This window comes from Physcomitrium patens, chromosome 16, assembly GCF_059467195.1.
Source record: "Physcomitrium patens ecotype Gransden chromosome 16, ASM5946719v1, whole genome shotgun sequence".
Lineage (NCBI taxonomy): Eukaryota > Viridiplantae > Streptophyta > Bryopsida > Funariales > Funariaceae > Physcomitrium > Physcomitrium patens.
Window position 1 is genome coordinate 10,871,065 of NC_143425.1, and position 143,059 is coordinate 11,014,123.

The window sequence follows — 143,059 nt, forward strand, 5'->3', positions numbered from 1 at the left end:
AAGTAATAACAAAGTCGAACCTGGATAGCGACATACTCCACCGAGCTTGACGCTGATTCAAAACCCGAGCCAACATAAAATACTCCAAATTCTTGTGATCCGTATATACGGTCACTGGATGTGCAGTTCCTTCGAGAAAGTGGCGCCACTCTTGGAAAGAATCTACTATAGCAAGGAGTTCCTTATCGTGGATCTCATAGTTGATCTCAGCAGCAGAGAATTTTCGAGAATAGAATGCAACTGGATGGAGCTTCTCATCTACGCCCATCTGTGAAAGTACAGCTCCCAAAGCAAAATCCGAAGCATCTGTCTCCAAATAAAAGGCCTTTGTAAAGTCCGGATGTACCAAGATTGGAGCTTTATTAAATACCATCTTCAAATCTTGAAATGCTTTTTCTGCGATAGGTCCCCATTCGAGCTTGTCCTTACACGTTAACCGAGTGAGGGGGGCAGCAACTTGAGAATAATTCTTGATAAAGATCCGATAGTAGTTAGCAAATCCAAGAAAACATTGTACGTCCCTAATCGTCTTCGGAACTTCCCAAGACATGATTGCTTCCACCTTCTTTGGATCCATCTTCAAGCCTTCCGTAGTCGCGATGAATCCCAAAAACTCCATCTCAGTTTGGTGAAATAAGCATTTCTCTAATTTGGCATAGAGTCCTCGCTCCCGTAGTTTTTTGAGTACCAGACGAACGTGCTTCTCATGTTCTTCCTCGTTCTTAGAAAATATCAAAATATCATCTAGATAGATGACAACAAAATCGTCTAGATGTTCTCGAAAGATGTCATTCATCATGTGTTGAAAGACCGCTGGAGCATTAGTAAGACCAAATGGCATGACATTGTATTCAAAATGGCCATACCTTGTTCGAAACGCTGTCTTCCATTCATCTCCTTCCTTAATTCGCACAAGGTTGTAAGCTCCCCTTAGGTCAATCTTTGTAAAGATCCTTGCACGCCCAAGTTGTTCTAGAAGACCAGAGATCAAAGGCAGTGGGTAGCGATTCTTTTTTGTCACCTTGTTGAGACCTCGATAGTCCACGCACATCTGTAGTGAGCCATCCTTCTTCTTCACAAATAAGATTGGTGCCCCAACTGGCGACTTCGAATGACGGATGAAGTTCTTGGCTAGATTCTTGTCAATGTACTTCTGCAACTCAGTCAACTCCGTCTGCGACAAATTTTAGATTGGTCCAAAAGGTGGTTGTGCTCCTTCTTGCAATTCAATGGCACAGTCATAGGATCGATGCTCTGGCAGCATATCAGCATTCTTCTTTTCAAAGACATCTTTGAATTCTTCATACTGCTTTGGAATAACCAAAGTCGGAGTTGCATCTTCTCGAGTCGGAGTTGCGAAGATGACAAGAGGTGTATTTTGCTTGACTTCCTTCATGAAAGCCCTTGCACCTATAAACAAGGATTTGTTTCTAGATATTGTCTTGGCAGATTCCACCTTCAAGGAGTTTGTTAAAAATGTCACTTTCCGTAACTTCCAATCTATCAATGGATTATATCTATCAAGCCAAGATAGTCCCAAAATGATAGGACATGAAAGGGTCTTGATAACATTAAACACAATATTGCTCTCATGGTTTTCAAGACGTACCTTCAATGATTTAGTTTCATGGATAACATTGCCTGAAGACAATGGTCGTCCGTCTATGACTTCTACATGGACAGGCTTAAGTTTCTTTACAAGAGAAATATTGTAAAGCTTGGCAAACTCTTCATCTATAAAGTAAGCGGATGCACCCGAGTCTAATAAAGCATCGACTTGTAGTTCTTGAATACCCAGATATAAAGGTACCATAAAACAATCTGAAGGTTGAGCTGAGAGAAAGGGACCTTGATTAATTTTGGATGTTGAGATGTCCACCCGCACGGTCCCTATTGTGGCTGGGCGTCCTTGTTTTCCTGCATGCTTGTACTCCTGAGTCTTGTTATTTGAGGCTTCTGTTTCTTCCGACAATCTACAGCTTTATGGCCCACTTCTCCATAGTATAAACACAAGTTTTGTTCAAACCGTCGCTTCCTTTCCTCAGCTGTGAGGGGTTTGAAACGTACCGCATCAATTTGCATGGGTTCAGGATCTGTGGAGTGATTCTCTGGACCTTTTGAAATTGTAGCAAATGCTCCATCATTTCTCCAGCCTGATCGTCTTTCTTGTCGTAATTCAAAGAGGCGATTGTCACAAATAATTGCCGGAGATATAAGTTCTTCTAAAGTATCCGCCTTAGGCATGGTGATCAATAAGTTCTTGACATCATCTCTCAATCCATATCGAAATCGTGTCATGACACCTTATCATTCCAATCAAGATCACATGTAAGCTGTTGAAATTCTGCAGCATAGATTGCAGCAGAACGTGATCCTTGTCGCAGATTTTGTATCTTTCTTTCAGCCACTCTTTCTCGATCGCTTTCCCCAAACACAGCAGTAAGTCTCTCTATGAAAGCCTCTAGGTCGTACAATATTGGAGAATCCTTCTCCAATAGTAGAGCAAACCAAGAGCGAGCATTTCTTGATAGAAGAGTACCTATGAAAGCAACCTGGGTAAATCCATTCGGATAACGAGAAGGGTATAGGCGTAGGTAAAGCCGTACTTGTTGCACAAAACCTCGGAAGTTGGCTCTTGTTCCGTCAAACTTGTCTGGCATACTCGCTTTTGGTTCTTTCGTACTAATCCTTGAAGTATCCATAGGGGTCGTATGTGACACATGTCTTGCTTCTCTCAGTCGAATAATCTATTGTTGTAGGCTATGAATTTCACGTCTAGCTTCTTCGGTCACTAGATCAATTTGAGGTTCTTTACTTGGATTGCGAAGAAATGCAATCTCCTTTCGTACACTATTCATAAGAGCTTGAAGATCTGCAAGAGTTGCCACTCTATTATCTACTTGTGGAGATGCACTGTCTATGACCTGGTCTACTTCCATATTTAGAGAATAGATGGATTAAAATTTTGAGAGAAGAAGAAATTGCTAAGTCTCTTGGAGAAAATTGTAGCACTACTTGTCACTAAAACCTACTCGGAGAAAAGAAAAAAAAAACACTAAACGATTTCAGTTTTAGAAGAGGGTAATCCGCAACCTCTAAAAATGCCTCAATGCTTTCGAGAAGAGGGGTAATCCGCACTCTATCAAGAAGGCAAAGCTCTGAAATCGATGTTAACAGTCTTTTTTACTAGCTATGCTAAACAAAAAGAAGAAATTAATATCAGTCCAAGAGAGGGTAATCCGCAACCCTTAGAACGCTCAAGTATTTCCAAAAAAAGGGGTAGTCCACTCTCTGCCTCAAAGAACTAAGCTCTGATATTGTGATTGAAAAAATGTCAGTTTGGAGGAAGGTAATCCGCAACCCCTAAAGCGCTAGAATACCTTCAAGAAGAGGGGTAATCCGCTCTCAAACAAGAAGGATTCAGCTCTGATATTATGATAAAGGCAGTCTCGACAAACTGTCACGGACCAAAAATACAAACAAGAAATCTAAACAAGAAGTTCAAGAAGAAATGACAAGAACTAGATTATCAGATGAGTACAAGAGCAACGCCAAGAGAATTGAGCTAGAGCTTCAAGAGATGTGTTGTCGAGACTGAAGAACTCTTCAGCCTCGACTCCTATATATACTACTAGCCTATGGTTCTAAGGAAGCGCATCAAGAAGCTTCCCAAAAACTATGAAGCTTCTTGAGCAACTACCCAAGAGCTAGGAAGCTTCTCAAGTAACTTCCTAGAATCTAGTAGAATATTCTAAGAATCTTCTAGAGCCTTCTAAAGAAATCTTTACGAAATCTTCAAAGAATCTTTAGGAAATCTTTAAAGAATATCCTAAGAGAATATTCAAGGAATCTTCTGGAAGTTTCTAGAAACTTCTTTCTAGAAGGTTCTAGAAACTTGTCTCTAGAAAGGTCTAAGGACTATGTCCCTAACAATATGTTAGTACTCGTCAATTGGAATATGCAAGAAGAACTATAATGAGTTGTGAAGATGAATCGATATATGCTATGGAATCCCTAGCGAGGTTCTTTAGGCTCTGGAAAGATGTTGTACAAGTTAATGACCTTAAGAAAGAAAAAAGGAGCCAGATGAGTGCTGAGGGAATACGAAAGTATGCAGCAATATTAGAGGACTATGAGGAGCATGAAGAAGCCATGGATTGGTTTTTGACTTCTGCTAACATGGGCAGTGGTGATGCTATGGACTACGTAGCATGACATCTAATGTATAAGAATATAGATGAAGCGAAGTTATAGGCAGCTAGAGGGGTAAGCTTAGGAAGTGTTTCATGCAAAATATTGCTTGCAATAATATAAGAAAAGGAAGGAGACACAGAAGTAGCACTTAATCGTCTTCGAGAATTATCAAGTGTAGCAAATGCAGAAGCTTTACTGTTCTTGGGCATGTTATCTGAGGGCGATGATCGCAATAGGTATTTGGAACGCTCTGTATACTTAGGGTCTACGGATGCATACTTACAATTGTCATTATATTATGAATCTGTAGGTGACATGAGCAAGTTTAAGTATTGGTATAGTATGTACTTTATGTACAAGACAAGAGAGCTTGAACAGATGTTTGAGCCACACATTCCTGAAAAGGATATTATAAGGGTTATGTATTCCATCGTGCAAAGTAGCACTGGAGATGATAGATGTATACACGATATGATGCGTTGTATACTAGAAGAAGAAAGAGTGATACGAGACCTTTACACATGGCTTGAAAGTGCAAAGAGCAAGGAAATACTAATATCAAAAGCTTGTAATAACTTAGTGGCGAAGTACCCTTGGATCTTGAGTGGATTAGGTCTTGACCTTGATACTTTTTCGGCTTGTTAGAGATACAAGGCTAGAAAATGGATCTTGCTACTCTTGCAGAGATTGCCTCTACAGCTGTCGCCTTGGTGATGGCTCCAGGTCAGCTTATTGACCTTTGCAACAACATACCGAGCAGGGTGAAGACAATAGCAAGCGGGTACGACAATGAGGTAAGCACTATATTAGTGTTGAAGAGTACAATTACAACTATGTCTAGTGACTTTTGTCACAGAGATAGGCCCACTCACTATGAGAATGAAGCACTCAGTGGCTTATATGTAGTTATACGTAAGAAACTACAGACATTACAACTAAAGCTTAACAAAGATACGCGCATGAAGCGCTTAGTTGTCATTGATAAGAGGAGGAGAAGTATTGGTGAATTAAAAGAATACTATCAGATATTGGTGAATCTCCGCTCAGTGCATTATATGAAGGATGATATGTCTAACAGAGAGTCTACTTTGTACAACGGCCTTAGAAACGTGTCCAATGCACAGAATAATGTCCGCTACAAAACTAAGAGCGACTTGGCAAACGATGGTGTGTACGAGGACAATAAAAATTTTACAGTTCCAAATGATAGTGCGATTATAATACATAACAATATACAATGCATGGTTGAGTACATAGAACCTGGATCTAGCTCAAAAGAAAAGAAAGATAGGTTCTTGAGGCACGTAGCTGTCGTAATAGCACTAAGAGACATGAGTTGTAACTATATTGTCAAGCCCTGGAAGATTATAGAACCTAAGAAAGGCTTCTATCTCCTTAGCAAGACTGCTCTTAGTCATAGACTAAGAGATATAATTGGCTCTGATGTGGTAAAGAAGAGCATACCCATTACAATCGACATAACTCGTGTTATAAATGAGATCCATATCTGTGGTATAGCTCACAAAAATATAAATAGTTCCTCCATTCTCGCTGATGCTAATGGCAATGTTGGACTATCACGTTTCATTGGCTCTAGAATAATGAGTGTTGAGCGTAGTGATAACTCATATGAGCAAGGTAGTGCAATTACTAAAAGGATGACACTGTTGTATCAACCACCTGAAAGAAGAGGGCAGCACCCGTCAAGTTATAGTTTGTCTTGTGATATATACTCTCTAGGTGTATTACTACTTGAGATAGATCATGGTAAGTGTCTGCTTGATGATAATACTACTAATAGTGGAGACGAAGTATTTGAAGCAATACAGTTATCCGGTGATGGCTTACTAGGAGTCGCACGAAAGTGTATGCAGAGAGGTGCTACTGAAAGACCAAGCACCTTCGATATCATAGGAATACTGGAGGATATGCAGTACCAACACTAAAGAAAAGACGTGTAAGAACTTGTTACATGTACTACTTACATACAAGCTCTTAACTAAGCACTGTCGCAGCAACAGTATGTTTTTCTGGTCCAGGGACTAGAAAGCAACATCTTTTTCCATCGAACATACAAGTAGTACCATAACCTGCATAAGTTAAAAAAACTTTTTTTTTGTTATCTATATCAAAGATAATCCTTGAATCTGATCTACAGTATCTATGGTGTACGAGTTCTTAACTAGATATTGTCGTAGAGACGATATATCTTTTACTTTCATTGTTGGAAACATATCCTTTGACCAGTACTTGTAAGTATCGTACAGCTCTTTTATAGCAACTATACTCTTGTTGCTCTTCTCAACATTAGCGCTCAAGAACTATCCAAAGATATCATTAGACACACGGATTGTCTCAGTGCAGTCCTTACCTTCATTAGGTTCTTCAAGACCATAAGTTAGATATTGCTTGTACTCTTCTATCACTAATCTCATGAATACATGAGCAAGCAAAGGAATCTTATTAGAGAAGTTAATATCTTTTAAGTGCGTTGTAAGAGGATCATGAGATGGTTCTATCTTGTCAACAAACGTTGATATGAATGGCATTACTCTAACTCTACTCCACACAGCTTTGTCGAACGTACTCATCTGTGGGATCCTGTTGGCAATGAGTACAAACTTTGCTGTCTGAGGTATAACAGCTCCTTCTTCATACAATTCTCTAATATAGAGACTATCATTTCCTGTAAGCTCTTTCATAACACCAAGGTTGAGTTTGTCACCTTCATCAGGCTCTTGAACGAGAGCTATAAGTCTTCTTTTAAGCATTGCTAGCTTAGGAGTGGCTGCTGACGATTGTACTCTCTTTCCCATAAGCAATGATGTTAGCATCTTTATTGCATAGTCTCCAAACGCTCGTTCAACTAGAGAGACCATAACAGTCTTTCCGTTGTCTCCAAACACTGACCATATGGAGAATATCTTATTTGTGTTTCATCCTTCTAAACATGATGAGATGAACCTCATAAAGTATCTCCTTATGTCCTCGTTAGGGAACACCTTTGATAGGAGATCAAGAACCTCATTAGTTGCTTCTGAGTTATAATCGAGTGGTACAAATGGGATTCTAGTTGACAATGTAATATAGTCATCTGGTTCCATCCTTCTGAACCTGTCTTCTGTAAAGTCGTACACACCACCTTTCATACCTATCATGTCTCTTCGAGAGTTCAACAACTCTTCAAAGTCCTCTTTGTATAACATTCCTGCACAAGTATACATTATCTTCCTTCTATTGTCAGATGATTGTATAAAATCTATTATCTTGGTAGCAGGTTTGATAGTCTCTATGTAGGACTCGCATACATCTGCTATGAACCTGTACATTCCCACGAGAATCTCTTTCATCATTGATGCTTTGGAGCTCTTTAGAGCCCAATTCCTAGTGTCGAAAAAATATAGAGTTACCTTGTCAAAGTTGGAACATACAAACTTATCATTGTATATTACACAAAATATCTTTGAAGTGATAAGCTCAGGATTCTTAGGACATACACATATTAAGTCCCTTACAATTTCCTTTTTTCTACCTTTTGAGCATCGTATACTGTAGATGTCACAAGGCCATGTAGGTGATATCTTTGCATACACGTCTTTCTTACCTCTCTCTTCAAGTTCTATGGTCTATGTGGAACAAGCTTCTACCATCGTACTATAATGCTTGCTCTTGCTACAGCTTAGACCAAGATATTGTACAGCATCATCTGCATCATCACAAGGGAAGTAGAACACTGCTTCTTCAACAATACAAGATTTGTCGGTTGAGAATACAACACTAGAGCTATTGGAAGTAATAGTTGTTAATGAAGATATCAGCTTGTAGTCTGTAGGTATTGTTGGGAAGAAGTAGACATAGGTGTTCTCTTCTGATGTTTTAAAGGCTACACACATCCTGTGCACATCTTCTACAATATACTTTCCATTGTAGGCGTCGAGAAATTGTAACATTGGGTCCTTAAATTGACCTTGGGAAAGCCCAGAAAGCTTTACAAAGATTGATGCCATCGTGCTGGCGCTGCAGTATCACATACGAATGCAACTGAAAGGATATCACTTCCGTGGTTGCTAGACATTATCATCTATGCATTGCAACATCAAGCACTTGTCAAGATGAGCAAGATGTATAAAGAAAAGATGTTCTACAACACAATAAAAATAGGTCCATTAAGTAATATCTTAATAGACAAAGATAGATGTATAGTTCAACGAGTAGATGATGATGATAGAAGGTACTTTGCTTTTTTTGAAAGTTGGGAGTACTTCTTATTATGGTACAAAACACTGCTTCCTAGTGAGAGGAAGTTCTCAGAAGTCATAAGAGAAGGTCCTCAGAAGTTCAGACTTGACATAGATTGTCCTGCTGATAGGTGGAATGTAGAAACAAATATTTTTATAGAACATATAACTTCTATTCTAGACAAAGTATTAAGAAAAAGAATAGATGTTCTTGTGTACCAAAGCGTTGATAGTAGCAACACAAAAGTATCCTTTCACGTTGTTGTTTCGAACTTGTACTTTGCCTCATCACAACAGTGCTTAGCAGTTGCTTATGCTGTATGTAGTGCAACACACTTTGGTGAATTTATAGATATGGGAATTTACAAAAGTTTACAGTGCTTTAGACTGGAATCTTCTCAGTAGGATGAGGTTCGAGAGAAGCAATATAAGCTATCAGTCTTCCAGACTCGTCGACTAATTGCTTCCAATTGCCTCTATACGAATCCTGCTCATGAAAGCTAATCCCATCCTGAGAACAAACTAAGAATATGAATGACTCGCTATCAAAGCAGTACATTGTGTCTCTGGTCAGCTTGATAGTAGTAGCTTCTCCCATCTCAGTGCTTATCTCTGAGAGTAGTGCATAGAGAAGCCGTTTGGTTGCTCTAGGACGATACATCGTACCCTTGGTGTTCGTAAAACATAATACTATGTTCTTAGCAGCATCTTTATCCAACTGTACAAAGAGCTCCATGATACAATATTTGAGAGATGGTGTCAATCTTGCTTCATCTGGCTTGAGCAGAATACAAATAGCATTGATTGCGTCGTATGACAAGATGTAGGTAAGGACGTCTTTCATGTTTGCCTTATCTTCATCAACCCCTCTGGTATCTCCTATTCCAGGAGTATCTATTATCCTTAGTATTCCTCCATCTTCTATTGGAAATGGGTAAGACTTACAGTTTTGCGTACACGATTGACCCGTTATTCTGTCATTACTACCCTCGTTTGCATCATCGTCTCCAACTATAACCTCTCTCTCATCGTAATCGTCAGTGGTTATGGATATTTTGGAGTATATTAGGCTTGCCAATTTGTTATCAAGCACCTCATCGAGTGTGTCAAAAGTCAGATAGTTAGCAAGAGCATTGATGAAGGTCGACTTACCAACACCAGTTGGTCCCAATAGAAGTATGTTGACATTGGGGCTAACATGCTCCCGAGGTACCTCGTGATTGTCCAGGCATTTGCTAGACATGACAAACTCGTCTCCGTGGAACCTGTTATTACATTTGAACGAGTACGAGTCCGATGGAGCTGATCCGCACTCACAGTAGTAATAACCATTAAAATCATCATAGATGATAGATAAGCATCTATGACAATGCCATTCTATAGCAGTCACCATGCAATCACCACGCATTTTTAGAACTACCTCCTTTATGTTGAATGTGAAGAAACAAACTTTAAAAAAGAAGCAGCTTGCAAGAGACCTCAAAGTGCATGAAAGTAAATCTTCATCAAGTGAAAGGAGATATCTTATGAAAGAAAGAAAACAACTTGATAAATAATATAAAAATCATATTTTTCTTTAAATAAATAAAGAATATATTAATATATTATTCTTTACTAATATATTAAGTTTATGTGATGTAATGAAGTCCACCGATGCTATGAAATAGAAAAAAACCATAAAAAAAGAATACAAATCACTCATGGATAATAGAACATAGAAATTGATTCAACTTCTAACAAATTAATCTTCAATTGGTTGTAACTTGATATTTAGAACAAAAAAAAATGTATTAGATAATGTTGTAAAATATAAGGCTAGATTGGTAACTAAAAGATATTCATAAGTTATTGATATTGATTTTAATAAAATATTTATTTTTATAGAAAAATTTACGACCATTGAAATTATTATAGCAATTGAGGTAGCAATAGATTTGGAGATACATCAAATAGATGTAAAGACAACTTTTTTGAATGTAAATTTGAAAGAAGATATCTATTTGAATCAATCTTAAAGATTTATTGAAAAAAAAAATAATATCTTATTTTTAAGTTGAAAAAATCTTTATATGGATTCAATCATTAAAAGTATGATATCAACATATTTACATATTCTTTCTGAATGAAAGATTTGTAAGAAGTGAAACTGATCATTCTATACATGTCATGCAATTAAATTAATTCTTATTGATTATCATTTTCTATGTTGATGATTTAATCATCTTAACCACTACTTTGATGATAGATCGGTTGAAAGCAAAGTAAGAAAAAAATATGAAATAAGTGATTTGGAACAGCTTTACTATTATTTAAGAATAGAATTTATAACAGATTATGCTAATAAGACCATTACAATAAGCCAAAGCAAGTATATTAAAGAAGTGTTGATATAATTCAATATAAAGAAGTGTAAGCCTATTGAAATATCTTTAGATTCTAATTTGAAATTAATAAAGCTCATGAATGAAGAGTTTACTGAAATTGAAGGTCAAATATAAGATATTCCATATAATATAATTTTAGACTCATTAATGTATACAATGGTTGATATAAGGGTGGATCATGCATATAAAGTGAGTGTTGTAAGCTAATACATATCAAAGATTAGACCAATCCATTGAGCAACCATCAAAAAAATCATGAGGTACTTAAAAAAAACTTTGTATTTTAAATTATATGTTAGAAGTATAACATTACTTTGCATAGTTATTATGATGCGGATTGGATTAAAGATACAAATGTTAGAAGGTCAACAATGGAATATATTTTTTATTTTGGAGTTGGAATTATGTCATGGAATTATAAGAAACAATCAACAATTGTAAAATTCATAAGTAATGCAGAGTATATGGCAGCAAGCTATGGTACAATGGAAGCAATATGGCTAAAATGATTTTTTGAGGATATTGAAGTAGTCCAATTAGAGGCAACTCTAATGAAGTGTGACAATTAAGGATGTCTTGGTTTTGCAAAGAATTCAAAGTATCATTCAAAGATCAAGGACATTGACATTCAATATCACTTTATAAAAAAAAAAATTGAAATAGGAGCAATTGGCATGAAATATTGTACAATGAAAGATATACTTATTGATTTATTGACAAAAGCATTAATAAAGGATAGACATCACATATTAACAAAGGCATTAGAATTGAAAGTCTTTGATCAATACCAAAGAGAGAGTATTAAAATAAATAAATAAAAGTAAAAATAGAATAAATTATCTTATGACGGATATTATCTAAGATAAGTTGCTAATAGTCAAAGGATTGACTTTTGGTATATAAGAAGGGCAAGAGATAAGATAGATGAATAGGCAAAAGATCTTAAGGATATAAAGGATATGCTAAAGACATATTTTCATTGTAAATAAGATATCAATGGATAGTCTTAGTAGAATATTTGATGGATTTATTTATTAAAGGATGGAAGTTGTCTACTATAGTAAGAATGACTACCTATAAGTAACAAGTAATGGAAGTGAGATTATCTTACTCTACACTCACTTTGTATGCAACTTTGCTAATGCTATTTATTATAACTTCAAAGTTCTATTTCTTCAATAAAGATAATAAAAAAAAAATTATGAAAAAATAAGTCACAAGTTTTTCTTTTAAAAAATAAAATATTTTTTAAAACTTTATTTCAATAAATTTTTTTATTTTAAAAGTATAAAAATATTTTTATTCTATTCTATTTTTAGATTAATATTGGAATTAAATATTAAACTACCAAAAAAACCTTAATTATAGAATTATACTTTTCAATCAATTTAAGTCGTATTAAGGTCATATAGAGTGTAGCAATATCAATTGAAGATATAGCATTAATAATCCTCTAATAAAATCTTAATTCTATTACAAATAAAATTGAAATTTTGAAATTTCTTTATATTTGATCTTTTCTTTTATATTTATTATTTTTCAAGTTAAAAAAAATAATGTACATAGTTTTATTTTTATTTTAATGAATAGAAAAAATCATATAAATTTTTGATTGAAAATTTTAATCTTTTAAACATTTAGTTGCATGTAAAATATTAATAAATTTTAATTTACTAATCCATTGTTATTCTTTTAATAAAATTTGAATCCTAATTTTATAGAAAGAAATCAGAAGAAAATTGCTATACATGCTTTGTCAAAATAATCAAATTGTAAGTTGATGCATATATCAAACAATTTTTTTCGCTAAATGTTGTAAACTAGTTGACTTGTTAACTATTCTATAAAATATTCTTGATGTTATAATTTTTATTGTAAATAATTTAATACTAAAATAATAATTATACCTATTTATATTTGGATTTTTTTTTCAAATATTTATCACATATAATATATAAAATATTAACTAAAACTATATAATCACCAAAACGTGCATACATATATAATTTTTTAATAAATTTTAATTTTTTTTTGAGATTTATGTTTATTTTTATTTTTGTCTATAAATTCTTTAAAATTTTAAAAAAAATGGAATTTTAAATGAAAATAATCTGTTCATATTTATTTGTTTTCAGTTATTTATTGTATGTACAAAAAAATTAATTAATTAATTAATTAAAAAAATTGTATGCTTTCTCACAAATACATAGATCAAAGTTCTTTTAACAAATTAAGTTTTTCAAAAGGAATTTATTGCACTCTTACTTTGATTCAATCTGACTTTTTCTGCTTTATGTCATAAGCATATAAGAACATACAACTTAAATCACTTTTTAGAATAGATTATTACTTTTTACAACTCTCTAAAATTTTATGGATTATTTTCTATTAATTTTTGTAGATTTTTAGAATTTATAATATTTTTTAAAAATATATGTGATATTTTTATAGCTTTTATTATTTATAAATTATTTTTTGAAACTTTAAAAAAATGTATTCTTTATGTTTTTAGGACACTATAAATTAAGAACCACTATTTCTGAATATTTTATATTTAAATCATAGGTCTTAGAAACTTAATTATAGATAATTTAATTGTCCATCTTATTGCAATCCAAAAGATTACTTCTATTTCATCTTCAAGAAGCTAAAAATTAGTAAAAAGTTACATAGATTATTATAAAATATAAAATATGAACAGTTTGCAAAAAAAAATAAAAAATTATAGAAATAGAAGAAAGAAAAAATATCATAAATAAAACTACACTTTCAAATCTTGTGTCTATTTGCAATTTCCCAGCAAATAAATTTAGTTAAGATTTACTTTAAATTTTCATTTAACATGTACATCATCTAGTTTTTTAAAAAATATTGTTCTTAAAACTCTATTATAAGATAAATATTTTAAGTAGAAATTCTTTATTAATAATTATAGTTAAAAGATAACACAACAAGTTATATCAAATCCATAATTTTTCATTTATAGTTTACAAATACAACTTTAGAATATTTAATATATTATTATGAATATGCTATTAACAAATAAACTTAGGAACCATTGTCTAATCAATAGTTGGCAACAAAAACAATGGTTTCTAAAACTATTTGGTATATTGGTATATATTAATAATTCGTATATATTACCAACTATACTTTTATAAACCAAGATCATTGTATTTAAAAAAAAATAAACATATACATTATATACACAAATTTGATATATTAATTCTAAAAGATATTATTTTAAAAAGTCATACAAATAGAGAATTGTTTACACTACATCTCCAATTGATATTGCTACACCCCACATAATCTCATTAAGGATAACTAGCTAATAATATGACTCTTTCTTTTGCAAAAAAATCCTATATTTGCTTTAAGAAAGAGTTGTAGTTAAGAGGGAGACAATGAATATTTTACAAAAAAATAGGTTTATTTGTTGTTCTTTTAAAATAATAAAATATTTGCCACATAAATTGTTTAATTCAAATTTTATAGGATTTATTGCTCTTGTGTAAAAAAGAGATGAAATACTTTCATTTTACTAATACAAAGTATTGGAACCATCCAAGTTTATATATCTATCTATCTATATTCTTGTATCAAATCTTTTTTCTAACCTAACATCACATTCTTTGTATACATCTTCAAATGAGTTACTTCTTTATTTAAATATTTATATGTTATATGCCATAATCTAACACGTTTGATTTTTTTTTTATCACAAACCTTCTAGTCACTTACTTTTCTTTGTCTTTTTCTTTTTTTTTTATTTTCTTTTCTATTTCCTTTTCACTCTCTTTTGTTTGTGCAGACTCTTGCAACAGCTGTGCCTTTCCTTCCTCCTTGCAGTTAGGGTTTGTAATCTCAATTTTTGCTTTTATATTACCTTTTCGGGTGAATGAGCTTTTTGTTCTTCATGAATGATTTTTTTGTTTTTTGTTTTATTTCTTTTGTCTGTTTTTCACTTCTATTATGGGGGAGTTCAGTCGGCCCTGCAATGCAAAGCTGTGTGAAGCTCTCCCCTTCAAAGAGCTATTCCTCAAAAGTTTGCTCTCCAACTTTTTTATTTTCCCTAGAATTTGGGTTAGTCCAAGAAACATGGTTTTTCTTTGTTGAAAGTTGCCCCTGAGAATTGGGAAAAAAGGAAGCTTTTTCTTAGAATTACTCATCTTGAGTCTTGGAATTATTAAGTCGTTCTTTACTTTTTCTTTTCCTTTTTTTTATCAAAAGACAATTACAAGGGTTGAAATTTTCTAATTCATTTTAAGAGCTGGAAAAAAACACCAAAAAGTTTACAGACTGTTTAGTATTAACTTTTACTATTCTCATATATATATATATGTGAGATTCTCCTTCTTTGTTTTTTCTAACTTTAACATGCCAAGATTTACAAAAATAATGATTAAATTCAAAGTGAGTAAAATGTGATATATATATATATATATATAATCTATAATCTTATAAATGTACAATAGTTCAATAACAAAGGCGCTTTTTTCTTCATTATAGTAAGCTCAATACAATTGAATAAGTGCAATGAAGAATATAAAGAGCCTCCATCAAACAAGAGTGTCATTGGTTCCAATTCCTTGTATTCTGTTTGCATGTGTTTGTCTGTGTGTGTGAACAAAATATTTTAAAAATAATTGAAGTTGTGCAAGTGAATAAAACTAAGTTTTTGGGAAGCTTTTCTTATTTGATTGTAAGATATGCCAATCATCAAATCAGCATTCCGATGTTTAGACACTTTGCTCAAAGTTCTTAATGTGAAAATTTATCTATTTATATAATCATTTACTGGTCAAAGAACTTAAGCGCCAAAATATAATATAAGTACGTGTGTATTTTTTCACTCCACTTTTTATATTGTTACTGTTTAGAGACTTTTGTAAATTAATGGGTAAACGAATCAATGAATGAATAAATAAACCTAACGTGTAATTTCTTTAACACAATTCCAAGTTTCCAGAGATTATAAATGCATGGTTTGTCTAGAGAATTGGGTCTCAAATGATTGTTATGAAAAACAACAGGTATCATTTTACTTTAGGAGACTGTCTTTACAGGTTTTAAATGATTGAATTGTTCCCACGATTTGTCGATGAAGCCAGAGTTGGGCTGCATGCTACAGTCAACAGTGTGATGTTGGCCTCAGCGGTGATTGCGAATAAACAATCAGGTTAATGATTTCAAGGTGAGATATGGTGATAAGAAGCCAATTTATTTATTTATTTATGCAATACTGGTGGTAAGTTTCAAAGTAATGTATCTGCAAACTCAAAAGATTTGAATGAAGGATTCCTATCCTGGAAGCAAGCCTGAATGTTTGACCGCTGCTGCTGATTTTCTCATTCATTTCAACTGGGTGTTGTTGTTTACGGAGGAGGAGCTCAAACAAGGGCAACAACCCAGTGTGAGGTAAGAAACGAGTTCTGCAGCACGAAAATTTCCAATAAGAAAAAGAGCATAAGCAGGATCGTGCAAGTTCCTGCACTTGACTTCTGATGTAGAATAAGCTGCCAACCTTGAGGTACAGAGCTTCATGGAACTTTTATTCCAAAACATGAGAATAGACCCGGTAACATCACATGTACACGATCAGAGTGGATCCCTTTATCTATGTACCCCATCTGACCTATTTGGAGAAGCCTTCTCAAGAAACACAGGACGTCTCAATCAGCTAAATGTTCAAAGTACGAAGTATGACACATTCACAGCGCAACCCTTACTTGTGCAAATGTCATGCGCTGTCAGGATAAGAATCTAGGCTTGCTCATTCCATGCGCTTTGCTTTTGCTTTCTTGGATCGGTATTCTGCGATGCTGGCACCGACCTTGTTTTGCACATTTTTGGTGAAACCTGGATATGGCTCGTAGTGGAATATTGTATGCAACACCTGCATCACACGTGGGCTTTCTCATCAGTTACATTTGGGTATGTCTCTAAGATTCAAGACCCTGAAACATCAAGGATGAAACAGCAAGAGAACAGCGTCGATGTTTCAAGGCCTGCATTAGCATACTTCCTGATGCTTGGTAAAGACTAGAACCAAAGGCGCGACATTCAGATTCACTTTAAAATTGCAATTTTGTAAAGTTCATACATGCTTCAGGTTTGATGTTGTGACAAGGACAGAATATGTACCTCAAGCAAAACAAAGTAAGGTGCCATGAGGAATGCCTGAACAAGATTGTCTAACAGAGCAGGCGCACGCCCCTGTTAATTGTCACAAGATAGCACCAATCAAGAAATAAACGAACAGCAAAAACGCATAAAAATCAAACACTTGTTCTATTTAAGCAACAGCTGATTGTCTGCGTAAATATACAAGTGCATCAGCAAAGATGTGAATGCTTCAAGAAAAAGAAAAAGAAAAACTCTCTGTTTGCTCTATAACTCTCATCACAATTTAACCAGATCCTCAACAAATTGGTTCCACCAAGAGGATTGCACAACAATTGCTTGTGCGTCATCAATTTCAGATGTGATTAGGTGTTCAATAAACTTCAGATGAGTGTATAGATGATGAAAGAACTCTCCATCGCAGGGTCGATTTTTATAAATTAGCAACTCAAGAGAGGTTCCATTCGGACTACAAGAAAATTCCATGGCAGGGCTACAGAAGCCCATAGCAGTAGACTTTTTAGGTTCATGCTCAAGATCGGAGTGACGTACAGTGTAAGGTTTTGACAATCAATGAGAAGAACAACACTGACCTCAAAAACACCATGGCCGATGAATTGAGCTGACCAACACACAACCTGCGAGACTGCAATAATCTGCAAAACATGTGCCCAAAGAAGATTCGCAAGTTGTCAATCAACATACTCCGATCGTTGAAAAGACATTCCAATCATTTTTTCCCAATAAAAAAGAGGGTTGAAAGAAATGGGGTGGGGGGAATATACCCTCCAACCAGAAGCATAGGGAATGTGTTGTGCTACGGCGTTGGCGCCTATCCAGCACAAGATCATCAGGAAGGCTGCCAATGACCCCGACTTGGGCTCCAAGATTATGTAAAACCACGCATACACGGCCGTGAAGATGAAGCTGTAGTTGAGCACCATGTATTCATGGAAAGGCAGGGCGGCCATAACGGGCAACTGCGGCGCCAGGGGATTCGTGTACGCGAGCAGAGAGACGATGCCAAAAACGATGGGCCATACGAAGCAGACGTGGATGAGGATATTGACCTTATTGCTGTGGTACGCACCGTAAAATGCGAATTGCTTCTCCAAGTCAAGTAATCCACTGCTCCCCATGGCTCACAAAGCTGCGCTTGTTTCCAACTCCCACTTGATTCGTAAATGTCTTCGATTTCAACAAAAAAAAATAACCCCAGAAACCCAGAAACCTACGTAGCAAATTATCCTACTGTGCAGGATCCCAAGAACAGATTCGAAAGCTATGAAGCAACCTTACCTCACCGGAAAATGAAGTGATGCCACAAACAAGAGATGGGTGTAGAAAATATAAGCGCAAGTGAAAAGACACCAAGCCGAGTGCGAGTGTAAGAGGTGGAAAAAAACAAAACTATATACCTCCAGAAACCATCATCCCAAATCTTTCGGCTACAACACGCGAAGATGCTTGCGAGTAGAGAGCACCGACGCAGATACCACGAGGATCTGGAGAAACAAAAACAAACTCAACCTGCCCCAACGACGAATTGGAAAGGGACGGAATTGCTCATCGAAGTAGATAAGCTGACAAATCTGCGATGAACCTGCTGAAGTGGCACGTTACTTCTGATACACTTCCTCCGGGCTAGAAAAGGGGGAATGAATGGGGCCATGGCAATTTTGCTTCATGAATTGCTGTGCACGCAACAACGGACAAAAAATGATTGTATTGAAGCATATAATTGGTGGGATTTGTAACTGGGTATCGCAGTTTCACAACACATGAGAATCACAAGAACTGGTTTTGCAAAGAAAGTACCGGAATTTTGGAAGGGAACTTGTTGAGGTTTTTGGTCATGCACACATCTTTAGCAATTGTTTTACCCACACTGATGTGACTAATTTGAGATTGGAACAAAGTGTCATACATTACAAACGATTGTGACATATCATCTCTGAGATTACTAGTTTTAGCCCAAAAACCTATAACGCCAAATCAATGACAAATGAATAACATCCACGTGTGACAAGCGAGATCCTACTACAATGACAAGTTAGAATAGAAAAAAAAAACAGATTTTGATACTATTCGTAATATGGTTTATCACAAGTGCCATCAGACTGAGGGAACTCGGCGATCGTGAACAGAATGTGGATGTTTGAATCAATCCCAACGATTATTGCAAGAATAAATAATTCTAACTTCCGAGACTACAGCTGCAGAAGTATCAAAAAAATAAAAAAATAAAAAAAAGGGAGGAAGAGAGGTACATCTCTCACCCGAAAATTTATACTGCACTCCACTATTGACTAGCCACTAAATCTTAAAAGCATGAACGACAGCAGCTTGATATGAGACCTGCAGACTACTTTGATATTTCTTCTACACATTAGTATCGATGAACTCATACTCATGAGTGATAGTGATGGGCGTCTCTTTCGACACAGGGCGCTCCTCAGACCAAAGCTCAAGTGTCACAGAACCAGGGCCCCAACTAATCAGACATAATGCAACTTGATTGAGGTCGAATCTGTTGATTATTGCTAGCCCAGTCTCTGTGTCGTCCAGCCTCCACTCACCTAAGCATTCACATTAGAAACCAACCTTTCGATTAGAGAATAATTAACCATGTAAGAAAGGATACACCCCGTTGAAAATCATCCAAATTATGTGAAAGGATATGAATGACACATGACATGAACACAGTTTGAATAGGTGCTAACTCACCATTTGGTCTGTAGGTGCCCTCGTATGTGTGCTCTCCGAACTCCATGGTAGCTCGAAGCTCGTGGTGATCGCCATTAATATCAGTAAACTTAATCACAGAATCTAGAGGATTAACCAGCTTCATCAGTGGGTGAACTCGAAGACGCACTAGCCTTGAGAAGCCTCCTGAGCCGGCACCGACTGACCTTGCCTCAATTCTGGAGTTAATGCTCACAATATCAGGGTTGTTTTTCGCGACGAGAACATCTCGAGCCAAAATCAAACCACCACCGATGTCTCCTTCCAAGCTCACAAACTCTTGGCCATCCAGAGCTTGCATATCCCGCCTACACAGTGATCACTCCAGGTTTGAGTACTCCAATCCAACACATGATATAAATGACATCTCTTCTTGCATAGGATCATTAGTGGGTATTTAGAAATAGAAAGCGTTTCATATAATTCTTTCGAATTACGACTGGCATAACAGTGCTGCCATTTATTTCTTTGGACATGTATGGGGTCTGTTGCGGAGAGAGCTAGCTTACTTGACAACTTTATACTCCTCAGTGCAGCCTGCAGACCGGAACTCATTGCCACTATACTCTTCGTAACACCCAGACTCAAATCTTCCCTCCAACCACTCGTAGCCTGACGGTTTGTGTATCATGGAGATTATGCGGCCACCGATCCATGGTACCACCTTGACTGTAACATTGCCAGCTTGTAGGTCGATTGGCAGAAGCACAGCGCCAACTCCCTTGATGCTGTCGTGCTCCTCAAATACTACATCTAAGAGATTCTGTGACTTCTCTGCATATCACAGAAAAACAATTCGCCGTAAATTTAAGCAGACCACTCTACAAAGTAAGAAGGAGGTGCAACAGAAAATGATTGATCGTTAAAGTGCCGGATAACAAATAATTGGTTATGCTTTAAGGCAAGACATGAACCTCTTTCAGCAATATTAATTTTTCGATTGGACTGCACAAGCTCATTGATTTCAACTTTTGAGGGCAACTTGATCCTCAATTCCTCTCCATCTTTGCATTCGCCTTCAACCTCTGTTGTACTTCCAAGGAGGAGTCGCACATGCAATTTGCGATTGGGCCTTGTCCACTGACCTTCAGAATGAACAACTCTAACCACGACCTCATCACCGTCCTCCTTGAACTGCTGAGCTTCGTAGTGAGTAAGCAAATACTTCCCATGTTTGAAACCAAAGCTATCACCATCATCCTCATATAGCATGCCCTCCGCCTTTCCTGTGGAAATAACATGAAAGTTGCTTAGGAGAAGTTGAATGATAAAATGGAGTTCTGTAACAAGCATAATGGAGCTAAAAACAAACATAAGGATCACAAAATTATTAATCATCTTCGTATGTAGATTTACCTTCAGTATTAAGAGCAACTAGCAAGGTAATGGTGTCTGTGAGCTTGGCTTCACCAACATGCTGAATAACTGGTCCAGTTGGAACAATTGCTCCGCCCTTCAAGAACAAGAGTGGAAGTTCCTGCAACGAACAACAGAATCCAACAGGATCAAATACAATCTAATGAAACATTACGAAGCAAAATTCAAAGGAAAAGAAAATCCAAGCAGGACACGAACAATAAGACAGAATTACCGGATTGTCATCTCCAAAATGGAAGCGCTGCCAAATGCCTTTGGGAAGAACACCCTCCAGGTTTTCCTTTCGGTTCTTTGGAGTAAGACTGCCAAAACCAAAAAAGAATCAGCTGTCGCAAGTAAGCAATCTGCCATCACGAGACAATACACAGCTGCACTCCACTCAGCTCATGCGAATTCTTGCAAAACCCATGCCATAATGCCCTGACATTGACATAAGATAAGGAAGGGGATTTGAATGTCAACAAAACCCAAACAAATTACCTAACAGAAACGAGAATAGGCCCCAGCAAGAAAGCGTCGTCTCTTTTCCGCAGTGAAAGGTCGCTTGGATCTATCAAAAATGCAAAAAGTAATACAGCATCAACCATCAATCTTTATTTCTAGATGCAAATGAAATAGAGTACGAAAAGAGTCTGAAAAAAGATCCTCTGAGAGTATACCAGCAAAGAACAAGGGAGTCATTACTGGCAAGCCCTTCAAATGAGCCTGGTAGAACAGAGTGTAAAAGTGGGGCAGAAACCGATATCTCCTGTTGAGAGCAAATCTGCAAAGGTTCTCCACCTGTGAAAGAACGTGAACTAATGAGGGAGATTATTGACAAGTTTCATCCACTACACAAAAAAGTGTCCAGACATTGTTGCGATGCGAGGAATCAAATACAAGTCGACACTTGAATCGCTCTAATATATTTATGCTACCAAAAAACTTTTCTTGAGACTCACTTCTGGACCGAAGGACCACGGCTCTTGATCAATGGTTCCCTTCTCGGAGTGACCTCTAGCAAACGGCATCATTGAACCGATACCCATCCACCGAACAAACAACTTCGGAGTCGCATCTCCAGCAAATCCACCAATGTCAGGACCTGAAAATGGCTGCCCACTTAAGCCCTGCATACATCAAAATGACGGAGAATATCAAATATTAGTGAAGCTATGAAAGGAGAATAAATTTTTTTAGATTCTCTCATAAGGGAGTTTCTCGATGAGGGCACAAAACATGAACAACACATGTGAGATTCACGCACCAAGTTGAGGGCCATGGGAATGCTCATCCCCAAATGCTCCCAAGTTGCCAGGTTGTCACCCGTCCAGGTGGCAGCGAATCTTTGAGCACCAACAAAACCTGCTCGTGTCAACACAAATGGTCGCTTGTCTTTGTTGGCGAGCAACATCCCCTCATACGTTGCTTTCGCTTGAAACATACCGTAAACCTACGGAAAACATCTCGTCAGTGTCTATAACAAAAACAAATCAGGGTAGAATCTTCCACCACCATATCCTCGGTCTTATTGCAATCCATGAGATGATGAAGCTCAGACAAAGTCTCATTGAGGCGCGTGCTTACATTATGGTAGTATGAGTGGGGCTGAACACCTCCAACTTCCTCATCTCCTCGGTGAATATTAGTCTCTGGCATGGTTTTGGACACAGTCTGCACATGCGATTATTCTATCAATTCATAGGTATTCAACTTATAAGCCAGAGACAAATAAGAATACTAGAAAAGAAACACATGGACTTGTGAACAACACACTTTTCATAGATTTGCAACACACCTTGAACACTGCCGGCTCATTCATATCATTCCAGATGCCATCTACACCGTTGGCTACGAACTTCTTCACTAGCTTTGACCACCACTTACGGGTTTTCTCATTTGTAAAGTCGGGAAATGAGACTGGTCCAGGCCAACATTCGCCTGTGCGCGAACATAAAAGCAAACGTTAACATCTGAAGCAGAGGTGACGACACGGAAAGTACAGACGGATCTCTAGCTTGAATAGAAAAGATTCCCGTCTGCTTTTGCAAATCATAAACACCGCCATTGTTGATCATGCAAACGCCGAGATGTACCGGCATAAGGCTTCCCATTGGCAGATTGGATCCAGACGTCCTCTGCAGAACCAGTATCGTACGCTTCATACCCTTCCTCTACTTTGATTCCAGGGTCAAGCATCCAAATCCCCTTGAAACCAATATTGTGCAGCTCATTTGAAAGTCCGTTCGGATCTGGAAATACTTCCTGCATTTAGAGACCACAAGAAACACATGAACCAACTGACATTCTATGTCATGTAATTATTAGCAAATGCCAGCTAGCAGTCGATTAAGTTACGAATTACTAAGAAACGTCTGCTATCATAAAGATTACATTAATTCAAAATGCAAGTTTTCCTAACAGGAATTAGACCTTATCGAAGGTGAAGCACTTAAATCCGTCCATGTAATCGATGTCCATCCAGACAACATCACAGGGGATGTTCGTCTCCCGGAAGGTGTGTGCAATCTGAGTCACAATACCACAACACAACCAAGCTACCCATTAAAACCATTCTATGATAGTCTAATACCCACGTTTGTGTAGTGGACAAGAAAGCACAAAAAAGGGCTTCCACGACACAGTATTCTAAAGCTGAGAAAAGATAGCATTAAATCACCACCTTGAGAATTCTCAGCACGAACCTTCGATACTTTTTCTGCTGTTTCGTAACTCCATCTGCATTGCTGATATCCAAGAGCCCACTTTGGAGGCAATTGTATGGTGCCTGTAAACAATCAATAGCTCAGTATTATCTAAAAGTTGAATATATTGCGTAGAACACTTCAAAAGTAACCGGGAAAAAAATTGCAGTATGCAAAAGCTTGCAAATGGTTCGCAAAGGAAATGAGGCAAGTACCGGTTGCTTGAGCAAAAGCAACAATCAACGCTTCAGGGTTAGGGTATGGTCCAAACGTGATCAAGGGGTAAGGTGCTGCAGCTGCAATCCTGATAGTCGCCTCCTTCCTTAAGTCAATCTTCACCCCATCGAGAGGATGGTTAGCGATACAAAAGAAGTCAACAGTTGCTTGTAACATAGGTGCATCAGCTTACAGCTCAAACCTTTTCACAATTGAAAGTCAAGGAACAATAGTTCATTCTATTTTGCGTGTCTTTACGCATCAATCCGACCCTCACAATGTTGTCAGAAAGACTTCACTGCACATCAATGATTGCTCGATTCGCAGACTTCTAGGGAAAGTTTTAAAATTTTCCTGGAACAATATCCCAGATGAAGTTCTGCAGCGTGTTTTCTCAATCTCAGAAGCGATCGAGATGTCATACGGATTGCCCACTTTACCATACCGGAGAAATTAAACACATGTTCAAAAGCTGCCATTAGCATGGAACTTGTACTAAAAAAGCACCACAATTTAATTGTAGACAATGTGCTTATCGTCACAGAGACAACCCAGTAACATTGAAATTATGAAAGCTTACTTCACAACGCAGAGTTGTATCGGCAAGCACTCCAAAAGACTCCCCAGTTGCCAGCACGCAGAAAACCCACGGATGGGACTGATACAATGACGTCGTACTTTGGTTATAACCCCACGCATCAGTGTTCCAGGTATATATACGCTTCCCCGTGCGTTCCAACGATCCACCCACCTCTCCAGTGCCATAAAATGTGGTGTTGAGAGGCAGCTGCATGGCGCACAATTTGAGTATCACAACCTATTCATATTTCTTTGAACGTCTAAAGGTTCAACTCATGATGCTTCGAATCCTCTCGGTTATCACTAAACCAAACATTATTTTTTTTCTAATGCAGACACACATTACAATTCATTTCAATGAATTTTCCGAACGGACCATTGCTTCGGAAAGGATGTGAACCACAATTGCGGTTGGCCAAAGAAGGATGAAACAATAACCCTGCTAATTGGAAAGAGCTTTCTTACCAATAGCACTGCAACTTGCTGGCGGCCATCCATCTCAAACTGCGGGAGGAACACCGGAGACTTCCTCTCAAAGTTCGAGGCGTCAACTCGATCCTCTCGAAGCTTCGGATCTACCAAGGACATACACGGCGCAGCATTCTTCCATGCCACATCCGACGCATCGAACCGGAATATTGACTCCCCGACTATGGGCATCCATGCCATGTTTCCAACTGACAAGTGCCTGTCAGAGAGCGTGTTTTCAATCAACAGAGCGGCAGTCGTCAATATCGAGCTATGCCCAGCGATCCTCGCAGTGTACTCCGACAGCCTCTGCCCCGCACGTAAACCTGATCAATGTCTTAAAGCCAATGAGCTGAAAGAACACACCATGTATCAAATTTCTCTTCAATCGCCCAACATTGTCAGTCTGTGCTGCGAAACGGTAATACATGACTAGATTCCAAAGAATTAAACTTGCGTCGCATATTTTTCCGTTCGTAGATCAGAGTTTTACTAGAAACGGACTAATTGAAATGGACTGCCTTGCAAAGGAGATTTCCGGCTAAGATTGATTTCGGAATATAAAGCAACCGTGATTCTCTTTGACAATCCATACCAAGGTTAGCGTCAGGTTCTGTTTTTCTCTCAATCGTGTAGTCTCTCATAGAACGCTCGGCAGACGGCGCAACACCAAGGATGACACCAGCCAGAGACTTCCGAGCGGCTCTGCCAGCCGCATCATCCTGGTACGACACCGATGCGACGGCTTCACTCATCCTCCTTCCTTCTAGGAGAGTCATACTTCTTTCCTCAAGATCTTCCAGATCCTCAAGGTTTGCTTTCTCTACAGCATTCCCGAACAGGGGATGCTCCTTCCGCCCGTCCGACATTTTCGTGAGATTCAGTTTTTCTGGCAGATGGCCGTCCAGGTTGAAGCTATGACTCTTCTCCCCGACCAGAGACTAGCGAGTCTTATCAGTAATCTATGACTCCCAGCGAGACATGAGGGAAGAGCTACAATTTCATTTCAGAAAACTCGGAATGCGAGTGCGAAAGTGGGAGTAATCCAAGCACACACGGCCTTCCCCCAAATAAAGGCGGTAGCAAATATAGAACCAGGATAGGCTATGCGAGCTCCTAGAAAAACACAGAGCAACGGTTAAGATGTGATAAAAGGTGATCAGCGGAGTCACAAGGGTCCAGGACGAAGAGACGCATCTACTCCCAATCGTGACTCACTCAATGAGCGGCTCAATATGTTCTCAGTACGTATTACTTTGTGCAGCAATACCTTCGCGTGTTACTTTAACCCTGGCTCTCTCCTTCGGAATTTCAGTTCCCGAGAGGGATACTGATTGAACCAGGATACGATGTTTCACGTAAGGAAAAAATTATATATATATATATACGACACGAATGAATTAACCTTAACTGCGCTACTTCGCAGATGGAGAGCACCACAGTTTACCTCTTGAAAAAATCTTCTTCGTCCTCAAAATTGAAGACTGACACTCTGAAGGAAATGCGCGACTAATACAATGTCGGAGAAAATCGTTTCAGAGGAAATCGAAACGACAAACAACAAAAACAACTAACAGTGTAAGAATAAAGCTGCGTCTCCGCCATCTAAACAGACCAGGAACAGAAATCTAAAACTCGTACTCACTCCCCGTTATGACCGACTACGAACCGAACCTAATATTTCTCAATACGGAACTTAGACAGCATCGCGATGCAGTGCGTCAAATTAAGCACTCCCATGGAAAGCACTCACCGACGCCCCTTCTCCCACACCACCTCACCCACACCAATTCCGAAATCTAGATACAGGTACCACAGGTTGTGTGCAGAGTATGGATCCAACGAAATCAGGCAAGATCGGGAGAAAGAATTAATACCTGAGCCTCGAGCAAGAGTCCACTCTCCGCGAAACACAGAGAGAGGCACACAAAACTCAAGGTCACAGCTGCGAACAGACACCCGAGGTGACGAACGACGGCTGTGAATACAGAACCCGAAAACAGCAGACAGAAGAAGAAGAAGAATGGAGGACAAAGCATGGAGCGCAGGGGGTTAAGAAGGGGGAAGCTCAGAGAGAGCAGGATTGCTGCAAATCCAGCCTCAACGGCAAAAACCAGGAAATGCCATCAGAACAATGGGAAATCGTTCCTCTGTCCAGCTCTGTCTCGTCGTAAGCTGTCTGCGTGACTTCCCGGCGGCTCCTGCGGAACTACCCCGATGAGGATGAATTTCTGGAACATTCGTTCATCCACGGGCAGACCGGAACCCTTTCGGGCTGGGCAGCCTTGAATATTTTATGGGTTGGGCAAAAGCAGAAAGTTAAAAAGTAAAAAGTAAAAAGTTTTGTGTGCTTGTTGCAGTGCTGAAAGAATGTCAAGTGTGGGTCACAAGGGTGAGGTGATGCAAGAGGGCATTTTGTCCACATGAGAAAAAATGTTCTCATGTGGGCAAAGGTAAGAGTTTATGAAGAAGTAAAGCGATATGGCAAAATTGACCAATGTATTAGAGTTTGAATTTGCTGCCACTTTTGCCTTTGTGGCCATCTTATCAATTATATCTAATATTTATAGTGTTTGAGATGGAGAAGAAATAAACTGGCATTTGCACCAAGAGGTTTCTACTTTGGCTCAATGCCTATTTGCTATCTTTGGGTAGTGGATATACAAAGGAGAAGAGGTCAAGTGGTTATGCATTGTAAATAATAATCCATTTGGCAAAATTCATTTGTAGGTCTTTAATTTAGTTGTGTTTTGTGTTTTTTTTCTTTTTTTTAAGTTTCTTCATGGCATTATTTTTTATTTAGGCTTCTAGCTTAGATTGTAAATTAATTCATGTGTTTTTATTTTTTCCCAAAAAAAAGATAACATGGTTAGTGTCATGTTTTTAACATTATCAAGCATGGCTTAGAAATTATATAAGATGGTTTTTTTATGGCAAGAAATAAAAATAGAGACTTTCAAGTCTAAACTTAAGTGTTTTGATTGAACAATTTCAAGGTTTATATTATGCCCTATCATTGTATATAATTTTTTTTCAAAAGACATCAATTTATATGATTCTATTCAAACTATAAAACTGACTAACTACAAATTTATAAATAAATCAGATTAAATCAAGGGTTTGCAAAATAAGACTAAACATGTTCAAAGGTCATAAGGCATGAGATTGATTAAAGAAAATTACAATATAATTAGGTCATCTTAGACCTCACTATTATATTGTCTTCGACCCTTATAATATCACAAGATATTAAACTCTAGGTCATTTTAGACCTCACTATTATATTGTCTTAGACCCTTATAATATCACAAGATATTAAACCCAAAACCATGAGATAAGCAATTCTTAAAGTTACCATTGTACTAAAAGACCTTAGAATATGTACATATCAATATACACTAATATATAGTAGCAAGAAAGAAATTTTGTTATGATTTTATAAAATAATAAGTGTATATCTATGTAAACTTTAATAAAATAATAACAAAAATTAAAAAGTAAGTAAATATTTGCAAGAATTATTATCATACTTGCAGTTATTTTTAATACAAAAAGCCTTAAAGAAGTTAGATTACAAATTTAATTTGTAAATATGTAAATTACACTATTTGTAAAATACAAATAAGACCTTTTTAAGTTTTTATAACTTCTTAAATAATAAGAAACCAGTATACACAAGTTGCAACTAATTGGACAACAAAATAAATAAGAATAATGCATTCTAATAAAATAAAATAATATTTTTTTATCCAATTTTAAAAAGATTTTGCTCGTAATTTAAGTATGTACAAAATAAAGATATAAATTTACAAAAACACACTTTTAAACTTTTTATCATATACTATATTTAAAAAATCATATAATATCACCCATATGTTACAAGACTATTTATTTCTCACTTGTACATTATAAGTCACATTAACAAAAGAACAAAACACAAGTACAATCAAAATTCAACCTTAAAAAATCTTAGAAATACATTTAAAGGGTGTTTAAAAAATCAAAAACATATTTCTAAGAAAAAAAAATGAAATCAGCTTATCAAATAGAACCAAAAACAATATGTTTACTTATTTAATTATATAAGTTTATTTAAGTTAGATGATTAGGCACTATTTTCCCAAAGACAATCAACATCGATTTTAAAGGGACTTGAGTCTAGTTGCCTGGCCTATTTTAGATGAAATATGTTTTTACAGATTACATTAAGAATGCTTTTGATTTTCTTCTATAACTAAAAAATTTACATTTATTAGTGATTTATGGCTATAGCCTAATATTTTAATGCTTTGTCAATTACATCATTATTCTATCATACAATGTCACAAAAACCACGTAGAATAAACTTAAAAGAAGCACATTAACATAATTTTAATACTCATTTTTTCCAACCTTACTTATGATACTTATACCATATCTATTAATAGTACGGATATCAGTAAAATTTGTTAATATGTTCTATCAAGCACATTTTAATAACAAGATTTTCTAATTATAAATAAATAAATAAATACATATACATATCAAGAGACGTTTCACATTGAAACATGTACATCAATTCAATATAGCTAGAACCCTAAACCCTCCTCCCACTTGCCAAAGCCACTCTGATCTCTAATGAGGGCCACCCAGAACCGAAATATTCCCCCATCGTGCTTGCCCACACCCCAAACTCTGCCTATATGAACGAACGGTATTACTCTCATCCGTATATTCATTCGTCCATTAACGGAGATTCCGCCGACAGAATGGCCCGTCCGTCTGTCCAGCGGTGTGAACCCATTGGCTCCCGAGCTAGAGGGGAAGTCGGGAATGGCTAAGACTGAAGGAGAGAAGGGGATTGGCTCCAGAGGGGGTAGTGCCTACGTGGCAATCCAATCCAAATAGTTACTTACTCTTTTATCTTGTCCTTTTAAATTTGTGTGGACAATTTGCCCCCTTGTCACCAGCACCCTAACATCACCTCATTCCCACCCCTTCGAGAACAAAAAGGTAGTTTTGAACTTTTAAGGTAGAACGAGCAAGACCCCGGGGTCCAGCTGACGTGGAGGTACATGTGGGAGTCTAACTTAGATGAGGCCTGCCACATCAGATGGCAAAGGGTTCGGACACCTTGAGCTGGTGATCCCTCGTGGCACCGTAGCGAACGTCTCCCGCCAAATGTGAAAACCGGAGAGGAAACTCAGGGCGTGAGTTCCGTGCTCAGTTTCGAACTGGGTTCTCCACCCACTCACATTTATTATGACTTATTCCATTTTAATACTTTGGCCAATCCTTCTTCTATTATATTATATACAGAGTGAGATCAGAGAATATATTTGATGCTGGGTATTTTTGAAGATCCATTTGTGGAATATTAAAATCACGTTTGCAATTATCTAACAGTTCTATATATTCATTGTTAGATTTACTACACGTATAAAATCTAAAGTCATGACTTATTTCATTTTATATATATATATACTGGAATGTAACTATGGTAAAGTTTTAAATTAAATATCTCATAAAGCAGATGCTATCATTACCCTCATAAATAACTCTAATGACTCTAAAAATTACTTCAAAAGTCTTTTAGATCGTTTTTATTTGTTGGTTGTATCCATGTCTATTCTTAGCCGTGTTTATACATTGGTATTTTGATGTTTTTGCCATGGATAAATCTGGTTGTACCTTGAACAACGTTATACTATAGACTTTGGTTGCAAAACCACGTGTAGAATTTATGTCCAATTAGTTGGTAGTTCTTATGTTATGGTTTAAAAATACGTGTTGAATTTATGTCCAATTAGTTGGTAGTTCTTATGTTATGGTTTAATAAATACATATAAGAAAACTTCAACACATTCTTCAGAATGTATCAAAATGAAATCTTAAAATATTATATATATATATATATATATATATATATCCACAATTTTGGATCCATCTAACAACATGGTTTGAATTAATTGGCACAATTGATTATCAGTGCAAATAAATTTTATTGTATAATAGTAAATTCATGATTTGAGATGATTATCAACTCTTACACTAAATAATAGTGAAGAATCATGAAATGTATATTTGGTTATGCCGCTTTAATAGTAAAAATATAAAAATCCCTCTTTGGTAAATACACAACAAAATGTACATACGTATCTCAGTTTACATATATGAATGTACATACATATTTTATGATAAAAAATGTCTTTAGTTACATATAAATAAATAAATACGTATATTATATATATATACATATATATACACCACCACAACTTACCTTAAACTTGTGTTACACACCACATTACATTTTATGAGACACTTAAATACACATCCATAAAAAAACGTGCACTTTTATCTATTAAGTACATTAGCAATATTCCATAAAAATACATTGTGGTGTGCAACACAAGTTTTGGGCAGCTTGTGGTGACATTAGCAATCATTTAGCATTATGATTGCTAATGTATCATAATAATGCTAAATGATTATCATTCTCTCTGTATTTATACTTTCTTTTGCACTCACTCACCAATATAAACACTGGAGCTTGATGAGAAGGTTTGGACTCTAATTCAAGTGTGGTTCTCCACCTCCATACTTAAGCGTGCAGCTTCGCTCTTAGTTTGAAAATAGAGCACCTCAACAACACTACCAGATCCCCATTTTAAAACAGGAATGACCCAAATTCATGAGAAGCTGGAGGGTAATAATAAAGACTGTTCATCCTCTTTTGCTAGCAATCTCGAACTCTCTCTCTCTCTCTCTCTATATATATATATATATATATATAAACATCCTGATCTTGTTGTGCTCTAATCTTAATAAAAGAACGTGTTATGCATGTCCCACGTTGACCCTGTTGACCTTGGATGTTATACCGATAACACTGCTCCGTTGCTGATTAATCGTTAACCAGCAACCTGCTAGATGAAGAAGGGTCTCTAACCTGCAGGCCATACTTTTGGGGGGGTTCGAGGTTTGAAGGCTTTGATGGAGAATGTGATGCACAATGTCCTTCAAATACTGTGCTTCTCATGCTTTCACTGCTCACAAGGTTCAGACATGGGTTTTGAGTTTGTGGGGTGGCACTTTTGGAGCTTGAGAAAGGTGTATAAAGACGTGTTGGAATCGTGGTTGGCGTGCAAACGGTGCAGAGAATGTTGGATGGTGTTGGGTACTGTGAAAAGTCTGCCTCGGTTCTGGTTGAAAACAGTAGGGTGGAGAGAAACCCTCATATGAGAAGCTAAGCATGAGGCGAATGTGCTGGAGATTGGAAACATAATTGTGTGTCCAAGGGAATGGTAGGTGATTTCCAACCTGTGGGGCTAATGCCACACCAAGTGCTGACATTGTTCTCGTACTCCACTTGACAAGAAACTGATGACAGTTAGACGGGACACTCGATGCTACAATCGTTCATTTATAGATGCTGATGCTCGTTAGTGCTCAAGTGGCTGCATCTACTGCATTTCTGATGACATAGCTCTGCCTATCCTTTGCAGAGAAACGAGCGTATCTATATCCAGTCGGAAGATGAGAAACGAGACACTTGACCAAACAACTATGTCTAAAGAAGGAAAAGAAAATAAAGAAAAAGAAAAAGAAAAAACAGGGTAATTCTCCTAGTCAGATCGACAGGATCCTCTGAATCATAGGAGTTGCTCAATCGCATCGTCCAATGTATTGTTGAAAGCTGTGAGCTCAGCGAATGATCAAAATTCCCATTATCATCAGAATGAGAAATGCACTAACTAGAGACAATGGATTCAACTGAGTTGTTCATACTTGCTCCCGCTGTTCAAATCTCCAACTTAGAATCCTACAAAATCTGATTAGCCCGTAGTAGGGCCATAGTAGGCCCTAAAGCGCCTGTCCGCATGTGGCGATGTCGAATGATTGGAGTCCCATTCGTCTGAGATTGTCTCTTGCCACCTTCTCCACGTGCTACGGGGTTGCCCAAATTGCTCTTCACATCACCAGCAGGTGCTAAACCTTCCGATCCTCCCAATTCTTTCAAAGAAAGCTCTTTCCTTTTTCTGTTGATCGCTTCTGAGAGCATGTCTTGCCACTCTGCACCACAAAAAAGCTAGACTATGTAACAAAAAGTTTGACCCATTCACGACAGTAAATTTATGGAAATGAAGGAAATCTCTGGCAAGGAGTCTAAAGGCTAAGGCAGCCAGTAGGTCGCATGTCAATAAATGAAACTCGTCAGGTCAAAGCCGAGCTAATTCAAAAGTCAACAGAGGGTTCCATTCGGAAAGATAAAGAAAATCATCAAGCTACTCCCCGTCATACATGTAACACCAATTACTACAAAATATTGCACTACTAATCACTAAGATGGGTACACAACTACAAACCCTCACATTGAACTTTTAGTACCTGCATTAGTTGGTTGATTCAACACCGATTCTGGTTCTGTGGGCAAAGGTCTCATCTCCACTACATTACCTGCAGCACTGAACTCCCCTTGATTACTCTGTGAGCTGAGTGCAACAGATTGTTTATTCAAATTGATGTGTGCAGCAGGTTCTGCATGCTTTTGAAGGACCTTATTTGACAGGGTTGTAGGTTGAAGCGGCTCTGTTGAAACGCCAACATCAGCTGTACCGACATCGAGAGGCTTCCGTGCAGCAGATTTGGGTTGAACAGCACTTGAGCTACTAACTGGCCCTTCTTTCAGGACTTTAAGATCCACGAGTGTAGTAAGGTGGACCTGGAAACGACAAAGATGTCAATTTCAACCTCCAATAAATAGAACACAGAAAAAATCGCAGCACAATGGCCAATCTACATTGTGTAGGCAGCAAGAATATGAACCGAGTCTTTGCAGAGACTTTGTATCTAAGTGAACATAGCTCATACAAGGAAGAGTAATTCTTTGCAAAAATTATGAAGTGGATACTTTAGACGGACCTCCAAAGAGCCATCCGGGTTGTAAGGTGGCAACAAGTCCTCGTCCTGTTGTTCGTTCTCTTCAACACCTTCAGACTGACGTACATGTAAAGGGTACTCTGGTACTGCTATCAGAGTTGTCATCTTACTTGCACCATCATACACGGTAACTTTCCCAACCTGGAAAAACTCAAATTCTCAGACCATTGCAGAATTCCGGACTTTAAGTTGTGACCAAGTAATAAAATAGGAAACATGGTATCAAAGCGCGGCACATACACATGTTCAATTAATACTCAAAATATATCAGAGAGCGAGCGAGCGAGAGAGAGAGAGAGGGGGGGGGGGATGTATAATCATAAAACCATTATACTTGACATTCGATCAAAGAGGAACTGGGAAATGCAATGATGCTAGTTGGAGATACCCGCCTGTAACATAAGTTGGAACAGAAATTTACGGATTGCTAGCAAAGAAAGGGCAGAGAAACAAACAGAAAGCTTACCCTGTAACTAGAAAGTTCAGGAGTCCAAGAAGCTGTCAGCTCCACCAATCGATAAGCCAGAACATCACCTATCTGGCAAAAGATGCCGATTCGTCTCACTTCAGATAATCCCATCAAAAGACACTACTCCAAAGAATCCTCATAAGAAAAAAGAATGCCTATTAAACTAGCAGACATATTCCTTTCTCAGATACACAATTTCACTCGACTGCACACAGAGTTTACTAGGGACAAAGAAAACTTATACTCCATAAGGCCTTAATCTCAATCTTGACGACACAGGAGGCGTACGTTGAGAGCAGGGCGCAACCATCAATTGATGAATAGAAAAAAGGAAGTCATCTCAGCAACAAGGACGAGGTGCATACCCTAGGATCACGATTAAGAACAGGAAGATTTTCAAAATTGATCTCATGTGCAACAACATTGGCCTGGTCTATTTGTTCCATCGTTCCCTCCGAAGATCTATTCTCAAACTTTTCACCATTTCTGTAGTGACCACCTTCAGATTTTTTGCTCTGAGATTTTTCTTGACCCCAGGCTTGGCCTTGTTGCTTGCATTTAACTTGAGGATATGAAAGCGCAACAGTCTGCAAATGAATGAATAATATATCATCAACACTTGAAATTTGGACTTCTTGAACTACAAATAATGTACTCTAAGACCTCTAGAGAAAGTCAACCAATTTACCAATGTGTAAAGATGTCATCAAGAACATACTCTACATATTTCAAATACAATAAATTCTTCAGCTAGCTTCAGCAAAAGATATTCAAAAGTAAACCTCTTTGCTTTTAGACAGGTTCTGTACATTATTTATAAATGAAGATCCGCCAATCTTGTACTTTACAGAATTGAGAAAGCTTACCGCAGTGCAATGTCCTTCATCTCTTTCATCTGCAGCATGGAGCAATAAATTAAGACGTGCGCAAGAGATACAACTACGGTAAGATTAGGCAGATATTAGGCTAGGTGTGTAAGGTGAAGCTAACAATAGACGAAATGCATTAACACACTGACGTTGAATCGGCTCCAGCTAATTTGAATCCATAAACATCAGTATTGAGCAAGGAAAAGAGGGATTGGAAGAGCATTTAGTGAACGAATCAAAATAGAATAGACTGAACACACAGACTACAGGGTATAATCAATGATAGTGCAACTACCTTCATAATGGTCAAAACGGATATGGCCCGGAGCAACCACTCTAGGCAGGATTTCCTCTTCTGCTGATGCCTCTTCTACCTCTGAATCCTCCTCTGAATATCCAGAATCGCTGGTATCGGGTGGCTTTGTATTCTGTGTCTGAATTGCCTTGATGTCATCCTTCTTTGAAGATGCATTATTTTGCAACTGTAAATGCATACCGTTAACATTTCTGAGTGGCTACAGAAGAGAATAGGATGCCTCTTCAGGTAACTTCACGTTTGAACTCGAAGCCATGCACGAACGACATTCAATCCATTACAATTCTAGTCCTGAGCACCAGAGTTTATTGCTAAAAAAATGCTAATTCATGAATTAGAGGCAGCAAACAAACAATACTCGTAATACTGGAAAAATAAAAGATAGCTAACTAAATCATTTCTGGATGACACAACGTATACATGCATGTGCCTCCAAATTAACATGGTAAAACAGAAGCTAACCTGTGCCTGTTCGCGTAGCCACCTCCTTTTAGCTTTTTTCCTTCGTGCACTCCTGCTGGGCCTCTGCCAAAACATCAAAGCAGGAATCCACCTAACTTTACTTTCATCAAATCAATATGGCTCCATCTGTTTTACATGTAAAATAACTACTTGAAGTTGACTAGGCCGCTGATGAATCGCGATGAACATCAAACATAAGATTCAGTATCTTCTCGTTCAAATCTCAGTCTAACCCTTTCATCAATGAGACATCCACAAAGCTATTTCGAAGAGGTTCGACAATATGGAGAAGTTGAAAAGCCCAACCTTCTCTAAAGCATCAGACTGTTCAGGATGGCTATCGTTGCCACCTTTCCCTTTAACTTCACTGCCAACACCAATACCACATATTTGATTTTCAACTTAGTCTATAGGAACTTGAGTATCATATCCAACAACAAAAGCAGAAGTACTTACACGCCATGATCACACCTTTTAAACAAGTTCCCATCAACTTTTATACTACATTACGCCACTTTGTCAGCCCTAAATCTAATTCAGAACTTTGCACCTTATGGTTTGATATGAATGGCACTAAGAACTTCCAACCGCAGCAGTAGAATCCCAGGTAGTATTCTAGCTCTGGTCAACGTTTTGCAAACCGTCACCATTATCATTACCTCTTCTTCGGCGGAGACTCCTGATCATAGTTAACTAGATTAGCATCTTGACGCTTCCTGGATTTCTTCCCTTCACGCCCTGCCTCTGGTGTCAACTTCTGTAGTCTTGATTCTATTGCAGCATCCAACTCATCCCCATGTCTTCTACTACTTCGATGATGGGTTCCCTCTTCACTCACAGCCTTCATATGAGGTCGTTCCAGGTCTTCAGTTTCCTTCCTAGACTTGACTTTCCTGAGAAAAGAAACAAGCGAATAGCTTGTTAGAAGCTGCATACAACACAACAATAGCTGAGTCAAGAAAAAGGCATGATCAGCGAGCAAGGGACTGTCTCATGGGACTATACTGACTTCATCCGCTAGTATAGCATCCATTACAATTTGAGCACTTCCTAAATACGAAATTGAGGTCTGAAGAAAATTGAACATCAAAGCTCAATTAAGGTACCTTTCTTTACTAGGCCTTGCTTCAAGTGCAATCTCTTTTGGTTCACTTCTGTCTCTGGTATTTGTATCTATGCCGGTCTGCTCTGCCAACTCTCTCTTTTTCTTTTTCTTAGCTTTTGCAGGAACATCATCAATGGGCTCTGATCTGGGCAAGGCTTCAGGCATGTCCAGCTGAAGAGGCAAAATCTCGCTGCTTCCTTGGTCACCATGCCCGAGTTTATTCCGTTTTTTCTTCCCCGATGACTTCTGCTTATTACGCTCCGAGGGTTCCAATTGTAATTTTTTTGTTTTCTTTTCTGACTTAGGGGGTGAAACAAAGATATTGTCTTGCCTGCAATCAAATGTCATTGTCAAAATCACTGTTCTCTTGACTCTGCGATTCAAGAACTCTTATATCCTTTGGAATTCAGGGCCTAAGAAAGATAGGAATTGGATGCAGAAGGCTCAGCAAAGGAAAGCTGCACAAGTCAAAGAAGCATGAACCTCCTTGCTCGTGCATTGTTAGGTCTATTCATAAATTGAGCACTCACGTTTGAATAGGTCGCTTCCGCTTCTTCCCGCTTGACTCTTTCGCCCTTAACTTCTTCAGTCCATTCGCGTCCCCTTTCACTTTTTTCCCAGAACCAAATGAGAACTCCGAATCTTCATCCCCTGAATGCTCACTCTGGTAACCTCCTTCCTCCTTTTCAAATTCATCAGGCGCCAGAAGCAGCCCTACTTCCTCACCATCTATGCTTACACTATTAGTGGCCAGCTCCTTTGACTGTTCTCTTGAGACCCCATCCTGTTTGCGCCTCACACTGCACATGGCCAACCAAAATTTAGCTGATGATCATGATAGACATCACACAACATCCAAAATGCAATGAGCGTTTGCTCATCTGTTCCAGGCACTCAGCAGGCGATCAGCAGGACCATCCTCAATTGTGCATTGTCTCAGTCTTCGTCAACTGACAAGTTCATGCAAGATTTAGGGTTTGCATGGAAAGTGTGGATGATGCCAGACCTGACAAGATCAAAATCCTGAAGAATCCGAGTCGATTGTGCAGGAGGTAGAACAAAATCGCACATCTGTAAACAATCACAACGACCTAATCAATCAATTCGCATCGAATTTGCCAACATTAGATCCTGACTTGCGTTGGAAACTTTCAAGCTCCCCAAAATCACTCACTCAACGCGAAGATCCAACGATGTCTCACCTCGAGCACTATCCCATGAGGACAGGTTACTCGCAGACGGTAGTCATGTTCTATTCGCGCAGCGAGTTGTCCAACGCTCAATACATCTGCGTTGATCAGGTACCAGGACTTGGCTAGTCCTTGATCCACCTGGGCCTTTCTCAACATCCCCGGCTCCTCAAAACAGAGGCGAATCCGCACAGATTTGCTGTACAACTCCATACTCATCGCCGCCTAATCAAAAAAAGCCACCTCTTCCCCAAAACATAAAAAATAAACCACCTCTTTCCCCCAAAACCCTACAATGTCCAAACGAGAATCTCCGACAGCCACTTGGTTGCTAAGACTTGGCACAACTCCAATCACGGGGCATTGTAAGAAGATCAATTCACAAAGCGCTGATAAACATTGATGTAGTGATCACTGCTATTAAGACCACTACCTCACACGAAGCTTTCCTCAGCTCACAAGCAGAAACGACACAATGGATGTCTAATACAGTGAGGAGAAACTCCAACTCACGGAGATTCAGATGTTGTGCCGAATCGGCACAACATACTTGGCGTCGAGAGAAGAAGCAGGGCTAAAATGTGGGAGGTATCAGATAATCTCAAATCAGGGCTTAGGGTTTAAGGAAACACAACATTTAGGAATAGAATAACAACCAAGTAGCACTCTTGCTCTCTCTGTGTTCGTTGCTCCTTTTATGTGCAGATTATCCTCGCCTTTTTGTCATTTGCCCTGCCTTTTTAGTGAGAAAAGTAAGAATACTCACAAAAAAGGCATTTGTGCTGTTTCCTGGGAGCTTTAGGATTTATTTAGGGTTTGAGCAAGACACACAGCTACCCGACCCAGTGTGTGAAACGGATCGATTGCAGTAGACTGCTTTCTTTCTCGTTTTGAAATTGGTTCATATTGATTACTAGTATTAGCTGAGAAAAAGCCCCTATTTACACAGCCACAGAGGATTAGATAAGCAGCTTGTACCATGGTTTTTATTTTTTATTTTTTAAAATATATATACGAATGAATTTTGGGTAATTTTAACCAAAAATAAATTATATGCATGCACTTCCTGCATCACACACAAAATCTAAAACTTAGAGCTGATGGGAGCAAGGCAAGAGGCCTTGGTGAGAGCAATGCATCCACACACAAAATCTAAAACTTAGGGCTGATGGGAGCAAGGCAAGAGGCCTTGGTGAGAGCAATGCATCCACACACAAAATCTAAAACTTAGGGCTGATGGGAGCAAGGCAAGAGGCCTTGGTGAGAGCAATGCATCCACACACAAAATCTAAAACTTAGAGCTGAGGGGAGCAAGGCAAGAGGCCTTGGTGAGAGCAATGCATCCACACACAAAATCTAAAACTTAGAGCTGATGGGAGCAAGGCAAGAGGCCTTGGTGAGAGCAATGCATCCACACACAAAATCTAAAACTTAGAGCTGAGGGGAGCAAGGCAAGAGGCCTTGGTGAGAGCAATGCATCCACACACAAAATCTAAAACTTAGAGCTGATGGGAGCAAGGCAAGAGGCCTTGGTGAGAGCAATGCATCCACACACAAAATCTAAAACTTAGAGCTGAGGGGAGCAAGGCAAGAGGCCTTGATGAGAGCAATAGGGGGACTAAAGTATAGTGCTAGAGAGAAGTGATTCAACATTGACATGAGGGATCAAAACATAAATATAGCATTAATTGTTTATTGTGCAAGTGGCCACAATCAAACTCGAGACAAGTCTAAAACCATTAAAAGCCTTAGATATTGGTACCAAACTTGCTAGCTACTAACTTTGGATTGTAATCTTATATTAATCTAAGTTTTGTCTAGCTTTCTCCTTGCTTGTCATCCATAATTACTAAGCAAGTCAAGACTTAAACTAATATAATAGATAGAGAAGCTCTAAAATAGATATTAATCTCTCAATAAATTATTTATTATGTAGTTGTGCTGCTATTATTTTATGTTTGATGATGTACCAAGGTTGTTGAATAGACTATGTTACAATAAATCATTATAGGGTCTCAAATCTAGATAATAATTAAGTAGAAAATTAAATTAAAATTAAAAAAGTTAGTATGAATGAATAATTGTGTGATTTATTAGAAAATAGAGCTTATTAAAAAGAAAAGATGAATTTGTACTTAATTATAAGATGATTTTATATATTAGAATAATAGGAGGATAGAAAGTAGATATATATATATATATATATATATATATATTATTAATATATAACTATAATAAAAAGAGGTAGTTAGAAAGAGTGGTTACTATGTTGCTTGCTTTGCCACTCAACTCTCTTATTGCTTTGTTCTTGTTGTTGCTTAATTCTTTAAAGAAGATGATGGTGGATAAAAGTGCCATGTTTTTTTTTTTTTTTTTTTTTTTTTTTATTGCAACAATGAAGTATATTTTGCAACTACTATGTATATCAAAAACACAATTAATTGGTTAAATACTATCTAGTTTAATTTATCTTTGTGGTAAAAAGAGAATTTCATTTATATTGTATTCTTGACATTGGATTGCTTTGAACAGTGAGAGAAATAAATGTTATGTATTTAATATGACATGATAAACTCTTCTAAGTGAATTTTGTGTCAAAGACTTGACTTTAGACAACATTCTACAATGATGATATATTTTTGTATTATTGTAAAGAAGAGATAGATATAAGATTAAAAAATAAAAAAAAATAAAAACTACTCCCAAACAAAATGAAACTAGAGAGTCTTGAATGAAGACTAAGATATAAAAGAAAACATTCATAAGATTAAGGATAGCCTCATTTTTACCTATGAATATATATTTATATATATATTAGCTACCAAAAATGCTTTATAGAAGCTTTTTAAAGACCATAAACTTGTGGCTAAAACATTAACTTAGATGTTTCTTTTAATGCAACTTCTTAAAATTAAAAAAAATTCTAAGATAAGTTTTGATAGCCACATGGTATATTTATAGAAATTTAAAATCTACAATGAATCAAAAGGTCACTACACCCTTGTATGTCTGTAATACCTAATGCCCTTGACAAAATTATTTGCATAACTTATCAACACGAATATTAATTTTGACGACCTTGTAATAACATCTTATCTCCTTGGTTATTGCTCCTTTGACACTGTACTGTTGGAGTGCTTTAGCACATATTATCCAAAGATGGGTACATACTTCTTGGATGGATAATACCATCACAAGTGGATGTGGTTATCTTAGGTGCGCAACATAAGGATCTTTACATCATTATCTAAACTAACTTATTAGTCATCTATCGTGATACTTACATCTATCTATATTGATATGAGTATTTTGATTTCCAACAATCTTAACAAATTCTTTGCTTACAAACACAACAATCTAATGATCTACTTCTATAACATGTAATTCCTTGTATATATAGACCTTAATACTACTTCTAACTAATATATGTTCCTTAATTTGCATATACAATATGAAATATTAATTTGAAGAAATAATGATAAAAGATGTATTTGTTTTGTTTTGTTTTGTTTTGTTTTGTTTTTTATTTTATTTTATTTCTTTAATGTATTTATATGTTTTAAAATTGATATTTTAGAAGCAAAATGGTTATAGTGGTATTTTGCACATCTATTAATTATTTGTCATATACACTTTAATAGTTGCATATAAGAAGAGATTCAAGCAAAATACAAGTTTATATTGGTTGATGATACTTAGGAGATCTTAATCTTACAAAGGATGATCAAATAAATTTTTGTGACTATATTCAATATAGCATTATAATTCAAACCTCTATAATGAAAAGATGAGTTACTAAGACCATACTAATAGGATTTTGGCATTTTATTTTTTAATCTTTATAACCTTATATAGTCCAAATTTATTTTCTATAATAAATATAGAATTTTAGTGTAAATAATAATTTTAAGAATGCTTGCAAATGTCTTCAAAGTATTTTTGTAGATTTTTAAAAATTATAAAAAAACCACTTGATTTTTCAAGCAATCATAATTCTTACATTTGCTACTATGCAAGTACTTTTCATAGCAACTTAAAGAGAAATTTTTGCAACATGCATCTAATATTATAATATTCAATATGCTGCAAAATTAAGTGAATCTTTATTTCTTTGCTTCTTAGTTAGTTTCTTCTGTAAAATAATTTAATTACTCTTTAATAGATATTTTTTAAATATATTTATAAATGAATAAAAATAAAAATACAAAGTATTAGTGTTTTTATTTTGTAGAAGTATAGCATAACTTTCTTTTCTATTTTATGGACACAATAAAAAAAAAATATTACAAAAAAAAATATTATTAATGTTTGTTTATAAATTACAAATGAAATTTATTCTATGAGAAATAAATATTTTTACGTTTATATAGATTAAATAAGATTACAAAATCTAACTTAGATATTTTATTTGTTATGGATAAATTTTATCAAAATTGGCTTTAAAAACACATATTATAACTTTAAATCCAAATAATGAAGATTTTATATATATTATTTTAATATTTTAAATTTTTTATCTTTTTATATTTATTTAATTTTATTCAATATTAATTTAAAAAATCTAGATTAAAGATTAGTTTTTAAATTTTGAACTTATTAGTAATTGAAATACAAGATACTTTCATATAATTTTGAATCTTAATACATGTCTAATTCCAAATCTACATAAAATTATTATAATTTTTTTTTATAAAACCATTTTTTTACTATTATTTTTAATATAAAATAACTCAAAGTTTTTTTTGTTGTTAAAAATATAGTTTAACACTACACAATGTATTATAATTGGACACTTTACAATTGTACACAAGAAACTTTATGCAAAGTATAAATAAATAAAGATTTTAATTAGTTTTTCGTTTCTAAAACAAATATACAAATGACGAAATTGGACATTCTATGTCAAGTGTGAAACAAACTACTACAAACTAACCATTTTATATTCCTAGTTAAAACAAGTTTAAGGGTAGAACTACTTTTTAAAAAAAATACTAATATACACATTTATACTTTTATTTTAAAGTCTTGTTTTTAAAATTTTAAAATTTTAAAATTTTTCATTTACATATTCTCTAAACATATTCTAAAATTTAAATTTATATGACTAATATTACAAGTATTACAGATTAAAGAGTTAAGTCTACACATTTTTTTTCAAAATATGTCAAAATTCTATTAGATAACATTTTTATTTTAAAATTCTAAACTTGGAATCCAAATCTTATATCTCAATTTTTTTAAAAATCTAAAATACATAAACATAAAGATATTATTTGTATTAGAAACTATGTGTAATAATTCCTAACAAAATTTAATTGTTATTTGTTTTTTATGTTTTGTATTTTATTTTATCTTGTTTATTGAATAGAAATATAAAGATATAACTTCTAACTTTAATACACTGTCTAATATGTTTATACATAAAAATATTAATTTATACTATGAATTTACATTTAAAAATAAAAGTTTGATTATCATATGTAGAAACAAATAATATTATGATCTTAAAAAGACATGAAGTTTATTTTTTATATTTAGATTTTACAAATTATATTTATAAATTGATTAAACTAAAATTAGCACTAGAGAGAATTATTTAAGATAAAATTTTATCAAATATCAAAACACAACTATTTTCTACAAAAAATTTGTTAACTCAACTTTTAAATTATATGCAAATAAAAAAAATCATTGATGTTACTAAATAGTAATTAACTAATAATAGAAATAGTTATAATAATAGAAGATTTTTACCAGATATGGTGCTAAAAATAGAATTTACTTACAATTTTTATGTCTGTAGTATTTTTATGTCTAATGTCATCGCTAAAATCTAAGCTTACAAATTTTAAAGTTATTAAATTCATCAAGCAACCATTATAGCTTTAACAAAACAATTTTTTCTTGATCAAATACTAAATAGAATTAGAAATGATTTGATACATTTATAGCATCACATAATAACTTAAACTAATTATATATTTATATATATATATATATATATATATATATATTCTACACCTCTTGCAAGAATGCTTCACAATAAAATTATTATGCTTGTTGCTGAGTACACAAGTATCTCATTTGTTTTGGCTACATTAGACAATCTTTGCCGAAGTCACTTCAATACTGTTAACACTGAAAACCAAGAAATCATGCTCCCTTTCTTGCATGCTTAGTCAACAGCAACCAGTTCAGAATCACTCGTCTTTCTAATAAATTTAAAACCAAGTGGAGCACAATACCTACACGTGCAGCGGTGTCAGACAAAGGCAATGTGTTGATCGGATAATCTGTCTTAAGTACCCATCTTTTGTAAATGAAGGGATCGGGGAAGAGAAAGTCTGTAAGTGAACTATAAAAGCCAAACTTCTTACCTGATAACTATTATAATTATATGTAGTACTCTGGTCAAGCAACAAGCTCACTTTAATACCATGCACTTGTTTATCAGTTTTTTCCTGCTAGTTACAACAAAAAAGACAAGGCTGTATTGGTAATAAAGATATACACACGAGCCACTGCTTCTGTACAGTTGATTTTAGGCTCATAAACCGATCAGGATCGATCTGCTGATAAGAGCGGATTGTGAGCCATACATCTCGTTTTGAACATTCTCAGCTGTTGCAGTTTCTGCAACGCTTCACCTTGAAAATGGTCGCTTCATTTGTTGACGCCATCACGTAATCAAGGAGGAGTCTAGTAGCCTGCCAGAACATCACTTACATGCATCAGATTCTTGAACATGGCACACCGATTTGAGTGCAATTCAACCAGCATCCAACGTTGCAAACCAAACAACTTCAATAATCTAGCTATTCCTCTGTGTGTGTTTGTGTGTGTGTGTTAACCAATTCTATCCTGCAACCCAAAGCATGGCTAATAGCCTGAATCCTCAAGGAGATGTGGTGGTTGCTGAGATTATTGATGTGCCTAGTACCTTATCCTTGCTGCCAAGACCATACTTCACCACAAGGTCTTGTAAATATTTGTCTTGCTGCAACTCACGCCTTTGCAGAATCACTACTCGGGTCGGCATGATCATGTCCAATAACATAAATCAAAAGTAACGACAAAGAAATTCAAGGTTTAAAAGGATTGCAGTTCCAGATGTTGTGGTTTGGGTGTGTGTTAAGAGCTGAGAAATCGGGGATTATAACAATAGATCATGATAAAAATATATTGTGCCGGGGGTGCTGTTTGCCAAAGCCTCACCATGCTGTAGACCTGTTGATAGCTTCTAATCAGATTGTTGCTGTCAGGACTTGTGCTCTGCACGAATTCCCGGCATTCACTACGTAGGTTGACACGGTGACACATGGGTGTGGAACTAAGATTCTCTGTAATGGGACGCTTAGCCTAGGGCTTAGGAACAACGTGGGCAGCATAATCAACAGAACTGTTGAACTATCATGGTAAGTTGTATAGCTAATTGAGGCTCTTCAACTCCCTCACCGATTTACACTTTCTCAGTGCGGGAGTTGAAGAGCCTCAATTAGCTATACACGGATATGGGGAGAGACTGTGACCGCGGATGTGGATAGGGGCCGTGTGCAGCCGCGGAAGGGGACCCCTTAGCCGTGGATTGGAAGAGATTGGGAGGGCCGATGTCATTGTGGTGGTTGTCTAGAGCTTCCGGGATTGTGTCTTTGGCATTGAGGAGCTCTGGGATTGTGACCTGAATTCTGCGGGGTTTTGTGAGCAGGAAGCTTTGGGGGAGCAATGGCGGCAGTGGGTTGCGCGGGGACGGTGGCAGCGGTGCAATGGGCGCCTGCTTCTTCTGCTTCTGCCAGTTGCGCTGTGGGGTCCTCTCGCAGCTTGGCATTCCAGGGCGCTGCCGTGGTTGCGAAGCCTCTTAGAGTTTGCAGGAGGCGCCAGGATGATGGAGTGGAGTTTCTGCAAAGCCGGATGCAGAGACTGTCCGTGAAGGCGTCCGCGGAAGCTGCTGAGAGCGAAATGGTCTTGAACAAGCCCCAGGGCTCTGGCAAGAAGGTATTGGAGTGTTTTATATGATTAGAGCGGTGTTGAATTTTGTAAGGAGTTGTGACTGCAAGGGCTGAATCCGGTAAGGCAATGTGATTCATGAGAAATGGCCTAACTTGTCTCTGTAATGTGGCCATGGCGTGACTTCCTCTTATTGGTGCATGGTTAGAGAACTTTCTGCTGTTCGCTGCGAAAGTGTTTTGTTATCTATTGGGATTAACTCAGAAGATCCTTGCAGCTGCATTGTGGCTACCTGTGCCCTTTCGAAACGCCCTATTAACGAGTGGTTAGGTGAATGTGGGTCGAGCTGATTTGATTTCTCTGATCCTCTGTTATAGAGCGATTTGTCTCAGCTTCTTCATGTCTCTGGAGATGCCAATTTAGGAAGGTCAAAACATCATTAGTGAAGTTACGAGTAGTCTGGACGTAGTGACCTCGAAGTTCGTCACTTGATTAATGTCTAACTCTCATTTCCTAATTTTAGAGATTCCAGTGTGCAGCCATGCAATGTCCGTGTAGAAGTAATGTGAGAGGATGGAATGAATCCATGTTGTCTATTCTAATACCTCTTTTGATAGTTATCCTGTGTAAGTGTCATCAGGATATTGACTCCTTAAGTTTTTTTTTTGACGTCCCTTTGAACTCTGTGATTATATAATCAAGTGACGAACTACGAGAAGATTCTCAGCAGAAAAAAAAATCATAGACAATAGTTCTTAGTAAGGGCAAAGACACTGTCAATGAATTTTACCATCACCACTGTGCATCTGTTGCATTCCTTTGTGTAATATCCACTTTAACGTCATCGCATTCTCATTCTTCAAGTTTGATTCGCAGAAAAAGGTAGCCGTAGCTGCGCCGAAGAAGCAGAGGGTTTTGCTCCGGTTCTTGTGGCTGGAGAAGAACATCGGTATTGGACTTGACCAGGTTGTTCCTGGCCATGGAACTGTGCCCCTCAGCCCCTACTTCTTCTGGCCACGCAAGGACGCATGGGAGGAACTCAAAGCAAAGCTTGACAGCAAGGGCTGGATTTCTAGGAAGAGGACCATCATCCTACTCAACCAAGCCACTGATATCATCAACCTATGGCAGCAAAATGCCACTGATCTATAGATCCAGATTGCGGTGTACTATGTAGATGTTCTCACATATTAGTTGTAACGTGTTAATTAAAGAGCCCATCGAAATTCCGCTCAACTTTTTTGTTTCCTATTGTCCTATTTTAGCATGCGTGTTACATTCACTCTAACTCAATTCAACTGCAACTGGAGATTTACATGGTTTATCTTCGAACTTCCTAGCATTGAGCACTAAAAACAAAACATGAATTCACCCTATTCTTTCACAGTAAGCATTAGACACATGGAATGAGTCAACCCTCTCACATGAGTCTGCTACTAGATTAGTGATGTCCCTCTAGCATGTGTGGAATGGAACATTTGCTTGCACTTACGATCTGTGATGCATAACTAGTTTCGCATTTGAGGACACCATTCAAAGGCTTCTTCGGAAACGAACACCGGGACATGGAGCGCAACCCACTCCATCGGGCAGTAGCTCAAAACTGCGGGCAGGTTCGAAACGGGCAGCCCACAAACCTAAGAAAAACTTGCAGTAATTTACGAAACCATAGGAAAGAGATGAATGAAAACTTGCAGTAATTTACGAAACCATAGGAAAGAGATGAATGAAAACTTGCAGTAATTTACGAAACCATAGGAAAGAGATGAATGAAAACTTGCAGAGCCAAATGTAACGATATACATTATTCGTCCATTCGATCACACATTCATCTTTGGAGAATACATCCATCCCTGGAGGGGGGGGGTGGCGGTGGGGGCTAGGCAGAGTTCGTAGCTCGCTGCAAGCGCCAACACAAGTCCACTTGTTTGCTGCGCTTGAAGGTGGAGGAGGATCGCCATCACTTTGCTGCGCTTGAAGGTGGAGGAGGATCGCCATCACTTTGCTGCGCTTGAAGGTGGAGGAGGATCGCCATCACTTTGCTGCGCTTCTCCTCTACTCTACTCCATTCTGCTCCACCATTCTCACCCTCTGTCGTTGCATAGAAACACTCCCTTACCCCTGGTATATCCTATTACAGACCCTTGTTGCGACGGCGGGAGGTTTTGGAGCTCTCGCTTCGGCGAGTGCGATATTAGGTTAGGGTAATGGCCAAGGAGAAGCAGGAGGAGGAGATGGGAGAAATGAAGGAGGGGGGCGAGGAGAGGACGTCGAAGACCTCTGGGTATAGGTATTGGGTGAGAGGGACTATGCAGGGTGCGGCCCCTGAACCTGTGCCGTACAAGCTGACGGCGGAAGAACTGGCGGGGAATGGGAAGCCAGCTTGTTTGGGATCCACTTGGAATCAGGCTGGGACGTGGGAGGAGAAGGTGTTGAGTTCGTGGGCTTGGAATCGGGTGAAGGAGCTGCTGCCGACAGTGGAGCCCGTGGAGTTTGAGGGAGGCACAGCTAGGGTTGTGGAGGTGACGACGTGCAGTGGCGACGCATCGCTGATCACTGTGCGGCAGAAGAAGAAGGTGGGATATACGTTGGAGATTGAGATGAAGTATTCGGCGAATGTGAAGCAAGGCGAGGAGAAGAAAGATTTCGAAGGGAAGATGAAGGTGCCAGAGGCGTGTTATGGCGAGCTTGATGATCTAGAGCTGGACGTTATAGTTAGTGCGTCGGATATCAAGGATTCGGTGCAGAGAAAGAGGGTGAAGCAGACGCTGATGGATATGTTCTTGCCGAAGATTAGGCGGAAGCTCGAGGACTTCGAGGCGGAGTTGAAGGAGAGGTGATGCCTACCGAGTCTGCTGCATGCAGAGCATGCAGCTCGCTTAGATCCTTCGTTCTTTACTCTTGCATTGGTACATCGATGTATTGAACGTTCCCTGGATATTTTTATCAACTTCAGGTCTCAAGGAATGGATAGGTCGGTGCTCTGAATGTTTTGGTGGCCATAGAGCATCTCGTACTAGGATCCAAGTGATTACATCCGTGGAGGCTATGGTTTTTAGGTCATTAGCTTGCACTTCTCAACTTTGTTTTTCATTTTTCATATATATATATATATATATAGAGAGAGAGAGAGAGAGAGAGAGAGAGAGAGAGAGATTCAATTTTCAGGTTACACAGCATATCTCGAGAGAGAAGAGGTCGATGTGGGAAAGAATAGTTGTTTGAACCATGCAGGATATTAAAGAGCAGAAGTACCACGAGGTGTATTGAACCTTTGTCTCAGCCGGGTATTTTTAAGCTACTTCGATTTCTAAAAGTATCAAGCATATTCTATTATTTGCGCAAACGATGGTGATGTGTGCAGGCACACTAATTCTAATGTATCTAGCATTTTCATGCAGCTTTTGATGCTTCCTTCTTGCGTTTAATTCAGCAATTAAATGCCATTGATGACGCTGTGAAGCCCAAGTGTGCGTCGTAGTCCTAGGTTTTCAGGTGCAAAATCTTGTGGAAGGAACTGAATTAGCTACATTGACTTGTTAGATTATGCCATCCGTTGAACCCATTGTCAAACCGTGGGTGTCTCTTTATCTCTTTGAATTCACAACCCATTTTTTTGCTTATTTCAAGTTTTATTAGTTCGGATTTGACTTCATGATCCACCCCCTCTGCTTTTTCCAAAATTCTACCCGAGATGGGAAGAAAGTCGTGCAGGATTGTTGAGAAGCCGAACATTGTTCCTGAAACTGTGGAGAATGATGCCACGATCAACAAGTTGGCTGAACGAGGTTTCAACTGCTGCAGCTTTGGAGTGCATTGTTGCTGCTCCTAAGGATTGGAATTTTTCTATATGGTTCATCATTTGCCCACAGGAGATACTATGCAAGTTTTATGTGCTGCCAACCAGAACTCATTTGTACTGAAAGACAATGTTAGATCTCGATTCCTAAACACGGTTAGAAAACTGATGCGTAGTGAAAGTTCTTAACAGATGGGGACTCAGGAGTCGAGCTGTCCGCTCTTTTTCTCCTCTATCTCTCATCGCACTTCGCATACAAAGTCACTGGAAGTCCAACTGGCATGAAAAACACTAATTTTGGTTAAAGACTCAAGGGCAATAAATTATATTTAACTATATTCAATATGTAGTTAACTTACTCCACGTCTGTACAACATTAAATCAATACCTTTATGCTATTTCGATTTCATTTGAATTCTTGGTCAGGATCTCCAATCCTTTGTATCGAAATAACTGTTTTTGGGATTTAGCGTTCCAGAATGTGCATCATTGTGGTTCAAGGAATACGTCTTTTTATTCTTGAGATGTGATTTTTGTCCTGATTGGTTTTCACTACATCCACAACTCCTCGTCTATTATTGTTTTGATTACATATTATTATTATTGAGAAACCAAATATTTTGCATTGGACTGGGACTTCTAATGTGTTCTGTAACAACTTAGTTTTGGTACAAATATTTTAAACACACAATGTGCTTAAACTTACAAATACATTCTTATTTCTTACAGTTTGTACATAAATATATAGATATATATACATGCATAGCCAACATGTTTTTTTAAATAATTTTCACACATATCTCACTATTGCCATGCATTTTTATTCAAATCTTATATACATGCCCTAGATACATCTTGTCTTTTGTAAAAATCTTCAACTTTTTCAATCATTTTGTGAAATTAAATATGTTGAGCCTTAAAACACTTTCAAATCATGACACTGCTACATGAAAAAAATTTCAAATGTTAAACAATTTCATTCTATTATTGGTTGCTACTAAAAGATGTATATAAAAAAATGATATAAGTACTAAAGATGTTCACTTAAAGTGTATATAGCTTCTTGGTCAACAGAAAGACTTATTTATTTCTTTGGAATTTATTATTATCTTAAATTATGTATGTATGTGTGTATATACATACATATTGTCATATCCAGATATATTAGGTGTTACTAATGCCACTACAATTTTTTCTACTATCACCACAATTTATGTACATTTATTAAAATTAATTTTATTCACTATATAATTAAAAATACTAACAACATTTTTGATTTGAATTAAAAAAACTAAACTAAACTAAAAAAAACTAAAGAATTTGTGGAGTGGGTGACAAATTGTGGCAATTATAGTAAAACTATAGTGCATTAGAAATACCTTATATATATATATATATATATATATATATATATATATGAACTGAATCTTTTTTTTATTTTATTAAATTTACATATATGATTCTTGGATATAATTTCATACGATGCAAAAATTGTACTAAAAATTGTTTGAAACAATATGGATGTTATAAAACTTTTACAAAAGTTGTAAAAAGAATGCATTTATTAGTTTGATTAATTGATTTATAACTTAAAATAATCATTGAAGAATAATTCAAAGAAGATTGCAAAACATTATTATTTATAATAAAGAATGTACAAATTTAACAAAAAACCACATAATGTTGTCAAATGTGTTATAAAAACAAAATCAAATAAGAGAAATAAAAAATGATCTTAAAATAAACCTTATACAGATTGTGAGTTAAGAATTGCTCTTCAATACATTGTAAATATGTGTTAATTAACAATTGGGTATTTTTTCTTTTTTCTTTTTTTCAAAAACATTAAATATTGCAAAAACATAAAAACAAAGTTACCTCAAATATACTGAAGACTGACTTGGAATTGAATAGTAATGCATCAAAATCTCATGACTATATACACATACATAGTTAGATATACACATACAATTGAAACCCAAATATTTCTTCAAAGAGATAACTTCTAAGGAAAGAATGCTTTTTAAAAACTTTAAAAACCAGATGCAAATCGGGTTCGAAAGCAAAATATTCCAGAGTCCACATTCTAGTAAATAGTGTGGGCTCACGCGTAGCCTACAACACAACACATTCTCAGATCGTGCATGGAGGGCATGCATGATTCCGGATGGAACTGACCTCCTCTACCGAGGCCAGACCTAGAGGGGATTCGCGTTGAGTCTGCAGAGGCCTCGTCGTAGAAACCCTTTTCTCCTGCACATACGCACTGCGCAGCTCCTCTTGCACGCTCGGGGTTAGCTTCGCTGTCTCTGTTTTGCAGATCAGATTCCACCCGTTCTCAACGACAGGGATTGGATAATTTGTGGACCGACCCTTGAAGTTAGAATTGATTTCTTAATCCTGTAAAGCTCTTTGTTGCGGCAAGGGGGGGGGGGTGATTACTGTGTGGCATTGTGGCATTTTAGTGGTGCGTGGGTTTGTGAGCTCGAGTTTCGCGGGTTGATTTCGGTGTCGTGCAGAAATCAAGTCACGATGACAGAGACTACTATTAGAGGCCATAAGGGGATGACGAGCGTAAAGGAGATGTCCGTGTTGCAGGATGGACCTCCTCCTGGTGGCTTTCCTGCTGTGCGATACGCTCGAAGGATTGCCAATACAGGTCCTAGTGGAGTGACCGTGCTCCTTGTCTCCTCAGCTATCATCAGCTGGGGAATGTACCAAGTTGGCCAGGGCAACATCTATCGCAGGTGCCTTTTTTCGTCTGAATTGGATGTCACGACAGTAGGAATTCGGTTGAAAATTACTATGCGAGGGGAGAGAGGACCTTCATTGCGAATTTCATGATTTGTGTAGCGTGTACACGGGCTCGTATCTATGCTCCAGAATGTTTGTACTGTGTCCATGTGTTCTGAACCACACTTTTTTGTCTTCTCATATTACAGGGGTTTGAAGGCTGAGAAAATTGCAGCAAGACAAGCTATTTTGCCTCTTATTCAAGCCGAGGAGGATGCAAGGTTTGATATCTTAACTTCCATTTTTAATTCTAGTTTTACGGCTTCATTGAAGTGTAATCATGTAATTCTAAGCTTTTAGCTTTTTAATTACTGCTACATTCTAGGATTCACAAGTACTATTTACCCTATTAGTACGGTACTACACTTCATCACCCGTGTTGACAAGTGTATATAGGCCTTGTTTCCCTCGTAAATCATAACTCGTCCTCAGGTGTCCTTTATTCTTGAAGCCAAGTACTTTTTCGCTGTCATGACTCGTTTGTGTTCCTTCAACGATAGCAATTTGTACACGTCGAGCTATATACGGCTTTATTTTATGCAAAGAAAGGCACTGAGTTTGCACACATGTCATCAGTCTGGTGTCGTCTTCTTCTTCTTCTTCTTCTCTCTCTCTCTCTCTCTCTCTCTCTTTTTTTTTTTTTTTTTTTTTCCCCTTTTTTTCCCCTTTTTTTCTGTATACAAAATGTTGATTTTTATGAATCGAAAAGGCAAATCTGGCCCTCTATGTAGGTTCATGGCTTATGGTGTTATGTTATTCCTATTTGCAGGTTTGTTAGGGAAAATAACAAGCTTTTAGAAGAGGAAGCTAAGGTGATGGCTAATGTGCCAGGCTGGAAGGTGGGCGAAAATGTATACAATTCTGGAAGATGGATGCCTCCATCCTCTGGCAAACTGGGTATGGACTCATAGTGGGAATCGAATAGATCTTCGAGTTGTGTCTCAGCTTATTTTTGCTCAAAATACCTGGCGGTTTTTTTTAAAGATTTCCCTGGTCTTACAAGGGTTGCGTACCTAAGAAATTTTGTACGCACATTATTAGCAGGAAAGATCACCCAGAGATGAGGATTGTCATTCTTCCAGAGGATAGGTCATGTGGATGCAAGGCATTCTTGGTTGCTTTGTACAATTATCAGAATTGTGTTTCTATTTGTTCACTCAGCTCCTTCTTGAAAACCATTTCTCGGATGACATCTTATTTGGAGTCTTCATCTCATTTCTCATCTCGTTTTATACTACTCTTTGTGCTCATTATTGGCACCCAGAACCTTGATACTGAACGTCACTACCCCACGGATGCTATAAGTAGCAGATTTGTGAAACACATTACTGTGGTTCACTGCAGAAAAGATTTGGGAGTTCGCTTTGCAATCAATGTCAATATTTGTCAATGACACAAGGGTTGGTTACACGGTAAAAAATTTGAGTTGGAATGCTATTCGATATAGTTGTTTGAGTTATTTGAAATGAAGTTTAGATCGTTTAGCTAATAGAGTTATTTGTATATTGAAGATTTTGTGGGACGAAGATGATCAGTTTGCTTTAAAATGGGTTCGAAAAGAGCGGAACTCCTGCAGGAAGTACATTAATATGAGGGATCAAAATTGCGATTCGAGTTGATTGGGCAGTCTGCCAAGCGCCAAACCATGTGACAGGGAGCCTGCGTATTTGGGACAAATATTGGGATTTGGAAGAGGGTTGGTGAGTGAGACTCATGTCATGTTGAGCCATGGGGAGCGAAGGAACCCCGAAAGTCCTCGTCTTTGTTCGACAATGGTTCCGACAAGGCCTGAAAGCAGCTTATGGCAACTGGTTTCTGAAGATGTGTCGCGGATGGATTAAAAGCCTAAGCACAAGTCTAACAGATGTTGAAACTCAATACTGAACTTCCCAACCTTATTTAACATTATCTTTTAACATTATATTCTAACAAAGCATGCAGACAGTTACTATTTTCTGAAAATCAAAGAGAAAGTCCCAAATGCTCTTGACAAGCGTAAAAAATCTTGTTTCATTCGCCCTAAATTAAACGCCACCGCTAAAAATTTGTTGAACATGAAAAACGAGGCCCTGACCTTTATTTCTTTATTTTGTAATATCTGAGAGTCGTTATCTCCGTGCTAGGTTTTCCCTTCAGGTAGAGTTGCGACTCTGACCATTTTTCACACACGATTCTAACACTTCTAAAAATTACCTGTCGTAGCTACAGTCGGTAAGATCTCAACCTTGCCATGTAATTTCGGTTGTGATCTCTGTTTTGCTTCTGCAAACAGAACTAGTGATCTCATTACGGCGTGAAAGTCCTCCACAAACAACGCGAGTCCCAGGTCGGAGGATGGCGTTAAATGGTAGCGACTGGGCGGTCCTTGATTGCAATTAGATCGCCCACCAAGCTCCTACACAATGACTTCTAGGTGATTCCTTTAAACACTGTTGTTTGTGAAGGACTTTCACGTCGTAATGGGATCAAGGTTGCCTCGCAGATGGGGCAGGGGATGGGCATGAGAATGGGCGCCGAAGGGCATAGTTCTGGAGTGGAGAACCCTAATCTCCTGAGCACAACATCGAACACGGAGAGCGGTAAGGGCTACAAACGAATACCTGGTAGGGATAATCGGAAGTGAAGACCTCCACATGTACCTGTCAGCGCGATCATGTTGGCAGACACACGCTATTGATGACTCGGGATCCCAGAAAGGGCAGCCTCCTTATCCAATGGAGGCATCGAGGCAGCCGCGGCGTTCCACCTTTTAAGCCATTATTAATAGTGGGGCGCATACCAATTCAAACAGCCCCCTTTGAGCAGTAGAAATCCCACATTCTCCATCGGCCAGACTGGCTGCTCGACACTGAGTACTGCAATTACGCCAAATCTCCGTCACCTAAACTGGGAGCTGGACGGCATGGAACGGCATCCACACATGTGCCCCATGAGTTTCTCTGTCACGGCACCCCAAGGAACGACTGACAGAAGCTGGCAGAAAGAGTGGAAACTGGGGATGGGATGGGCCGAGCAATGAATCTGAGGGACTAGAGCCCATGCTCGGGAGTTATGTTACTGGAACAGCTCAACTGCTGTATGTGAGTTGCTCCCATGCGGGGGGTTACTATTCGCAGCTGATGCCTCTTGTTTCCGATGCCTTCGCCTGTTTCCTCGCTGCTAGCGTTCCTTGTGGTCTCGTCCCATCTCTAGGACTACGCCTTGGCTCCCCGTGGGCTCCTCTTCGCCTCGTCGCGCTGTCCGGGCTGCTCGTTGATCGCTTGCTCGGTGAGTGAGCGAGTGAGCGAGTGAGCGAGTGAGTGAGTGATCAGTTTTTGTCGGATTGGTGTTAATGGGACTGGAGTGGTGGAGAGGAGTGAGTGTGTGTTTTGCGCTGGTTGAAGTCGTCGCAGAAGATGGGGAGATTTTGCGTTGAGGTTTTGGACGGATGGTGATGATGAATGTGGCGGGTGTTACCATTGAGTGCAGACTTGAGGGACTGTGGCCAGTGGCTTAGAGCGGAGAGCGGAGGAATAACTGTGCGAAGGGCAGGTCTGGAGCGTTGCGTGGTTTCTGGATCGTAAGACTGGCGCCTCAATGACTGAGTTGGCGGCGAAGGGAGCAATCCCGAAGAAGCAGGATGGAATCATAATCGGGAGGAGTTCTGGGAAGAGAGAAATGGCAGCAGCAGGAGCCGTTTTGTATACGCTTGTGGCACTTTTGTGCGCTTCTCTTGTTGATGGAGCCACTGATCCAAATGATGGTAGGATCCTCTTAAATCTCGTGCTCCTTTACCTCCCGGATGCTCCACCGCTATCCCTTATTGAGAAGCTCTTCTTGGGTCTTGTTTTATTCTGTTGATGTGATGTGCAGTTCTACTTGAATTATTTCGGGCTTGGTAGCTACGCGACGACAAAGAGTTGTCTTGGAATTACACATGGAAGCATCTCTCTCATTAAGCGATATGTAGGTCGAGAGAGTCGGGAGCCTTGCATATCGTTTCACCTTAGATTAGGTCACTGAATTAGGTTACGATACTGGTATTAAGCGCAGAAGAATTTGAAGAGGCGGTTTTCTGACTTGTTGGTGGTAATTGTGGGAATGGACAGTAAGTACATTGAATTTTATGTTCACTGACATGAATAACAATCCGAGGCTTACCAACTGGGTGCAAAGCGCCGGTGATCCCTGTGGTAACAATTGGCTGGGGATTACTTGTGACGGCGGTTTTGTCTCCTCCATGTGAGCTCACTGACCTCCCTCTCCATTAAGTTAACCACACTATTGAACTAATGCAGTATGAAAGACAGTTGACAAGACCAGTTTGTGGCAGCTTAGTCTGATTATTGATTATTGATTGTTTCGGTTGCTGCAGCAAGCTATCCAATCTTGGCTTGAATGGGAAGGTCGAGGGATGGGTAATACAAAAGTTTTCGCGCCTCACTACGCTGTAAGCAGCGTGTGCCTTTGGCCTTATTGAATCCATTCTTTTCTTTTCTTCTTTTCTTTTAAAGTTTTGCTAGTAGCGAGTATAAGTTGTGATTGATGAGTAATCTTTTCCTTTGGTTCTGTGTTTGTTTTGATGCAGCGATCTTAGTGGGAACAATTTTGATTCCTCTGTCCCTGCGTTGTTTCCTTCCAAACTGACTGATATGTAAGTCACCGTCTTTTATTTCAAATTAATGACCAGGTTTATAATTAAGCTTGATTCATTCCGGTAAAATTAAGGAGTAAAAAAGTTGCAGTAGTATTCTTTATTAGGCGTAATTTCCTGTTGGTATGCATCATTGTATGTGTGTTGGAGATGGAAATTTTTCTGTAGGTCTTGGATTATATATTACTGCTAGGTTGCTAGTGGGGTTCAGCTCTCATGTGTTTAATTGCGCTCTTGTAGAAACCTGTCGAACAACCAGTTCAAGGATAGCTTCCCTTACGGACTTTATGACTGCCCTGGTTTAAAAAGCATGTAAGTTGTTCTGACACAGAATGAAAAGAAGGATATTGAAAACTGGTTGAATCTAATTCACTTCAAAACCGCTGATAATCGATTGTTTAGCTACTACGTTTTTTATGTAGAGAACTTATTGAATTGATAGGTATTCTACAGTAAACATCACATATAAGAGGCTGGTTTTTGTTGCTTGTCTTGCATGTGGTTACGTATGTAGTGACGTTTTATATTTAAACTAGTCTTTTATATTCAATCGTTTTCAATCTTTTACGCCTCAGTTCGTTTTAGTTGATTGAGTTTGAAATTGTTTCATGGCAGTAAATTCAACAATAACAAGCTGGATGGTACACTTAACGGCCAGATTTTTACGAAACTGGTGAACGTGGTCACCTTGTAAGTCATTGTCAAGAGTTTGTTGATTGACGCTTGTTTCTGCTCGTCAGAAGTTACTTGTCGCTCAAAATCTGCAGACAGTTTAATGGATTCACCTGTTTTTCTTTGAGTTGGAGAGTTTAACAAGCTCCTATCTGCATGCAGCGATATTTCCAACAACGAGATTTCTGGATCGATTCCTGGACAGATAGGTGACAATATGGCGAGCCTTCAGTTTTTGTGAGTACCTTGTAGAATTGATCCCTCAATGTGTACTTTGCATTGTAGCGAATGCTACCCTCGACTGCAGGAGCGTTTTCATGATACGAGTACGGTGTTTTCTATCCGACCTGGTTCAGGTCAACAATTAATTTGTTGTTGAACTGAAATAGATCAACTGTTTTGTGCCTAGGTACTTGCAAAACAATAAGCTTACCGGCCAACTACCAACTTCCTTGGCTAATCTCATGCCACTGCTAGACACCTTGTGAGTATATGACTGAATCTCTGTAGTTTCTTTTGGAATTTGTGCTGCATTTATCACATCAATTATTCTGTTTCCTTTCCTCTCAATTGCTATAGCCCGACCATCTCGATGTCTTGCTTGCGACAGTGACGTCTCTAATAACCAGATCACGGGGTATCTACCACCGAACTTCAAACCAAGGAATCTCAGGTATAATGAACAATCATACCTCGTTGGTTTTTATGCTGGAACTTTAGGATGAATGGCAGCTTCTTCATGATTTCTATTATAAATCATTTTACTATTGTGTAAATGTGTAGTCTGAGAGTTTGAGGCCCTTCGCTCTGTTCGAACACTATGAAAGAAGGGCCTGCTCACTGATCTCAAAAGCAATCATGAATTTCCTACCTCTCCGTAATTTTCTCCATATACTAAAGTATATCGATGGTATTGAATTATGAATTGTTGCTTGCAGAACTGATGGCACCGCTATCAGCAAAAATGCTCCTCCTCCACCTCCATACACTGCGCCGCCACCTCCGAGGCGCAGAGCCAACCCACCTAGTGCCCCATCTGGTTCATCAAGCTTCTTAACTGGTCCTAGAATTGCTGGCATTGTCGTGGTAATCGTCCTGGTGCTCGCTGCTATCATCATCGCCGTGTGGTTCCTCGCCATCCGTAAACGCTCGAAGCGCACTAAAAAGCCGGATGTCGAGGCTAGTAACCACAGCAACCGGCGTAGTTTCCGGTTTCCACCTCTGTTTCCAACCAAAACAGGTCCATTTTGTTTGGAAACTTGGTCCAATCGTAAATTACTGCATGTACCTCTCCTAACACTTTACAATTCATTGTCTGATAAATGTTCACAACTTATTGATTGTTCTCTTTTCTGGGATGGTGCAGAGAAGACAAGTTTTGGTGCAGACAAGCCCCGCAAGGTTGGTAAAGAAAAGACATCTAAGGCCAAGATTTTTGAACCAGGTGAGAAATCATCCAGTCTAAATGAAATAGATTTTGGATTCATGCACTAGGTATGCTTTTCCTCAGGTTAGACGCAAGGGTTAAGTTTGGAATCGGTCTTGCAGAGACTCTAGTGACGAAAACGGAAGAACCGAAGAAGATCCTCAAGGCCACACCGCCAGTGAAGGCGCTCAAAGTGCCGCCAGCGTTCAAGGGAGAAGATCCCGTAGCCAAGTCGAAAGCTACTGGTGGAGGGAGCAAGGTCACCAAGCCGCGCAACATTGCAGCTACAGCTTTCTCCGTGGCAGATCTTCAGGCGGCCACTGACAGCTTTTCCCCGAACAACTTGCTCGGCGAGGGACGCATGGGGTGCGTTTACCGCGCCGACATGCCGGACGGCCAGATCCTGGCGGTGAAGAAGCTGGACCCAAAGGCTGGCTCTATGATCCAGAACGAGGACGACTTCTTAAGCGTGGTGGAGGGCCTGGCGCACCTGCAGCACGCCCACGCAGCGGAGCTAGTGGGGTACTGCGCGGAGCATGACCAGCGGCTGCTGGTCTACAAGTACATCAGCCGCGGGACGCTCTATGATCTGCTCCATGGCACCGAAGAGAACACTAAGGGCTTGTCGTGGAATATGCGTGTTAAGATCGCCTTGGGTGCAGCCCGAGCTCTTGAGTATCTGCACGAAGTGTGTTCTCCGCCTGTCGTCCACCGCAACTTTAAGGCTGCCAACATTCTGTTGGATGATGAGCTTAACCCACACGTTTCGGATTGTGGCTTGGCCGCTTTCGCTCCATCTGGCGTCGAACGGCAGGTCTGTACCCTTCTCAATCCACTCACATGCTCTACAGATGTTGTTATTTGCTTAAGTCATGTCTTCGAATGGTTCCTAAGAATGCAGGACAAACAATCAGTTACTTTCTAGCAAGTTTGTTGACTAGTTACCTTGATATTAAAAACCAGGCTTCTGCGCAATTGTTGGGCTCCGTCGGATACAGCGCTCCAGAATACTCCATGTCAGGAACTTACACAGTGAAGAGCGACGTTTACAGCTTCGGCGTTGTGATGCTGGAGCTTCTGACTGGGCGCCAGCCTTTGGACAGGTTCACTTTAATGTTAACCTCTCACTAGATCGAACCTTTTATGTTTCATTCACTTGGTTTAAGGAATCCATGTACTACTTCCATATGTATTTCACTGATCTTCTGAATCATTCTTCGTGCAATCTCGATTGCTTGCAGCTCAAGGCCAAGGTCAGAGCAATCCCTGGTGCGCTGGGCAACCCCCCAACTACACGACATCGACGCATTGGCACGGATGGTGGATCCAGCGCTGGAGGGTGTCTATCCCGCCAAGTCCCTCTCCCGACTCGCTGATATTGTTGCCTTATGTGTCCAGGTGCGTCACTTACGAATTCCCTCTTTGCTGTTCCATGAATTTCTCATCTATGAATCATAACTTACTCACATCTGCCATAGAACTTACCATCTCTTCCATCAATACAAGATTGTCATTCGGTCTCCCAATCCATCTGACTCATGCGCTGGTTGGTTTTATATTTTTGGGTGCAGCCTGAACCCGAATTCCGACCTCCCATGTCTGAAGTGGTACAATCGCTGGTACGCCTCATGCAGCGCGCCACGCTGAGCATCAAGCGCCGATCCAGTGGAGCTGCTTCCGATATGGGCCCTTCCTCTCCGTCTGACATTCAGGAATACGACTAACTTCCTGCAACAGAGAGAATTCCGAATGGCAAGCTTCGGTGATCAGTACTTTCGGCACGCATCGATTCCCCTGTAACTTGATTGTTTTTGAAAGTGGTGACTACATGAACAAATGTTTCTGATGTTACGCATTGCCAGGTTTTCTGACCTCGGCTCTTCCGAAGGCTTTGAAGAAAACTTGTCACAGATTCTGCGCATGCCAGAGCTTTTCTCAGAGATTCTTGTTGTGTTTTTAATAAAAAGAGGGTTCTGTAGAGTATCAGGGCGTTTGGAGTAAGAATGCCGTGCTCCGAAATCTGCTTTGCACAGTAGGCAACGGAGTCAAACCTTTCGGTTACTTGGCGCATTTTTTCTCGCTCGTTCGACCGTTTGTGTTACTGAAAGTAGCAACCTCGATTCTTTTCTGGAGGTTAGTAAAACCACCAGCAGTCCACATTATTGTGCAATGGTTATTTTTATTTCGACAAGGAACCAATGGATGGAACATCGTATCTGTTCAAGTTGTAATTTTGATATTGAAAGAGAAGCATTAGCTTGTGTGGTTCTGCTCAGTTAGTGTTTTGAAGCCTCCTTACAGATAAAGTATCTAGAGCTTAGAACTGCAATTAGAGTCTGCACTCTGTTGTGATGTCATTGAAGTTCGATGATTTTGTACCATTCCGAACCTCAATACCATCAATTATATATTTAACTAGTGGGAATGTGTGCTCCTGAGCGCAACACTCTTGCAAACTTCAATTTGATTTTTACTTTGCAGATCTATTTTGAATACATTTACTGTTGTGGAGATGTTTTTTAAAACCTTTTTGATCTTCAAAGTAATATGTACATACGTGTACATGAATACATTTTTTTGGAAATATTTTTCCTGAATATTATGGGGAGTCCAATTAATACTCTTCCACTGCACACATTTTTTTGATGAAGAGGTAAGATAACAATTAAATAAACAGAAACGAACATGAAAAAAAAAGGAATTGTTAACTACGGAGTTAACTGAGAACTAATTCTGCCAGTCATGCATACACTCTACAGTTTACAGAAGTGCAAAATCAACACTAGAAATTTCCTAAAAATGTTCGATCCCAATGGTTTTCCAATCAACACCTCGACGTGCATGCAAGAAGGGGAAATGCGGTGCGTGGAGGTGATGCAGTGTGAGTGAGTGCGGAGGGATGACGGACCTGCACTGGTGAGGCGCAAGGCGACCCTGAATAAAACTCTAGTTTTCATCTTCGACTCCCCCTCACTACGGACAAAATAATGGTTGATGCTTCCACTGAGAGTTGAAGTCAGGACCTCCCGCTCACTAATCGGGTGCTCTAGCCAACTAAGCCCAACTCTGCACCACAGTAAAATACTAAAGTTTCGGACAATTCCGCGCTTTTCACGCTTGTTTCGAATTCTGCACCCTCGGTGGGGCCCCGAGGGCCTGGACTGCAGCACTACTGCTTGTTTGTTCCTGAAATCCTAACTGTATTGCTGTCTATTTACTGTTTTCTGTTGCCACTTGTTGCGTTGTGTTCCAGATGATCACTTGCTAAGTTGTAAACTTGACGATGCTGCCCTGTTTGTTTGTGTGTTAGTGTGTTTGTGTCTCCTATGGGTGTGGAACTGTATGTTACTATGGCTGCTATAGCGACTGACTCTCTATTGGAACCCTAAGACGTCGTTTCCGAGCTGGAATAGTTGTCGTTGTGTGTAGTTTCTTGCTGTCTTGCATCTTGCTCCAACAGTTGTGTCCATGTAGCTCTCGTGGCGAACACACCGTCGATTAATCGAAAAAGATCAGAGTCTTCCATATCGGTATGTGCAAGGGCTACAAAAATTTGCATGCAATTTTTTATGTGGGACCCGTGGCTGTCTTGCTGGACATGTTGTCGGAGGCGTTGGCGGATTGTGTGTTGGGGTTATTCTTGTTCTTGTTGGTTGCGTTGTCTTAGTTCGTCTCTGTATGCTTCTCTGATGTTTTCTATCTCTATGCAATACAGGACCTCTTCGCTATCTGTTCTCCTGATTCAGTTTGTCCAGATGTTGGGCGTCGCTGGCGTCCTTGGTACGGGATTGTTGAATAGTGCGTCTATTGCGGTGCGTAGGGCTGGATGAGGGATCGGTCGAAGCTCCGGTGCATTCTGGTGGGGATGAACGGCTAGCTCTAGCGAGATGAATGTCGGTGGTGGGATCATTTTCCAAGTGAATGGTTCTTGAGTGGCGAATATGTTGTCCTCGGTCCAGATCTTCATGAATAGCGCTGTTTTTTGTTGATATTCATTGGAAGGTGTAGGATGGCGATGTAATTCTCGCCATGCTTCGATCCCAATATGTACTGTGGTCCTCCAAGCTTTATAGAGAACCTGGCCGATATGAAATGATTCCCGGTCTCTGTCAAAACTGCATTTGGCACACCATATGTTCCATTTTATTAGTGACTTGAGTAGGAATCATGGCGTTTCGTTGGAGATGCGGACAGTTGTAGTGAGTGGTTTCTCGTTTTCTAAAATAGTTGGATCCAGTTTGTCGTATAGCCTCTCCTTCCAGTCTTGTAGTTTGCTGCGAGAAGCCATTCGTCGTAGTGTATTGTAGCGTGTCCACGCTAGGTGGATGGCCGGACAGTCCCAGAATGCATGTTGGATGGTTTCGCTTTCTCCTATGTTGCACAGTTTGCAAGAGGGGTCTAGTTGCATTACCCTTCGCCAGTGACCCATTGGGAGGCCTTCCGCGAGGGTGAGCCACTGCATGGCTGCCACTTTCTTGGGGAGCCAGGGGTGCCAGAGCTTCTTATAGAATTATTGGCATTGTGTATCATTGAAGTTGTGTTGTCGAAGTATGTGTTTTCTTTTGAGGGGAGCCATCCGTCCGGTGATGCCGAGTTGGTAGCTTCGTTGTGATGTATAGTTGTATATAGAGCTTGGTCTGTGGTGTTATTGACGCGGCCATTCCAATTCCGCTGAGTCGAACGTGAGGGCTTGTATTGGGCGTTTTCCAGCTATCCAGGGTGTCTGGGGGCAGCGGACGGGGCTGGTGGGGTTGAATCCGATGACTACTTGATGTTCGTTTTTGATAGCTATGCGAACCCTTTGCAGTTCCGTGGTTCCGATCTGTAGTTGTTCTTCATATACCAATCCTAGTTCTTCTGAGGGAAGGACGACGTATTTGATTCCTCGGAGTTTACCCTCTTCTATTCCGTGAATGTGAAATATTTCTATTGTAGTGTTTCTGATGTCGGGCGTCCACCAATCACGTGAGGAGTAAGGGGGTGCCGAGTTTGGATTCCAAGGGATGCAATCCTGGAGCTGGTAATGCTGGAGGTCTGCACGCTAGCTTCCCGTTCTCTGTTGGAGGCAGGTGGTTGTGTACCAGTCGCGTCTATTGTCATCCCATTTGTCTAAGAATGAGTGTACGCCTTTTCTCGATCATTGAATGAATCGGTCCTTTTTGTCTTAGCCTAACATTTTCTGCTCAACATCTACTATTCTGGGGTTGCCACAGATCGGTTGGCGAAGGATTTTGTATAGTGGTGGAAGAGTTGATAAGCCGTGTTGTATGCTGCTCCATGCTGCACTGGCGCTTCTCCACAAATCAGATCCTTGTGGGCATACTTGTAAGTTGCTTCCTATCACCCAATGTTGACTCGGATATCACTGTCCGTTTTGTTTGAACCTGATTGCTTCTATTCTATGTCTAACCATGATTTTCCATGGTTCTAGACCAGGAGTAAGCCCCCTAGCAATCAATTTTGCTAGAAGTGCCCTAGCTTTTGTGGCGGGGCCAATTATCTTGAGTCCTCCTTGTGTCATTAGTTGGATTATCGTGTCCCATTTGACCTTAGCCCTTACTTTGCCACTTGTTATCCCACCCCATAGATAGTTTCTGATCATAGCACGGATCTGGATATATATCTTAGTTTCTGGAGCATGAAACTAGGTACCACATGGAAGCAAGTATAACCTGGTTGATTGCTAGTAATCTTCCAGCTAGGGACAGCTTTTTGGATCCCCACTTTACCAGCTGTTTGGTAATTTGTTGTACTACCTTATTTCCCCGTTCTTCCGCTGGTAATCAAAAACCTATATGGAAGCCAAAGTACTTGACGGATTGGCCTGTAGTTTTCCAAATTAAGTTTAGATCTTCTCCCCAATTCCAGCTGCGTTCGTGTTAAGATGCCCAGATCGCACAAATTTTGTACCAGTTGATCTTTGCCCCATAGGCTTCACAAAACCGAGTCAGAGCTCGCATTGCTCTTGTGAGGTTTTCCGGGGATCCTTTTAGGAACAGTGCAGTGTCATCTGCGAACATTTGATTGTTTAGGGATGAGTTGTCCGATAGTGTGAGTCCTTGTACTTGCCATTTGGGGTCGTCCAGCATGTACCTCAGGACATCTGCTACGAATAAAAAGAGGTATGGTGCCAAGGGGCATCCCTGGCAAACCGATCTCTCTATTTTGAATAAGGGGCCATTTTGTCCATTCATCGTGATCGTGGCTGCAGCTTCCTTGTTGAGGGCCATGACTATATTTATCCAGGAATTGGAGAATCCAATCTGAGTAAGTGCTGCTTTTGAGAATCTCCAGTTGATCCGATCGTAAGCTTTTTCAAAATCTAGAAATTATTGTTCTCAACCATTGGGTCTCTGCTGTAGAGGTCTTGGTAGTATTGTTGTGCATATGAGGCCATATCTGCTTGTTGCATTAGAATTTGATTGTTGTAGTTGAATTCGGGAATGTGGCCTCGTTTGCTTTTCGCATTGTGATGTGCAAAAAATTGAACGTTGCATCTGTCGTCGACCTGAGACCTACGAATTGCTCGTAGGGCGGCTATGATTTTGATCGCCCAGGTGTCGATTGAATGTTGTTGTATGGCCTCTTTCCACGCTTGGCTCAACATAAGTCTGCCCTCCTCGCTATGTAACTATCTCTTATCGAAGAAGGGCTGTCGGGAAATGGGAGGGCCTTTATGTTTGATCTTCAAAAAAATTGGTGAGTGATCTTGTCTTAATGTTTGGTCGGTCTACCAATTGTGTTAGTAGCCATCCCATATTTCTTCCACCCTATTGATCCCATTGATGAACTATGTGCAAAACCTCAATTTGGCTTCTACTTCCAAGTTGATGTTATCGTCTGGGGTGATTTTTGTTTTCAAGAATAGAGATTGTTGCATCTTTTTGGCATGTGTTGATAAGAGCTTTGGTAAGTTTTTTTTGGATCGTCAACCAAGCCATCTGTATTGCTTGCCAAAGGTTTGAGCCTTGAAGTTGTATTTTGAGGGCCATGAATAGCCAACCAAAATGTTCGCTCCAATCTTTGTCCATGCAAAGTTGTGTGTTCTTGATCTTGTGCAAGATGAGGGATTTCCAAGGTTCTTCTTCTAAGACTAGGGCTCTTAATATTATTTTGGCCAAGAATGCTCTCGTTTGGCCCAGTGGGTTGAATACCCTAATCCTGTCTTAGGCTATCGGGGCAATTACTGTGTCCTATGCCACTTTGGCCCTTATCTTCTTGTCCAGGTGGCTTGTCCATACAAAGTTCCAAAAAATGGCTCTTATCTTTGTTAGGACCTTTTGTTGGATAATGCTGCATGAAGCCAAATATCATATGCTCTTGAATACGACCTGATTTGATACAAGTAGTCCAATTGGAAGAGAGTTTCTTGTTTGACCACTGTGCTAGTTTTTCGCAGATTTGTTGCATAACTACATTTTTTTTCATGATGGACTATTTTCATGCTAGACTATTTCATGCCAAAGTATTTGATGTAGGTGCCTTGGAGGAGCCACATGAGGCCCTTGTCCTCCCTCCAGGTCCATGGTTGTGGATCTTGTCCTCCCTCCAGTTCCATGGTTGTGGATCATTGTTAATTCATAGTGCTCTTGCTTTGTTTCAATTGACCAATAATCTTGAGGTTGCATAAAAAAGCTCAAGTACCTCAAAAGTGTGTTGTATGTTATCTAGGGCTCTTTTGAGGTAGAGGGCCATGTTCTTTGCAAAGCATTGGTTGTAGATTGTGTTGCCATTTAGGAAACAAAAACCATCTATTACATAGGTGGAGTCATTTATCATGTATGACAACATATCCAATATGAAGAGGTATAAGTAAGGTATTAATGGACATCTTTGTCTAACCAATCTTTGAAGTGTGAATTTTTGACTATTTTGTTCATTCGTAAGGATGGTTGAATGGACATTTTGGTAGAGTGCCATTGTCCATTTCATCCATTCTTTCAAAAATCCCTATCATATTTGTGTGAGGTGGGTGCAAGTTGGTAGCAATGATTGGAATCTATTGGTGAGGACTTTGGTTGTCAACATGTATGTGGTTGTCAGCACCATAATAGGGTGGTAATTCTTTATGTTTGATGTTGTTCTTCCTTTTGATAGGAAGCTAATTAGCCTGTTATTGAGGATTTTGTGAAAGCATCTTTTGTTAAAAGCAATGTTGATGAATATAATGATGTTTTAGTCCACCATGTTCTATATTTTAATGAAGAATTTTGTGAGAATGGTCTTTTCTTGTAGCTTTATTTTTTGGGAGGTATTTTATAGCCTTGTATACGTCCAATATGGAGATGGAGGTGAGGAGCTCTTTATTTTATCTGTATGTGATCTTCCTTAGTATGCTTTGTAGGTAACGACCATGCAGCACTTGATTGTTTTTGATCCTTGGGTCGTTTGTATATAAGGTTGTATAGAATTAGTAGATGTGATTGACTATTTTGGCTTGTGTTGTCAAGCTTCTACTATTAGTAGTGACTAATTCTCTAATACTGGCTTTTGTATTTTTATTTTGTAGAATTCAAAAAATTCCTTTGAGCATCTATTGTCTACTTTGTTCTTCAATGTTGTAATTTTATTTTTTGTTTCTTCTTATTTTTTCCTTTTGACTTCTTTCAAAGAAGCTTGGGCCTTATTGAGATTTGCCCAAGATTTTGAGTCTATCCAATTTCTTTGGAAGTGACTTTTTACTTCTTCAATTGTATGGAATTGACTTATATACAAGGTTTAATTTTATTTTTATTTTTATTTATTTTTAATGTAATGCTTATTCTTCGTATCTATTCAAGTGCCATCCCAACTTTCTTTCTTGGGATTTTAAGGTTTGTATTATCTATTGCATCTTTCTATGCCATTGTGAATTTTTCATTTGTTTTTGCTTCATACATGTGGTCTTAGTCAAAGTGGGCCTTATTTAGCTTCTACCTCTCTACAAATTGGATCAAGAAGAATGAGGCTAAATGGTCTAATATATATGCAATTTGTGACTAGATGCCATTTAACCCTCCCTACTTATGAAGCTTGTATAAAATCTGTCAATTTGGGACTAGTTGGGTATAAGATTTTGTTTTTGCCATGTGAATCTTTTGATTCAGATTTATTGATATGAATCCACGTGGAACATGTCAAGGATGCTGAACTACATAGTAAAATTGGTTCAAATTACTTATTCTCTTTGACTTATGTTGGATATGTTAAATTTCATAGTCCTATCCAATTTTAGTTCTGTCATATTGAAGTCTCCAACTACAATCTAAGATAATTAGAAGACATAATATTGGCCTAATATACTTCATAATTGAAGTCTGTCTTGTTGTGTTTGGAGTGTATATATGCAATATTTCAATCAATTTTCTATTTTCTTCAATGATTATGAATTAGACATGGAATTCTATAATTTTTTCATAATTTCAAATACGGTTGGAGAGTTTGTGTGATATCAAGATGGCCGTGCCTCCTAATTATCTATCTTTCTTCTATGGAGTATGTTACATTGTTTCAAAAACTTTTGCTTCATTTGAATTAGAATTGGCTTATTTATTGCATATAATTGTCTATGTTGTAGTGATGTTCATGTATGAGAATGATATTGGATTGAAGTTGGGTTTTTTGAAATAAATTATAAATTTTGGTGTGTTTTCTTACATCCTAAATACTTTGTTTAAATAACTTGACATTGAGAGAAGTAAGAACAATGTTATCTTCCATCATTTAAAGATGATGGTACTATGGTTGACACCCTCCTTTAGAGTAGTGTGTTCTATCTGTCCCCCTTATTCCTTTATCAGTGATGTAGTAGATTTTGCTTTATTTTCCTTTAGTCTAAGGGAGAGATATGTCTTCTCCAAATTGACTTTTATCCAAGAGTGCTTGTATGGCTGTCTTAGCTTGTGCTAGGAATGGCATCAATGTTTCTTTCTATGTGATCAATGCAAATTCACATAGGGCACTATGCATGAGGGTCCAAATGTACCGCTCTGATTTTCTAAGTTTCATTGTGCTTGAGGTGATTGGATTAAATACTACATAGATGTAGTATATCACTCTATTGTTGTTTTACTGCCATTGGTATCTCCATATCACATCTTGTCATTTTTTTAATAGCTTCTTGGTGTTGTATGTATTAATGACTATCTTCAAGAATACCATTGTAGTCTCTGAAAGGATGAGTATTGTTGCTTATGTATGAGACTATTTTGTGTGATTCTTTAGAATAGATACCTATGTATAAACAATGACTTGGTTCCTTGAAGTGCTAATGTCAATAAGGATCTTGTAATTTTTTTTTCTTGCTGTCATGATGTCACGGACACAAAATATAGACTTGAAATCTAACAAGAAGTTCAAGAAGAAGTGGCAGAACTAGATTAAACAGATGAGTACAAGAACAACACTAGAAAGGTGAGCTAGAACTCCAAGAGATGTGTTGTCGAGACTGAAGAACTCTTCAGCCTCGACTCCTATATATACTACTGGCCTATGGTTCTAAGGAAGCGCATCAAGAAGCTTTCCAAGAACTATGAAGCTTCTCGAGCAACTATCCAAGAGCTAGGAAGCTTCTAAAGTAACTTCCTAGAATCTACTAGAATATTCTAAGAATCTTCTAGAGCCTTCTAAGGGAATCTTTAGAGAATCTTTAAAGAATCTTTAGGAAATCTTTAAAGAATACTCTAAGAGAATATTCAAGGAATCTTCTAGAAGTTTCTAGAAACTTCTTTTTAGAAGGTTCTAGAAACTTGTCTCTAGAAAGGTCTAAGGACTATGTCCCTAACATCACCTCCTCCTTTAGCTTCGAGGTCTCCGAGAAGCAATGTTATTGTCAGTCAATACCAACGCAAGAAAATGAAGATCTGTCGCATAACCTCTGCTATGAACTCCAATTGTTGTTCACGAGGCAAGTGATTCAATGGTCCTTGAAGCCAACGGTAGTGGCCCATGCCTTCAACTTCTGACCAAGCATGAACCTCCGTGTCTTCATTGTGAAATTGTCCTGCAAACACTCCTTCTGGCTGACCATTGTAGGCAGGCTCGACCTCAAATACAATCACCAGCGATCTGTTGCTCGGAATCCTTCGACGTCGTTGTGGTGTAGGCAGTTCTTCATCTCGCGGTCGTCTTCGTGAGCTACTTGCTTGAGATGACATGACAAGTGTAGTATCTTGGCTATCCATATTCAAAGGCTAAAACAATAAGAACAAACTTGGGCTACTAACAAAGTTCTACGCTATCTTGGAGAGAATGACTACATCAACTATAGATTTTGATGGTGCTCTCTCCTCTTTTCTGTTTTCTGGATGAGCAAGCTTCAGTAAGAAGCTATCGTCGAATCGGCTTGGGTTTCTCAGGATATCATCGATGAAACTCCTGTACCTTTTGCGACGTATTCGCGAGATTTTCGGCCGGCTCCCATGTTCGTTCATTAATATCGTAACCGCTCCAATGCACAAAGTATTCTAATTTACCCCGTCTTTGCCGTGAATCTAGGACCTTTTCCACCTCGTATTCTTCGTGGTTCTCTATTTCTATGCTAGGTGGTGGACATTGTACTCTTCTAAGAAAAGACGATTCTCGATAAGGCTCCAACAAAGAAACATGAAAGACAGGATGTACCTTCATAGTAGCTGGTAACTCCAAACGATACGCTACAGGATTGATCTGCTTCTGGATAACAAATGGTCCCAATCTCCGATAGTCCAATTTGTCACATGGCCGCTTGGTCTTAATATTTCGTCGAAGCAGCCAAACTTTATCTCCAATCGTGAATTTAGGTGCCTGATTTCGAAATTTGTCCGCGGACGCCTTGTAAGATTCTTGGGCAGTTTGCAATTGAAGCTTCAATGTAGTTTGAAGCTGCGAAAGCTCCTTCACCAATCCTTCAGCTGCCGGATTGTTAATCGTTGACAAACTCCATAAGTCAAGCTTCGGATGGTATCCATAATTGGAAAAGAATGGCGTTTGTTGAGTTGACGCATGAAGGGTGTTGTTATATGCAAACTCGGCTAGCGGTAGATATGCGGTCCAATCATCTTGTTGATAGTTGATGGTGCAACGTAAATATTGCTCTAAAACTTGATTCACCCGTTCTGTTTGGCCGTCCGTTTGAGGATGAAATGCCGAAGAAAGCTTGATATCCACCTTCAATATTTTAAAAAGAGATTTCCAAAACTTTGACACAAACTGGGTTCCTCGATCCGATACAATATCATCTGGTAGACCATGATATCGATACACATTATCAAGAAAGAGTCTTGCTGTGTCTTCGCTTGACGATGTCTTCTTGCAAGGGATAAAATGCGCCATCTTTGTAAGCCGGTCTACGATAACAAAAATGCTATCAAATGAATTCGATGGTGGTAGATCCGTAATAAAGTCCATGGAAACCGAAGACCATGGTCGGCGCGGAATAGGCAATGGCTGTAGAAGTCCATAAGGCCGATGTCGAGGGTTTTTGGATCTTAAACAAATGTCACAAGATACAACAAAATCTTTCACATCCTTCCACATTTGAGGCCACCAGAAATCGCGGGAAATAAGTTCTAAGGTCTTATTGAATCCAAAATGTCCCGCAGTTGGAAAGTCATGACGAGATTGAAGAATTCGGAGTCGTGTTGGCCCTTTTGGGATATACAACCGCTCTTCGAAATATACTAGATCTCCTTCCATCTTGAATTTATCATCACTAGCATGTTGCTTGATATCAAGGGCTAGAGAATCTTCAATGGTTGCGGCCCGTACCTGATCGAGGAAGTCAGCATCAATTGGTACAATAGCTGCGTTGAGCCGAAATTTCTCTGGCTTCAACAATGTCGTGCACTGTTGATCAAATGCTGCATCTCCAGCCTTTGGCACGAGATATGATCTCCTTGATAATGCATCGGACAACCCTTGTTGCTTCCCAGGCCGATAAGTAATAAGAAAGTTGAACCTGGATAGCGACATACTCCACCGAGCTTGACGCCGATTCAAAACCCGAGCCAACATAAAATACTCCAAATTCTTGTGATCCGTATATACGGTCACTGGATGTGCAGTTCCTTCGAGAAAGTGGCGCCACTCTTGGAAAGAATCTACTATAGCAAGGAGTTCCTTATCGTGGATCTCATAGTTGATCTCAGCAGCACAGAATTTTTGAGAATAGAACGCAATTGGATGGAGCTTCTCATCTACGCCCATCTGTGAAAGTACAGCTTCCAAAGCAAAATCCGAAGCATCTGTCTCCAAATAAAAGGCCTTTGTAAAGTCCGGATGTACCAAGATTGGAGCTGTAGTAAATACCATCTTCAAATCTTGGAATACTTTTTCTGCGATAGGTCCCCATTCGAGCTTGTCCTTACACGTTAACCGAGTAAGGGGGGCAGCAACTTGAGAATAATTCTTGATGAAGATCGGATAGTAGTTAGCAAATCCAAGAAAACATTATACGTCCCTAACCGTCTTCGGAACTTCCCAAGACATGATTGCTTCCACCTTCTTTGGATCCATCTTCAAGCCTTCCGTAGTCGCGATGAATCCCAAAAACTCCATCTCAGTTTGGTGAAATAAGCACTTCTCCAATTTGGCATAGAGTCCTTGCTCCCGTAGTTTTTTGAGTACCAGACGAACGTGCTTCTCATGTTCTTCCTCGTTCTTAGAAAATATCAAAATATCATCTAGATAGATGACAACAAAATCGTCTAGATGCTCTCGAAAGATGTCATTCATCATGTGTTGAAAGACCGCTGGAGCATTAGTAAGACCAAATGGCATGACATTGTATTCAAAATGGCCATACCTTGTTCGAAAAGTTGTCTTCCATTCATCTCCTTCCTTGATTCGCACAAGGTTGTAAGCTCCCCTTAGGTCAATCTTTGTAAAGATCCTTGCACGCCCAAGTTGTTCTAGAAGACCAGAGATCAAAAGCAGTGGGTAGCGATTCTTTTTTGTCACCTTGTTGAGACCTCGATAGTCCACGCACATCCGTAGTGAGCCATCTTTCTTCTTCACAAATAAGATTGGTGCCCCAACTGGCGACTTCGAATGACGGATGAAGTTCTTGGCTAGATTCTCATCAATGTACTTCCGCAACTCAGTCAACTCCGTCTGCGACAAATTGTAGATTGATCCAAAAGGTGGTTGTGCTCCTTCTTGCAATTCAATGGCACAGTCATAGGATCGATGCTCTGGCAGCATATCAGCATTCTTCTTTTCAAAGACATCTTTGAATTCTTCATACTGCTTTGGAATAACCAAAGTCGGAGTTGCATCTTCTCGAGTCGGAGTTGCAAAGATGACAAGAGGTATATTTTGCTTGGCTTCCTTCATGAAAGCCCTTGCACCTATAAACAAGGATTTGTTTCTAGACATTGTCTTAGCAGATTCCACCTTCAAGGAGTTTGTTGGAAATATCACTTTCCGCAACTTCCAATCTATCAATGGATTATATCTATCAAGCCAAGATAGTCCCAAAATGATAGGATATGAAGGGGTCTTGATAACATTAAACACAATACTGCTCTCATGGTTTTCAAGACGTACCTTCAATGGTTTAGTTTCATGGATAACATTGCCCGAAGACAATGGTCGTCCATCTATGACTTCTACATGGACAGGCTTAAGTTTCTTTACAAGAGAAATATTGTGAAGCTTGGCAAACTCTTCATCTATAAAGTAAGTGGATGCACCCGAGTCTAATAAAGCATCGACTTGTAGTTCTTGAATACCCAGATGTAAAGGTACCATAAAACAATCTGAAGATTGAGCTGAGAGAAAGGGACCTTGATTAATTTTGGATGTTGAGATGTCCAGCCGCACGGTCCCTATTGTAGCTGGGCGTCCTTGTTTTCCTGCATGCTTGTACTCCTGAGTCTTGTTATTTGAGGCTTCTGTTTCTTCCGACAATCTACAGCTTTATGGCCCACTTCTCCGCAATATAAACACAAGTTTTGTTCAAACCGTCGCTTCCTTTCCTCAACTGTGAGGGGTTTGAAACGTACCGCATCAATTTGCATGGGTTCAGGATCTGTGGAGTGATTCTCTGGACCTTTTGAAAATGTAGCAAATGCTCCATCATTTCTCCAGCTTGATCGTCTTTCTTGTCGTAATTCAAAGAGGCGGTTGTCACAAATAATTGCCTGAGATATAAGTTCTTCTAAAGTATCCACCTTAGGCATGGTGATCAATAAGTTCTTGACATCATCTCTCAGTCCATATCGAAATCGTGTCATGAACGCCTTATCATTCTAATCAAGATCACATATAAGCTGTTGAAATTCTGCAGCATAGATTGCAGCAGAACGTGATCCTTGTCGCAGATTTTGTATCTTTCTTTCAGCCACTCTTTCTCGATCGCTATCTCCAAACGCAGCAGTAAGTCTCTCTATGAAAGCCTCTAGGTCGTACAATATTGGAGAATCCTTCTCCAATAGTGGAGCAAACCAAGAGCGAGCATTTCCTGATAGAAGAGTACCTATGAAAGCAACCTGGGTAAATCCATTCGGATAACGAGAAGGGTATAGGCGTAGGTAAAGCCGTACTTATTGCACAAAACCTCGGAAGTTAGCTCTTATTCCGTCAAACTTGTCTAGCATACTCGCTTTTGGTTCTTTCGTACTAATCTTTGAAGTATCTATAGGGGTCGTATGTGACACATGTCTTGCTTCTCTCAATCGAATAATCTCTTGTTGTAGGCTATGAATTTCGCGTCTAGCTTCTTCGGTCACTAGATCAATTTGAGGTTCTTTACTTGGATTGCGAAGAAATGCAATCTCCTTTCGTACACTATTCATAAGAGCTTGAAGATCTGCAAGAGTTGCCACTCTATTGTCTACTTGTGGAGATGCACTGTCTATGACCTGGTCTACTTCCATATTTAGAGAATAGATGGATTAAAATTTTGAGAGAAGAAGAAATTGCTAAGTCTCTTGGAGAAAATTGTAGCACTACCTGTCACTAAAACCTACTCGGAGAAAAGGAAAAAAAACACTAAACGATTTCAGTTTTAGAAGAGGGTAATCCGCAACCTCTAAAAATACCTCAATGCTTTCGAGAAGAGGGATAATCCGCACTCTATCAAGAAGGCAAAGCTCTGAAATCGATGTTAACAGTCTTTTCTACTAGCTATGCTAAACAAAAAGAAGGAATTAATATCAGTCCAAGAGAGGGTAATCCGCAACCCTTAGAACGCTCAAGTATCTCCAAGGAAAGGGATAGTCCACTCTCTGCTTCAAAGAACTAAGCTCTGATATTGTGATTGAGAAAATATCAGTTTAGAAGAAGGTAACCCGCAACCCCTAAAGCGCTAGAATACCTTCAAGAAGAGGGGTAATCCGCTCTCAAACAAGAAGGATTCAGCTCTGATATTAAGATAAAGGTAGTCTCGACAAACTGTCACGGACACAAAATACAGACTTGAAATCTAACAAGAAGTTCAAGAAGAAGTGGCAGAACTAGATTAAACAGATGAGTACAAGAACAACACCAGAAAGGTGAGCTAGAACTCCAAGAGATGTGTTGTCGAGACTGAAGAACTCTTCAGCCTCGACTCCTATATATATTACTGGCCTATGGTTCTAAGGAAGCGCATCAAGAAGCTTCCCAAGAACTATGAAGCTTCTCGAGCAACTACCCAAGAGCTAGGAAGCTTCTCAAGTAACTTCCTAGAATCTACTAGAATATTCTAAGAATCTTCTAGAGCCTTCTAAGGAAATCTTTAGGGAATCTTTGAAGAATATTCTAAGAGAATATTCAAGGAATCTTCTTGAAGTTTCTAGAGACTTCTTTCTAGAAGGTTCTAGAAACTTGTCTCTAGAAAGGTCTAAGGACTATGTCCCTAACACATGAAGAATATGAAAAATATCCTACAATGTGTGGTCTAGATGTTGGATTGCAGGGTAAATAGCACAGTATAAATAAAGTCTTCTAGTAGTGCCATGGTTTGATGGTTTTTTTTTTTTTTTTTTTTTTTTTTTTATCATTTATAAATTCCTTGAGGTTTGTACATGTTAGTTTAGATTGAACGTGGAATTTTTCATATTGGTTTTTTTTCCAAATAAACTAGAATTTCTTTGTATAATGTATAATGTGAGGTTGGTTCAGGTGATTTAAGTGGATACTCCTCTCTAAAGATGTCTTGATTCTCCTTATCAATCAAGTTTGGTTGTTGATAGATGTCTCTCCCTTGTCTTGTAGCAGTTTCATAGCAATGAAGATTATATGCATGGGACGAAAGAGTTCAAGGTATGAGTTCCTTTCTTGTGTTACCACTAATTTGAACTTATTTGTCGTTGATGAAGTCAAGTTAGCTTAGTGTCCTTGCATGGTGTTGTGAGGAGGGTCTCTCCTAGTACTTGATATTGCCAATTGTAGGTTGGACTAATTAGGTTGTCTTTTTTTCCAATTCTATATATTTTGTGGAATTTATTGTGGTTTGTGGTTGTGCATTCTTTGTTCTCTACGAAATTCCTATCTATATTTTTTATGGTTGATCAATCTTAACTTGCACTCTAAAGCTTGGTGTTCAAAAGCTTAGCACTTAGAATATTGGTTTGAGTGCCCCAATACAATGATTTTGTGTATGAAAGAAGATTCTAAGGACAATCCTGATAAACTGATCTTGGATGATAGTTTGGCTATGTTTGAAACTTTGAGTTTGACTCTTGGTTCTCCTATTTTGTTCAAGTAGAAGGATGATTCTTCTATAAATAGTACCTCTTCCAATTAAAAGGCTTTGATCCTAAGGCAGGATTCTTATTGCATGTAATGGCTGAGTCCTAAGAACAAGACTTAAACTAGATATGCAAGAAACCTATATGTCTCTGTATTTTTTTGTTGAAAATAACAAGGTCCACAAGGTGAAGGATACTTTCTTACGTTCATGAGTAAGCAAAGTATTGAAGGTGTGCTATATACCTTCTTTATTGGAAAATGTGACTTTAAAGAAGCCGCTGCCTACTAAGGTGCAAGTCTCTAATGTGTAATGAAGCATTAAGATAGCCCATTGTGCCAAGGCTAATTGTCTTGGATTGATGCTTGCATCATAGCCGATGGCTATGAATTGCATCATTTAGTCACGGATTGCCTCAATAAGTTGATGCTCCTCAGAAGAAAAGATAATCTATAGCATATCAAGATTGGACTTTGATTGTGCGGCAACATTGGCTAAGTTGTGAAGGTGTTTGATTGATGTTGATTTCTTTGGGGCCATATCTATTTCAAAACATGGCTCTAGTTTGATTGGGATTACTACTTAGGTGGGATCTTAGCTAGTTTTTTGGACACTGATTCTCGAGGGAGGAAATAACGCCCTATGTCATTGCTATTAGATCTTTTGTATTAGTACCCTAATTTCTTTGTAACCATGTTTTAGTAGGTAAGTGGCTTGTAGTGATCAGCCAATTATACTTCTCATGGACTAATAGTCATAACTGACTGTGTACACTGATTTTAGAGGATGAAAGATTTGTTGTACTATATTTTGTGATTTAGTGCTAGACCTAATCAAAGGGTCATGTCCCCAGTACTATTTTCTCCACCACTCTGCTTTCAGTCTGCTCTACCATCTGCTTTGCTCTACTATCTGAGCTACATCTCTACAGCTGAAAGGTTGTAGTCTTCATTGGATGGCTTTTTCGTATCCACATGCACACTTTATCTTCAATCCTACCACATCCTCAGCCCTTGCAGCTCTCTCACCCCTCCCTTCCATTCTTCTCTTCAATAGAGTTAAAAGGCCATTTCAGCCATTGAAAATCTTCAATCACACTGCATAAACTGAAATTTACAAAATGAACTCTTGGGAAGACAAACCTACAACAAAGTCTATGCAACTATACTAGTGCACATTTTAAAAATCCACAGTATTGTTCATCTCATCAAATGTGATCAATACAAACAAATTGTAATACTATATTTCATTCAAAAAGTTACATCACTTAATTTGCAAGTCCACAATTATAGCATATTTTAATACCATATCTTGTTGATACAACCATGTACAAGTTAAACATCAAAAAATGAAGAAATTGCTGAAAAATATTCAGTGTTCGGTAACTCGAAGGCTGAAATCCTATCACAATGTGGCATTTAGTGGTTAGGCTCCATAACCTCAACCTAATTCAACAAGTTGCATTGAAACTTTCTTCACGATTCCTATCACCCAAGGTTTAGGGTTTAAGGTTCAGACCAGTTGCACCCTTCCAACCACATCAAATCATATAAAATGAACAAGGTTCGGGAAGACAATCCATGTACACAAGACTGGGAAATCGAGGTGCGCGTCGAGTCAGAACATAGTGGACTGAAAGGGATTTGAAGTGAAGGGTCCACACAATCTACATGATGGAAATCATAGACTGTAGACATGTACATATAGCACAAGATGAGTGATTCTAGAAGGGATACTTTAGCTCACGTGTCTAATTGAACTTCCACTCTGCTTCCAAACTTGTCTCGGAAAGACCCTCCTGATCACATCAGTTTTTTTTTCTTTTTTTTTTTTTTTTTTTTTGTTCTTTTTTGGTTTTTTTTTTGTTTGTGTGTGTGTATATATATTTTTTCTTACGAAGGGAGGTACTCGTACCAAATATCCTGCAGCTTTACCATGCCAATGGCATATAATGATACTGTTCCCTTTCATCAGGTCCTCCCATGAGTATGAACAAGTGAGAGAATCACCAGATGAACAATATCTTCAGACCTCGATCATGAAACCGCCAAGCCTACCAAGAAAGGAGCCGTCAACAGAACCTCTCAAGCTTCAGATTCCTACACATTTGTAAGAAGGTACCAGGCTGAGGCAGAGGTAAAAGAAAATCCCAGAGGGCATGTTGTATGGTATAACAAGCCTCAGTCTTCATCAAAGTACTTATCCTCAGCATCTCTAGTGATTTCTGGCATCCAATCATCATCAAGTGCTGCATCGTTATCAATTCGTTCATAATCTACATATTCACTGTCCATCCCGGACAAAAATTTCTCCTGCATCACCCTGGTGAGGTCCTCCATCTTATCACCCAATTCTGCAGGAGATAGATATTGAGAACTTGGTGCTGTCTCCTCAGCTTCCATGCTCTCCGACGGTTGAGGAGCCTCTTCATTTGAAGTTTCACCTGGAAACTCATCCTGAGAAATTTGACCCTGAGAGTCTGTACCATGGCTTGCTCTTGAATCAGGTACATTTTCCTGTGCTCTCTGTGGACTCTCCTCCTCGTCTTCCGACTCTGTGTCCTGGGGGGAAATTAATCCATATGTGACAGTTAAGCAACACTCAATGGTGGTTTCTTAAAAGATTGTGCATTAACCAATCAATCCACTTGGACGTAAGCTGAAAGGATAGGAAATGAATAACATATTCGATTAAGATACATTAAGTATTCCAAAAGTATACGTCAACAGGTCAAAAAATGCTTACGTATTCTTCTTCGAAATCGGATTCGTCCTCCTCGATTGTTTCTTCAACAGGTTCCTCAACTGGTATTCCTGCTGCTACTCTCTCTTCCCGCAAACGCTCTTGTATGTAAGCCTCCTCTGAGCGTCGAATCAGAGTATCAGAAAAACGCTCCCCTGGTCTGACTGCTGGATCCCGAATTGCCGGATCCTGCCAATCCTCCAAATGGAGATTACAGCACTTGCAAGGTCAAACTACCCGTGACGCAAAAACATTTAGCTACAGAAAAAGTTAGAATCAAGAGATTTGGAGAAATACACATGTACTTGAAATATGCGAAGTTCTGGTCCAAAAAATCATGCCTAAAATTCATAACCTAACATCCAGCAATGAAGGAAATACTTTCAACACACTGAACTGACAGGCGAAATCTTTCACCAGTCATATGAGCAGAAGCATCACACATAAATGCTCAAGTTCTGCAAATTCTAATTTAGTAACATGTTAGCGTTTTCGTGTGACATTTGTGTGAATTCGCGCCTACTCGAAGTCTAAATTTCTCGTGACCTAGTCGAATTTTCCATATTGAATCGCTTTTGAAGATTGTTTGAAATTGCCGTACCTGGAATTGTCCGACGTGCTCGTAATGAATCAGCGGGGACCGCATCCGCATCGAGTCTTCGGAAAAATATTGGCCATCCTGAACTAACCGATTCATGTATGCCAACCTCCGGTTCTGCACTATCGCTGCTCGCGATCGCTGGTCCTCGGCGCTCGGATTCATAGAGCTTCTCAGGTCCTTCAAATGCCAGTTCACCTCATAGTCATCTTGAAGAGCCTCAAATTCTTGCAGCTCAACAGAATTCAAACTCTTCCCGTAGCGTTCTGCCGCACACAAAGATTTTAAAATAAGATAAAAATCAAACGCGCAACCATAAACGCCCCTAATCCTTCTCAAGAAAACCAACCACCAGTCTTGGACAAATATTACTCGGACAGAAAACGAAACTAAATATACTGGATTCAGCAAATCCAATGGACCGAACCTAAAAACACAGCGGCGTCTCGGCGCAGAAGGCTCGTAAGATGGTCCTTGCGCTCAATTTGCGTGACGGACTCGGCCCGCGTGGCCAAAGCGTGCGGGAGATAGAGATCCGGCAGACGCGAAAGGCGCTCGCAAATCATGTCAATTCCATCACCACCCATCTCCGGAGATTTCACGTACTCTCGCCCCATGCCCCACTCGTATCCACTCTCGCACTCTCTCCCGCTTCACATGAAGCCCACAACTTCAGAATTCGATCACAAACCCCCCCATCAAAAGATAAAAATCGTGTTCTGCGAGTGAACAAAGGGAGGGTATCTGAAAACTGTGAAGCACCCCAAAAGCAGAAAAAACTAAAAACAAGATAAAAACCCTTTGTCCTAAGTTAAGCGTAAGATGGTATGACTGTCGCTTGTGTGAGAGAGCCTCTATACCTATTGGGGGAGATGGTTGGAGGAACAGGCACTTGTTTGCTTGAGGCAGACTTCGATGTGGCCGCTTAGCTGGCTTTTCTCTGTGGCTTTTAGGCTTGGAATAGGCTGCTGCTCTTTCCTTCACACTTGGCTTGCTCTTAGGGCTTCACACAGTGTCAAGTTTCAAGGACACGAGGAGGCGCTCACAAATTATCACTGTGCCATAACCTTCCGTTTCCGTCGATTTCACGTGCTCCGCCCCATGGCCCACTCTCATCCACCCTCTTTCAAAATAAAACTCCGCAGGGCTAGGGCTAAATCGACACGAAGCCCTCCATGGAAAAACCATACCACATACTGCAAGCAAACCTAGCCGGAAAAAGAAAAAGAAAAAGAAAAAGCAAACAAACAAACAAAACAAAACAAAACAAAAAAACCTCTCTAAACTGTGAGGCAGAAAAACGAGATGAACACACTGCTACCAATTTAAGCCCGGGTTAGTGTGAGTACCGTTTGTGTGAGACGTGGCCTAGCTATGGAGGAGGGTTAGAGAGCAAGGTGCTAATTTGCTTGCTTGAGGCATATTTTGGTGTGGCGAGTGCTCGCTGGCTCTGCGACGGTTAGGCTTGGAACAAGCTGTTCTCTTCTTTACACTTGGCTTGCTCTTAGGACTCGCTGCAGTGTCCAGATTCAAGTGTTTTTCGATTCTATTTCATAATGGAAAAAGTGTTGATGATTCAATGGGCGCCTATTTGATATTTCTGCAATTTTTATTATATTTATATATCCTTTTACTTTTAAGGATTTCTGGATTTTTAGTATTTTTTCGCCATATTTGTTAAACCGTATCTTTTCAGGGCATCACGCTATATTTCAAACATATCTATTGAACTTGTACGTTGTACATGCATTGGGAAACGTCCTTGCTGCTGTGGTCCTCGTGTGAGACACACCTCACAAATGCTGATAATCTACACTTGAAAACATACCAAGTCCATGCTCCGTAGCTTACAACTTCGGACAAGTTAAAGAAGCGCTTCTATCACCACCATGTTTCCGGAGTATCTATCCAATTGCAAGACCACGTACAAGTCTGGATCTCATGGGTGGTAGGACTGCTACTTCAGCAATCTAATATTGAGTTGACAAAAGATCATGTTGTACATGCAACCAACAGATCCTCGGCTACAAAACTTCTCTGCAATCACGTCAGTACACAGTTCTGCAACTCACGTCTAATATCATCTCCAAGCAAGCAAGCAGCAGGATAAGATGAGCACAACAAACGTAGTCTGAAACGAAACACAACATTGTTCAAGAAGTCCAGAAAAGAGCGAGACGATACATGAGAGAATACACTCTTCTTGGCTGAAGTCGTTACACTAGAGAAACACATCGGTACATGTAAATATGCGTGCACATCTCAGGTGATAGCACTTAAGGGATCTGTATCAAACAGCATTGGCTAGTCCCTAATTTTAATTCACAAGGTCCGCATAAGTGGAACCTCAAGGTTGTTTTTGTGCACAAGGTGGTCATGAGCTTCATGAAGCTCCCGCTCTTTCTTAAAATCTCTCGAAGAAGGCGGAGAATAGCTACTCACTCTTCAAAGCCAATTGGACAAAGCCCAAAAAAATAACCTAATCTCATATGGTACATACCTATTCTCTAATCGATGCCTCGCAGACCGAACCTCTCCTACTGTACCAATGTTCCTTTGCATCTCTCAACCTCAAAAACAAGACGAACCAGCGAGATTAATCCTCAAAACTGGCTGATCGGCTGAACCGGCCTTCCAGATACTCCTCTAGGTACTTGTTAGAGTGGGGAACATCCACACTGCTTAGATCTACACTGCATTGCGAGTTTGCGTCATCGTCTACGCCCAGCATTGCAAGAGCCAAATGGTTGCGGATGTTGTTGGTTGAATCGCCATAGCCATCATGAGCTCCTCCGTCCAGAGGGCACTCCACCTCTTCAGCATCCACAAGCCTTAAGCAAGTGCTCAGCGCTTCTTCGTGGTCGCCACCGAGAACTTGCAGGATCTGGAGCAAAGACAAAGGTTCAGTGAGGGTCCAAATGTCGTGAATCCTAAACCATGGCAACTTGAAATCACTTCCACGCTTCATCAAGGAGAAAGTATTAGTTGATTATTGAAAGGGAGGAATGCATGCCTGACTCATCTGTGCTCTCTGTTGAGCGGATTGTTGGGTGCAGAGTAAGGCTGCTATCACCATGCTGTTCATCTGCCCCTCATCGTATGAGCCTTGTAGCAGAGGGTCCACCAATCTGTTCAATGCTCTGTCAACCAGCAGAGGCCTTGCCTGTTCACGAATATTACTTAGGCAGGTTAATTTACCACCGATTGGTTTAGAAACAAGGGCATTAATTAACTTATATGGCAGGAGTTACAGCAGTAGAAACAACAGATCTAATCGAAGTCTTTGGTGTTAAGAGACTTGCCCAGTTCACGAGATTCTCTTCGCCTTTAAGCCTCGTGGTATCGATCGGTTTCCTACCCGTGATAAGCTCTAAAAGCACTACACCGAATGCGTACACATCGATCTTGTCGTTCACCCTCCCATACATGAAGTATTCCGGGGCCAAGTACCTGGTAGAGATATAACGCCAGTCAGTTATGTATCAACGATCGACTGCTACGTCGATGATACAGTGGCTGCAGGAAAGCGCCACAGTTTAATCCCACACCCCCCCCCCTTGCCAATCTATCACATTTTTTTCGTATCGATCTCGCCAGTTCATGCATTCAACGGCTTTGATATCCACAGGCATTCGAGCGTTTTGTTGAAAAGAAACAAATTCATTAGCAAAAAAACAAAGGTGTATGGCATTACCCAAACGTTCCAACGACGTCATTACACAGAAGGTAAGAAGCCTTGGTGGGTGCCCACTTCGCAAGCCCAAAGTCCGACAACTGAAGACATACAGGGACCATAAACTATACGTTAATAATTTTCATCTAAGTGCTATACTATACACAGTATGGTGGAGATAAATTTAGTAGCCATAGCACGCTTGAAGTCTGGCGTAACAAAGGGAAAAGAGACTGGATGAAACGGAACCTGAGATTCGAAGTCAGCGGTAAGAAGTATGTTCGAGGTTTTAACGTCTCTATGAATCACGGGCCTGGTGCAGCCCTTGTGAAGGTGCTCAAGAGCCTTGGCAATGCCCACTGCCACTTTGTACCGCACTTCCCATGGAACCATTGATGCCTCTTTTCCTGTAGCTATGATACAAACACAGCCGCATCTCAAACCCTGACCATGACCTCGAAAATCCACATTGAATGCACTAAGGCAATACAGCCAACCTTCCTCAAGCAATGTACACTTGGTGACAAGCTTGCTAATGACTGAAGTGAATTACCATGAAGATGGTCTTCTAAGTTTCCTTCGGGTAAATAATCGTAGACAAGAAGCCTGTGCGATGACTCCAGACAGTACCCAAGCAGCGAAACAATATGTGGGTGTTCCAAACTTGTATTAATTTCAATATCGATCGAAAATTCTTCTTCTGATTGTGGACCATGGTTCAGTCGCTTCACTGCCACTACCCTCCCATCCTGCAAGTTACCTCTGAACACCTCGCTTCCTCCTCCACGTCCTACCACATTATCTGCAAACAATCAAACTGCCTCATTAAGTGCTCTTGACGTGAGAAATGCAATCTGTTTGGAATGTTTTCTGAGCATTGACCCAATGACTAACCTGGAGAAAACATGGAGGTCGCGGCTTCGAGAACCTCATAAGCAAATGCAGTGATAGGTCGACTTAAGCGAAGGCAATCCACTTCTTGCGCTACTGACTGACAAGAATCTCTTGTTCTGCTCTTTCCATTCAACTCGTCAACCCTAAATTGTTTTGGTGGCAGTGGTGGTGATGATGATGGATCATGCCCTTGTTCCGGCAATTGCAAAGCCAAATTTATAACTGACAAATCACGATCCGCGATATCATTAGCTGGCTGAGACTTATTCTCGAATCCCATGGTTTGGTGCAGAAGGGGCCATCCTGGGACAAAACCATCCTTTGACGCTCTTGGCACTTCGGAATCAGCCACGGTAAGTTCAGGTTCCACGGGATCTTTGGCGCCTGAACCAGATGAGTTATTCAACTCAGCTGCGTCGTTGCTGTCCGGCTCTCGAAGGAGAAACATATCCGATCTCTCATCTTCAACCTCCGCAGCTCTTGGTTTGAGTTTGGCTGATGCTTTTAGCGTCCCTTGCGCACGGCGCTTGGAGAATGACATACGAAGAGCCTCAAAACCAGACGTGCTGTTGCGTCGCTCTGAGGGGAGCACACTCACGGGAGAGTTTGAGAAGTGTTCTTGCAGAACCGAAGAACAAGACCCAAAGCTCAAGTCCCGCTCACCACGAGTGCTCGAAGTGAGACTTTGTTGATAATGGGGCATCCCGGAAAGACTGGTGTTCAGCTTTCCAAGATCTGGATTCTCACTATCTCCGGACCCATCCAATCCAACGTCGCTTCCCAACTTCTTGTTCTGCCCAATCCGCATACTTCGCCGAAATACTTTGATCATGCCTAACCCTGAATCATACAGAAAAACAAGCATCAGCTGGTGAGGATCCATGCACTGGTTCATGACAATCAACGACTCAGTTGCATGACACTATTCACCTGGAAGGGATGTTAGCATGAGATTAAAAGGTTAGAAATGTGATTTACTTGTCATGCCTGTGCCGAGCGTTCCCCTTTTGTCAAAAATAATCTCGCCCTGGTCAAGGATTACAACAATGCAAGTGCGAGGCAGCCGCTTCAGACAGTATCTACCGACCGCCTTCGTCCGGCTGAAGAACAATCATATCTTTGTTAAATAGTGAGACATGAAGTAGCCGTTGCACCGATCATCAACACCAACAATCTCGTACACATGAGAACTTAGCATGACTACGAAAGGAAAAGGCACAGAAGGACCACAAAAAGTGCTGAAGACTTAGCGGCAGATAACTAACCCCACGGGGAAGCTGTTGTTGGTGCCGAGAATGAGTTTGCAAGCGTCATAACTCCTGGCAACCTCAACTAAGATGTGCTTGACCTTGTACCCACTGACGATCTCCAGTTGCAGTTTTATCTGCCATTCATAGTCTTCTGTTAAAAAAATGAAACATCAAAACGCCACTCTGAACCCTCCAATATAATCAGCAACAGAACGCATAATAAGATGAGGAGAGGAACAAACCTGCTTCAGATTGCACAAGGCTTCGTAGACTGAGAAAACTCCACGCAAAGTTTGGGCCAATTGCTGAACATGAGACTCCTTTTCCTTGGTTGTAGGCTCTGTTTCAGAATACCTATTGAATTAGTCAGCGAGAATGCAACTTCGACTACAGAGTTAAACTAAGCCGAATCTTGAAGAATAATACAGCATGGAACACAACGTAGTCAGTATCAAAACTAGCCCCGAGAATTACGCTTCAAGTGTCATCGTTGTGCTAAACCGCAGTCGGTGACACACTGACACGAAACGGTTTGTTACAGTCTACTCCACAAGCACAAAGGACCCTGCATTAAAAATTGAAAAAAAAAAAAAAAAAAAAAAAAAAAAACTTCAATCAACGGAGGTATGTGAACCTGCTGAATTCGAAACCGAATTACATAAGGGATCGTCCAACACAAGACACATGTTCGGCGACGCTGGAGTTGAGAGGAAGATAATGCAAGGGATGAGAGAGAGATCGCAGCAGTGCTGCAGCTGAAGAGTTGAATCAGGTCATTATCGAATCACAAACAAATGGAGGAAATACACGCAACCTCTGGTACTCTCTCACCTATCTGAGATTTGAAGTTCTCTTCTTTTCGTAGGAAGGAAGAGAAAAACTGATCGAATCTTTGGCCTCAGTTTCTCGATCAATGGAATACTTTAAGATCTCCTGGAGGGATACCAAACTCCCTATTTCATCTGACATTAAGAATGCCGACTATCTCAGTCTAAATTCTGCAAACGGACCTTGCACAATCATGTGACATTCGGAGCAGTCCACGTGCTTCAAGAGCAGGTAGATGGTAAATCACATACGGACCTCAAATTTAGTCCTCCCGACGCTACGAGAGCTCCACGACCTTGAGATACTAAAAACCTCAGAGCTTCATCTCCGCGGAAGCACAGTTTGCATACTGTGGGGAAGAAAAATCTGCTGATCTAGCATTGTAGATGCAGACGTCTACTTCCTCTTCTTCTTCTCCTTCTTCTACCTCTACAGCTTACCCAACTGAGACGATCAGCCGCGGCCACATTGCCTCGTTTACTATGGAAAACTAATGAGCATACAAAGGTCATCAAGCGAGGTTTATAAAACTTTTACTCGAAAAAGGTGAACTGCGACTCCAGAGGAAAAGGGGACGGAATGGGAGTGCTAAACAGTTGATGCAACTTTTGACTCTTTCAACACTATAATGCCGGGACTGGGAGGAATATACACCCTTGAAATGTGCACTCAGACTCGAATGTGCCTCACAGCAATCATCAAACCTCTCGGGTGCACACGAAGTTATTGTTTCGATGCATCGGGTGAGAGCGGCCCCAGGAAGTTTGCAACGGACTTATTTATGGTGGGTCCGCTTCAATAGGAAATCACTCTCGCTCTCGTTATAGCTCACTCTCCAGCTCTCTCTCTCTCTCTCTCTCTCTCTCTCTTGCTTTCTCAACGAAAACAATTAGCACGCTTTTTTCATGCGACGAGGCGGACAAGGTGAGGGAGAAAAGGGGGAGAGGAAGAAAGAAGTGAAGCTTGCATTGTTTCGAACTTTGCGTGAGGTGTGGGCAGGGGTAGGTGAAGGATGAAACGAAGAATAGGGCGTAGCGATTGATCGGTACCTTCGAGCAGCGGAAACGAGGAGACATGCAATGCAAGGATGTGATCGCCGGGCTGGGCCAACTTGGCAATGGTCCAGGTGAGCATCTCCCTGCAAGAAGTGTTGAGCTTCATGCCCACCAGCAGCCTGCGTCCGCTCGCGCCCTCTGATGATTGTGTTCGGAGCGCAGACAGGTTAGCCATCTCCTCTACCCCCTGATACGCTGGACCAACTGCTGCTATTCTCTCTGCGCCCATCTTTCATGAATTCACCGCCCCTCCCACCCCTCTCCGCACCCTCAGCTCACAACTCTACTCTCCAAACTCTTTTCCTACGATTGGCTTCTTCACGTCACATCACCTTCGTGACCCATGTTTCTCTCTCTCCATCTCCACTCCAATTCCGCTCAACCAGATCTACCAATGCAGCAACCTCTTCGCCCTCGTTCAATACGACGTTAGCTCGCTTCCCACTTCTAACCACCTTTTCACTGAAATTCCAACCTTGCCATGGCTACCCCCTTGACCCACCACGCCCTCTCACCTGCCATCTCGCAAACCATTCCACTAACTCTCAACGATTGCTCCCAACCTCAATGCGCGCAAACAACTCGAGTGATTACCCCGCAATCCCACAGAATACATCAAACGACTATCCCCCCGGCTCACGACGCAGTCAAAGAAAACAAAACAATCAATCACGCCAGCAGATGACAAGCCGAGCTCCGAACGAGGCGCAGTGCGCGAAATGGCCCTCAAATGAGGCAAGTTCGGGTTTCTCGGAGATGGCCACGACGGTAGAGTTCACCTGGACGTCCTGGGAATCAGCCAAGTCAGGGGCCGAATCAATCATCAATCGCTCACTGCTGCTCCGAAGCGATTCTCATACCACATTTAGCCCTTCATCCACTAATTGTTTTTTTGTACTGTTTTTGTTATCTTTATTCTTTTTTATCCCTCCTGGAGAATCGGCCGCTGCGAAGCTCCAAATTTCTCCCTGGGTTACCACCACCATCACACTCCTAAGTTCATCATTCTCTGCGGTTTTTCTCCTTTCACTTTATGCGGGTGGATTTTCATAGACTTGCTCAGGAAGGAGACGACAGTTGGGTGCCGTAACGAGTGATTAGTCATACCCAGCGAGTGAAATCAGTGGCACCTCCGCCCTTCTTCTCCTCCTCCACCTCCTCCTTATGCTTCTTCTTCTTCAGTCTCTTACAATCAATTCCCCGTCTTTCAGTTTCGCTTTAACCGTAATCGCAGTTATAGCACACAGAATTCGTTGCGAAACGGGCGGCGCAACCCCGTCGCCAGTTTTTTTTTGTATCACGCTGCTCTTTTCGGAGCTGAAAGAAACGACCGCCCCACGCCAGTTGCCCTGATCGTCTCTCTTTTTCTTTTCTTTTTTCACCATCGACGGCAACGATTTCACCCCGAAAGACTGACAGAGAAACCAAGGCAAGTGGGTGAGGGGTTTGAGCTCTGTATGTCCGAAGCTGCGACACTCCTTGACCCGTTGTGCTTGGCCCTGCGTTGCTTGCTGCAACTGGCAGAGGAGGATTGGCAACTTCACACTCACACTCTCTCTCTCTCTCTCTCTCTCTCTTTACCCCCTCCACTCGCTAGCTTACTCGCAGGGCTGCTTGCTCATCATCCAGCCATGACTGCACAAAGAGGAAATCATAGGGCCATGAGCAGCAGTAGCAAGCTTGTATTAGACTGCATCATCACGCTTGTGATAAAATCTGATGATGACTTGTGAACCCCTCTCTCTTGCCCCTTTGTTGTTGTTCCCATCATGCACTTCCTTCCTTCTATTCATTCATTCATCATTTCCCTTCTTCCTGGTTTTGGAAGCACAGCTCCTGAAGGAAAGAAAGGTGGGGTGGGGGTATATGCCGTTTCTGTCCTGGAACGGAGTCCATCATCATCAACACACCATGTGTGGATGGATACTCTCCCACTTCACTCTCTCTGTCTCTTCATCAGGTGGTGGTGTTCCAATGGGACTGTGGTCATGAATGGGCCTTGCAAGCCAATCATTGAAACCCCCTCTCCCCCATAACATACTAATGAACTACTCTCTGGAACAATGATAATAATTAATAAAGTAAAAACAAACAAATGAACCCATCCATCAAAAGAGCAGCGAACGAAAAACGGGCAACATCATTCCGTTGATTAACCCCCTTCCACCCACGACCACAAGGCGTCGAATAGCCTGCACCACCGGTGATCGGGAATAGGAGAGTTGCTGCTGCTGCAGCGATGTGTGGTCGTAGAATGAATACTTTGCTTCACCCGGAGGCATCGGGAGCAATGGGATGCCAGGAAGGAGCCACCGAAGACCAGGCCCAACGGATGCCTTTCGCCACAGTCAGCCTCAATTATTTCGAAGCAGCCTGGAGCGTTGAAGGTTGTGATGTCGGGGTTGCGGGGAGGGGAGGGGCTAAAGCAGGCCGAGGTGCTAAATTAGGCGGAGCGGGACGACGCATGGATGTGGTCCGCTGAATCACTGTGGACAGAAATTATGACTATTGGAGTTGTCTCCATCTGCCAATTGGGATATCGGCGAGGCTGCCCCTCTGCGGAACTCGGCCATCGTTGCAGGGAGGGGGTGGTGCCCCTCTCCCTCGCTGTGGAGAGCAGCATTTCTTCACACAGTTCCGATTTAGCGTGCGTCGGACGTTGGACACAGTCGCACCAATCCCTCGGTGGCCACTTCGGAGGGGTCATCGCGATGTTCTTCCTCTCCACCAGGTATCTATCTATCTTAGCTCCCCCTCCCTCCGGATGATCCAATAATTGCAGACACCAGACGCTTTTTTAACAGCACAATAATTGTGGCCGGGAGAGAGAGGGGGAGAGCCCACACCCACCCTAAAGAGCCACTTTGTCTCACACCCAGGTTGCTTTTTTGTCCGGCCGTAAACGGAGCAAAGCAGCACGGCCTTCCCACTTCCTATACACCCCTCTCCGAAGCTTCAAAGCTTTAGTTTCGTCGTGAAGCAACAACATTCTAAACCCTAATTTTCCCAAAACCCTCGTCTTGGATGTTGCGCCACTGCAGTCACCCCCTTCATTGAACACAGCATTTGAATAGTGAAATAGACACACTCACTGGTCGTGTGAGTGGAAGGACATGCTTTGGAATTACAATGTCTTTTATTTAAATTCCTCATCGAACACGTGCAGCAGTCACGAAATTTAATTCAATTAAATTTGTTAAAAACATGGTTATAAGCTTTTCCCAGGTTCACTGGGGAGCACATGGAAGAAACCCTAGGAGGGGACAGCTTCACTGTGTATAAAAGAGTTATTATGTCTTTGTCTCATAGGCCATGGAGTCTACTTGTCACTCTTCTACTGTACATAATACAGTCTTATTTTATGGTCCACATTTTGTCAAATGTATTCATGGGTTGAAATGCTGTGGTTGGGAGTTATCAATCTGTTTTAGTGTACACCTACAACAGAGCCTCCAATATTTCATACATATATATATATATATATATATATTTTCTAGTGGAAACTCGTGTAGTTGGCCAAAAAAAAATTTGTAAACTATGTGTTGTAAATTAATCCTTTGTTTAAGGTTTCATATGATGTGAAACTCCATGTTACTTGCAGTTTCATGTTGTGGTGCTTTCCAGCTCCATGCTAGGAATCTCGCAACTCTACTATTGGCAATCTACAACAACAACATGCAGATTTTGATCTCTTGTTGATCAAAAGTTGAGTTATTGCTTCACTTTTGATGGAAACAATGAGATATGTAGTCAATCAAAGATGGTTTTTTACTCCTTTGATTTATCTCCCTTGAGTTGTTTTATATAAGAGATGAGTGTTTGGTCATAGACCATGTGTGACTTGTGGGGTCCTAGTTGCATTCTAGAAAGTCTTCTAACTTTTTTGGATTGAGAAGGATACTTACAAATTAGAGTTGAAGTTGGAGAGAGAAATCCTCCTTCAAGAGGTATAAGTTTTTTGTGGTTCCAAATTGTGAATGGACCTAAATAATAACCTTTGGAGCCCATGATATTAATTAAAGACACACACAAAGTTTGGACTTTGTACATTGCTTGGCATTCTTTGAATGTGTATAGTGTAGATTCTTCAACTTGTGGGACACAAAGATAACAAAAGCTTTTGCAAATTGCACATCTAAAAATTAGATAAATAGGTAAAATTCTAAAATTGAATGCCAATAATAAAACCATTGATATATGTTTACTGAGAAAAAATATTATTTATGAAATAATATTTAAAAATTAAAACTTATAACATGAGTATTATTATTATTTTCTAATTTCTAAAAAAATCATTGATTATTTTACCTTTCAACATGGAGAAATAATCTAATCTAAATATTTTCTATTTGTATTTTTTGAATTACAATATTATAGTTTTGGGCCCAACAATCTGTTTAATAATATGTCTTCAACAATGTTTGTATAGGTATTTGAAGTAAAAAAGATAGATAATAGCAGTTACTATACAATATGCAATCACTTTTAGTATTAATTTTTTAAATTATATAAATATATAGGTATATATGTAGGTTCAATCTTGATTTTAAAATGAAACAAAAATATAATTTAATTTTTATTTATTTATTTATTTTATACTCAAAAATGATATAAATTTATTATAATTTAAATAATTAATTCTATCATTTATATACACATATCATATATATATATATATATAAATATAATTAAAATAATTACATACCAGATCTTAAATTTGTAATTTTTTTTAATAATGTGTAATATGTACATATAAAAATATATAATTTTAAATATATATATATCTATATATATATATATATATATATATATATGTAGGTATATCTTAGAATATGATCTATGACAAAATTTACTTTATAAAAGAAATGCAATAATATTATTTCTATATGTTTAGTTTATTTTTATGGGCTTTGAATTTAAATGGTAATAATATTTTTTTATCGATGGAAATACAAAATTATTTATAAAGACAAAATTATTTAATTAATAATTTACTCACTGTTTAGATTTGGATGTAAAATATGTAATTTTTTATAATAATATAGAAATTAAAAATTACTATATATACATATATATATATATATATATATATATATTCTTATCATGATTTTATTTATGGGTTATTTTTGCATATTCATTTGTAGTTTTAAGAGTTTAAATTTTAAAAAAAATAAAAATAGTAGATGCTATTTTTCTATTCTAGAGATGTAATTAAGATAGAAGTTATCTAAGTTATAATTCATGCCAAAAAAACACTAAGAAGATACTCTTGTTGTTATTGATTTAGTCAAAAAGAATGTTATTATGCAGTTCTACTTTCTAAACTTTATTATATGAATTTGAGTGAATGTTATATCTTAAAATAAATTGTTTTAGTTAAAACAAATATAATTTAAAGTAACACAAGAATTTTTTTTAAAATAATAATATTTAAGTTTACTTTTTGCTTTAGATTTGCAAGATTACAAAAATTTAAAGTATACTTTTTTTTTACTTTTTTAAAAAATAAGTTTTAGAAATAAGATGAACTTTTTGGTCTTTTACAATTATTTTGTAAAGGAATGAACTTTAATCTCTCTCTTTCTATATATATATATATATATATATATATATTCAATAAGCATATTTAATATTTTTATGATACTTGTTGGTGATATATTCGACACTATATGTTTGTTGGAATTTAAATATTAGTTATGAAAGTTTAGATCTAAAAATTATTTATGTAACTAGTGCATTTGAAGACAATTAAAAACCAAACTTGCATTTATGTAGCTTCTATTCTATTTTCTAAAAAAATGTTATCAACTTCACCTATGGCTACTAATTGTTAAGTTTTTATGAAAAATAGATTTGTGTGATATTTGATAGTACACTAGTTTAAAATCAAGTAAAATTAAGAATTTAATAAAATAAATAAATTATAAACTTTAAATTATACAAATAAAATAATTTGAAATTTATGATTTTTTTTGTACTCACTTGTTAATTAATTATATATATATATATATATATATATATATAAGAATTTTAAATAGATTCATATTTTTAGTAAATTGATCCATTCTTAATAAAAATAAAAAATAAGGAAATCATGATAAATGTGGTTGGTTTTTATTGGTTGCAAATTCAACTGTTAAAAAGTGTATCTATAGAGGTAATTTTTTTTTATTCATGATGGTTAGGATAGGTTGATTGATTTAGTAAAAACGTAGGTCTATTAAACATTATCCTTTTATATATATATATATATATATATATATATATACTATTTATTTTTTTAAGTTTGTAAAATAGATTTTGACATTGTAATTTTTAAGCACACTTTTTTATGCAAAGAAAGGAAAAGAAAGAAGTCATCATAAATATATGCAATTTTAATATGATTCTTAAAACATTTACATGTATTTAAATTTAAAACTTAAAATACCTACAGACATATTTATTTAACTACTACATTTTGTTTAAACTCAAAGTTATATTATCTTGTAGAGATAAGTATCGTATTTAATGTTTCTGTTTATTATTATTATTTTATATTTAGTTGTAATTTGTTCTAATGAAAGCGTAATATTGCCTTATGAAAATTTTAATATTAATACAAGTAGATTACTGCCAAGAAAATAGAATATTCAATTAACATATATATATATATATATATATATATATATATATCTGATCAGTGTTGGTTATTTCCATTGACTGCACATGTGTTTATGTAGTAGCATTTAAATGCTTATTGATTGATTGATTATTTGAAAAGGTGATATAAATTCTGAACATGAAATACAGCCTTCTATGTTGCAGAGGTATTTATGAGGTTTTAAAAGTGGAAGAAGGGCCTAACTGAAACATCAAGAAGAAAAATTTATTATGAATGAACAGAGGGGCCATAAAACACCTTTTGAAACGTTTAAAATTATGAACAGATTTAATATTTTTCACAAATAAATATGATTTTTTTATATTTTATTGTGAGTTTTATTTATTTATACATTTTTTTGTTTTATTTCTTCCCTTATTTTTTATCAATGAAGATTAATCTAATTTCTGAAATTCTTGCTTTCTGTTTCTACATTACTCTAAACCTTACAGTGGAACAATTTTGATGTACTAACGGACATTTGGTCACTAGCTTGCTTAGTAGTACAATTTTCTGATTGTTGCACCTAATTAGCTAGTGTTCAGGAATTAACTTTTTTATATAAATATGTCTTCAAAAAATCACAAAAGAGTTTTGGATTGATGCATCTAATATTTTTAGTAATTATAAAATTAAAAAAAATAAAATATAAACTCACAAACCAAAAAACAAACAAAAATTAATCAAATTAACATATAAAATTGAACTTACTTCAAGTTTATTTTTATTTTTATACACGTGTGGATTTATTACATTTTTTGCAAATTTGGTATGTTATAAAATTCAATAAAAAAGAATACATTTTTATATCTCCATACTTATTTCTAAGACTGTTATTTAATTTATGTAGATTTACTTCCATGCATGATATACTCACAAGAAGCATGCTTTCATGAGATTACTGAGAGGAATGTTTGAACTTTTTGAAAATTTACATTTACATTAAATTATTTTTGAAGATAATCTTGTCATATGAATGCAGAATGCTGCACTTGTCCCACAAATTGTATTCATGAACAAAGGTCTCTTTTGTAAACTAAGTTGTAGCATTCTACACAAAAATACAATATAAGAACATAGAAATAATTAATTAATGTTGAATGCAAAATTAGCATTCCAACAATTCAATTAAAATGCAAAAAAGAAGACACTTAAATACTTACATACAAGTTCAAAATACAAATAACATATTGCAAGCAATTCATCATTTTGTGTCTCAAATGAGTCCACGTGTAAAATGTGATTTGTGTTTAAGATTAATAATTACTACGTTCAAAAAAATCAAGCCAATATTAATTATTTTTTATTATATAGTATGATTTTTCTACATGACAAATATCATTCATGTGCAATTTCAATGACTATTGTTCAACTTACAAAATGTTGGCAAAAAAAACATTCACCAAGTCTGAAAGATGAGACTTGAAGGATACTTAAAGAAACTAAAGCCTTTGACATGCACAAAAAAACAATATTCATTGATGTATAAGGTAACCCTCACCTCATGATCTTGAACAAAAGAAGCTTGGCTTGGACAATGTATATGAAGTGTATGGGCCACATGGGTGTTCCATGTGGAACGGTCTTCCTCTCCTCCACGATAGGAGCCTTCTAAAAACTCAATGGAGAAGCTCCTCTTTCCAAACAAAACAAAACAAAACTTGGCAATTCTGTGGTCAATGGTCAAAACCAACATACAAACTTGGAAAAAAGAAAGAAAGAAAAAGAAAAACACTTCTGCATGCTGCTGACATGGCAGCTAATGAGTGGCCAGTGTGCCACTGATGTTCAATCTTAAGCCTTGTCAGCATGAAGGCTATTTTTGTGTTTTTATGATTTTGATTTGATATTCCTTTCCTTCAGTTGGGATCGCATGGCAGAATGTGGAGAGCTTGCAAAACATGCTTGGCAAGCCCTCCAACAGCTCAAGGCCAAGATGAAACAAATAGAGCTGCAGGAGTGGGACCAGCCCTGTTCCGGTCGGAATCCATCACCTGGGCTGTCAGATTCCGTTTGAAAGAGGCCCAGATGGGTTGCATTCTGTTGTATGTTGTACCCCCCTCACCACTTCATTGTAGTATTGCCGTGGCTTTCTGAGACATGGCCTTTTACTTGTCTGGTGCCCTCTGTATGTAAAATATCTGTTTTGTATTATTTGCTTGATTTTATTACATTTTCCAGGGGAAAAAAAAAAGGCAATGTCACAAATATGCTCATATCCTCCAGGTGTGGATTAAGTACATCTATGGTTACTAATTCCCAGTTGGTTTCATTATTCTTACATAGTTAACTAAAGTTGGTATCAAATCAGCATGTTTTTCATTGAACACAGGTAGTATCCAAAATATGACATTCAAAGGTGATTTTGATTCTGATACAGTGATTCCTCATTTATAAGGATTACAAGTAGAATTACAAATTTCATGACATTGTATGTTGCTACCAACTAACAATTAACTTTATCAATGGAAAATCTTTGAGTTATACAAAAGAAACAACTATATGAAGAGAAAATAGTCCCTGGGGTATAATATTTCTATTGTTCTAGTCAAACATACAAATTTTGAAGGCAGATAATCTAAAAAAACTTGTTATACGAAAAAATTCAATTTCAAAAGTAGATCATCAATTGTATATATATATATATATATATATATATTAAAACAGAATGAAAACCTGTTGACGAATAGTGTGTAAAGATTTGAACTTCCTTTAAGTAGGAACATTGGAGTTTTAGATCTTGGGACTTATCCTTGGATTATACACATGTCTACTTTTACACACAATTCTTGTGCTTAAGTTCAGAAACTTGGGTACAGGAATTATACCAATGTGGACATTGAAGAAGCGAGAGAAAGAGTTCTTTTTGTATTGAAATAAGTCCTTGTGCATTATTCTTATATAGTTCAAATGTTATTTTAAAGTGTACATGAGAAGAAAAACCCACCAATGAGAGGAACTTTATTTGATTTTATCTTACTAAAAAAGTGTTCATAACTTGTGTATTATCATCATCATTATTATTATTATTATTATTATTTTCCAAGATAACTATGGGTTATTCCAAAGAGCTGCACATTTTTTTGTATTTTGAAATAAAAATCAATTTTTGCCTATGCATGCAATGAAGAAGATTCATGGATGCACCTACAAATCGAAATACAATCAATTGTACCATTATGCATTCAATTGTTTTACTCATTGAACTTGTTGGTACAAAGTGCCAAAATGGTCATAGGGCTCACTTGTGGGCTGTCTGTAACTCCACTTGGCTTTGGGTTCATCTTCTTCACCACCAACCACAGTGTCACAATAAAAAAATATTATATATATATATATATATATATACAGTTTCTATGTTGATTTGTTTTGTTTCTTTTGTGTGTTTTTCTCTCTTCAGTTTCTGTTTTTTCACTCTTCTTGTGCACTTTTGTACACACACACACACACACACACACACATATATATATATATATATATATATAATAAAATAAAATAAAATATTTGTTTGTTGATAGCTGGAGGGGGGACATGAGCTTCAAAAAAGGAGGGGATGCAACAGGATATGAAACAAGAGGAGTGCAGTGTTGTGATTATTAATAATATTATTATGATGCCTGCCTGTGTGCCTGCCTGGGTATTGATGGGTGCCGCAGTGATGAGTCAGCATGCCAGGTGTCAGGAAAATACAATGCCCACAAGTGGGGAGGAGGTGCTCAAACAGTTTAGGGTTCACCCGTGCCAGAACAACCAAAAATAATAAAAAGATAAATTAATAAAAAGTTATGAGAACGAGGGCCCACCCTGTTCCCTTCTAACTTCCATAAAGCAATCAACAGTCCAAAAAAGGAAAAAGGTGAAGGTGATGCTGCCCTGCTCATCGTAATGACCCCCCTCCCTCCCCCCCCCAACAAGAACAACATTTTTCTTTTACTTCCAAGTCCCATGCATGCATTGTAGGGGGTACTTTCATCTAATGCACACCTTCGCACATCCATTCCATCCTGCAAGCCAGTCTTTCTCAGGCATTGTGTTACAACATTCCACAAGGAGGGGGTTCGTTTGCTTCATCATCATTGAGTGAGGAGAAGAGGTGTAAACACTGTTGTGCACTACAGCTTTGCTTGGTTGGTTGGTCTGCATTCGTTCAAAACTTCATCCACAACCCATCCATCCATCCACCCACAGACATCCATATAATAACCTGGCAATGCAACAAGCAACATTGAATGCAAGGCCACATTCTCTGAAGGGGTAGGGGGGGGGGGGAGTGGGGAAGTGGGGATCTGCGGGCTCATGAGTGGTGACGCAGGCAGGTACAAAAGCTGGGTGCTCCACATTCTGTTGGCTCCATGTTCTTCAATGCAGGCAAGGGGGCAAATCCCCACACTAATAATGTGAGAAGAGGGAGCCCATGAGAGGAGGGCAATAGATAGATAAGGGGAGGAGGGGAGTTGGGTTGTGCCCATGCATGATACACAAGTAGGAACATCTCCATTCCTCTCTCGCTGTCTCTCTCTCTCTGTATCGTCCTCATTGGGAATGGAGTTTTAGCACTCCAAGATACAAATCATGTGTGTGATCATGTGGTTTTTATGATTAGATAACAAATATAAGAATACAGGATATACAAACAAAAATATCGTCATTTTTATGATTTTTTTTCTTTCCCTCAGCCACTATTATTACCCAAGATTCAAATCATATATACACATATAAATATAGATAACAAATAAGAAGAGGATAACTTTTGGAGAATCTAAATAACGTTGCAAGAATGATTCTACCTCTAGGAAGGGTTTTCTTTCTTCTTTTTTTCTGATTTGTGTGTGCCAATATTCATTATTCAAAACATTAATGTAAAGAAGAGAAAAAACAAAGAAGTAATTTTAAGATATATATATATATATATATATGTATAATTTTTTTGTAAAAATCTTTCAGAAAACTTGTCAAGATGTTGATTATAGTTATTTTAAACTCCTTGCTATTGTAGTTTATTAGATTCTTTTAAAATTAATTAGTTAATAGTTTATTATTGTTATAATTTTCACTAATTATATTCTTTAAAAAAATAGAAACCATAATTTTAATTAATGATAGTATATCCTAGATGCTTGCAATTTCATTGTAAATCAATGCAACAATGTGAGAAGTGCCATTTCTAAACTTCATTTTAAACAGCAACTCTTATTAGTATTATTTGTAAGATTAAAATTTCTTTGTATGTTACTTATATAATCATTCTACACATTTGTGAAATTGAGGTTCAACCAAGATATAAATTTTGTTAATTGTTATCTAAGATTCTAAAAGAATATAGTTTTTAACACCAAATAAAATGGCTTACTGAAGATCAGGTAAAATGAATTTACTTGTGTTCATGGTTGTTGGAGGACACTGCTTCATTGAATACTTAATTTATATCAGAGAATGTTGCCATTTCAACATAGCCCATTGACAATAATCTTATGGTTTGGTTGTTTTGTTTTGTTTTTTTTTTGAAAAGTGAAGATTAGAAAACATATCAAATACCATCATATGTTCTAAGCTGTGAATTATGAATTAATTTGATATCATTGTTAATAGTAAAAATTAAACTACTATCTAAATAAGGTTTTATTAAATATAACATTTTAATTAATTAATTTTTTAAATGTGAAATAGCTAATATCTTAAAAATATATATTTAAAAAACTCAAATATTATATAAAAGTAACATATACCAACTTGTAAATTTATTCCACTTCTTAGAATATTCTATATTAGATAATGTTAACTGATTATTTAATCGTGGGTGGATAAAAAGAAGAGAATTAACAAAGAAATTGCAATCAAGAAGCTTTGGAAAATAGCTAGGCAAGTCAAAGATATTTGATAAAATTATAAATTGGACATTATAAAGTCTAGAATAGAAGTGATTAGTTTAGATATCAATAAAAAAGGCATTTAGCATGTTGCACTTAATCAAAAATGATATAAGTAGCCACAAAGGCCATGAATTACAATAGCATGTACATCTAAAAAATAATAGAGAATTTAGATAGTTGTAACTATTTAACATAAAAATCTTTTTATTTTTTATGTTGTTATTGTGGTTTATAAAATAATTTTATTTAAAGTGATACTGAACCTATAATTTTTTTTTCTTCATTTCACTACTTTATTTATATTCTAATTTTTAAATCTAAATATAGTCTCTGACATCTTTATCAAAGTTAAGTTGCATGCAATCTAGCTGAGGTAATAATTGGTGCAAAATTTCTTTTAATAAAAGTTTCAAATTTATTTTTAGATTAATATTAGCAAATTGATATTTAAATATTTTTTTATTACTTAATAATAATTCAAGCTAATAACGTATTATCTTTAAGATAAAGTTAAATTTTAAAAAACTTTTAATTTACTGGATTTTGAACTTGATACATTTAAAATACCAAAATTCAAAATTTCAAGTCTTTTATTTAGAAATTTCCATCTCTATTTTTTTAGCCATATGTATTATGAACTTTGATATTTTTACATACGAAATTGATATTAAATCAATAAAAAAATTCTTAAGTTAATAATTAGTGATGATGTATTAAGGACATGAATCATAAACAAATATAATCCCAATACATTCTTGTATCACTTAGAAAGAATAGATATTCACTCAAAAATAATATAATAGTAAAAATAGAATAAATATTGTTAAAGATAAGAAGACTAGAAGGACTTGAAAACAAATTAAAGACTAGAAAGGCCTTGACAAGAAAGAAGAAGGATTCACACTTACCTCTATATATATTATGTAACTAAGAGGTATGAGCCGATGTTCTATAGGACCTTTAACACATATTCAACTTACAAAATACATGTTTAATTGATAAGATAAGTTTCACATGTGTAATACATGACAAACTTCGACCACAAGTGGCCAACATGTACAACATGTAGCCAACTTATTGGCTAAGTTTCCAACTTATCAATCAATGCATAGCTGTTAGTTATGTATGTCTATAATATTATTCTCTTTTTAGGGAGGAGTTCTATAAGGAGCAATAATTATATATTAAAGAAGTCTAAAATACAACATATCTTCATAAATATGAATGTCCATAATATTATCCTCTTTTTAGGGACGAATTTTACAAAGAGCGATAATCATATATTAAAGAAGTCTAAAATACAAGAAGTTATATTTGCTAAATGTTTTAATTTTAATTTTTTTTTAAAAATAGTTGATAGATCCTCTTAACTATTGATAATATTTCATATCAAAGTAAGAAGAACGTTCTTATATTTGATCGTTATTGAGGCCTTCATAACTTCTTTCAAATAAAATATTTGGAACTCCATCAATGATAATTCCTGTCTCTAAACATCAATGATTCTTTTCTAAGATTGTGATATCAAACATATTATAATTTACTATCTATTTGATAAAAAATATGTTATTTTTGAAGATCTTCATCTCTACTATGTTGTTTAGAAGGTTGTGATAATTGTAATATCTTATTCAATAATTTGACAAATAATAGCTTTTGAATTGAATCTGCTAGTTGTTGATTCTCTATTTTTTTAGCATTATAAATATACAAAAAATATACATAATGATAGAAGATAGAATATATATATATATATATATATATATATATATATATATATATATTAATCTTTTTTTTCTTTTATAGCAAAGAATTATTACTTTTCAACTTAATTATGATAGATATTGTTGATGAAAAGTATCAATCTTCTTTCTTGTATTTGCAAGATTCTTGGCTAGCTTCCATATATATATTTATTAATAACATATTTGTATCAATAAACAAGATATTCTAACCTATTTTGGCGTTGCCTTGAATCAAACACTTCTTTGATCTTAAACTCTTGATTATTTTTTATTTTTATAAAAAGATATGGTATTTTTCTTTTTTTATATAATTAATGTCTTATATGATTCAAAAAGGGATACATAAAATATATGATGGATCTTCATAGTGTCTAGTAGGTATAATTGATAAGAAATTGAATTGATTTATTCATAAATAAGAAATGATTCAATTCTATGATAATTCAATTTGTCACAAAGATAAATAGTCTTGGTATTGCAATAAAGTAATTATATGTTTTTGTTCATGTGAAATTGGAGTTGTTTCTTGTAATAGAAATCACTGTTGATCTTTTTTTATTTTTGAGATTCTTTTAATTGTACCTTTTTTATTCTATGCAGCTCTAATAAATGATTTGCCAAATTTTTTGCTGCAAGATTAACAACTTTTGACAAGTTGAAAGTATCAAGTTATAGATAATAACTATAATTATTAAAAAAATATATTAATTAAGTAGAAGAATGTACTATGTTATTATAAAAAACTCTACTAATACCAAAAAAGTTGTCTTGTTATTTTAATGATAGTTGATTATACATCTTAAGTAGAATTAAGAACATGAATCTTAAAGAACCAAAAACTTAATACATTCTTGTATAATTCAAAAAGAATAGATATTTATTCAAAATTAATATAGTATTGAAATTAGAATGGCTATTATTAAAGACAAGAAGATCAAAAAGTCTTGAAATAAGACTAATGACTTAAAAAATATTGTCAAAAGTGAAGAAGATTTCACTCTTACATCTATATATACTATCGAACTAGAAGTTACATGGTGACGTTCTTTAGGACCTCTAATATATGTCCAATTTGTAATACACATGTCTTAACTTGCAAGGCAAATTTTCTACATGTGTGTCATATTATTAGCTTATATCACAAGCTATTGATATGTACGATACATAATTAATTTGTTGGCCAAGTTTTTAACCTACCAATCACCTATAAATACATATAAAGATGAAATTGCATCTACCAAGCTTCTATAAAGCTTCTTCATAAAATATTATCAAATTAACATATTTTTATATATTCATAGTATTTAGATAATTATTTAAATAAATATATTTATTTATGATATAATCTCTTTTTTTAGGAATAAATTCCATAAGAAGCAATGATCATATGTTAAAGAAGTTTAGAATGTGGTAAATTATATTTATTACATACTTTGAACTTTATTTTCTTCAAAGTTAGTTAATAGGTCTTTTCAACTATTCATAATGTTCTATACTAGGACAAAAAGATCACCTTGTTATTTGATTATTATTAAAGCCTTTGTAACTTCTTTCAAACAAAACATTTGTAACACCATTAGGAGTCATTTCTACCTCTAATAAAATCACCAAACATCAAGAGTCTCTTCTAAGGTTGTGATATCAAATGCATTGTATGTTTTCAACTATTAAAAAAATAAATATTGCTCTTGAAGATCTTCATTTTGATTATATTGTCTTTAAGGCTATAATAATTGCAATGTCTTACATAATAAATCAGCAAACAATGACTCTTAAATTGAATCTGCTAGCTGTTGATTCTTCATCTCATAAGTACTGTAAATATAAAAAAAACTAAAAATAAGAATAGAAGATTGAATGTAATCTTTCCTAAATTATATTTCTTTTATAGAAAAGATTTACTACCATTTATCTTAATTTTGATGGATGTTGTTGATGAAAAGTAACAATCTTCTTTGCTATATTTATAAATTTCTTATTTAGTTCCTATATACATTCATTAATATCATATTAATACTAATAAATAAGATAATCTAACTTATTTTAGTGCCACCTTGAATCTAATACTTTTTTGATTTTATATTCTTGATTATTATTCACTTCTATAGGAAGTGGTGGCATTTATTATCTTCTTGGTATATTTATTCTCTTATATTGCTCAAGAAGAGATACTTGAATTATAGAAAAGATGTTTATAGACTCTGATACATATAATTAATAAGGAACTAGATTAATCTATTCATATAGAAAATGATCTAAGTCTACAGTAATCCAACTTGTGACAAGGACAAATAGTCTTAATATTATGGCAAAATAATAATATCTTATTATTGATATAGAATTGACATTATTTCTTGTGATAAGCATCAACATTGATCTTTTGTTGTTCTTAAGCTTCTTTTAGTTGTGACTTTCTTGTTGCATGTAGCTCTGATAAATGATTCACGAAATCTACTATCATAAGATTATCAACTTTTGAAAAGTCAAAAGTATTAAGTTATAGATGATAACCATAATTGATAAAGAAAGGTGTTTTTTGAGTAGAAGAATGTACCTTATTATTATAAACAAACTTTGTCAATGATAAAAAAATTTATCCAATCATCTTGTTGGTAATTGATTATATATCTTAAATAGTATTTTAAAAGTTCATTCACTTACTTTGTTTGGCCATCAATTTGAGGATGAAAAGCCAAAGATAATTTTATATCCACATTCAAAATCTTAAAAAAGATTATCTAAAATCTTGATATAAATTGCATTTCCTTATTTAATATAATATCTTTTGGTAATCTTTAATAGCAATAGATATTTTAAAGAAAAAACTTGATTATTTTTTTACATATAATAGATTTTGTACATAATATAAAATATTCCATTTTGATAAATCAATCTACTTTTATAAATATATAATAAAAAAAAATCTAAGATTAAAATATTTGTAATAAAATCCACAGAAATAAATAAACCATGATTTTTCTAAAATAAATAATTATTGAAGAAGTTCATAACGTTGATAAGGAGTTTTTGATCTTAGACAAACGTCATATAATTTTACAAAGTCTTTAACTATCTTTCGTATTTGAGGCTATTAAAAAATCTCTACATATTAGCTACAAAATTTTGTTATATCTTAAATATTTGATCACTACAAAGTCAAAATTAAGCTGAAAGAATATATAACTATGCTTTGCCTTTTGAAATGTATAATTTCTCATTAAAATAAAGTAGATTCTTTTTAAATTCAAACTTAGAGGTATTTTGAGATTATTATTATTATTATTTATTTATTTTTTAATATCATGAATAAGTGATTAGAGGACATATTTAATTGAATTTTCTTGAAAAAGGTTGAATCATTAATTAATATTGATTTCATTGCTCAAAGATGAAAATGCTTCAGCTTTAAGAAAATTGTTCTTTGTTGATTAAAAGATGCATCTCTTTTGGACCCAAGATAAGAATGCTTAGAAAAGACGTCTAATAAACCTTGTTGTTTTTTGAGTTAATAAGTGATCTTAAAAATAAATCTTAAAAAAGACATGCTTCAACAATTTTGGTAAGGATTTAATATACATGCTAATATGAAGTACTCAAGGTTATTATAATTTGTATATATAGTGATTAGATTGGAAGTGCCTTCTAGATAATAACGCCATTCTTAAAATGAATCTACAATTATAAGAAGCTCTTTATTGTGGATCTTTCAATTAAGCTTAGATGCAATTGTTTTTAGAATAAAAAACTATTAGATAGAGCTTGTCATTTATTCCCATTTGTAACAAAATTGTATCTATAGTAAATTTTGATGTATCTATTTTCTTAAAAAATGCCTTAAAATAATCAATGTCATACAAAATTGATGCAAAAATAAATGCTATCTTCAAGTCCATCTATAGCTATTATTATTATTAAGCTATCTTAAGCTTCTTTATTCTACTTAAGTTTGTCTTTATATATTAGACATGTAAGAGGAGTTGCAACTTGAAAAAAGTTCTTAATGAAGATATGATAATAATTGAAAATTTTTAAAAAATATTGTATATTTCTAATTGTTTTTGAAAATTTCCAATCTATAATAGATTGGACCTTCTTGGCATCCATCATATGCCATTATTTTAAATAATGTATCCTAAGAAGTCAACTTGATTAGTAAAAAATACATATTTTTTTATCTTAGTATATAATCTATTATTTCTTTATTTTTGTAATATATGAAAAATATGAAATTTATACTCTTTTATATTTTTAGAATAAATTAAGATATTATTTAAGTAAAAAATGAAAAAATCATCAAAAAACTTATAAAAGACATCATTCATTAAATGTTGAAAAAAAATTGGTACATTCATGAGTCCAAAAGACATGATATTATATTTAAAATGCCTATATTTGATTCAAAATGTAGTTTTTTATTCATCCTCTTTTTTAATACATACTAGATTATATGCTCTTAATAGATCTATTTTGGTACATATTTTTGCTTGATTGAGTTGATTAAGAAGCTCTAAAATTAAAGGTAGAAGATACCTATTTTTGATGGTGATCTTGTTGAATCCTTAATAGTCTACATACATTTGTAAAGATCGATTTTTTTTCTTCACAAATAAGATAAATGCCTCTATTGAAAATTTAGAGTGGCATATAAAGTTCTTAGCCAAGTTCTTGTTAATGCATTCCATAAATACAACCAACTTATTTTTTGATAGGCTACATATTAGTCCAAATGGTGGTTGAGCTCATTCTTAAAGATCAATGGAACAATCATAGAGATAATGCTTTAGAAGAATATCTATATTTTTCTTCTCAAAAATATCTTGATAAGCTTGATATTGGTTTAGAATATTACTTGAAAACTTTCCTTCATCCAAAATAGGTGTAGCATATGTAATAAAAGTTGACTCTTCATTTGTAGCATACATGAAAGCTATTGTATCTATGAATAACGATTTAGATGTAGTGGACTTATGGATTTCTATTTAACTAGTAAAATTCTAGGCTAAATTATGAAAAAATCAAGGTTATAAGAAATCCAATCTATTTGAGAGTTATATTTTTTTAGCCACGATAATCCTAAAAGAAAAAAATTAAAAAAAAATTTAATTATATTAAATATTACTAAACTATTATGACTATTAGCTGCTATATTTAATAGAACAGATTTATAGGTGACAACTCTAGAAGATAAAAAACAACCATCTATTATTTTTATGTGCACATGTTTGATTTTTTTAATTAAGAAATTTTCTTATTTTTTGATAAAGTCTTTATCTATAAAACAAATTGAGGCTCTTAAATCTAACAAGACTAAGATTTTGTATTTTTTTGGTCCTAAAAAATTTCTATTATATAAAAAAGAGAAGGATCTAAGAAAAAGATAGGATCTTTATTTAATATTTTATAAGATTCTAAGTGCAAAATTTCTATTGTAGTTGAAGAAATTGGTTTTCTAACATATAATTATGCTCTTCATTTTATTATTATATATTTTTTTGAATAATATTGAATAATATACTTAGATTTTTCAAAATATAGATACAATTTTTTTTGATAGAGTTAAGTTTTTTCTTGCTTAGTAAGAGATTTGAAACATACCATGTTAATTTTCATATATTTTGGTCTTAATGAATAAATTTACTTAAATTTAAAAGTTGTTATGATTTAGTTTGTATCTCTTCAACCAAATCTTTATTTTTAGCATCTATCAAAGAGTCAATTCTTGCATGTAATGACTTGAGTAATAAATTATTCTAATGAGTCTTCTCTTAATATTGTCATTTTAAATCTTTGATGTTATCTTTTAATCCATATTAAAATTGATTTATAAGGGCCTTATCATTCCAATCTACAATGCAAGTAAGATTTTGGAATTTAACAACACATATGGTGGTTAAACATGATCCTTGTTCTAAATCCTTAAAACTTTGATCTTGTTCCATTAAACTTCTTTGACATGCTTATCCTTACTTCTCTTATACTTGTAGCAAGATTTCTTGGATTTAGTTGTGAACTTAATCTATTTGCTTTTTTCAATTATATAATTTTTTGGCATAAATTTTGAACTTCATTATTGATCTCTTTCACAAACGTTAGAATACTACCTCCATGGTTGTCATGCATATACATATTTATTCCAATAATTACTTATATGATTAAAATAGAAGTAAATAAAAATAGATTAATTTCATAATATCTTCTAGAATAGCTTTTTAGAAGCTTATTAGATATTACTTTGATTATATACATATTTATATTTTTTTAAATATATTTTAATTTAATTAGATCTAATTGAGGTTTTTAAAAATTATTTAAAATTTTAAAAAATCTATTCTCACTTCTATTGACAGTAGTATTCATAATTTTTTCTTCCATAGACAATTTAAATAAATCTATTAAACAAATTAGAGGAAGGTAATCCACAACCTCTAATATCAAATGAAAATTTTTACAAAAAAAGATAGTCTACTCTCTTTAAAGAAAAAATCGTTGTTAAAAAACTAAAATATTAAATTAAAGGTGGATAATTTTCGACCTTCAAAATAAAATAATAGAAGTAGGATAATTTACTCACCTATAAAAACAAAACAAAAAGAATGAGTTAGCATTCTTGTTAAACTATCAAGGATGTGAATCTTGAAGAATCTAAAATTCAATATGCTCTTGTATAATTCAATATATATATATATATCTATATATATATGTATTCAAAATTAATATAGTATTGAAATTAGAATGGCTATTTCTAAAGATAAGAAGAGTAGAAAGTCTTGAAACAAGACTAAAGAATAGAAAGATATTGACAAGAGTTAAAAAAGCTTCATTCTTGCCTCTTTATATATTATCTAACTAAAAATTATATGACAATATTCTATAAGACCTTTGATATATGTGTAATTTGTAATATACTTATTTTAACTTACAAGGTAAGTTTCTTATAAGTACACTATATTATTAACTTGTACCACAAGCTATCAATATGTGCCACATATAGGTAACTTATTGGCCAAATTTTTAACCTATTAATCACTTATAGATACATATAAGGGTGCAATTATATCTATAAAGCTTTTAAAAAGCTATTAAAAAGCTTCTCTATAAGATAATATCAAATTAACTTATTTTTATTTATTCATATTATCTAAGTAATTATTGGAGTAAATATGTATGTCTATGATAAGTAGTACTCTAAAAAGTAATTCACATATTCTATTTGTTCCTCAATTTGAGGATATAAAGTCAAATATAGTTTCATATCAAATTTTAATATCTTGAAAAGTATTCTCCAAATTCTTAATACGAATTTAATCTTTGTACCTGATATATTATTTCTTGGTTATTTATAATAATAATAAATATTATAAATAAATAGCCAAGCTATTTTTTACTTATAATAGATTTTATATATTATATAAAATATACTATTTTAGTAAAATAATCTATAATCACAAATATAGATTTAAATGAACTTGAAATTAGAAGATCTATGATAAAATCTATAGAAATAAAAGATAATAGTTGTTTTGATATAGATAATGGCTAAAAAGGTCCATAAGATTGATAGTAAAGAATTTTTAGTCTTAAAAAAATAACACTTGATTATAAAAAGTTTATAATTGCCTTTCATATTTGAGATTACTAAAAATCTTTTGATATAAGCTTCAAAATCTTGTTGTATCAAAATTGTCATGTAGTTGAAAAATAATTATAAGCTTAAAAAACACATAATTATGCCTCATTTTTTGTAATATATAAGCAACTTTTAAAATAGAATAGATTATTTTAAAACTTAAACTTAGAAGTATCATAAAATTAAAAAAAATTATTTTTAATTTCATGAATAAAATGATTAGAGGACATATTTTATTAAACTTAAGAAAAGTTGAATCAACAATCAATGTTGATTTCATTGCTGAAAGATAAAATTACTTTAGCTTCAAAAAAAATATATATTTTTTTAATCAAAAGCTGCATTTCTTTTATTTGGTGCAAGATAAGAATGTTTGAAAAAGGTGCCTAACAAAACTTATTATTTTTCTCATTAATAAGTGATCTTGAATTCAACTCTTAACATAAACATGCTTCAACAAGCTTCACAATGATTCAAAAATATATATTGATATAAATTATTCGAGGTTCTTATAATTCATATATACAAAGATTGGACTAGAAGTGCCTTCTAGATAATGACATTATTCTTGAAATAAATGCACAATTGTAAGGAATTCTTTATTGTAGATCTTATAATTGATCTTGATTGCTAAAGTCTTTTTCAAATAAAAAACTATTAGATGAAGTTTGTCATCTATTTCTATTTATAATAATATTACAATCAAAAAAAAGTTTGATGCATTTTTTTCCATAATAAATATCTTAAAGAAATTGATATAATACAAAATTAGTGTAGAAGTATTATGAATATATATATTTATTTTGATATTTATCTATATGATTAGGTAGAAGTAGATAAAAGTAGATTTATTTTATAATATTTTTTAGAGATGCTTCTTAAAAGCTTTATAAATTCTACTTTGACTTTACATGTATTTGTAGTTGATTGATAGGTCAGATACTTGATTAATAAGATAACCACATGTTGGTAGCTTACTAAATAAGCTAACTATGTGGTGTACATATAAAAAACTTACCTTGTAAGTTTAAATACATATGTTACAAAGTCAACATGTTTTAAAGGTCCTATAGCACATTGCTACATAGCTTTTAGTTAAGAATATATATGGAGGCAAGAATGAAGCCTTTTTTTACTCTTGTCAATACCTTTCTAGTTCTTAATCTTGTTTTAAGGCTTTATAGTCTTCTTGTCTTTGGCAATAGCCATTCTAGTTTAATATTTTATCATCTTTGAGTGATTTTCTAGTCTTTTTGAGTGACATAAGAGTATATTGAGGATTTCTTTCTTTGAAATTCATGTCCTTGATAAGAAATAAAAGTTATCTTTAAAGCTTCAAATGTTGTTTTTTGTTCTTTATTCTACTCAAGTTTATCTTTATAAGTCAAATGTATAAGTAGAGCTATAACTCAATAAAAATTCTTAATAAATATTCAATAGTAATTTATAAATATTAAAAAATATTATATATTTTTTATTATTTGAAAGACCTTCTAATCCAAGATAGTTTAAATTTTTTTATGATCCATCGTAAGATCATGATTTGAAATAATATATCTTAAGAAATTAACTTGAACAATATGAAATATATATATTTTTGACTTAGCATATAATTTTATATTTCTAAATTTTTGTGACACAAAAAAAATATAAAGTTTATACTCTATTATATTATTAAAGTAAATTAAGATATTATCTAAATAACAAAAAAAAAAAATTATCTAAAAATTCTTCAAAGACATCATTCATAAGATCTTAAAAAACAACTTGTGCATTTGTGAGTCTAAAAGGCATAATATTATATTCAAAATATTATCCATCATTCATTTTTTTTTGATGTATACGAGGTTGTATGCTCTATGTAGATCTATTTTTATATATATCTTTGCTTGATTGAATAGATCAAAAAGTCTTAATATAAATGGTAGAAGATATTTATTTTTGATGGTGATTTTATTGTGTCTTTGATAATCTACACGCGTTTGTAGTGATTATTTTTTTTTCTTCACAAATAAGATAGAAGTTCATGCTAAAAATTTAGAATAGAATATAAAATTCTCAACAAAGTTCTTGTTAATGTATTCCTTGAATATAACCAACTTATTTTTTGACAAGCTATAGATTGGTCAAATTAAATTTGAAGATCAATTAAACAATTATAAGAACAATGCTTTGAAAAAATATTTATATGTATTTTTTAAAAAATGTCTTGATAATCTTTGTATTGGCTTGGAATGTTGATTATTTTGACCAATCTATAACTTATCAAGATTAGTTCCATTTTATAGCATATCAATTTAGGGCCAAAAAACCACAAAGTCTTTTCTTTATTTTCACCATAGTCTTTCTACTATAAGAAATGAATGTGGCATATTTAAGAAAAGATGATCTTTTTATTGTATCATACATAAAATTTCTTGCATCTATCAAGAAGGGTTTGGTTATATCCAACTTATGATTTTTTACTTGAATTATAGAATTTTAAGTTAAATTATGAAAAAAATCAAGCTTATAAGAAATTTAGTCTATTTAAGGATTATAATTTTTTAATAATAATAATAATAATTTTAAAATAACTAAATTAAAGAGAGATCTAATCACATTAAATATTATTAAGCTATTATGTCTATAAATTTCTATATCTAAAAGAATAGTTTTATGAATAAAATCTCTAAAAATTAATGAACGACCATCTTGTTACTTGTGCTTTTGAGATTATTGGCAAGCATGGAATACAATCTTATAAGATTAGACTAGATACTCAGAATGATTAGAAAAAGGCAAAGATTAATTTAATGCCTAGTCAAAATTACACAGACTTTGGCCCGATATTAACTTGACTCGTGGTACTACTATACAAGACTTGCTATGTACTATGCTACTTCTTGATTACATCTTAAGTACTTTCTTCAACTTTTAGGTATCTTTTTATGTTGATTCAATCCCTATTAATTTTGATAGCCTTGTAATAGCATCTTATCTTTTAGCTTATAATTCTTTTAATGCTATGCCATTGAGATACTTCAACAAATATATATTCCTTGAGCATGTAATATCTTTGTAGTTGGGTGTAATTACTTTAGGTAGATTTCACATCTATAACTTCTATATACATAAGCATATTCATTTTAGTAGATTTTGTACAAGATTCTAGCTGCATAATCTATATTATAGTTGAAGAAACTTGTTTTTCAATACATCATCTTCTTTGGTACCCATGCTTATCATTCTATGATTGTGTTGCTTCTTTGGAGAATGTTGAGTGGTGTACTTTGATTCTCTACAATATAAGTACAAACCTTTTTGGTAATGTCAAATCTTTTTATTATTTAATCAAAGCTTTGAAACATATTGTATCAATATGCATAAATTTTGATATTGATAAAAACTTAGGAATTGGATCTTTGCTACCTTTTTTTAATGACTTTTTAAAATATGGCTATAAATACTTCTAAGAATAAATTTAGATTACAGAGTAGTTATGAATCTTTTTCTATCAAAGGTGCAAATTAAAAAAGAACACTTCTAGATAGAATTACATCTATAAATCTAATTTGAGTAAATCCATGAAAATGATGGGAAAGATATAACCTTAGATAGAGCTTAACTTAATATAGAAATCCTTGAAATTTTGATCTTGTTATATCAAACTTCTTTAGGATGCTAATCTTTATTTTTTTCATACTTGTAGTAGTAAGAATTTTCAGATTCAATTATATCACAATGTCATATATTATTATTTTAAATCACAATGATATATATTATAATTTTAAATCACAATGACATATATTGTAATAAATCAAACTTACTAATTTTAAGATACAATTTTAGTATGACAATTTTGGTACTAAAATATTTTAAATGATAAGTAAGCTTATATTTAATTTTTTGATTTATATCAAATTACGATCAAATTTGACCATGATTACTATAAATGTAAGATGTTATTAGATATAAATTTTAAGGTTGCACATATTGATGCACTTTGATTGAATAACTTCTATATCAAATTATTTGAATATATCTATGTAGCTATAATTAAATTCCTATAAAATATCTTATCTAATACTCAATATTTGATAAAGAAAGCCAAAAATAGAATATCTAAATCACACCCAATTCCAGTTGATTCTTTATCAAATAGTCTATGTTGATTATATCACAATTATAACAAAATTGGCCATATGTGGCTAATTTGCTTCCAAAACTTAACTATGCAATATAAAAAATCTAATGATATATTTTTTTCTACATAATTTTTTTTTGCATGCATCTTATCACACAATAAAACTTACTTCTATCCAAAATGTAAAAAATGCTAATATTTCTAATATACATTATAAAATTATCTTAACTATTATTTTTATTTTTATTTTTTACTACAAAATTCAAATCTTAGTACTTTCTTAGATATTATTTACGACAAAGAAAAATTCAACTTTTTTCCAAATTCTCACTTTGTTAATGCTATTGGCTTTTGCCATCATGGTCCCACAATTTGAAGCAAGGCCTACTTAGATTTGATTGTTGACTAATAAAAACTACCTATATATAATTATACTATAAAAGAAAAAAATTTGCAATAAGTTCATAGAGGCAATCACAACCATGCAGGTGCTTAATCCAAAGTGCTAATAACACTCTACACCACCAACTCTAAAATTTAAATCTTAATTTTAATGATTGGTCCAATCTATCTTTACCAACTTATAAGATACACATGTCATCCTTACTATGCAAAAACTTGTCAATCTTGTCAACTCATTTTGACTTTTCATGAAGTATAAAGCTCAAATTATATCAAATTTCATATATATATATATATATATATATAAATAAAAAATCACTGATTTTTTTAATCAATTGAAAGCTTCAGTAACTGAATCTTTGTGAATTTATTTGTAAAGTATTTTTATAGAACATGTAAAAACTTTTTTGTAGTTTTGAAATTTTTATATTATTTTTAGGTGTCTAAATTTGAAGTATATATATTCATGAATGTTTTTTAAACTCAAAGCATGCATATATATATATATATATATATATTTGTCTTTTTTTGATATCATAATAAGTAAAACTTCAAGAAGGGATCAAGGATATCCTTATTTTAGCAATGCTTGCATAGAGATCTCTATGTATATTAATTATATTTCAATAATGTTACAATTAATTATATCAATCAAATTTTTACTCTTGTAAGAATTTAACAAAATCTTGTACTTTAAAAATTACTTTTTGTTGATAAGAGTTGCTATATTCTGTTGTATTTCATATTATGACATTTGATTCATTTGACAAAGATATTCTTTATTCAATATTGATATTTTTCATGTGTATCACATGTAATGTAAAATATTTTGACACATATACTAGTGTGTATACACATGTATATGTATATATCATAAAATCCTCTAATGAGAATTATAATATTACAGCTATTATAATTTCTTTAGCACTGACAATATCTTTGTTGTGTCTAAAATATCTAGAGAAATTATATATAAATATATATATATATATATATATATATACTAAATTTTAATAAATTTTAAGGAATATGAATATGTACACTAATTTTTATGAATATAAAATGAATAATGGCAGTCAGCAATGGTTCACATTTAATGACTATTATAATTGCTCTTGATGTTTTAGATACAACAAAGATATTATCACTGAGGCATTATCTTCTTTTTCGTGATAAACGATCTAAAATCTAGTAGGCTTTAATAAACACACTCCTCACCACACTCAGCGTTTTTATTCTCATTTCAAATTTTATAACTTTATTACAAGAAAATTATGGATAATTTCGTATATAATCAGTGTACATCCAAGTTCTGCAAAACTTCAGTTAAAAAAATTATCCTAGAACTTCGTTTTAGTTAAAAATCTTAAATAAAAGTATTCAATTTTTTTTTTGTAAAGAATGGTTGATTTCTAAAACTATAAATATTAGGTATTTATTTCAAATTTATTCTATTTAATAAATATAAAATCTAAATAAATAAATAAATAAATAAATAAATAATAAAAAATATATATGTATCAAAATTCTCTAGTCCTATAAAGAAATATTTGTGAATATTTTTAATAGTAGAATTTCTGATTTAAAAAAATAGTGATTTTTATTTTATACAAAATATTAAAACGATTCATTCTATTGAAAATAAAATAATCCAATTTTATAATTTAAAAAAATTAATAGGAATAAAAAATATATATATATATATATATATATACACATGTACGCACACAGGTTACAAGATTTATGACAGAATTATATATTGAAAGATTGATTGGTTTATTTATTTATAATTTTTTTCACTATTTTATTTATTATTTAATTATATTTTATTATTAAAAATTTATCACAAAGATAATATTATATGAATTTTTTAGCACACCTAATTTCGAATACATATATAAATTCAAAATAGTTTAAAATCTCAATATTTAATCAGTTGGTTTCGACCTCATTATATATACATTTTTTTAAAAGTCGTATTCTTACATGTTAAACAATGGTTGGAACGTTCATTGCTATTCAATTTTAAGGGAGGAAGTTCATTAGTGATCTTGGATAATTTGGTTTCCAAAATACAAGTACCGATGTCATGAAATTTGAAGTTCAAACTTGTGGGGTTCAGCAGTCAGAGGAACCATGTATTGTACTGAAATGTGCAGGGGCAATGATACATACCGAGTACCAATCACGGCAACTGGTGAGCTGGATCAGCCCATTTTCACATGTTTTTATCCACCAAGTGGATGGCGGATTGTTGACAGTGCGGAAGGAGGAGAGATACTGTGCATGGTGCTTCAGGAGCACAAGAGAGACTCCTTGATTGCTTCACATACTACAATTCCCCTTCCAGGAAATTTATGCATCCATGACAAACCAAATTGGAGAAGAATGTCTCTACAGTACATGCAGTGGTAAGCCTTGATCTCCATCCATAAATATACAAGTCAGTCTTTCATCAATTGGTCCGGTCCTTGCATACTTTCAATAGTTGAGGTTGGTTGGAGGTACCCTGAAGACTTGACCGTTTAGTGTCCAGGTAATATGAAGAGCCGATATTGTTCAGGACAGGTCCTTTACGAGCAGAATTGGAGCCTTCCAAACTTGATTCAAGTTGCAAATATAAATGATTTGAAATGACTTCCGCATCAAATGATCTGTAAATATAACGTAATTATTATCACAACTGGACGTGAATACAAACAAGATGAGGAGAATTGCAATTCACACGAATGTTTAACTTAATTGAACTAAATCAATAAATTGACGCTGAGCTTGAATGCTTGGAACATACTAGGAGGAAAGGATAGGCGTGCATCAGATCGTAGTTGCACAGCAAGCATTTCCACTGGATAGCAGGCTTACCGATGAAAAGCGTAGGTGAAGAAGTTCTAATGCAAGGTGTCCTCAGGAAAACTACAGAGATTATCTATAGTTCCTTTTTGTTTGGAGAGAGCTTGCACATAAATTCCGAACCGTATCACTATGCAAGACGAGCGTTTTTCAACTTCATAACCTGTAAAAGCTTCAAAAGCTGTGGCGTCTTCAGCGAGACCCAGAGAATCAAAAAGAGTCCCGCCTGGGTAGTTCACGTTACCAGGGAAAATTCCTCAAAAGGCTCCTATGGTTTAATGCTACAATCTCTTGCGTACTCTGTTCCAAGCTGCAGATTGAGCCATGAGAGAGATGAATTCAAACATTCACACTAGTCTACTTTCAAGCTCAAATTGATCCTGGCATTCATAAACACACAGCAAGCTGTTGAGGCATATAATTTACATGGACTTTTCAACTACAATGTCAGGAAATGAATAGTTCAGACTAATCGGGTGGTACTGAGACTATGGAATGGAAACGATTTGACAAAATAAAATAGAAAGCACTCCTTGAGCGCCAGCAATATACAGGCCAGGGATGTGTCACCCTGCAATTTAATAGCCGAATATTTTAGGGAGCACTATTCATTGCTGAAATTCGCACTAGCTGAATTGCATTGCTATCACATGACTAGAAAATTATTCGGTAGTCAAAAGTCCCGCCATCTTTCGATTCATGTGCAATAAGGATAAAATAAAATAAAAGCAAATAAACAAAACAAAACTGCAAAGTGGGACAAGGCAGGTGAGTTTCAAACCTGAAGTTTAACATTGCCTACATTCTACCAAACAGGCTCTGAAAATGAATTCCATCCAATCGATCTGGAAGCTGCGGGATTACTACACCCAATGTGGCGAGCATAGCGCAGCGAAAGCATACAAGTTCTCGAAGCTGATCATGACGAAACAAGAGTGGTGATAGGTTAAACGCTTTAGTAAAATTCAATTCAACTTGTTTCGCAAACTATTTGAAATGAAATGCTCAGCAATGCATTCCTTGCGAGCAATGACTTATGCAACATGACTTGATTTTTTCAAAATCGCTAGAAAATCTCGCGTAAAGCCTCGGTATGATAACACAAAATGATCGATATGAAAATGTGACGTATAATTGAAATATCTCTCGAAATCTGTAGGATTACGAGCCAGTCTTCAAAATTCGAACCCGTAGTCACCTGAAGCTTCTCCTCGAAGGTGATCTAGACAAACATACGATACTGGACGACATTTCCTGTACAAAATGCTGCACTAGCACTCAAATTTCGATAACCGCCAACCAATTACTCCAATAATGACTAAACTGCAATGCCAAGCCGCGTAACAACGAAAAAGGGATCCCACGATGTGTGTACATGTGGTGTAGTTGGGCGTGGACACCGTTGTGTCTCATCTCTTCCATTACTTCGAGCTTCATTGGCCTCACCTGAAGCTTCTTGAGCAGCCTTTCCCGTTTGCATCAAGCGCTGCTGGAGTTCCTCACCAATATAACTGTTGGCAATGACTTAAACTCTGGTGAATGGAAACGAGAAAACAACTCTTACTCCTGCTACCTAATCGCATCACCCAAACAGCCACTTGAGGAATATCATGAATGCATGCATATTCAATATTGTAAGTTGTGAGAAAAACGATACAAGTGTTTGCTAAACGAGATTCTCGTAGCTCCAACATTTTGTAAACACACTCAGTGCATAAGTTCTTATTCAATTTATCCAATTTTTCGTTCGTTCACATGCTTGAGCGGTGCGTTTAATTTCCAACCAACCAACTTACCTCCTGCCAAGCTGCTCTACATGGATAAAGAACTGCCTCTCGACGAGCCATCAATCCGAAGTTCTGCCTCAACCCTCCACCTTGAATGAATTCTAAAAGATACACTTGATTGAATGATGAGATCGCAGCCACAGAAACCATCGATTCTTCAAATTCAGAATTTCCACGTTTCTAACTTTAGAAAAGTTTTTGGTATGGTCACCAACACAACAATGCGTAAGTACAAATGTCATGGTCGACTTACAGCTACACTCCAAATTGCAATAGTTATCTAATTGGTATGGCACAAATACTATGCTTAAGTAGGTTGACACTCCTAGTTTACCAATCACTATTCTAATAACCGAACGAATACACTGACGTCATTGATAAACCTGAGTCTCAGGCAGCAAAATATTATGCAGTGACAGTTGGACTTCCTTGATTCTCTATCTCGACCGATAGTTTGTCCAGCGTGTTGGAGGCGAATTTGATGCGCTGAATAACAGTAATATGACTGTGGTAACTGCTAGAGTTTTGCTGTAGTGAGCAACAACGTTCCTGATTTTCCAAGCATCCTGGTCACTCGACTCTTAGGAATCCTCTGAAAGTCCAGAAACCTCAAATAAAATATGTCTTAAGAAAAGTTGATGATTCGTACCACTCAATTCGACCTCCATCGCCTTACAATGTGAGCTAAGCCGAAATGGTGTGATTTCATCCATGGCATGACTGGATCTCGAGGGGCGACAATCTCGGCTTGTCAAAGGGTTTGTGCGGCTCACCCTCGCCAAGTGTTTAAGAAACTAATTTTGTGGGTTATTTGTTGTTGCTCAAGCAGTATTGTTTGTGGGTCATCTGTGGTGGGCTCTTGTTTGAGGGTTGTTGTCGCCTTATGTAAATGTTCATAGTCTAGGCTCGGTTAAGACAATTCGTGACTCTTTCATTTCCTGCTGCTATTGTTTTGAGGTGTGCTTATGTTCTTGGATTTGAAGCAATTTGTGGGGTTTTTGAGACAATACTCTGGAAGTTGGAGCTGTTGTGGCACATGAACCTCAGTTTCTAGGCCAATGCTTATGGTTATCTGTTGCAGATAGTGCTGAACAACTTGTTGATTATGAGCGCTGGAATTGTTAGTCGTTAAATTCTGCTCTTGGTAGATCGACGGTTGTGATGCTCATTGCGAATCAACAGCCGCGGGATGGCAATTACATTATATTTTGTTTTGTGGTCAAAACAGGAGTGATACTGTGCCCTGATCTCCATACAAGGTGAGTCTTTGAAGGTAGATCATCTCTAATCACTTCTTTCTCGTTTTTTGCTTTTACATGATGGTGAGGAATTGCTTGACTAATTTTTAAATTCTGAGTGTAGACTATACGAATCAATGTATCTGAATAGTGCCTCGAGTAAGTCGTCGACCACGTTGGTGCATAAGCATGGAGGATTTTATTTACAACTTTGTACGTCACAGAGTTTGTATATAGTACCGTACAAAATATATATGCCATAGAACCTTCAACTTATATTGTATCCTTTTTAAAACATTTATCGTATATCATACAGTTTGTAGAGACTTTGATTTGTAATGTTTAGTTTAGAGAACTTTTAGCACAAATTTGGATCATAGTGTTTTTGATAACTATTTGAATTGGGAATTAAAAGAAGTAATTTGATTGATTTGCCATAGCAAATGTTGATAACTCAATAAAGTTTATTTACATCAATTCATAATATAATCTTCCAATCTAAATTATAATTGCATCAATTTGCAACTTTCATATATGAGTTTCATAGATTTGTTTCTTATACATTTAATAATCTATATTAATAAATAAAAATTTGAAGTTTATGCTATGTTCTAAGTTAACTTATGGATGTGGTGAAGTAAAATCAAAATAAAGAAATTATATTGGCATAATGTAACACTTTTATATCTAATTTTATAAAAATTATTAAATTTAATAGTGTTATTTTAAAGATTTTTAATTCTATTTTTATATACAACATAATTAGAATGATAGTTTAATTTTTATGTTATACATTAATAATCTTAATTTGTTTAGGATGTTGTGTTAAATAGGATGTGAAGATGTTGGCATGGCATTCACATTGGATATGATTTTAAATTGAAATACTTTTACTTTTGAAGTTAAAGACTTTTAAAGAATATAATTTTTGTTTGTCATGGTTAGATTTAGATAGTATAGTCTATTGTATTTTTAATTTAATTTAATTTAATTTTTTAAAATTATATATTTTTTAACCTTTTATTTGTTATTTTTTTTTTCTTAATGTACTTTTAGTGCATCTATTATAAAGTATAGTTTTGTATTATTCTACATAATTTTTTTATAATTTAAATATTATAAATTATTTAATTTTTTGAATTGATATTTGAGATTTAATAGTGTAGTAACAAGCTTATACTTAAGATGAGAAATTTGTGAAGTTTTATGTTCAAGGTTAGGATCCTTCATTGAATCATCTTCTTTATAATATAGAATTAGGTCTCATATAAATTTGGATGTATTTTATTAATCTTATTTTAAATTACTTTATGGTATTAATAAATATCTACAAGTCTTCTATATATAATACAAAATGAACAATGTTATATTAATTTAAAATATTTAGAATTAGGTCTCTAGATTTTTCTAAGAATAAAAATAGTGTCAATTTAAACTAGATAGTGGCTTAAACAAGTTTTATAAATATTACAAGAATTATTATGCATTTCTACTTTTTTGAACTATAAATTGATGTAATCTTTAATTGAAGAAATAAAGTTTGCTAATCTATTATGAAATTTATTTTTTGCAATTATTAGTAGAGACAATAATAAAGGCTACAATATCATTATTATAAAGAGTAGTAAACAAAAAATAATATTCTTTGTCTTAATGATGTTGTAGTCTTTGTTATTTAATATTTTTTACTTTAATATTCCTTTGTTTAATGATTTTTATTAATAGTGTACAAGAGACTTAATAATAGTATACTATAACTTCTATGTAATAGATTAGAGGTATTCAAAAGATTGAAGGGTTAGATTAGACACCATTTTTTTTCTAATGAATCCTAGTACTTGTCACATCCATGAAATTGTCTCATAATATTGAATATTGAAGTAGCCACATGCACCACATTATAAACAACTCCAAAATTGTATTTGATAATGAAAGTCTCATAAAAAAAAATCCAAATTCAATCCACACAAAAATCAAAACCAATTATATCCTTCATAGTAAAATTTTAAAAGGTAGATTTGATTTTGGATGTAAGAATAAGACACATAGGTCTTTGCACTTTAATATAGTGTTTATAGAGGACTTTCTCATCATAGCAATAAAAAATACATCAAGTAATGAAGCTACATGCAAAAAATTGATCAATCAATTGAATAGCAAGGATTTTTTTTAATATTTATAAAATTTTATATATTAAAAACATATTTTTAATAAAGAATATCATATGTAACTTTTTATTTATAGTTTATTTTTTTATTTATAATTAATTTATAATTCAGAAGTTGCATATGACAATCCTTACTACAAATATTTTAGTTGTGATGCCAAAACATCCAAGAATGACATGTCTTTGTTCCTATGATGATTAATTGTGCCAAATTGTTGTTTATTTTTTTGCTCAACTTAAATAAGGTGTCTTTGCATTGAGGATCAGTTCCTCTCTAAATATCTTCTCTTCTATGGTTGTAATATCTTATAACATTTTGGCATACAAACTCTAACTTTAAGAAACTACACTTCAAATTTTTACTTTTTCCAAACTACATTTTGCAAGTCTAGATTTTAAAATTTAGAACTTGTCTTATAAGTAGTCCTAAAATAATGTATTTGATTTATTTTTTTATTTATTTAAATGGACAAGCTTAAAATACCCTCAATCCACCTTATTTAAGCTCTAAGATTATATGCATGGTATCATATTTAATTTCTTGAACTTATATAATTTATTTTATTTTTAAAATTTTCTTTTCTTTTCTTTAGTAATAAAAATAACCATTTTTTATTTTTTTATCTTATCTTAAAAAAATTATAAACCTATTTCTATATTCATTATTAATGATGCATAATTATTCATTTGGTTTTAGATATCTATCAAATAATAAACTATGTAATTTAAAACCAAAGCTTATAATTAGAATTAGATTATAAGGTTTAGAACTTTATTAGATTATTTTGTTAAAATATATTAGATATTATAGTTTACCATTATAATAAGACATAATCAAAACGTGAATACAAAAGATACCACATTTATAAATCTGATAACATAAAGATATATAGTTTAGTATCAAATATATTTTCTAAAATATTCAATTTAAATATTTTTTAAATTATTATTTCTAAATTAAAAAAATAATTGCACAAAAAATTGTATGAGCATGGCCTAATGGTTTTTTTAATAAAGTTTAGGATCTCAATATATATATATATATAACTTGCCATAAACCTAAATTATTATCATAGCATTATAGTAGTCCTAATGCATATATTTACCACTTTTTATTAAAAATCAGATTATATATATATATATATATATATATATATATATATAGATACAATTTCAAAAATATATTCTTAAATTTGACTAATCTCTATCATTTTGAAGATGGTCAACCAAGATTTGGTATAAACCAGGTGTCACAAATTTAGAATACTGACTAGAAGTCTAAACAAGAAGCTCAAGAAGAATTGGCAAGAACTAGATTAAACAGATGAGTACAAGAACAATACTAGAGAGGTGAGCTAGAGCTCCAAGAGATGTATTGTTGAGATTGAGCATCCCCTCAGTCTCGGCTCCTATATATACTACAAGCTAGGAAGCTTCTCAAACAACTTCTATAAATTAGGAAGCTTCTCAAGCAACTTCCACAAACTAGAAAGCTTCTCAAGCAGCTTCCATGAGCTTGAAAACTTCTCAAGTAGCTTTTACAAACTACAAAGCTTCTCTAGAATCTTCTACAACTTTCTAGTATATGTCCTTGACATCACCTCCCCTCTTTAGCTTCAAGGTCTCCGAGAAGCAATCCTATTACGAGTTAGTACCAACGTAAGAAGTTAAAAATTTGTCGTATAGTGTCTGCAATATACTCCAATTGTTGTTCCCATGGCAAGTAGTTTATTGGTCCTTGTAACCAACAATAATATCCTACGCCTTTGATTTCCGACCAAGCATGAACTTTTGTGTCTTCATTGTGAAAATGCCCTGCAAACACTCGTTTGTGAAGATCACCATAGGCAGGTTCTATCTTAAACACAATCACTAGCCACTTGTTACTAGGTATCCTCCGTCGTCTTTGTGGTATAGGCAGTTCTTCATCTCGGGATCATCTTCGTGAGATACTCGGTTGAGAAGACATGATTGGTATGGTATCTAACTCTTGGCTATCCATATGAGACCGAAAAATACAAGCACTAAATATGGAAAAATGGGCTCATGTTACAAATTTATAGTTTCTAACTATGTTTTTTAGAGGTTCCTTCTCTCCCTTCTTTGTAAAGCCGAGGATTAAGAGACTTCAAGGTGAAGGAACTTCACTAAAAAAATTTCATCAAAAGGGCTTAGATTTTTGAGGATAACGTCGATGAAACTCCTGTACCTTTTGCGACGCATTGATAAGTTTTTTTGCTGGTTCCTATGTATGCTCATTAATATCATAGCTGCTCTAATGCATTAGGTACTCCAATTTTTTCCACTTATCCCGCAAATCTAGTACCTTTTCTACTTCGTATTCCTCGTGGTTCTCAATTTCAATACTAGGTGGTGGACATTGTACTCTTCCAAGAAAAGATGATTCTCGATAAGGCTCCAACAAAGAAACATGAAAGTTTGGATGTACCTTCATAGTAGCCAGTAACCTGAGACAGTATACCATTGCATTGATTTGCTTCTGGATGACAAATGGTCCTAATCTCTGGTAGTCCAAATTATCACATGGCCGCTTTGTTTTGATATTCCGTCGAAGCAGCCATACTTTATCTCCAATTTTGAAAGTAGATGCTTGATTTTGAAATTTATTTTGCAGACGCCTTGTAAGCTTCTTGGGCGATTTGCAATTGAAGCTTCAATGTAGTTTGAATCTTCGATAGTTGTTTCACAAATCCTTCAGCTTCGGGGTTGTTATTAGTTGACGGACTCAACAAATCAAGCTTCGGATGATACCCATACTTAGAAAAGAATGGTGTTTGTTGAGTTGACGCATGAAGGGTGTTGTTATATGTAAACTTGGCTAATGATAGACATGTAGTCCAATCATCTTGCTGATAGTTGATGCTGTATCGTAAATACTGCTCCAAAGTTTGATTCACTCGTTCCGTTTGGTCGTCAGTTTGAGGATGGAAAGTCAAAGAAAGGTTGATATCCACCTTCAATATCTCAAAGAGAGATCTCTAGAACTTTGATACGAATTGGGTTCCTTGATCCAACACGATATCATCTGATAAACCATGATATCGATACACACTATCAAAGAAGAGCCTTGTTGTGTCTTTGCTTAATGATGTTTTCTTGCAAGGAACAAAGTGTGCTATCTTTGTAAGTCGATCTACCACAACAAAGATGCTGTCAAATGAATTTGATGGTGGTAGGTCTGTAATAAAGTCCATAGAAACTAAAGACTATGGCTAACGAAGAATAGGCAATGGCTGAAGAAGACCATAAGAATGATGTTGAGGGTTCTTGGATCTTGAACAAATGTCATAAGAGAGGACAAAATCCTTAACATCCTTCCACATTTGGGGCCACCAAAAATCTCGAGAAATAAGTTCTAAGGTCTTATTGAATCCAAAATGTCTTGCAGTTGGAAAGTTGTGTCGAGATTGGAGAACTCGAAGTCGTGCTAGTCTCTTTGGAATATACAACCACTCTTCAAAGTATAAAAGCTCTCCTTCCACCTTGAACTTATCATTATTCACACGTTACGTGATATCGAGAGCTACAAAATTTCCAATAGTCATAGTACGTACCTGGTTGAGGAAGTCAGCATCAATTGGCACTATAGCAGAGCAAAGCCTAAATTATTCCGACTTCAACAATGTTATACACTATTGATCAAACGCTACTTCTCCAACCTTTGGTACTAGATACGATCTTCTTGATAATGTATTGGATAGTCCTTTTTGCTTCCTAGGCCGATAAGTAATAACAAAGTCAAACTTGGATAGCAACATATTCTATCGAGCTTGACGACGATTCAAAATCCAAGCCGACATGAAGTACTCCAAATTCTTGTGATCTGTGTATATGGTCACCAAATACGCAGCTCCTTTGAGAAAGTGACGCCATTCTTCAAAAGAATCTACTATCACAAGAAGTTCTTTATCATGAATCTTATAATTGATCTCGATAGTAGAAAACTTTTGAGAGTAGAATGCAGCTAGATGAAACTTCTCGTTTGTGCCTATCTACAAAAGTACAGCTCTTGTAGCAAATCTGAAGTATCTGTCTCCAAAAGTAACGCTCACTCAATTGATATGTAAAGACAAGCTCGAATGGAGACTTCTAGCAAAAAAAGTATTTCAAGATCTTAAGACAACATTTACTATGGCTCCAATCTTGGTACATCTAGACTTTGCAAAGGCCAAGAAAGCATTGTACATCTTTAATTCTCTTTGGAACTTCTCATAATACAATTGCTTCCACCTTCTTAGGATCCATCTTCAAACCTTCCGTTATCATATTACGTGCTTTTCTGCTCGAGAACGTGTCGTGCGTCTGGCTGTAGAAGGTAATATGGAGATTCGCTAATATTCAAGCAGTCTATCGGTTTTTGACTGTTGGAATATAAATAACTACAAGAATATATCGTAAATCTATACGGATGTCCTTTGACTGCTCATCGAAGTCCTTTTTGTCCCAGCCGGTAGGTCTTTAGACGTTACAGAGAATCCCGAACAACTCAATCTGTTAATCTCCAATACCGCTTTATACTCATGACCTTATATCCACTGAATGTCTTGTTAGATTAACCCAAAAATTTTCATTCACTCTGCATACTCAATCCTGTAGACATCTTTTTAATTCTTCAATCACAAACGTAACTTTGATTTCACAAAACAGTCAAGAGCAATCACACCCACTTCATTAAAAATCCCAATTCACCATTACAATACAGACTTCAGCAACGATTGCCTCAGTCTTCCCAAAATCCTATGAAGAAAAAAAAAAAAAAAAAAAAAATCCCAATTCTCTGTCTTTTTTCTCCGCCCTGAAGCATGAAGCTAGCTCTCCGATCCTTCTAAAAACTTATTCTCTCTCCTTCATTTCTTAACCTATCTTCCCCTTTAATCCTAATTCTCTCCTCTTTCAAATCCTAACCTTTGAATTTCTTCAATCTTCCATCTTGAATCCGGAATTGGCTCCGCTATCAGAGCTTTCTCCTCCGTTTTTACCTTTAAGAGATCCTTTTACCGAAAGGACGTTCCGAAAATGGCACAAAGGACGAAACAGCCTGAAACGGAATCGAAACCCCCGTAATCAGGACCACATTGAGTCGCCCGACCAATTCAGGTTTCATATTGGTTAACAGGCCCGTAGTAAGACCTGGATGGTCCCGTAATTGGACTGCATTGGGTTGCCCAACCAAGTCAGGTCTCATATTGGATAAGAAGCCTGTAATAGGATCTAGATTGGATGTCTAGAAATTGGATCCAATTGGCTCTTCGAACCAGGCTTACCCATCATTGAATTGGTCCTTTCCGTTTCTGCTGACTCCCGTTATTGGAATCGAATGGAGCATTTTAGTATGTCCCGACTGACTGTAACGGGGTGATTGACCCTGGCCTCTCAGTATTTGCACTGGAATTGGTCGTTGCTCTCAATATTCGAGGTAACTGATTATTAATAAAAGTCCCGTTTCTTTATATTTTCACGATATACTCATGTTATAATATGACATCCCCCCCCCTTTGAACTTGTACATCCTTTGATATGCACCAATTTATCCAATTGCTGTTTGATTTAGAATATATTCTCTATGTCTTTGTCTAGTTCGTCTTCGTCACCTTCATTATCCAAATCACTTTCATCTTCTTGTTGCGGAATCTCTATACCTTCATTAAGGTCTTCCATATTCATCTCCGTGTGTCTTTGTTTAAATATTTTTACTTGCTTTCCTGCAATTGGTATTTTCAATTTTGTACCATCTAACTCCCGTAATGAGTAAGTCGCATTATCATGAACAGTTATTACTACATATGGTCCAAACCAACGTTTTGAAAATTTCCACAAGGTACTATGTTGATTATCCAGACTATTGTCATAAACAAGTACCCAGTCACCTTCCTCGATTGCTTTAGGTCTCAATCGATGTTGCTTATCAAATCGCGCCTTGTTTTGTAACCTTGTGCTTTTTAACCTTTCCAATGCTATTTACACATCTTCCGATCTTTGCTCCAATTGTCGAATCTTAATAGCCAAAAGTTCTTCTCTTGTCAATCCATCTTCTCATGGTAGCATACTCCAAGTAAGTACCTTTTCTTCAATCGGCATAATTGGTTTTCGACCTATCATAAGTTCTACTGGCATATATCCTATCACTGAACTATGTGTTGTTCGATAAGCCCATAATGCAAATGACAAAAGTCGTTGCCATTCTTTAACTTTCCCATTACAAGCTTTAAGTAATGCTTTCACAATTGGTGGGTGACCACGTTCGCTTTTTGCATTCCCTTCTGGATTATAAGCAGTAGTCAGTGATAGTTTAACTCCACATCTTTCAAAGAACTTACGAGCTTCTTGTGCATTTAATTCTCCACGATCTGCAGTGATTTTTCCTATGCATCCGTAGCGGCAAATGACATCTTCAAGCAAAAACCTACAAATCCCCTCTGTAGATTTTGTCCTCAATGCTCTTCCTTCTACTTAATTTGATAAATCTTCACGAGCTAAAACCAAATATCTCATCTGCCATAACCCAACTGGCATAATAACCAAATCAACAACCCATTTAAAATGAATAGCCAGAGGATACATAGGATGAAGACCATCTCAATGTCGGATATTAGAATACGATTGACAGATTTTACTTGACTCTACAAATGAGAGCACATCTTGATACATATTTTTCCACCAATATCGTTCCTTGAGTTTAGCAAAAGTAGCCCAGATTCCTCTATGCCTTGCCCATGAACTATCATAGAACTCCTTTAATAATTTTAGTTTTTCTTCCTTTTTGCCTATCACTCGTTGTGGCATTCCAATTCCTTTCTTCGGTCTCTTCCATAAGAATCCATCTCGAAGCAAAAATCCATATGCTTTTTTTCTTATTTGTTTGAATTTTTTTGTAGACCAATTCCCCTACTTAGTCAAGGTATTCAAGTAATGACCAATATCCAATAATTCTCCTTCATAAGATTCTTCAAGAAATAGCTTGTCTTCTCTGTTGAGATTTGATATTGAATAGAATTTCAATCCAACGTCATCAATGTCTTCAACCATTTTGTACTCCTTCTCATATCTTGCTAGAGATAACATGTCTACTACTAAATTATCCTTCCCAGTAACATGCTTAAATTCTGGATTTAGTGACTTAATATAAGCAATCCATCTCAACATTGTGATATCTGGCATTGAACAGTTAGTAATTATTCCAAGCAATGGCAAGCAATCTGTTTCAATTACTACTACTGCCTCAATCAAATAGTCCTTTTCAGCTTTCATAGCCGAAACAACTCCCCAAAGTTCTCTTTTGACTTGCAAATATGCACTCTGACGAATACTTAAAACTTTAGCTCCAAATCGAACTGCAAATCTATTCCCACTTGAATCATCTTGACCCACAGTCCATCCAATGGCAATTGGACTAGCATCCACAGTAAGAATCACTGGTCTATTGGACTTATAATCAACCTTCCTCAATATTGGAGGTGACATCAATAATTTCTTCAATCTTTGCATTGCATGAATATGCCTTTTTTCCCATTTAAATCGGTAGCCCTTGCGTAACAATTCATATAATGGATCCGCTATGTGAGCATAATGAGGGATTCAGATTTGATAAAATACACATGCACCCAAAAACCTACGAACCTCTGTTAAAGAATCACAATCCTCTTTCATCCTTCTAATTACATCAACTTTAGTCGGATCAGGTTTTCTTCTATAAGATCCACATAAATGTCCAACAATCACAATAAAGAACCATCAAAACCAATCTTCAATTCTTCAAAAGTCTCTTTAGTAAACTGATGTTCAATACTCATTGGATCTCTTAAACTTGCTTCTTTTGATGCTTCTCCCATTTGTTCCTTAGAATCTTCTGGTAATGGTCCGGCAACAGGCTTTATCTTCTTATCTATCATTTTATATCTTGTCTCTACAGTGACTTCTGGTGCTTGAAAAGATTCAAGTATGGTATAAACCTCTCTTGAATGAATCTCAACAATCTCATCATTATCTCCTAACCCAATTGATGTAATTAATTCCAATGAATCTTCTTGTCCATTTTCTTCATAAACACCTAAAATCTTCTCATCATCTTGCAATGTACCTAACTTGTATAATTCTCCTTCAATATTATATAATCTTTTTCTTTCCTTTCTTTTAAAATCATCAACTTTCTTATACATAATATTTTCATTCTCCAATATACCAATAAAACTTGCATCAAAGGCACCTTTATCTCGTGAGAGTACCTCCTCTTTTGTACCTCCTTAATCTCGCTTTACAGTGGTACCTCCTCAAAATCCTTAAATCCTTCAACAATCTTAGGCAATGGTTTCTCCCTCAACCTATCTTGATTCCGTTCATGGTTACGAGGTACTGTTAGAATTTGTACAGCTTTCCTCCCATCTTTGATATGTACTCTTGCATAAACAGAACCATTGTCAAGTACTATTATTTCCATCTGTGTTGCCGTAATATAAGGTTGTCCTAAAATCAACAGATAAGATGTTGTATCTTGAACAAAGAAATGTTGCTCCGTCGCAACATCCCCAATCCGAATTTTGACATTTGGACAAGCTCCATATAATTCGCCCCGTGTATTATTAGCTGCTCATATTGCCCATCCATGTTCCATATCAATTGGGCATTTTTTCTTCTTATAAAGATCTTTAGACATGAGATTTATTTCAGAACCATGGTCGACTAAAGTAAGTATTGGTTCTTTTAAATCTCCTACTTTCACCAATACCTCAATAGTTGCCCTTGCCCAATGCTTTCGAGTATAATGACTCAAAATTTCTATTTTCTTATCACTATAATCTTCGAAACGTACTCGTTGATTATACCCATTCTTTTCATTTGTTGGTTGCTTGTAACCAATATCAACCTTTTCTTCATCTTTATATATTCTTACATCAATAGCATGACTCATTCTAGTTTTGCCCATTAATTGCCTCTTTCACTTAATGCTGTCAATGATAACAACATGAAACTCCTTCTTTGCAATTCCCAAAACTTCTTTCAATGTGAATTCCACCTTAGCATTTAATATACGTTCTTCCAACAACCCTTTCAAATTTTTTGCCACTTCAATGTCAGAAAGTAGCTTATAAGCAATTGATTTGCCCTTATCTTTTGTTTCCCTTGTTTTTTCTTCCAGTCTATCAGTTTTTGACTGTTTGAATATAAACAACTACAAGAATATATCGTAAATCTATACGGATGTCCTTCGACTGCTCATCGAAGTCCTTTTTGCCCCAGCCGATAGGTCTCTAGACGTTACAGAGAACCCCGAACAACCCAATCTGCTAATTTCTGATACCGCTTTATACTCATGATTTTGTATCCACTGACTGTGTTGTTAGATTAATCCAAAAAATTTCATTCACTCCGCATACTCAATCCTATAGACACCCTTTTAATTCTTCAATCACAGACGTAACTTTGATTTCACAAAACAGTGAAGAGCAATCACATCCACTTCATTAAAAATCCCGATTCACCATTACAATACTGACTTCAGCAACGATTGCCCCAGTCTTCTCAAAACCCTATGAAGAAAAAAAAAAAAAAAAAAAAAAAAAAAAAAAAAAAAAACCCAATTCTCTGTCTTTTTTTCCCGCCCCGAAGCATGAAGCTAGCTCTCTGATCCTTCTAAAAACTTATTCTCTCTCCTTCATTTCTTAACCTATCTTCCCCTTTAACCCTAATTCTCTCCTCTTTCAAACCCTAACCTTTGAATTTCTTCAATCTTCCATCTTGAATCCGGAATTGGCTCTGCCGTCAGAGCTTTCTCCTCCGTTTTTACCTTTAAGAGATCCTTTTACCGAAAGGACGTTCCTGGAATGGCACAAAGGATGAAACAGCCTGAAATGGAATCGAAACCCCCGTAATCAGGACCACATTGAGTCGCCCGACCAATTCAGGTTTCATATTGGCTAAGAGGCCCGTAGTAAGACCTGGATGTTCCCGTAATTAGACCGCATTGGATTGCCTGACCAAGTCAGGTCTCATATTGAGTAAGAGGCCCGTAATAGGACCTGGATTGGATGTCTTGAAATTGGATTCAATTGGCTCTTCGAACCAGGCTCACCCATCGTTGAATTGGTCCTTTCCGTTTCTGCTGACTCCCGTTATTGGAATCGAATGGAGCATTTTAATATGCCCCGGCTGACTGTAACGGGGTGATTGACCCTAGCCTCTCAGTATTTACACTAGAATTGGTCGTTGCTCTCAATATTCGAGGTAACTGATCATTAATAAAAGTCCTCTTTCTTTATATTTTCACGATATACTCGTGTTACAATATGACACCATAGTTGTAATGAATTCCAAAAATTCCATCTCAATTTGGTTAAACAAGCACTTCTCGAATTTGGTATAAAGTCCTCGCTCATGGAGTTTTTCTAGGACCAGACGAACATATTTCTCATGTTCTTCCATGTTCTTGGAAAATATCAAAATATCATCTAGATAGATGACAACAAAATCGTCAAGATGCTTCCGAAAGATGTTATTTATCATGTGTTGAAAGGCCACTGGAGCATTGGTAAGATCGAAAGGCATGACATTATATTCAAAATGGCCATACCTTGTACGGAAAATTGTCTTCTATTCATCTCCTTCCTTGATTTGCACGAGGTTGTAAGCTCCCCTTAGATCAATCTTTGTAAAGATCCTTGCACGCCAAAGTTGCTCTAGAAGACCTTCCTTGATTTGCACGAGGTTATAAGCTCTCTTTAGATCAATCTTCGTAAAGATCTTTGCACGCCAAAGTTGCTCTAGATGACCTGATATGAAGGGTTATGGATAACGATTCTTCTTTGTCACCTTCTTGAGACCTCAATAATCCATGCACATCTGCAACGAGCCATCTTTCTTCTTCACAAATAAGATTGGTGCCCTAACTGACGACTTCGAATGACGAATGAAGTTCTTGACTAAATTCTTGTTAATGTATTTTTGGAACTCCGCTAACTCCATCTGCAATAAATTGTAGATTGGGCCAAAAGGTGGTTGTACTCTTTCCTACCAGTCTATGGCACAATCGTATGGTCGATGCTCCGATGTCATGATGTAATAGGACTATATAGTGAAATTATAATCAAAATTGAATTTCTAATTAATATCTAATTATCTTAGTTTAATTATAATTTGAGGTATCTAAACATGGATTTTATAAAAGCCTCTTAGGTTATTTTCTTATCTTAATAATTAGTAGATTGAAGGTTAATTAGTAATTTTACCTTCTAGGTTGTAGAGACTCTTCTACTACCTTAGAAAGACCATAATTTCATGAAATTAGGTTAGAAGAGGTAAATAATTAGTATAGTTGGTACTAGGGTTAAGTTGAGAGTAGGGTTGGGCTAAGAAATCCTTAAGATAGGATTGATTGATATCCAGAGGTCGACCATTTGTGAGATAGCATCAAAATCAGACCTCTAGCCACTAAAACGACAGTCTAGGATAAAATATGGTTTTATTCAAAGATCGAAGGTTAGTGTTTGAAAGCTAGCTTGAAGTTCTTTCTAGAGACATAAGAATTGTTTTGATAAGGTTTTGGAGGACTTAGCAATTGTTGTTCAAAGTCAAGGTTTGTATCAGTGATTTGGGTTTTATATAATATAATTAGGGCCAATAATTTTGGCTAGTTCATGAAATTGGCATGACATTTATAGTTGAAAATTTTAAATTATTTGGATTATTAAATGTGCTAAGTTTATATAAAATTTTGTGATAATCTAACGGCGTGGTTTAGAGATATCTAGTTTTTAGCACAAGAGGGTTTCAAAAGGTGGCAGTTTGAGGTTGGATAGGATTTCTATGATATCTGAAGATCTATTAGTCGGATTAAGGTGAAAATTGGCATGGTATTGAAGGACTTGAAGATCAAGCTACATACCAATTTTGAGACAAAGTTAACAGTTGGAGAAGGAGAAATCATTGCTAAGATTTTTGCTTCACTTTTTAAGTTGGTGGTGGAGTGACATTGGTGCAATTTTTGGAGGTTTTCTCACAATCTATAAGTTGGATTGGGCTAAAAATTCTTGAGCATTTAGAAGGCTTACATTGATAATTGCAAGCAAAATTCTACATCAAGTGGATGGTCGGATTGGATGTTACAGCTTGTTAAAACTCATTGATTAGGATTGGAGTTTATAAGAAAAATGTAAACTGTTTAAATATGAAAGTAATAAGGTAATTGGGATTTATGTATAGTTAAGACCACTAAGAAGAGTGTTTTAAGCACTTTTTAATTGAAATTCAGATTATATTCTTCTCGCATGGATGAAACCTATTAGGATTTTATGGCAACTTGTGAAACATAATCTCACCTTCTACAACTAGGTGCCTGGTACATTCCTGAGCAAAACAACACGTAATACGACATCGATAGAATGTCGGCATTCTTCTTTCGAAACACATCTTCAAAATCCTTATATTGCTCCGGTATACTTACTATCGAAATCTTCTCTCCGCTAGTTGGAGTCACATAAGTGACAAACGGTGTGCCTTCCTTGGACGATGTTACAAACGCTTTTGCTTCAATAAATAAGGGTTTTTTGATTTGAGATCTTCTAACAGGCTTACTCTCAAAATATTCTAAAAGAAATGTCATCTTTTGTAACCTCTAATCTATGGATGGATTATGCATTTTTAATCAAGAAAGACCAAGAATAACAGGATTTGACGGGGTTCTAATAATATTGAAAATAATATAATTACTATGGTCTTTAAACATCACCTCTATAGGTTCTGATTCATGGGTGATACTACCAAATAATAAAGGCCATCCATCTATTACTTCTACATGAATGGATTTAGGTTTTTGTACTAGAAGAATCTCGTGACGCTTAACAAATTCTTCGTTTAAAAAACAAATCGATGCTCTTGAATCTAATAACGCTAAGGTTTTTAATTTTTGAGGGCCAAAAGATAGAAGAATGATAAAACAATGGACAGGTTGAGCAAAAAGAGAAGAACTTGATTGTTGTTATGGTATTGAAGTGTCTAGCCGCGTGGTCCCTATTGTGGCTGGGCATCCTCGTTTTCTTGAACAAACGTGCCTCTGGTCTTGACAATGTGTCGATTTTGCTTCTTGGGGTAGTTTCCAGCTCTGTGGCCTTCTTCGCGATAATACAAGCATAGATCTTCTTCCATACGCCACTTTTTTTCTTCTAGAGTTAGAGATTTGACACGTACCGTGTCAATTTATATGTCTTCCACCTCTAAATATGAATTCAAGCTCCTTGGTGATATAATTAGAGTGTGGTGAGTCATATGTTGTCTTGAGCGTTGATCTCAGCGACATTAAAATAGGTGGTTATCGCACTTCACAACTTTGCTAATGATTTCGTTGAGCATTTGCGGATTGGGAAGAGATAATAATAAATCCTTCACGTCATCTCTTAAGCTCTAATAAAATTGATTCATCAATGCTTCCTCGTCTTAGTTGATGTCGGACGCTAATTGTTTGAAATCTGATACATAGACTGACTCGGAGCATGCCTTTTGTTATAGTGATTAAATCTTTGTTGTAGCCCATCGTGCCTTGTCATGTTTGCCGAATGCTTTCGTAAACGCTTTCAAAAAAATTTCAAATTTGTTCAAAATTGGCAATCCTTTCTCAAACAAAGGAGCAAATCATAATAGAGCTTGCTCCGTGAACAAAGTTCCAACCAATCCAACATGTGACTCCTCCATCGGATAGCGTTTGGACTGTAAAGCTGTTATCAATGTAATTTGATTGACAAAACCTCAAAACTAAGAACACGTACCATCAAACTTGTCTAGAAGGCTAATTTGGAGCTCCTTTCGTTGTAAGATCGACGATTCTTGTTGAAGTAGAAGCAAAGCTATTTCTCTTGGTGCTGAAGCTTTAGGCTAGTGAATCTTCGATTGTGCCATTCCAGATGCTCCATCATTATGAAGTCTTATAATGATTCTTTCAATCTCTGCAGTTCTCTATGATAACATAGCAAGAGCATTCATAATGGCGTCCAACTTGGACTCCGAACTTTCATTCATAGTAATATCTTGACCTCCGACCATTCTAAGAGAAGGAAAGAAATGACTCTATAAGAAGGCAGTATTGGTTCAGAGGAGGCTACTCCGCAACCTCTAAAACGCCTTAAATCCTTCAAAAAGAGGGGTAATCCACTCTCTCCAAGAAAGATAAGACTCCAATATTATAATAGAAGAAATATCAATTAAGAGGAGGGTAATCCACAACTTCTAAAATGCCAGCACCTTTAAGTAGAGGGATAATCCACACTCTAATAAGAAGGAACTAGCTCTGATATTAAAGATGAGTGTAGTCTCGACAAACTGTCACGAATTTAGAATAGTGACTGGAAATCTAAACAAGAAGCTTAAGAAGAATCGGCAAGAACTAGATTAATCAGATGAGTACAAGAATAACACTAGAGAAGTCAGCAAGAGCTCCAAGAGATGTGTTGTCGAGACTTAGGATTCCCTCAGTCTCGGCTCCTATATATACTACAAGCTAAGAAGCTTCTCAAGCAATTGCCACGAGCTTGAAAACTTCTCAAGTAGCTTCTACAAACTACAAAGCTTCTCTAGAATCTTCTAAAATCTTCTACAACTTCTTAATGTATGTCCTTGACACCAGTACAAGTTTTATTATAATCAAATTAAATTTAATAAAGCTATGTTATTCATAATTTTTATATTAAAAATGGTTAATTAGAAGAATATTTTATAACCTAATACATATTTATCTTCAAGTTGATAAAAGTGTAAGCAATATTATGCAAAATCTATAGTATCTACTTATATTTTTTGTTAAATTGGCACTTTCCATCATAATTTATTTTTAGTATTTATAATAAATAGGGCTTTAATTAGATAAATATGACATTTATTTTTATATATTTAATATTATTATAAAAATAATTGTAACAAATTTATTGATAATGATGGCAATATATACCTAAAATATTTTTAAATAGTTATTTTAAGATAAATAAAAAAATATATTATCATGTATTTGAGTTGTGTACATAAGCTGATGTAAAAATAGATTTTTATTTTTTTAAAATTTTTTAATAACCATATATAAATATTTATCAATATTAATTTAAACTAATATTGATAAATATTCAATCTTATATTTATAATAATACATATATTTTTTTAACATCGATTTCGTAATATTATATTGGATATTTTATTTTAATCTTTGAAATAGAAGATGATTTTTTTATAACATTTAGAAAATAGAAAAAATTAAAAAAAAAAATTCCAATAATATTGTAATTTTTTTTTAGTAGATTGTAATGATAATAATGATTTTAAATATGCACAATTAGAATCAAAGATATGCTTGATATTAATGCCTTTTTTCTATATTATTTTATTATTTTACAACTACTAATCTTATTTGCAATTAAGCTCTTTTTTCTTTCTTTTGCAATCTTCATAATTTTGCAATTTTTGTGCTTTATGGTTGTGCCTACTGTTAGATTGTTTGCAACATTCATGTGCAAACACCAATCTATAGGTTTTTACATTTTTTTTTTATTTTAATTTTTTTTATAGTGATTAAATCTTTTGGCACATAATAATATCTAATGAAAGAAATATTTTTTAGAGTAAATTTTCATATTATTTCACCTATGAAAAATAATAAAAAATATATTGGTTGTGATTGTATAGAAATTCAATTCTTAGTTGCATGCAATGAAACCAATACTGCTTCTTCTTTTTTTATGAATTTTTAATGTGTTTGGATCTTAAAGAGATTTTTTAGATTTTATTTCTAAAAAAAATTAAAAATTTTAATTAAAAATATAAAAATACATGAAAAAAAATTATAAATTAACCAAATAAATATTTTATTTTTATATAATATATTTTATTATTATATAAATAAAAATAAATAATTATAATTAAAAATTAATAATATTTATTATTTATTTATTTATATTTTTTAATAATTCTTAATAAAACATTTATACTTTAAAGAACATATCAAATATCATAGATTAGTATTAAAATTGATTATTTTTAATAATTTAATTTATATAAAATCTATTTAATGATTCTTATTGAAAAAAAATCTAATGAAAAGATTTAACTTAAAGTTAAAAGAACCACTATTATTTTTATTTAGCTTGTAATTAAATATCATCAAGTTTTTTATAATAATAATAAATACTTATTTTGTTTTTGTTAAGAATTTTATAATTGAGCAAGACAACTTGCAAATAATTTATAATAAAGCTTTTTTAAAAGTTCCAACATATGTTGTTTATTAAATTTAATAATTTAATCAATGAATTGTGCATTTAATTTTTTTTATTATATTTAAAATTTATAAATAATATTTAAAACATATTTTCTATTATAATTTTTTATAAGTTGGCTTCCAAAATATCTACTTTAGTGAGGAATTTAACTATAAGTAGCTAATTTTAAATTCTCAAATTTAGCAATGTAATTTTATTATTGATTATTGTAAAAAGAGTGGTACTATAAAAATTTATTTTTGAGCTCTAAAAAAATTAATTAATTCATATAAAAAGTTTAATTATTTAATTAATATTAATAGTAAATATAGTTTTAAAAATAGTGATATTAGAAATCTTATTTGATTTTTTATTAATTTTAATCCTTTATTTAGAAATTTAATTATCATTATTTATTAAATATGATCCAAATTCTTAAAAGAACTAAAATTTAACAACAACAAAACAAAAACCAAGCCTAAGTATTCGTAACAATAAATCAATTTAATTCTTTTTTTTATCTTCATTACTTCTATTATAGTCTTTATTTATTTATTTATTTCTTTTTTGTAATACTTCAGATATTTCAAAAAAAAAAAATTAAAAGCTCTTAGCTACTAATATTTTGTTTATAATTTTAGATAAACTCTTTATTTGCAATTTCTAGCTCTCATCTAAGTATATTTCTACCTCAAGTTTATTCATTTATAATCTTAGTTATTGGAGTCCAAAAGGTGCTACAATATCCTTATAACAAACTTAATCCATATCTTGTGTTTCAAATGTTGATATATACCACACCTAGTGATTTGGTACATGTAGAAAAATACACAATAATTGTTGTTACTCAAGCAGTCTTATCAGGATTTAGAAATCAATTTTGCCCAATTGTTTTCAAATATAATTAATTTTCTTGTAATCAAAAAGGTCTATGATGAAATCATCAATACAATCAGGTAACAAATACTAGCAACAACTTACTAGTTCATAGCCTTTTAGATATGTTTGAGGTAAGAGCCAATCTTTATATCAATGGAATAAATTAGCTTCTATAAGTATAAGCCAATTATCAAGTCTTGTAGTAAATTAAATGATAAACCATTGAAATAGTCATTATGATATCTACAAGATTCTAAGAATGGGCACTATTTATGATATAAGGTATAGAATATTTTTATTGATGATACTTCATCCAAGTAGCTGATATGTGCTTATAGAGATTTTAAGCATGGCTATTCAAATCCATAGCTTACATGACCTTCAACTTCGTATGATTTTCCCTCATAAAGAAGATTTAAAGGCTACATCATATGTGTTCTTCATTAGTCAACATATATACTCTCTTACTTTGACTAATAAAAAAATATTAATATTATACTAAATTATAAGGAACTACAATGGAGCAATACAAAATCAATAACAAGTAACAATAATGTATACAAGTTTGAAAGAGTAGGATGGATGAACTATACAATTCATTCTAAATATGTACATAGTAATAGAACTCAATCATAATTCCTAATGTGTATATACTCAACTACATAGACCAGGACTAAAATTAATTTAATCTAACTATTTATTTTTAAAAAAATAATTATTTATCATTCATTGTACACATTACACTTACACTATATCTTAATTATGCAAAATTGGACTTAAAACTTTGATGATTAGAACTTGCAATAAGTCGTAATATTACAGATTATTAAGCTGTTGGCCTTGATAAATCCAAGAAAATGGTTGAAATAAATATCAATTTTTATACACAAAATATCATCTAATTTCTTCTGCTTCAAAAGGTTTATTTATTTATTTTTTCTTTTATTTCTTTATATATATATATATATATATATATATATATATATATATATTTATATATTATTTGGTTGTTTCTTTCTATAAAAAAATCTATTTTGGATGTATTAAAAAAATTAGGAATATCTATTATGCATCGGATTTATAAATAATACATGCCACAATACAAACTTATCCTTAATTACTTCCAAAATGTTAAAGATGCAGCACCAATTACTATTCTTTTGTTGCCTATAATAACAATAAAATAAATTGCTTTAAGATCTATTATAAAAATAAAGAAATTTTAAAAAAATCTATAAAATCAAAAAATATATTTTGATAAAAAAATGGCTTGACAATGAACCACAATCAGCATAGACTACAATAATTAAGATTTTTCATAATTTTATCATGGAATTTGCAATGGATAAGAACAACATACTATCTAATTCAAAATCCAAGTTAAAAATTGTTTGAATAGATGCATTCTACTTAGACACAAGTTTTTCACTTGATGATGAGATCTCCACATTTATGTATTGAGATGGTCATTTATGCAATGGTGCTTCAACAAGCTTATGCTCCATCATTGATGAAGTTTTTTGTGTACTATTGATTAGAGAATGATGAACTTAAATTTGTATTAAAGCTCTACAAAGTACAAATATAAAAAGATGATGTAATAAAAATAAATAATAATTGATATACTAAATTTATAATCAAGGTAGTAAAGAGACATCAAACAACAACAAGTCAATAGCAATAAAATATGACTTTAAAATCTCAATTAAGATAAGCTAGCATAGTAATAAAAATGAGAAAATCCTATAATAGGGTATACTTCTTTTATAACCATAGTTATTAGAAAGTAAATACTAAAATGGCACTATATAAGAAAACCATATCTTTTGTTATTACAAACCTCCATAGGACTTAACTGGACCTTCTTATTTTGGTCTAAGTAGATAAGTAAGGATAGGTTAACTTCTATGAATAGACCACATTTTAAAAACAAGCTTGAACTATCATTGCATCCATTCCAGAGATCAAAAATTCCATCACTTTTAAATTACAATTCTAAACTTGCATCATTCAATACACATAAATATTTTACTTATTGATCATCCATTTAATTTTATATTGATTTAGAAAACTTATATTTGTACTGAAAATTTATAAAAAATCAATCATATCAAAATCATAAAAAATAACATAAAAAGAATGACTAATGTTGAAATATACCTTGTAACAACCATTCACTAGAATATACTAAGTATATGCCTTTAAAATCTCCATTTTTTTTTTTATAAAAAGAGCCACCAATAGCATGAATTTGTTATTTTTTTACTTTTAGTGTGAGATTTTTACTATTTTTGGTACTTTGTTGAGATCCATTTGGCAATTCTCTAGCCAACACTTCTTTTTTTTAAGTAGGACAAACTTGACTCAACATTGATTGTTAGAATTGCTTCAAGGTGCTTATTTTCTTTTGAAGCTTCTAGTTGTCCATTATCAATATTTCTTATACTGTAAATTGAAGAAGTCTAACTATTAATCTTAATTCTAGAGCCATTCCACTGATATTTTATGAATTTAAGCTTGTCATTTAGAGTATGTATTCCATCATCCATAACATCAAATAAGCCTAGGTCTTGCTTTGTAAAAAAATTCATTGAAGAGTATATTAAAGAGAACAATAATAGGTCTACTTGAACTTTAAAATCATGGCAAAATCCAATACTTTCACAAAGAAGGGACTTTGGTTGATTATGCAACTTATGCATAATGGGCTAAGATTAAAAAAGATAAGTGAGTGGTATGAAAATTTTAGAATATCAATTCAAAAGAAATTAATCTAAAGACTTAGTGCCAATTCTATGTGATAGTGAGAAAAAACTTAGTAAATAATAACTAATCTAGAATTGATTTTAAACTCAAATCTATAATAAGAAAAACATCAAGACTTAACTTTTATCACCTACTATTTAAAAATTTGTCACCTTACTCTACTACAGTTTTCTAGTCTTTAATAATATATTCTATTTATGTTAGTTATTTAAACTCCTTATTACAAATTCTTTTACAAAATTTAACATACTTCTACAGTCTTACTTCCATTTTGATTCTACACTATTCTTAATTTAAGAGCAACAAATAAATCAGTGCTTGTATGGATACAAGTAGATGATTTTAGTAACCTAGACCTCAACTTTTCTATATTGACACCACTTTCACTTTTTTCACATTGTTCTTTGAAAGCTTGAAATTGTACAATTTCAACAT

The 143,059-nt window shown here is 35.7% G+C and overlaps 11 protein-coding genes and 3 long non-coding RNA genes across 31 annotated transcripts; 6 read left to right on the plus strand and 8 right to left on the minus strand.

Annotated features, from left to right (window-relative positions):
- Window positions 1–8,814: 8,814 nt before the first annotated feature.
- On the minus strand, window positions 8,815–9,840 carry LOC112293600 (uncharacterized). Its single transcript, XM_024543233.1, has one exon. It carries the CDS (start codon window positions 9,838–9,840, stop codon window positions 8,815–8,817), a length of 1,026 nt encoding a protein of 341 aa, XP_024399001.1.
- A 6,181-nt stretch (window positions 9,841–16,021) lies between these two features.
- LOC112293667 (2-hydroxy-palmitic acid dioxygenase MPO1) lies at window positions 16,022–18,478 on the minus strand. Of its 6 annotated transcripts, none has more exons than XM_024543358.3 (6): window positions 18,361–18,478; window positions 17,728–18,092; window positions 17,536–17,598; window positions 16,964–17,035; window positions 16,549–16,715; window positions 16,022–16,251 (listed from the first exon to the last, which is right to left on the minus strand). In XM_024543358.3, the coding sequence occupies exons 2-5, from the start codon at window positions 18,079–18,081 to the stop codon at window positions 16,593–16,595; spliced, it is 612 nt and encodes a 203-aa protein (XP_024399126.1). In that variant the 5' UTR covers window positions 18,082–18,092; window positions 18,361–18,478; the 3' UTR covers window positions 16,022–16,251; window positions 16,549–16,592. The 6 variants fall into 6 exon arrangements, with proteins under 6 accessions (XP_024399126.1, XP_090113096.1, XP_024399125.1 ...); XM_090256970.1 differs by having other exon boundaries at window positions 18,247–18,478; XM_024543357.3 differs by having other exon boundaries at window positions 18,242–18,478.
- A 523-nt stretch (window positions 18,479–19,001) lies between these two features.
- Window positions 19,002–26,128, minus strand: LOC112293666 (uncharacterized). 2 transcript variants are annotated; one of them, XM_024543350.3, is made up of 19 exons: window positions 25,607–26,128; window positions 25,009–25,337; window positions 24,545–24,751; window positions 23,964–24,081; window positions 23,749–23,831; window positions 23,477–23,572; window positions 23,140–23,308; window positions 22,842–22,984; window positions 22,631–22,717; window positions 22,311–22,496; window positions 22,006–22,173; window positions 21,724–21,844; window positions 21,545–21,614; window positions 21,279–21,366; window positions 21,044–21,164; window positions 20,602–20,913; window positions 20,197–20,461; window positions 19,670–19,995; window positions 19,002–19,521 (listed from the first exon to the last, which is right to left on the minus strand). In XM_024543350.3, the coding sequence occupies exons 1-19, from the start codon at window positions 25,878–25,880 to the stop codon at window positions 19,325–19,327; spliced, it is 3,360 nt and encodes a 1,119-aa protein (XP_024399118.1). In that variant the 5' UTR covers window positions 25,881–26,128; the 3' UTR covers window positions 19,002–19,324. The 2 variants fall into 2 exon arrangements, with proteins under 2 accessions (XP_024399118.1, XP_090113095.1); XM_090256969.1 differs by lacking the exons at window positions 24,545–24,751; window positions 25,009–25,337; window positions 25,607–26,128 and adding an exon at window positions 24,167–24,309.
- A 6,269-nt stretch (window positions 26,129–32,397) lies between these two features.
- LOC112293874 (uncharacterized) lies at window positions 32,398–39,010 on the minus strand. 2 transcript variants are annotated; one of them, XR_002973133.3, is made up of 15 exons: window positions 38,354–39,010; window positions 38,158–38,222; window positions 37,682–37,951; window positions 37,153–37,482; window positions 36,706–36,939; window positions 36,353–36,413; window positions 36,047–36,109; window positions 35,564–35,750; window positions 35,266–35,294; window positions 34,765–34,986; window positions 34,397–34,468; window positions 33,913–34,071; window positions 33,548–33,712; window positions 33,379–33,447; window positions 32,398–33,063 (listed from the first exon to the last, which is right to left on the minus strand). XR_002973133.3 is itself a non-coding variant. In XM_024543807.3 (14 exons), exons 1-14 carry the CDS (start codon window positions 38,558–38,560, stop codon window positions 32,813–32,815), a joined length of 2,484 nt encoding a protein of 827 aa, XP_024399575.1. In that variant the 5' UTR covers window positions 38,561–39,010; the 3' UTR covers window positions 32,398–32,812. The 2 variants fall into 2 exon arrangements, 1 of the variants encoding a protein (XP_024399575.1); XM_024543807.3 differs by having other exon boundaries at window positions 33,379–33,712.
- A 5,364-nt stretch (window positions 39,011–44,374) lies between these two features.
- LOC149987648 (uncharacterized) lies at window positions 44,375–45,808 on the minus strand. The gene is made up of 3 exons (XR_016507116.1): window positions 45,557–45,808; window positions 45,282–45,338; window positions 44,375–45,048 (listed from the first exon to the last, which is right to left on the minus strand). It is a non-coding gene; the product is annotated as an uncharacterized LOC149987648 (long non-coding RNA).
- A 167-nt stretch (window positions 45,809–45,975) lies between these two features.
- On the plus strand, window positions 45,976–47,521 carry LOC112293724 (small ribosomal subunit protein cS23). Its single transcript, XM_024543495.3, has 2 exons — window positions 45,976–46,333; window positions 47,162–47,521. The coding sequence occupies exons 1-2, from the start codon at window positions 46,064–46,066 to the stop codon at window positions 47,435–47,437; spliced, it is 546 nt and encodes a 181-aa protein (XP_024399263.1). The 5' UTR covers window positions 45,976–46,063; the 3' UTR covers window positions 47,438–47,521.
- Window positions 47,522–48,185: 664 nt separating this feature from the next.
- On the plus strand, window positions 48,186–49,621 carry LOC112293723 (uncharacterized). The gene has a single exon (XM_024543494.3). It carries the CDS (start codon window positions 48,493–48,495, stop codon window positions 49,123–49,125), a length of 633 nt encoding a protein of 210 aa, XP_024399262.1. The 5' UTR covers window positions 48,186–48,492; the 3' UTR covers window positions 49,126–49,621.
- Window positions 49,622–52,341: 2,720 nt separating this feature from the next.
- Window positions 52,342–54,037, plus strand: LOC112293842 (NADH dehydrogenase [ubiquinone] 1 alpha subcomplex subunit 13-B). The gene is made up of 3 exons (XM_024543751.3): window positions 52,342–52,831; window positions 53,027–53,098; window positions 53,647–54,037. Exons 1-3 carry the CDS (start codon window positions 52,617–52,619, stop codon window positions 53,786–53,788), a joined length of 429 nt encoding a protein of 142 aa, XP_024399519.1. The 5' UTR covers window positions 52,342–52,616; the 3' UTR covers window positions 53,789–54,037.
- A 1,632-nt stretch (window positions 54,038–55,669) lies between these two features.
- LOC112293841 (protein STRUBBELIG-RECEPTOR FAMILY 7) lies at window positions 55,670–62,075 on the plus strand. Of its 2 annotated transcripts, none has more exons than XM_024543749.3 (16): window positions 55,670–56,144; window positions 56,346–56,619; window positions 56,966–57,098; window positions 57,232–57,306; window positions 57,445–57,510; window positions 57,751–57,822; window positions 58,126–58,200; window positions 58,345–58,419; window positions 58,592–58,666; window positions 58,793–58,855; window positions 59,121–59,422; window positions 59,549–59,626; window positions 59,731–60,422; window positions 60,572–60,711; window positions 60,850–61,006; window positions 61,180–62,075. In XM_024543749.3, the coding sequence occupies exons 2-16, from the start codon at window positions 56,454–56,456 to the stop codon at window positions 61,330–61,332; spliced, it is 2,322 nt and encodes a 773-aa protein (XP_024399517.1). In that variant the 5' UTR covers window positions 55,670–56,144; window positions 56,346–56,453; the 3' UTR covers window positions 61,333–62,075. The 2 variants fall into 2 exon arrangements, with proteins under 2 accessions (XP_024399517.1, XP_090113097.1); XM_090256971.1 differs by having other exon boundaries at window positions 55,674–56,172.
- Window positions 58,592–62,650, minus strand: LOC149987649 (uncharacterized). The gene is made up of 2 exons (XR_016507122.1): window positions 62,517–62,650; window positions 58,592–62,236 (listed from the first exon to the last, which is right to left on the minus strand). It is a non-coding gene; the product is annotated as an uncharacterized LOC149987649 (long non-coding RNA).
- On the plus strand, window positions 62,465–67,436 carry LOC149987650 (uncharacterized). 8 transcript variants are annotated; one of them, XR_016507120.1, is made up of 4 exons: window positions 62,576–63,138; window positions 63,324–64,933; window positions 65,820–66,307; window positions 67,087–67,436. XR_016507120.1 is itself a non-coding variant. In XM_090256975.1 (4 exons), the coding sequence occupies exons 1-3, from the start codon at window positions 64,632–64,634 to the stop codon at window positions 65,873–65,875; spliced, it is 210 nt and encodes a 69-aa protein (XP_090113101.1). In that variant the 5' UTR covers window positions 64,532–64,631; the 3' UTR covers window positions 66,141–67,078. The 8 variants fall into 8 exon arrangements, 6 of the variants coding, with proteins under 6 accessions (XP_090113099.1, XP_090113103.1, XP_090113101.1 ...); XM_090256975.1 differs by lacking the exons at window positions 62,576–63,138; window positions 67,087–67,436 and having other exon boundaries at window positions 64,532–64,673; window positions 64,822–64,933; window positions 65,820–65,875; window positions 66,141–67,078; XM_090256976.1 differs by lacking the exons at window positions 62,576–63,138; window positions 67,087–67,436 and having other exon boundaries at window positions 64,532–64,673; window positions 64,822–64,933; window positions 65,820–65,875; window positions 66,166–67,078.
- Window positions 67,437–78,865: 11,429 nt separating this feature from the next.
- LOC112293926 (uncharacterized) lies at window positions 78,866–82,029 on the minus strand. 2 transcript variants are annotated; one of them, XM_024543919.3, is made up of 5 exons: window positions 81,441–82,029; window positions 81,008–81,231; window positions 80,584–80,846; window positions 79,986–80,171; window positions 78,866–79,801 (listed from the first exon to the last, which is right to left on the minus strand). In XM_024543919.3, the coding sequence occupies exons 2-5, from the start codon at window positions 81,195–81,197 to the stop codon at window positions 79,421–79,423; spliced, it is 1,020 nt and encodes a 339-aa protein (XP_024399687.1). In that variant the 5' UTR covers window positions 81,198–81,231; window positions 81,441–82,029; the 3' UTR covers window positions 78,866–79,420. The 2 variants fall into 2 exon arrangements, with proteins under 2 accessions (XP_024399687.1, XP_024399686.1); XM_024543918.3 differs by having other exon boundaries at window positions 81,008–81,299; window positions 81,441–81,569.
- Window positions 82,030–82,765: 736 nt separating this feature from the next.
- LOC112293840 (protein kinase STUNTED) lies at window positions 82,766–88,674 on the minus strand. 2 transcript variants are annotated; one of them, XM_024543747.3, is made up of 11 exons: window positions 88,275–88,674; window positions 86,640–86,737; window positions 86,413–86,531; window positions 86,126–86,247; window positions 85,148–85,987; window positions 84,807–85,055; window positions 84,503–84,666; window positions 84,275–84,354; window positions 83,883–84,030; window positions 83,594–83,743; window positions 82,766–83,464 (listed from the first exon to the last, which is right to left on the minus strand). In XM_024543747.3, the coding sequence occupies exons 1-11, from the start codon at window positions 88,507–88,509 to the stop codon at window positions 83,177–83,179; spliced, it is 2,493 nt and encodes an 830-aa protein (XP_024399515.1). In that variant the 5' UTR covers window positions 88,510–88,674; the 3' UTR covers window positions 82,766–83,176. The 2 variants fall into 2 exon arrangements, with proteins under 2 accessions (XP_024399515.1, XP_024399516.1); XM_024543748.3 differs by having other exon boundaries at window positions 84,503–84,660; window positions 88,275–88,649.
- Window positions 88,675–90,601: 1,927 nt separating this feature from the next.
- Window positions 90,602–92,065, plus strand: LOC149987651 (uncharacterized). Its single transcript, XR_016507115.1, has 2 exons — window positions 90,602–91,011; window positions 91,882–92,065. It is a non-coding gene; the product is annotated as an uncharacterized LOC149987651 (long non-coding RNA).
- The last annotated feature ends 50,994 nt before the right edge of the window (window positions 92,066–143,059 follow it).

Bases quoted from the DNA above. Each gene is read 5' to 3' on its own strand.
- LOC112293600 (XM_024543233.1), bottom strand. From the start codon at position 9,840: ATGCGTGGTGATTGCATGGTGACTGCTATAGAATGGCATTGTCATAGA.
- LOC112293667 (XM_024543358.3), bottom strand. From the start codon at position 18,081: ATGGGGAGCAGTGGATTACTTGACTTGGAGAAGCAATTCGCATTTTAC. The intron at 17,036-17,535 runs GTCAGTGTTGTT...GACAATTAACAG, and splicing joins TCGGCCATGGTGTTTTTGAG to GGGCGTGCGCCTGCTCTGTT. The intron at 16,716-16,963 runs GTACATATTCTG...CGTGTGATGCAG, and splicing joins CTTACTTTGTTTTGCTTGAG to GTGTTGCATACAATATTCCA.
- LOC112293666 (XM_024543350.3), bottom strand. From the start codon at position 25,880: ATGTCGGACGGGCGGAAGGAGCATCCCCTGTTCGGGAATGCTGTAGAG. The intron at 22,718-22,841 runs GTGTGTTGCAAA...TCGCATGTGCAG, and splicing joins ATGAGCCGGCAGTGTTCAAG to ACTGTGTCCAAAACCATGCC. The intron at 20,462-20,601 runs GTTCATGTCTTG...TGTGATATGCAG, and splicing joins AATTAATATTGCTGAAAGAG to AGAAGTCACAGAATCTCTTA.
- LOC112293874 (XM_024543807.3), bottom strand. From the start codon at position 38,560: ATGAGTATGGAGTTGTACAGCAAATCTGTGCGGATTCGCCTCTGTTTT. The intron at 36,414-36,705 runs GTAATGATAATG...TGGTGTTGGCAG, and splicing joins GAGTCTCCGCCGAAGAAGAG to TGAAGTTAAAGGGAAAGGTG. The intron at 36,110-36,352 runs GTTGGGCTTTTC...ATGTTTTGGCAG, and splicing joins AGTCTGATGCTTTAGAGAAG to AGGCCCAGCAGGAGTGCACG.
- LOC112293724 (XM_024543495.3), top strand. From the start codon at position 46,064: ATGGCGGCAGTGGGTTGCGCGGGGACGGTGGCAGCGGTGCAATGGGCG. The intron at 46,334-47,161 runs GTATTGGAGTGT...TTTGATTCGCAG, and splicing joins CCCAGGGCTCTGGCAAGAAG to AAAAAGGTAGCCGTAGCTGC.
- LOC112293723 (XM_024543494.3), top strand. From the start codon at position 48,493: ATGGCCAAGGAGAAGCAGGAGGAGGAGATGGGAGAAATGAAGGAGGGG.
- LOC112293842 (XM_024543751.3), top strand. From the start codon at position 52,617: ATGACAGAGACTACTATTAGAGGCCATAAGGGGATGACGAGCGTAAAG. The intron at 52,832-53,026 runs GTGCCTTTTTTC...CTCATATTACAG, and splicing joins CAGGGCAACATCTATCGCAG to GGGTTTGAAGGCTGAGAAAA. The intron at 53,099-53,646 runs GTTTGATATCTT...TCCTATTTGCAG, and splicing joins CAAGCCGAGGAGGATGCAAG to GTTTGTTAGGGAAAATAACA.
- LOC112293841 (XM_024543749.3), top strand. From the start codon at position 56,454: ATGACTGAGTTGGCGGCGAAGGGAGCAATCCCGAAGAAGCAGGATGGA. The intron at 58,420-58,591 runs GTGAGTACCTTG...TTTTGTGCCTAG, and splicing joins ATGGCGAGCCTTCAGTTTTT to GTACTTGCAAAACAATAAGC. The intron at 61,007-61,179 runs GTGCGTCACTTA...TTTTGGGTGCAG, and splicing joins TTGTTGCCTTATGTGTCCAG to CCTGAACCCGAATTCCGACC.
- LOC149987650 (XM_090256972.1), top strand. From the start codon at position 64,632: ATGCTGGAGGTCTGCACGCTAGCTTCCCGTTCTCTGTTGGAG. The intron at 64,674-64,821 runs GCAGGTGGTTGT...GGGTTGCCACAG, and splicing joins CTTCCCGTTCTCTGTTGGAG to ATCGGTTGGCGAAGGATTTT. The intron at 64,934-67,086 runs GTAAGTTGCTTC...TATTTGATGTAG, and splicing joins AGATCCTTGTGGGCATACTT to GTGCCTTGGAGGAGCCACAT.
- LOC112293926 (XM_024543919.3), bottom strand. From the start codon at position 81,197: ATGGGGCGAGAGTACGTGAAATCTCCGGAGATGGGTGGTGATGGAATT. The intron at 80,847-81,007 runs GTTCGGTCCATT...TGTGTGCGGCAG, and splicing joins AGACGCCGCTGTGTTTTTAG to AACGCTACGGGAAGAGTTTG. The intron at 79,802-79,985 runs GTAAGCATTTTT...ATTTCCCCCCAG, and splicing joins CCGATTTCGAAGAAGAATAC to GACACAGAGTCGGAAGACGA.
- LOC112293840 (XM_024543747.3), bottom strand. From the start codon at position 88,509: ATGGGCGCAGAGAGAATAGCAGCAGTTGGTCCAGCGTATCAGGGGGTA. The intron at 84,355-84,502 runs GTTCCGTTTCAT...GTATGTCTTCAG, and splicing joins CCGCTGACTTCGAATCTCAG to TTGTCGGACTTTGGGCTTGC. The intron at 84,031-84,274 runs GTAATGCCATAC...TATCTCTACCAG, and splicing joins GACGTCGTTGGAACGTTTGG to GTACTTGGCCCCGGAATACT.